The sequence below is a fragment of the Siniperca chuatsi genome, linkage group LG1 (genome assembly GCF_020085105.1).
Source record: "Siniperca chuatsi isolate FFG_IHB_CAS linkage group LG1, ASM2008510v1, whole genome shotgun sequence".
Taxonomy (NCBI): Eukaryota; Metazoa; Chordata; class Actinopteri; order Centrarchiformes; family Sinipercidae; genus Siniperca; species Siniperca chuatsi.
The window spans coordinates 25,007,958-25,111,813 of record NC_058042.1 but is presented as its reverse complement, the minus strand read 5'-3'; the positions used below and the strand labels follow the sequence as shown (position 1 = coordinate 25,111,813).

At 40.7% G+C, this 103,856-nt stretch overlaps 1 protein-coding gene across 5 annotated transcripts; it reads right to left on the bottom strand.

The window, feature by feature from the left end:
• Positions 1–32,978: 32,978 nt before the first annotated feature.
• On the bottom strand, positions 32,979–80,491 carry insyn1 (inhibitory synaptic factor 1). Of its 5 annotated transcripts, XM_044194583.1 has the most exons (4): positions 79,741–80,491; positions 78,583–79,310; positions 77,594–77,969; positions 32,979–34,303 (listed from the first exon to the last, which is right to left on the bottom strand). In XM_044194583.1, the coding sequence occupies exons 3-4, from the start codon at positions 77,735–77,737 to the stop codon at positions 33,482–33,484; spliced, it is 966 nt and encodes a 321-aa protein (XP_044050518.1). In that variant the 5' UTR covers positions 77,738–77,969; positions 78,583–79,310; positions 79,741–80,491; the 3' UTR covers positions 32,979–33,481. The 5 variants fall into 5 exon arrangements, with proteins under 5 accessions (XP_044050518.1, XP_044050490.1, XP_044050499.1 ...); XM_044194555.1 differs by having other exon boundaries at positions 77,594–79,217; XM_044194564.1 differs by lacking the exon at positions 79,741–80,491 and adding an exon at positions 79,493–79,699 and having other exon boundaries at positions 77,594–79,310.
• Between the last annotated feature and the right edge of the window lie 23,365 nt (positions 80,492–103,856).

The window sequence follows — 103,856 nt, the reverse complement described above, 5'->3', positions numbered from 1 at the left end:
CACTGATTTCCATCAGCACAGGACTGCCCAGGAGCACAATTAGGGCTGTGTGCTTCAAAGCACTTCATCATCACTATTATAAAGCCTGTTGATTCAATAAAAGGCCATAATTAAGTTACATAAAACAAACATACAGTACATTAGAGAGCCAAGCAAAAATATGGCAACAATGTGAGAAGTGTGATATCAACAGTGATAAGATTTTCTTCAGTGCTTTCGATGATTAATATGACTAATTTTCTATAATAGGACCTTTAACAATCTCTGTTGGTTACCAATCTATTTACAAGGTAATCAAACGCTTTTGCAAATATATGATGCTCTGTGGAGCTGTGTGCACACGGAGGGGTTATTGATATTAAAGTAAAATAAGAAATGGTCACATATCCTCCAGACAAACTCATCAAAATAAAACTTATTCCACAGTGTGTCATTGTTCCAAACTCTTATTATACACAAAACATACACATTATACACATCAGCTAATTCATATGGCCCTTGCTTAGGAATGGTTTATGAAGTGCACCCTCTTTCAAACTACATACCATTAACACTCACCAGTGATTCAAACAACAAAGCAGCATTTAATCAATTGTAATCGCACTGTCTCTTTCAACTTAACTCTTCCGACACACACGCATACATAAAGCCTGTCTGATTTACCGCTTTGTACACATTGTGCTGACATTGGAAATCACACTAGGCATCACAGCACCTGATGAATAGACCAAGGGTGTAGTTATAGTTGGGTTGTAACCCTATGATATATGTAGGTTACAAAGGTGTATGAAGAGTGCTTACGCATAAAGTAGTATTTCTGGAGCATTGATAAAACTTTACTTTCCAGAAGCCTTATACAGCATATTAAGCAATACACAGTTGGCAGCTCCAGGGGCTAGACATCAGATTAAATGTGACTGTGACCTGTGGAAATAACTTCCTTCTAATATAAAATATACAAATGTTTTCAACTGCTCAAAAGATTAGGGTGTGAATCACAACATTCGTACATTCTTAAACTGTATGTATAACAAATACAACAACCTGTTTGTATCTGAACGTATTCAGAAATCAGAATCAGAAATACTTTATTGATCCCTGAGGGGAAACTCTTTTGCTACAGCAGCACACTATCACGTCAGTGCACACAGGAATAGAAGTACTAAGCAAAAAAAAATATAATACACTATAATACAGGTCAGAAAATAAATTAAGTACCAAGTGGGTATTAGTATAAAATAAAATAAGTGTAAAGTACAAAGTGGGTTTACCGGTTGTTGATGATAATAATATATTAATATTATTATATATTATAATAGGTATAGAGTAATAGTGCATGAACTGCCAAGTTAAGTGTAGCTTATTTATAATGAGACGGAGGATATTGCACAGCAGTAATAGAGGTATGATTAAATATCAATATCAATAAATAGGGAATTTTAAACTGAAAAGGGTATATTGTACAGGAGTATTAACACAGGATATTGCACAATTATCGCAAGTATTGCAGAGATGTAATGATCAATGTCCAGTTTAATGACTTAGGGTCATACAGACTACACTTAGAGAGAGGAGTTGAAGAGTTTGCTGGCCACAGGCAGGAATGACTTCCTGTGGCGCTCTGTGGTGCTTTTTGGGGGGATGAGTCTTCTGCTGAAGGTACTCCTTTGTTTGACCAGCACGTCATGGAGTGGGTGGGAGACGCTGTTCAAGATGGCATGTAGTTTGGCCAGCATCCTCCTCTCTGACACCACCGCCAGAGAGTCCAGCTCCACCCCCACAATCACTGGCCTTATGGATCAGTTTGTTGAGTCTGTTAGCGTCCGCTACCCTCAACCTGCTGCCCCAGCATGCAACAGCTTACAGGATAGCACTGGCCACCACAGATTCATAAAACATCTTCAACATTGTCCGGCAGATGTTGAAGGACCTCAGCCTCCTCAGAAAATAGAAGCGGCTCTGGCCCTTCCTGTAAAGAGCTTGAGTGTTCTTAGCCCTGTCCAGTTTATTGTTCATGTGTACTCCTAGGTATTTGTAGTCCCCAACAATGTCCACACTGACCCCCTGGATGGAAACCGGGGTCACTGGTGCCTTGGCCCTTCGTCGATCCACAATCCCACTCCTTAGACCTTGTTGCATTAAGCTGCAGATGGTTTTGCTCACACCATGAGATAAAGTTACCCACCACAACCCTGTACTCAGACTCATCACCACCGCTGATACATCCCACCACAGCAGAGTCATCAGAAAACTTCTGAAGGTGGCAGGACTCTGTGTGGTAGCTGAAGTCCGTGGTATAGATGGTGAAGAGGAAGGGAGAGAGGACAGTCTGCTATAGGGCCCTAGTGTTGCTGACCACGCTCTCCGACACGCAGTGCTGCAGGCGCACATGCTGTGGTCTGCCAGTCAGGTAGTCCACAATCCAGGACATGAGGGGGGCATCCACCTGCATCGCTGCCAGCTTCTCACCCAGCAGGGCTGGCCGGATGGTGTTGAAAGCACTGGAGAAGTCAAAGAACATGATCCTCAATGTGCTTGCCGCCTTGTCCAGGTGGGCGTGGATGTGGTTCGACAGGAAGATGATGCCGTCCTCAAGTCCCAACCGGGGCTGGTAGGCGAACTGAAGGGGGTCCAGGAGGGGTCTGACCATGGGCCACAGCTGTTCCAGCACTAGTCTCTCCAGAGTCTTCATTATGTGGGAGGTCAGTGCCAGCAGTCTTTAGTCCTTGGAGCCACTGGGACGCGGCGTCTTTGGCACAGGAACAAGGCAAGATGCCTTCCACAGAACAGGGACCCTTTGAAGACTCAGGCTCAGGTTGAAGACATGTTGAAGGAGGCACACAGCAGAGGTTACAGGCGGGTGAGGGAGGGAGTCATTAGTGTGAAGAGGGCCGTTAGCCTGATGGGAAGGGGGGAGCAGAGTACTCAGAGGAGCTTGAGGGCCAATAGCAGCTGAGTTAGAGGGGGGATGAGCAGGAGCCGGAGTGTCGAATCTGTTAAAGAACAGATTAAGTTCGTTAGCCCTGTCCAAGCTGCCTTCAACTCCTCTGCTGCCAGTCGGTCTGAAGCCAGTGATGCTCTTCATGCCGCTCCAGACTTCTCTCATGTTGTTCTGCTGGAGTTTCCGCTCCTGCTTCCTCCTGTACTTCTCGTTCGTTGGCCTCCCTGATCTTCACCTTTAGGTCGGCCTGGATTGCCCTCACCGCCTCCCTATTACCATTGTTAAAGGCCCTCCTCTTGGCATTCAGGATGTCCTTGATGTCCTTTGTTACCCACGGTTTGTTATTTGGATAACAATGGACCTTGAATGAATCTTAGTTGGGACATTGCAGTCCACACAGAAGTTAATGTAGCCAGTAATGCGCTCAGTGAGCCCATCAATGTCCTCTCCATGAGGCTTACAGAGTGCATCCCAGTTTCTCACTTCAAAACATCCCTGCAGTGTCTCATAGGCCTCCTCTGACCATCTCCTCACTGTCCTTGTGGTCGCAGGCTGCCTTTTAACCAGAGGCACATAGCAGGGTTTGAGGTAAACCAGGTTGTGGTCTGACCTACCCAGAGGGGGAGTGGGGAAGAGTTGTATGCGTCCTTAATGTTAGCATACAGCAGGTCCAGTGTCCTCTCCTCTGTAGTAGGACAATTCACATACTGGGTTAAATTAGTCAGTGTTGTTGAAACACTGACATGGTTTAAGTCACCCGAGATTAATATGAGTGAACTTGGGTGTTGAGTCTGGAGTTGTGCAATGGCGGTGTGAATGGCGTTGCACGCCGTGCCGGGTTAGCGGGGGGGGGTGTAAACAGTCACAACAATGGCATGTGAGAATTCACGTGGCAGATAATATGGCTGAAGTCCCACAGCTAACAGTTCAATGTCCGGGCTACAGATACTCTGCTTGATAATAACGTAACCAGGGTTACACCATCTGTTGTTAACTCGAACAGCAAGCCCGCCACCTTTCCGCTTACCGCTCCCGGTGTGATCCCTGTCGGCCCTAACAGTCTGAAAGCCGTCGATGGAAACGTTATGATCCGGGATATCCTGATGTAGCCATATCTCTGAGAACTCCGTCTGACTCAGTGCTAATGCCGTTAGCTCGTCCATTCACCATTCGTTCACCAGCGATCTCACGTTGCCCATTACCCATTACTAGTATTCATTTGATACTAGGCCTACATAAGAACTGTTTTATGTAACAACAATGACAAAACACATTCTACAAACTTTAGGCACAGACACTAGCTGCTTCAAGCTATGCTAGCAGTAGCTTGACACTTCCCGGTGTCATTCATATACTCAGTATGTTCCAAACCAGCACATGCCAAAATTCTGCTCAAATCTTCTGCTTGTCGCTCGCACAGTTAGCTGTTTACATTTGTCACATGCAACGATTTGAGCTTGTTTGTCATTAACAATAAAAGTAAACAGCTAACCATACTAGCTACAAACAGAAGCTGTTTAGGACGGTGTAGTCCCTCATTCGTCCAGGAGTGTTCTATCGTAGAAAAGGTTTCAGTCGTAGTCATCTGGACACTGTTTTCAGAATCAAGACGTTTCGGCTCCCATCCGGAAGTCATTCTCAATATAAGTCATTCTCAATTGAGAATGACTTCCGGATGGGAGCCGAAACATCTTGATTCTGAAAACAGTGTCCAGATGACTACGACTGAAACCTTTTCTACGATAGAAGCTGTTTAGTTATATTTTTGCTAAAGTGTGTGTCATTAGCATATCTAAGTACATATATGTTGCTCTAATTACATAAATACAGGAAGTATGATTAAAGTAGGTCCAAAATAACCCATTTTAAGGAGAGACATAACATACCTTAAAGTTACTATAATAAGCTTTTATGTATCTGTCTATATCGCTGAATTATGCTAGTGCTGTATCTGAATGAAAAGAAAAACAAATGAAAGGATATTAAAAATTAAACTGTTTTGACACCTGCAAAATTATAAACATTTTCATCAGTTATGTCTGATTTATTCATTTAGAAATCAGGAACACAATTCATAAAGGGATTCATTAGTTTAGTGTTTTGTGAATGATTGTTGATTGTTGTTGTGAATCAACATCAACTGAGACACTGCAACATTCAAAAATGTACCTAAAGTTTGCATTTTCAATATAAATTGGACATTTAAAAAATCATCATTCAAAATGTTTAATATGGCAAGATAATGCTATTCTATTACAAATACAACTATTTTGCAGTACTAATGTCATCATAATTTATTCAAAGCAATTCTTAAGATGTATCACTTTCAGGCCTTATTATTAAACCAAGTGCCACAGTATATTCATGAATTTATCTGACCACTATGAGTTCCCCTAAATGGTACTAGATGTTCCTAGCTAAGAGTTTTCTCTGAAGACCTATTCCCAAACCTGTTAAAGACAACTTTTAAAGCTGTGCTCAGATTACAGGAGTTTTAAAATCCAACCCAATTTTGGGTTTCACCGTTTCAGAGAAATTTTACTGATTATCTGCTCTCGAATCGTAATCGCACTCAAACTGCAAGATTAGAAAATAGCAGTGCATCACGAACTACAGGATATTATAAAGATTATCTATCCAGCGGGAGGTACGCATCACCTAACTTTCTCTCACAAACATACTCATCTATCTCCCTGCCTTTCTTTCTGAACCTCTGTCACACATTGTCTCACACATACACACACACACACACACACACACACACACACATTTGTTTCACTTTCCCCGTGAGGGACAGTCATTGACATAATGCTTTCCCTAGCCCCTTACCCTAACCTTAACCATCACGACTAAATGCCTAACCAAGTGTTAACCCTCAAAAACCAGTCTCTACCCATGGGGACCTCAATGATTGTCCGCACGGTGACACAAGTCCCCATGAGTGTGCTTTCTTTATTTCACTATCTCTTACACACATGTTGTTTCTCACATGCAGGTCTCCATCTACTGTTTATCTGTACACTGAAGACACACTGAAGCCACTACAATTATGCCCACATTTCTATCAGCCTATCCCCCGCCATATAGCTGTCCTTCAAATCCATAGGTTACACCAGCCTTGTTGTTTCCATTTCGTACATCATCTCTTGTTCTTCTTAATTTATTTCTATTGATGGTCCACTTCAGTCCGTGACGTTCAGTTCAGATTTGTGTAAATATGAAACACGTATGACATTATCTTAGTGCCTGTGATTGTGTGTTGATTGTTGTGCAGTTCAGGAGGTGGACATTGTCCAGAGTATCTTGTAAACTGAGCACAGTTTAAGAAATAAGGGATATTATTTAGATTAAGACAAAGGACAACGGTGATCTTGTTGGTATGGATGACATTGTTTTTCATAGATGTGCTTACTTAGTATGTCCAGAGTGATTGGTTAATAGGGGAACAATTTGTTTTGGTAAATTAATGATAAAATTTGAGGGAAGGTATAAATGCTGCTGTTTATCCAGATTTAAGGTATTTTGTGAGCATTAACTAGTTCAAAAGAAAAGCAAAGTGAAACTAATTACATTTGTGAATGTAACCTGCTCTTTGAGCTCCAATATGTTAGTTTTTTTCTAATACATTATGTATCCGAGCTAAAACAAATTTTCTTGCAAGCTGGCACCTTACCAACCCTTCCCTTTCTCAGCCTTCTCAGTGCAGCAGTGCTGTAATGTTAGTGATGAGTCTTCATCAAACCAGAATTGTATACATCAGTTGTCTGATTAAAGAAACAGAAATAAAAACATGTTAATAGAAACAAATAAATTGTGTGTCTGGCTGTACTGACACACAATGTGAGTGGAGGAGGAAGAACAGGGGGTCTATTCCACTCCTTACTAGAGGATGGCTCTAATGCAAAAACTTGTTTGTAATCTGAAAGAGAAGAAAGAAGAAAGGTTTTAGCTGTTTTCTTATTGTGGACAGTCAACAAACTGATATGAATTCAGTTTATTACAGGAAAGATGATGATTATATATTGAAAATAGATCTAATCTATAATACAACTTCTATGAGAATTTAGTTGCACACAGATAATTTATTTTACTTTTCATCTTAAATAGCTGATACCACAAATGAAGCCAGTGCAGCTATGTAATATTTTTTATAACAAATTTGAGCTGTGCATCACAATAAATACATTTACAGTTGTTACAAAACAAATCGTTGCTGTAGCAGTATTTCCTGTTTTTTAATAAAGTGTAAAATTGAAGATTTATTTTTTGGAGCAGTCATACAGATGGATCAATTCGTCTGGACAAAATTACTCACCACAAGCTTCTTCAATGTTTTTAAAGAGGCTTGTTGTCATTTCATTCAAATGTTCATATTTTCAGATCATCTGGACTGCTGGGAACGCTAAGGATAGCTCTGCAGCTGTCTTAAATCCTAAACGAGCTGTGTAATTTAAAAGTTGATAAATTATTTCACTCACACGTCTGGAAGTAAAAACAAATATGCGTCACTGTGAGAATTTTGGGCCAGTTAGGACTAATTTCCTACTCTGAGACTCTGGATAAATATGAGCCCCGGTTTAGTTTATTTAACTGCAGCTGCAAGTTGGAAAACAAGCTGAAATAACACATATCACAACCCATTTCCGCACGATTAGACATGCTTCTCAGCTGCTAAAGGGATTTAAGACACGATAATAAAGATAAAAAGGAGACATTAATAATTTTGTTATGTTAATTAAAGGCAAGAGGATTAACAACAACACAGGAGCCTTGTAAAGCAATAAACAGACAGGGGCTCTGACATTTTTCCAAAACCATTAATAATAAATGCATTTGGTCCCTGCTGCGATCAAACAAATCATATGGGATGAAAAAAAACACTTTACATTCTCACTTTACTTGAGAGACACTTTGAATTTGAATTCCAGTGTTTTAAAGGTCTAGAACTAGTAGCAGTATATACACTCAGTTTTTGTTGCTAAATTTCATAATACTTCACTGCGTCTGTGCCAGTTGACTTTGGGTATTCAGCCTTAATACAGTATGCGTGTTTGATTACACTGCTTTTATTTTTTATCAACTAATTCCATGTAAAGATTAAAACAAACAAAGAATATATTCTGTTAACAAGTATTGTCAGCTTAACCCCAGCCTGGAATTTATGGATCTGTGCCATATAATTCCATATTTAAAAACACATAACAGAGTCTTATTCCTTCATTGCAATAAGCACAACCAGTGTAGATTTTTTCCTCTCAGCAGTGTAAACATGGAACTGCAACCCCGAGCAGCAGCAGTGATGTCTGCTTGATGTGGAGCTATTGTCAGGGATCGAAAATGCAGCAGTTGAGCTTCTTTTAGAATAAACTTCTTCGGCCATGTTCATCATAAGCAAATCATTACAGCCTATTAATGAGGCTGCTAATCAACCTTATATCCTGTAGCTGTGCCTGTCTTGAGCTGCTCTTTCCCTATAGCCAGTGCTGAAACTACACCTTTCTGCACCTCGAGCTGTGTCCCAATGCAAGTTCTGGATTCACCCGAGTCAGAGTTTCTAGATTGGTGAAGTATAACCCTTAGCCAGGAATGAACACCACTTTTTGTTCCAATTAGTAGCCTGGATCAGATGAATGTTGTTAATGTACATATTTACCCATAACCTGGTATGCATCATACTATATACTCAGGTATCATGGAAACTTTAAATATGACAGCTATTTACTGGTACAATATTTACGCTTTTTTCGTTTGAGAGCAACTTCCTGGTGATTAACTTGTTACTTTTTTATGTTTTTACAAGTTGACGAGAAGCACCCAAACACACCATTAGTTTTGGCCTGTGTGAAGGTAGACCGTTTCAAGTTGTGGAAGAGGTACAGGTTCAGCCTGGTCTTTTGGTCCTCTGAAGGTGCCACCTTCATGGGCTTTGTTCTTTGAAAAATCCCTCTCTTGACTTGGGGCAGAAGTACAGACTAATACCTTACATAGTATTTGAAAGTACAGGACAGTTTCATTGTAGTCTTTTTTCTGATCTGTCCACATACTTTATCATAATGTATAAATATTCGATACAAGATGGGTTACAAGGAGACTTTGTGAAGGTCACAGTGTCCAACTAGAATATTGATTTCTTCTTCTTCTTATCTCTCTGCCTTTGGAAATGAGCACCGTTTGCACAACAAGCATACAAACTATACATAATTACCACAACTACCTCAGATTACTCTTACTCTGTTCCTCTTTTTAACATTCACATTTCAATTGTGGAAATTGTCCTGTTTTTTTTTTTTGTCTATTTGTCACCTTGTTTATGTCATGTTGTTTTGCTCAAATAAATAGATAATAATAGAATAGAAACAACCTTGCTTTGACCCCTATGTGTTAATGACACCTTTGTTGTAAATAGACTTGTCATACATGGTCAGTTTTGAGACTTTGTAACATTAGTTAATATTTGCTGTCCATTTAGGGGTGCCAGTGACAGGGTCTTGGTGTGAATGCTGGCTCACCTTAATGTAACAGAGCCATCATTAATGTTATTAGTTACACCTGTGCTATTCCTGCAGGTCGAAATGTCTGCCATGAGAAAAGGTCTAGTGGGTGTTTAAAGGTTAATGATGAGTGTAGAGCGATAGATGCTTTTGTAGTTACACCACCTGTGGCTTTTACTGCTGCACACTGCTGGTCATGGTCACTGATTTGTAGACAAATGACATAGAGAGCTGCGGACAAATTGAAATGCTAGCTGCTGGAAAATTACAGATAGTGTGAAATAGACAGAGCTGTGAGGAATAAACAATATTAGTGTAACTGCTGCAGTCACTCCAGATGGCACATAGCAATGTGACATTAGCACCAGTGACATCAGCCCGTGGGGTTACCCTTCTTGATGCATGAGACTGTGTTGTATGATCGGCTCAGAGATGACCTCATCGTTTTAGGGGTTAATAGCACAGGATCTAGGTTGAAGCTTTGGCTTGTTTAAAGCTGATGAATGTTAAGATTGATTTTGCAATAGTTAGCATAATGAAATGGCCCAGTTGAAATGATCTTAGGCGGTTTGGTTATTGACAGTAAAAGGTGAATGAAAATTTAACAAAGGGAGCAATGTTTGCTGACCTCTAGCATCAGAGGTGGATAATATATGGAACACCCAAGCTGTCCAATAGAGGGTTTCAGAATCAGAATCAGAAATACTTTATTGATCCCCGAGGGGAAACTCTTTTGTTACAGCTGCTCACTATCACGTCAATGCACACAGGAATAGAAGTTCTAAGCAAATCAAAATATAACACACTATAATACAGGCAAGATAAATTAAGTACAAAGTGGATATAAGTATAAAAGCTAAATAGGGGTAAGTACAAAGTGGATTTAGAGGTTGCTAAGTATGCATGGTATAATAATACAATGTAATAATATAAGTAATATGTAATAATGCAATAATGAGTACTGTCAAGTTAAGTGTAGATTATTAAGATGATTATGAGATTGTGGATATTGCACAGCAGTAATATAAGTATGAATAAATAAATATCTGAAAACAGAGTATATTGCATAGCAGTATTAAACAGAGAAAATTGCACAATTATTTCAATTATTGCAGTGACATTAATGATCCAATGTCCAGTTTAGTGACCTAGGGTCCTACAGACTCATAGAGGGAGGAGTTAAAGAGTTTGATGGCCACAGGCAGGAATGACTTCCTGTGGCGCTCTGTGGTGCATTTTGGGGGGATGAGTCTTCTGCTGAAGGTACTCCTTTGTTTGACCAGCACGTCATGGAGTGGGTGGGAGACACTGTCCAACCTGTCATAACCTGTAGCTGATGACAACACTCTTATCTGGACAGACCATGCAAACCTATTAAATTTGTGCGTCAAAAAAGTTGCTTTGAAAGTATGTTAATGATGTGTTGTGATTGAGCAACATGTACATTTTCCATTAACACTGGTAAGATGCAGAGATCTCACGGTTTTTATAGGCCCCCTGTTCACACTCTTCAGGTGCTTTTCATTCATTGGCTGGACTGGAGGAGGAGGGTTGGGTTTTTGTGTGTTGCCGGGAGCATCTGGAGAACTGAAAACTCATGTGGATTTGAGGAAAACGGAAGATGGCTTGTTGGTTGATGGAAAAAAAGACTTGACTCATAAACCTTGAATGCTAAACTGGAGTGGCGAAGCAGTTTCCATGGTTGGGCTTGCTGTGGAAACAGCGGCAGCAGGTCGAGGCCACAGCGTTCTATGGGTATCTTCGACACCCAGGTAAACCCACATACCTGCTCCTCTGTTTGGTCCAGCCAAATACCTTACACACTGCTTTCCACCACCATCTCATCTTTGTCAGTCCAGTCTGGGCACATAACAGACGTTTTTTCATGAATATAGAATACTTAGCTGATTTTAATTCTCAAACGGATGTTGGAGTTGGCTGTGAAGATGTGCACTTTTGTTTAATTGATTTTATCTTTAGCCTCTGCCTCTGTGGGCGGTTAAAGCTTATTATCAGGGCAAGATAAAAGCTTTCGCTGGTGTGTTCAGCTATTTTAGTCTATATTCTCTCAGAAGAAAGAATGACATGTCCTGCATCATCTTTTGAATCCAGAATCCTGGCTGCGTGTCTGAACACCTGTGCTTATTTAGAGAACAGAAAGCATTATTGAAATCGTATTTACACCTGGGCAGTGGGCGACTCTCACCATTTAAATGATTCTAATTTCCCAACCATTTGAATAAATGTCACAAACAGCTTTAGGATTGGCTGTCTGCAACAGCTGGCACAAGCTGCAAGTCAGTGTGCCACAGTTGATTGTACCCAGGCTCCCACTCTCATTCGTTTTTTTTGTTATTGTTGTTGTTGTTGTTTTTTTCGCTTCATATTGGAGAAAATGTTTTCTACATCACACCACACTGCCTCTAGCTGCCCCACATTGAGCAAAGGCAAGTTTGTCTCCAATGCTATCAGAAGCAGGTGGTTGGATCTGGAGGTAAAGATTACTAAGGGTATCTGATCACCGAGCATGACATGTTTAATGACAAACTGGCTGAGAAGAAAGGAAATTACTCCTGTGTGGAGGTTGGGAGCTATGAAAGGGGCGTGGAATAAGTGAGGTGGCTAGTGGGATGACCCTCCGAGGAGCACACCCCGCCCTGGACATACCCATAAAATGTATGTAAAATGATTAGGCTGTGACTAATTACCCGTTTAGTGTCGCCGAAAGTTGTTAAACAGACCATTGCCTTTTAATACCTAAAGTAAGGAATGGGATTAATTAAGCAGAAATGTATTCTTCTACTCTGCCAAGTCTCTTTCTCACAGTCTCTAAAAACACTGTGTGATGGGGTTTGCACCTCAGGGAAATAGTTGGTAATGGCCTGAGAAAGGGATCTCCTTTTCTCAACTCCTTCTTTTTGGGTGGATGAATGGATGAATAAGTACATGAGCAGCTGCCTCTATAAAATGGAATGCAGGGGGGAAAAATGGAAGTTTAGAAGACAAAGGATTTATGACTGCACAACTGTTCCTTCGAAAAGCATGACCTTTAAAGGTGAAATACTTTTTAATAAATATATCATTAATAATATCCATCTGTATAGTAAAGAGTAGAGAAACACACAAAATGGCACATATACCATGGTTGGGAACAGTCTATTTTGTATTCTGCTGCAGGAAAATGTTGATTTTGTTTGTCGGGTTACACCTATCTGGTTGACAATAACAGTGCTGTCTAACTTCATCACTTCAGTAAACTGATCCATCAGTCAATGACACTTATATCGCATACCGACAGCAAAAAGGTAAAACAAGTTAGACAAACACTAAGGTAGATGCTCTATCATTCTTGTTGTTGTGTGAATTATGAAAGCTAGCTTTAATCACTTCAACATATCAGGTTGAGATATGCTTCTTTGAATATACAAACTTAAATGAGTTGAATTTGAAAAATAAGATGACTTAATAAAAATTGTTCTAAATTAATGGGAGTAATTTAGAAGCATTTTTTTCATGCCTCCGCACTGGCGATAGCTGTGGTCGGAGGCATTATGTTTTGGGTTTTTGGCCGTCCTTACTTCCGTCCCATTCTCGTGAATGCAATATCTCAGGAACGCCATGGACACAAGCATGAACTATTAGAATTTGGTGGTTCAAGGTCACTATGACCTCACAGAACACGATTTTGACCATAACTAAAGAATTGATGACCATATTTCACAGTTGGTCGGACAATGAGGTCAAAGGTCAAAGGACATTGTGACCTCAAAATAGGTTTTTAGTCACAATTTAAGAATTAATTGGGCGATTCCAGATTTCACACACATGTTGACTGGGTCGATACAATGAGTAAACAATAACTTGCACAGTACAGGCTTTCCTCCATCTTGTCCATTCTGCCTTTCATATCCTGCCTCATACTGAATTTTGAGCATCATCAGAATCACGTGACTACAAACAACGTATTGGAGCGCGCCTTCCAAATGTTGATGCTGAATGTTTCTGCAAAATGTTCACTGACAACGTATTTCATTTGTTTCCTTACAATATCCACTCTTTAAATACATTATCTGCTTGTACTGACTAAAGTATGATTCAACTTTTTTACGTTGTTGTTGAGGCAACTCAGAGCACTTGGTTAAGATTAGGAAAAGACCATGGTCTTGGTTATATTGAAAAAGTCAGGCTGGGAAATTAACTTTTTAAAATATCGTAGAAAAGGTTTCAGTCGTAGTCATCTGGACACTGTTTTCAGAATCAAGACGTTTCGGCTCCCATCCGGAAGTCATTCTCAATTGTGAAAAATGGACCGGGAACTCAGAAATTTAAGCTACTCTGTGATTACTTAAGCCCTGCCCTCAGGAAGGAGTCTGCCTGAGTATCTGTTGATTACTCTGCCTAATTTCACCTGAAACTGACCTAATTGTTTCCATGATGGCCCAGTAATCAGTAATCAGGCCTATTGTTTTCTGGCTGCACCTCCCTCATCACTGTTCTGTACCTGATTAGCATATGATTGGCGTGACCAATGTGCTAATACACTGTGGTAAACGCTGGGCAGATTGAATCTCAGACCACCATTTCTGTTCAAAGAGGGGTTTTCTTTTTTCACACAAATGGCTTCTTTGACACCCCGTTCAAACCAACTCTTCTCTCTACTTAGAATCTTCACCTCACTGTCTTCAAATGTGTGGTTTGTAGCTTTTAGATGCAAATGCACGGCGCTCTGCAATCCTGAGTTAGCGTGTCGTCTGTGCTTATAGTCTTTTGTGAAGTGGCTGTTTCGTCTCACCTATGTACCGTTCTTTGCAGTTTTCCTCACTGCATTGAATTGAGTAAACTACATTGCTCTGTTTTTGTGTGGGCATCTTGTCCTTAGGGTGAACGAGTTTCTGTCTTAAAGTGTTGCCTGGTTTAAAGAAAACAGGAACATCGTGCTGTCTAAAGATCCTTTGTAGTTTTTCAGACAGTCCAGATACATAAGGAATTGAGACACCGTTTCTTCTTGGTTCTGTTAACAGATACTCAGGTAGACTCCTTCCTGAGGGCAGGGCTTAAGTAATCACAGAGTAGCTTAAATTTCTGAGTTCCCGGTCTATTTTTCACAATTGAGAATGACTTCCGGATGGGAGCTGAAACGTCTTGATTCTGAAAACAGTGTCCAGATGATTACGACTGAAACCTTTTCTACGATAGAACACTCCTGGACGAATGAGGGACTACACCGTCTTAGAAGAACTTTTTTAAATGTTAACATCTGTCAGTGGCTGACGGATAAATGTTCAAATTCACCAGCCATTCAACAGTAAATCATTATTTTGTGTCTGAAATATACCAGCCACTTCCATATTTTACCAGCATTTGGCTGGTGGCTGGTGCTAATTTCCCACCCTAAGTACAAGAGTTGATGTATTTACTTCAATAATGTTTAATTAAAACACAAAAAAATCCTAATTTTAACAAAACTGCTTTTTATCACCTAAACCTAACTACACTCATAACTACACTCAAGATGCAAACCCTGATCTCTCAAAGTCCGGCAGTACATAAACGTTGTCCACCACCTGCTGTTTTCAGGGGGATCAAAGCATGATCTTACATAGAATAGAGCAATGGTTACTGTAATAGCCAGACTCACTGTTTGACTCATATCCATAATGTCTCCTGGACATCATTGCTTCTCACAGTCAGTTACATTTATCATTTGCCATTCTGGCTCTTTTCTCTGCTTCACTAATTTTAAACACTTGGTTAGTTTTTTGTCAGACTGCCTTGTATCTGTGATGTGTGGAATTCAACTATAAATGTCAATAAAAAGCTATATTCACCGTTGACATAACATTAATATATATTCAATTCGTATTCTTACTATAACGTGTCAGTGGCCATCTATATGATGACTGTATGATGACCTTCCCTCTTGGTTGCTTGGATCATTATAGCCAACTGGAGGTGGCAGGAAAATCTATATTATGTGGTTTATATCTGGGACGATGAATTTGAAAGTAGTAATAGCACTGCACAATCACACACTCCTCCAACATGCTTTAATTCAGCATCAGGCTCTTGAAAGATTAATACAAAATCTGCTACAGTTTGGGCTATGTCAGTATTCCCTACAGCTTTTATACAGTATGAATCAGCAATGGTAAAAGTTATCCTTGAGACAGTTTGAATTTCAGTCTCTGGTCTTTATCAATCAACTCACTCAGTGTTACACAAGTCCTTGCTGTATATTCTGATCCCATATGACCAAAATGGTCTGACCATCAGCTAGCTGTAACCTGTAGCTTGATCACATGCTTGACAATGTAACATATGAAGTAGCTTAAATTAAAACGTATAGATGCATGTGCTGCCCCCTCAACATATTTCTGTCAAAGAAACTGACTAAAGGTATTCTTATCTAGTTATCCGAGATGTGTATTAGGCAACCATGGCAACACTGAAGCATGCCAGTATGCGTGTGAAAGAGGATCAAAACTAAAACTGTTGTGTGTGTCTCATACTGTGAGTAATGTCTCTGTCCCTCATTAAGATTGGGTAAAACCTAAGCAGCGACCACACTCATTATTTGACAGTTTCCTCAGCAGTGCCCGGAGCATTGTATTTTAAATTGCAATACAAATAGGCTTATGGCTGTGGCAAACATGATGTGGCGCAACAATATCACCGCAATAATTCACTTGTCATGTAAATGTATGTAATGTTATGTAAATCCAGTAATTATAGGGAGTTGTAACTTTTTTAAATCATATGATATTGTAAAAAAAACAGTTTTAAACCATGTTCAGTGCCCCATTTTCCAAAACGACACAGAACACATGTATGAGTACAGACAGTATGCATTCAACTGCATAGCCTGCTGGAATGTGGACAGTATAAATTCAACCGTGATATGACTGTTGGGGAATTGGGATGCTGTATGTGCGTTAGGGTTTTACACTAATGGTTTATCTGCTGGATTGTCACCAATGACAACTTTTTTGTGTGCATGCAAATGTACTGTAGTCGATTGTGACTAATTGGCCTTTTTCAAGGCAGACATTTTTCCTGCATTGACGAGCCAAAATGTCTGCCGTGAAAAAGCACAGGTGTAACTAATGTAACTACTAATGTTACTAGTTACACTTGCGTTTGACCAGTAAAGATGTCCCCCCTTGTCTCTTATGCACCTGGAAGACAAAAACACCAGCTACTTCCTTGGAGGAAGCTGGTTGGGACCTTCTACTCCTGTCAGTGTGTGATATCGCTCAGTGCTTTTGGAGGGGAAGGGGATGAAAGGAGCTTAATGCCAGCATCTAACACATCCAGTGATAAAGTACTCTTACCTGTTTCTAACTGTTATTATCTGCATTGCTGATACACTTGCAACAACATGATATGGGCATTATACAGTGGCGTGAAAAAGTGTTTGCCCCCTTCCTGATTTCTTATTTTTTTTGCATGTTTGTCACACTTAAATGTTTCAGATCATCAAACAAATTTAAATATTAGTCAAAGATAACACAAGTACACACAAAAAGCAGTTTTTAAATGAAGGTTGTTATTATTATGGGAAAACAAAATCCAAACCTACATGGCCCTGTGTGAAATAGTGATTGCCCCCCCTGTTAAAACATAACTGTGGTTTATCACACCTGAATTAAATTTCTCTAGCCACACCCAGGCCTGATTACTGCCACACCTGTTCTCAATCAAGAAATCATTTAAATAGGACCTGCCTGACAAAGTGAAGTAGACCAAAATATCTTCAAAAGCTAGACATCATGCCGAGATCCAAAAAAATTCAGGAACAAATGAGAAAGAAAGTAATTGAGATCTATCAGTCTGGAAAAGGTTATAAAGCCATTTCTAAAGCTTTGGGACTCCAGCGAACCAAAGTGAGAGCCATTATCCACAGTGCCAGTATGGAACAGTGGTGAAGCTTCCCAGGAGTGGCAGGCCGACCAAAATTACCCCAGGAGCGCAGCGACGACTCATCCAAGAGGTCACAAAAGACCCCACAACAACATCCAAAGAACTGCAGGCCTCACTTGCCTCTGTTAAGGTCAGTGTTCATGACTTCACCATAAGAAAGAGATTGGGCAAAAATGGCCTGCATGGCAGAGTTCCAAGATGAAAATCACTGCTGAGCAAAAAGCACATTAAGACTTGTCTCATTTTTGCCAGAAAACATCTTGATGATCTCCAAGACTTTTGGGAAAATACTCTGACAAGACAAACGTTGAACTTTTTGGAAGGTGTGTGTCCCATTACATCTGGTGTAAAAGTAACACGGCATTTCAGAAAAAGAACATCATACCAACAGTAAAATATGGTGGTGGTATTGTGATGGTCTGGGGCTGTTTTGCTGCTTCAGGACCTGGAAGACTTGCTGTGATAAATGGAACCATGAATTCTGCTCAATACCAAAAACTCCTGAAGGAGAATGTGCAGCCATCTGTTCTTGACTTCAAGCTGAAGCGAACGTGGGTCCTGCAGCAGAACAATGATCCAAAACACACCAGCAAGTCCACCTCTGAATGGCTGAAGAAGAACAAAATGAAGACTTTGGAATGGCCTAGTCAAAGTCCTGACCTGAATCCTATTGAGATGCTGTGGCATATCCTTAAAAAGGCAGTTCATGCTCAAAAACCCTCCAATGTTGCTGAATTACAGCAATTCTGCAAAGATGAGTGGGCCAAAATTCCTCCACAGTGCTGTAAAAGACTCATTGCAAGTTATCGCAAATGCTTGATTGCAGTTGTTGCTGCTAAGGGTGGCCCAACCAGTTATTAGGTTTAGGGGGCAATCACTATTTCACACAGGGCCATGTAGGTTTGGATTTTGATTTCCTTTAATAATAACAACCTTCATTTAAAAACTGCATTTTGTGTTTACTTGTGTTACCTTTGACTAATATTTAAATTTGTTTGATGATCTGAAACATTTAAGTGTAACAAAAATGCAAAAAAAGAAGAAATCAGGAAGGGGGCTTTTTCACACCACTGTATATCCGCCTTGCTACAAATAGGGCACACTTTTTCCTGTGTTGGCACTGTACATTGGCAATGAATGTAAATTGTGAGGTTTGTCCAGTATGGATGTAATTCCTGGGCATACTGGGCAGGTTTTGGGAGGTACAAATATATGGCAGCCCAAATATGAATATATTGCACCAGCATGATTTAATCAAGAATTTCACCTGGTTTGGGTTAATTATACTGTGTTGTGACAATGCACAGCACTTGACACTGACGGTGGAACAGTTTAAGTATAAAACTAAAAGAGAAAGCAGATGATGGTATAACTATGTACTCCACTTTACTTGCATTAGTCAAAAGGATATAAACTACATCTATGCAGTTATATGTGGCTGTACTGGTTGAAGAATGTATAAGAAAAATAAAACAACAAGCATGACACGTACATAAAAGATGGTACATAAAAGGTGTGCTTTTGGAGCCTATGCTGGTAGGTCTCTGCCTACTATAGTTATGAAAAGTGCACTAAACACATGCTCATGCATGTGAGCAGCAGACAGCACAAAGTTCAGTCATCCTCAACACCAAATTGCAGTGGATTGCCAATTACACACACCTCCTACTGCACATCTCCTCCTGCTTAGCTGCTTCGAAAGTCACCAAAATACCAATCTGGTGCAGGTGAATAAATATCTCACCACACAACAACAAAATGTCATTTCACAGAGTTTGATAGCTGGCTGCTACTGGTAATTTTCCAACTGTAAATTGCAATAAATTCATACAAAATTATTTTGTCTTTATGGAATATTTTCCTCATGCAAAATATATAGACTCAGGGATTGTGAGTGTAGAAAGTGTCAGTGAAAAGATTTCCATAATGTCTCATTTATTCCTTATAATAGTATGTTGCTACAGCTGGCTTCTTACATCTCTGTGCAAGATGGTAAATCCGGTCTGGAGACAGAAGAGATCAGTCTGTCAGCTGGGAGATTTACACTTTACATGCTCTTAAAGTCCTGGTCTGACACTGAGGGTGCCAGAAACCCCTGCCAGATTGCCAGACACCAGGCTAGCAAAGGGCCCACACAGCCATTTAACTGCTGTGCTTTCTAGGCTTTATAGCCCATGCTAATGCACTGAGGACACAAGCAAAATAGAACATTGATTGACCACTTGGACAAGGCCAAGATGCCATAACTTAAAACTGTGGCCTGATTGCTTTTTATCCAAGCTACATTACAGGCCTTTTGCTGCCTTAGGATCAATTTTAAAGGAAAAGCAGTGATGTTTGTTTGTGATGTAACTTGGCAACCGACCAACCAAACTATATACAACACTGACCCCTGTTTAATATGTCTGTTAGAGGAATAATGTAGGATGTTATATGTGGCAATAATGTACATTGAGAAGATAAACGATAGTCAAATCCTTAATCAACTATAGTTTGTGAGAGGAAATAACAGCAGGCCTCAGTGTTTTTGAATGTTAATTTATGCATGCCAGGTTCGGGTCCAACATTTTGTGCACAAGGGCTCACTGAATGGTTTGGTGAGTTTGAAAATGATATGAATAAAATGCTGCGGCCATTACAGTCACCAGGGGTCTATTCAAGAAAGCAGAATTCCGAGCCTAACCCTGAATTCTGAGTTGATGATCCCTGAGATGGGAAACTCAGAGTTTTCGGTTCCAGGACAGCTGATCTGAGTTAGTTCAATCAACTCTGAGTATGTTCACTCTGAGTTCAGCACGTGCATGACGACTATAAAAAGCCATTATCAATGGATTTCCAATACTATGATTCACCATGGCAACCGGTGAGAAAAAAAGGTCGTCCTACCTCGCCCCACTGGAGTTAGAAGTTCTAATAAGTGCTTACTGGCGAGTATGAGCACATTTTCAGAAATAAAGCAACACAGCTGCAGCAGCAAAGGAGAGAGAAGATTGCTGTCTGAGTCACTGCGTAAGTTTGAATGCAGTAGTATATTCATTTAACATTTAACCATACTTTCTTTTAATATTACAGTTGAAAAGTGGTGGAATGTTATTGAATAAAATTTTATATTTTATTTTAATTTAGGTGCAATCCCATGGGCACAAAGCACACATGGAAGCAGCTGAATATGAATGAAATTATTAATGAAATGAAATATAAAAACACAGTTCAAATAGGTAAGGCATATTTTGCTTAGACTCATGATTGTACCTCACTTTGGTTTTAATCATATTTGACATATTAAACAAAGTAAATATCATTCAGTGGCTATTTCAACTTAACCCCCAACAGAATGCTGTTAACACGCATAAATGTCCTCTCGCCTAATATCCTGCATAGTAGTAGATTAACATTTGAGTTTTACTAAGCCAACAGAAAGAAGGCAGAGGCCCGCAAAACGGGTGGACAACCACCACCATGTCTGACAGAGGCAGAAGAGCTGGCCCAGAGCCATAACACTGAAGGCTGGAGGCATCCCTGGAGGGAGCTCATCCAAGCCAATCACCACCCACGACACAAGTGGCTACATTAGATGTAAGTGTGGGTGTGTGTATATATACTGTATATGTTTCTTTTTTTGGTTTTTCATTTCTCCAAACAGTCACTGATGGTGTTATCTGTCTTGTCACAACAGAACTCCTTGCAATTGTAAGTGCTCAACACTCCAGAGATTTTGCCAAATATAGTAGTTTAAAGTATACTGAAACAGATTGCTCTTGTTCATCACATCATGATGATGAAGACACGTTGTCTGCTGCCACAGAGAGAGATTCAGAGAGGTCTACAGAGGTATACATCTTATTATTATATATGGTAGCTTCTGATAGTTCTCTCCCCATTATATTTTTTACATTCTTGTGTGGAATTTTGATGTGATGAGAATAAATAATGAATGGAAAAACAACTTGCACATTCTTATCCTTTTTAAAGGTCTAGTGTGTAACATTTAGGAGGAGCTATTGGCAGAAATGGAATATAATATTTATGTATGTTTTCAATACTGTATAATCGTCTCAAAATAAGAATTGTTGTGCAATGAAAATTCATCAAATAGTGTTTTTCCTTGATAAAGGGATACGAGGAGACATTTAAATAATATATTTGAATAAAGTACACTGAGTTTTTAATTATTTCTGCTTCAAACTGTATTTATTTAATAATTATGTAATTATTTATACTTTAAACGGTATAAATGGTATGAACGGTATGAACACATCTATAACTAGAATTTTCACAGAATTTTAGACAATTATTATGACAATAGTAATTAAAAAACACACAGGTTATAGTTTTTCACATTACACTCAGACATTAGCAGGAACACAAGTGAAACTGATTAATTAAGCCTAATGTCCTGAAGTAATCATTCACATTTTGTGAGTAATCGCACTGTGTGCCATAAAAAATAATAATCACAAAATAACATTGGTTAAACACAGCTTATAGTGAAGGGATTTGATAGGATTGTATCTTTATCTTATCCCTACTCTCATCAGCCCGGCTCTTTATCATTACTAAAGAAATGTTTTTTTTTCAATGATCGTTTTTAATAATGCATAAATTCAGAACAGGATTAGAATTGATTTATTGTGTGTGTGTGTGTGTGTAGGAGCTGAGCCCTGCCCTCGGTCAAACACGCAGAGGAGAGGACAGAGAGAAGCTAATGTTACTTCGTCGCCTTCCTCGTCCATCTCCTCTTCACCGTTGCTTGGGCTGAATTTTGCTCCTAAATACATTTTACGGTTCACATATATCTATTTTTAGTCGCAAATGCGAGTGAAATGCTCGCACTGTCGAGCCCTGATGGTCCCCTTCCACGGAGGTTGCCATGTTGCACCGCCATGTTTCTACAGTAGCCCAGAACGGACAAACCAAACACTGGATCTAGATAGGGCTGTTAGTGTTTTTCGCGAATTTCGCAGCCACAGTAGTTTCTCATACACACTGTACCTTTTAACAGAGCATGGCTGTGCATTACCAACAAACTGGGCTCACGGATGCTAGCCGCTAAAATGTAGCATGCTGTGCAGTTTACACTCCACACACACACATCCCGGAATCTCCCTCTCCAGTTTCTTCCCAGGCCACTGTTTCCAATGCTCCATTTTATTGCATTTTAATTTATAGACCCCCTGGATACAGACCCCCCTAGTTTTTATGGTTGGTGATTTTAATATTCACGTCAATGGTGTTTCTTGATTTTCTTAATGTCACTGAATTTTATTAATTTTATTCAGCACGTGTCTGGTCCCACACACATTTGGGGTCATACCTTGGACCTTGTTTTTAGACTTGGTTTAAATATTGACTCTGTTTGCTCTGAGGATCTGCATGTTACTGACCATAAATATTTTCTGTTCAACCTGTCTTTTAATTTAGACTCTGCCCAGTAAACATGTAAGTTGTTCTCGCATCATAAATCGCCTCTCAGCTGAGAAATTTTCCACAGCATTTGACCCAAGCACAGTGCTGTCTACCCACACTGACGTTGCTTGTCTGGTCCACTCCTGTACTACACATAGCTCCACTGTTTTTGATAAAGTGGCTCCTAGTAAAGTGAGACTTGTTCCCTCCGTCAATTCATCCCCCTGGTTAAATGACACTACTTGTTGTTTCTGGCGTAAATGTCGGAAAGTAGAGCGACTGTGGACAGCCACCAGGCTCCATGTTCACCGTCTGTATTGCAAAGATCTCTTAGCTGAGTTTAACAACATGGTTAAGGATGCACCTCCTGATGTGCCTGTCTTTTCAAATCATGACTGCAGTAACTTTCTCTCTTTCTTTGTGGATAAGATTAGAGATGTCAGGGCTAGCATCATCCCCATGTCTACTCATTTTCTGATTATCCAACTCTGCCATCAATTTTGGACTGCTTCACTCCTATTTCCCTGCAAGACCTCATTGATCTGGTGGGCAGTATGAAACCTTCGTCAAGCCCTGTAGACATTTTCCTAACTTCCATGCTTTAAAATGTACTTGGGTCTATTGGTCCATGCCTGGTCTCTATTATAAATAGCTCCCTGAAATCCTGGTTGTGTCCCAGCTTATTTTAAACATGCAGTTGTTGCCAAACAGCTCACTGCTGTCTTGACTGGACACAACATTTTAAATAAATTCCAATGTGGTTTCCATCAGAAGCATTCCACTGAAACAGCTCTTCTCAGGGGTCTTCTGATGTGGGTGAATGCTCTGTTTTGGTGCTGCTGGATTTTAGTGCAGCTTTTGATACTGCAGATCACAGCATCCTGACTGATAGGCTTAGGCAGTGGGTGGGTGTCTACGGGAGCGCCATGGACTGGTTCTCCTCCTATCTCTCGGATAGGAATTTTTCGGTGTCGCTTGGTCCCTACAGGTCTGAAACCACTGTGCTTTCCTGTGGTGTGCCTCAGGGTTCTGTCTTGGGCCCTATATTATTTTCTTTGTATATGCTTCACTTAGATCATGTCATTAGCACAATTGCACAATTGTCTGACTGCCATTAAGGACTGGATGGCTAACAACTCAACGCGGATAAGACTGAGGTCCTTATTGTTGCTTCAGACAGCTTAGCTTCCAAGGTTGCTCAGTGTATTGATTCCCCTTCTCCAGCTATACAGTCCAATCTCAGAAATCTTGGTGTTGTATTTGATCAGGCTATGTACTTTGACAAACACAAATCATTGACCTGTACATGTTTTTTCCATTTAAGAAATGTTGCTAAACTCAGAGCTGAGCTAGAGATGATCATTCACGCTTTTATATCATCCCGGCTAGACTACTGCAATTCCTTTTTCAACCTGCCTTAGCGTGTTGTCCCTGGACCGTCTGCAATTGGTCCAGAACGCTGCTGCAAGGCTGTTGACCAGGTCCAGCAGGTCGACTCACATCACACCCATGTTATCTTCTTTACATTGGCTTCCCATCAGGTTCAGGATTCATTTTAAGGTTTTTGTTTTCACATATAGAGCCCATGGTCAGGCACCTGAGTATATCTCTGATCTCCTTTGCCCTTATATCACCAATAGGTCGCTCAGGTCTTCTGACCAGGGCTTACTGGTTGTCCCTCGTGCTCGACTGAAAACAAAAGGTGATTGTGCCTTTGAAGAGGTGGCTCCGACACTGTGGAATGCTCTTCCTATAAACTTATGTTTTGCGGTCTCTGTTGATGCCTTTAAAAAGCAGCTGAAGACTGTCCTATTCAAACAGGCATTTGTCTCGCCTTGTGTTGTCTAGTATTTGTAATTTTGCGTGTTTTTAAGGTCTGTTGTTGCTTATGTTTTTATTTTTTTTTATTGTTTCACATGGTACTATTGCCTATGTTTTATTGTTTCACTTACTGTTTTTATGGTCGTATTTTTAATAATTGTGAAGCAGTTTGTGACCTTGAAGGTGCTATACTAAATACAAATAAACTTTACTTACTTACATCAACCTCCACAGCACAGATTAACACAGTGAGATGTTTAGTAAATGCCAAGTCAATTCTACATGTAGAACTGTAGAATTTAATGTTATCCTAGTGTTTTTTCCAGTTACCAGTAAAGGAGTTGTACAAAATGCATCTCATCAAGAAAATGGCAAAAACTGGCCAAGAAATTGTGTACTTGGGGTGGCAGATCTTGAAATCGAATTACTGTAACGCCAGTTAGAAGTGGGTGCATGGTCACAGGTGAATTATGTTAATTGCTAGAACAATATAAAAATACTAATAGTTGCATTTGTATGTGTAGGAAATAAAGAAGACCAGATGAAATGTAAATGATTTGTCTTTATTTGACTGCTGGTTGTAGCTTAATCTGTGAAGTGATTCCAGCAAATTATGGCTCGGACAGCTCTTCCATCCTGGTCATCTGCAGGGTGGATGGAATGGTCTTCTTCAGGGTCATTCATTTGTACGGGAGTGTGTTGCTCTCCTCCTAATTGTGGCAATATTATGGAGAACAACACATGCCACAATAATGTCAAGCCCTCTCTGGGGTTACCCTGAGTCTGTGTAGGCCCTGGAACTGGGGTTTGAGCATGCCTATTGTCATCTGAACCCGGACTCTAGTCCTGCAGTAGGCCACATTGAAACACTGTTGGGGGCCCGGCTCAGGGTCAGGGTAAAGGGTCAACAGAGAGGGCTGTACTTCTGTCACCAAGCAGGTGGCCATCAAACTCTTATGTAATTATATAGTGGATTATTTTTGAGTGTGTTAAAAGAGGGAGACGAGGGAATGATATTTGTTTAAAGCTTTACTAACCATGTGCAAATCTGTTGCTCAGGGTACACTCATGATACATTTGTGAATCATGCACAGAGCTGGGCCACTTGGCTTCAACATTCGTAATCATTTGTGCTACATCACATATGATCTTGACAGTGCAGAGAATGAGAGATATTAGTTGCACTATATTGTGATGTGTAGTCTTTGTTATTGTAAGACAGTAGTCAATATATCTGCACAATAATGCTGTGGAAAGGCTTCCTATTCACATAGTCTCCTTCATTAAGTGAAGGAGCATGAGGAGAATGATTTCTACATTAGTCACCTGCAATCCTGTGGAATTCATCTTTGATGGTCTTTAGAGTTTTGTGCCTAGGGAACGCTACTAAAATGTGCAGTAGGCGTTTAAGTGCAAAAAAATGAACAGCAACGCAAAGAATTTGCTCTGATCTGAGAGGACGTCCGCGGTGTGTAATATTAGAGATGTAAGGGCGGAGTATGTTGTTCACATAAATGATAGTGTGATGAAAAACCGTAACGTTCGATAAGGTAGTTATCAGGGAATGATAGCACATCTAATCGGGCTCTCAAAATCCTCTCCCGACGTAAGGCTAAGCGAATTAATTCGGCTTCAACATCGATCTGGTAAACAAGTAAAGGACACTCCATGTCCGACAGCTGCTTCAGGCTCAGCAGGAGGGAAGAGATAGGGAGAAACTCAGGGTTTGTTAAAGAAAACCTGCCAGCGAGCAGGTTAGGTTCACAGACTCGGTTACCATGGTAACTGACCCAGAGTTTAAGTTACCTCTCTTTCTGGAACGGAAAACCCAGAGTTTTCTTCATCTCAGGGTTAACAAACTCAGAGTTTTCACTAAACCCGCTTTCTGGAATACACCCCAGATCTCAACCCTGTTGAACACCTATGGAAGATTTTGGACCAAGTTGTAAGACAATGCTGTCCACCACCATCTCCATAGCACCAAATGATATAATATCAACTTTTATCTTCAAATCTATTTAATGATTGTCTGTGATGTCTCTGATGCTATATATCCTTTTGTTATGTCTGGCTATGTTTGTTTTTCTTTCTATCTGCTGTACTCAGGTCTCTCTTGCAAAGAGATCTTGATCTCAATGAGATAACCTGATTAAATAAAAGTTGTATATTTAAATGAGGGAATATCTTGTGGAGGAATGTTGTTCATCCCTCCAGTAGAGTTCCACAGACTTGGCAAGGAGCACTGAAGCTGCTCTGGAGGCTCGTGGTGGCCTGACTCCATACTAAGGCAGTTCATGGTTTTTCCTTTAATTTGTCTCCCGTCTGTATGTCGGGACTTCCTTCATAAGTTCCCAAAAAATGACAGCACTCATAGGCTGATGAATGAAAAATTGAAAGCTTCAGCAACCTGAAGTAGAAAAGTATGTTGTAAAAATTTTACAGATATTTTTCAGATGTGATTTGTTTTCTATCATTACTTTTTGCTGCTGAAAATTCTTTTTTTTCAATAAGTACGATTATGACTAGGAAAGACCTGTTGTCTGTTGTAACTGTTAAGTGTGACTTACTGTATATGTGGACCAGATCAATGCCTGAGCCTATTGACAGATTTTTGTCCTGTGTGCCTAATTATGGACCAAACTTAAAGGAAAGCGCTGAAGTTTGAATTCATTTTGTGTTTATTCCTCATGTTTCGTTCGAGCACCTGACTTAATAAAATCCCACAGCTATTAATCTTTTGACATACCTCTGAGCTACTTTGTCAGCAAGCCACCGTGAGAGCGCAAACTGAGCCTGACATTTGACTAATTGCAGTCATTTGAGAATGATCACTTCTATAATGTACTGGAAATGCACAGCAGTGTAACACAACATTCAGGTCCCCCCACACACACACACACACACACACACACACACACACACACACACACACACACACACACACACACACACACCACACACACACACACACACACAAACACACACACACAGACAAATCCAGTCTGATTTTTGCCAGAATCGCCAAAAGACAGAAACCAATCCATGGCACAATCATCCACTGCTGCGGCATAACCGAACTCCAGCTTATTCCTCTACCTTCTGTTTCATAGTGGAGCTGTAGAAGAATGACTCTTACCCGTCCTTGGCACCTTGTGAATTGCTGTGCGTTTGATGAAGAACTCAGTCACAGCCTCCTGGGCTAGAGTGGAGAGCTCATTACAGCCAGAGGAGACAAGTGCATAGGAAAGAGTGAATTTAGGAGAGTGTGCATGTAAGCGAGAGAGAGAGGCACAGAGAGAAAGAGAGTGAGTGTTTAGGGTGTAGACTGTAGAGAAAGTAGTAAATATGAGCAATGGGGAAGGCCCTTTGTAAGGTGAAATAAGGGGCACTTGGGGACTCGCCTTGGACATTGCACCTGTCTTATCATTTAACTCTTATTTGTTGGTCTTACTAAACTGTCAGAAATTCCCTACCTTCTTGGCCTTTACCTTTAAAATGCCATGGAAATGCTGACAGGCTGCCAAACCTGAGCTGTCTGGAAAAGACAGCTGCTGGCTTTTCTTTGACTTCTACCATGTATTGTCAGAATTAGATGTACAAGCGCAGAGCTGCATTTATATTCCACAGTCCACCTTTCAAATACAAATTAATTTAACAGCGGGTTCCTCCACTTGACTCTTTCCTTTCACAACTCACCAGTAACTTAGTAATATATATTTTCTGATAATGCTGAAACATGCTTCACCCATTCCTGATGTCTGTGTCAGTGATGTTTCAGTGTAATTGTGTATTTTTCTGGACCGATTCAATTGTCTCTTGATGTATTCCTCACTCAGCTGAGCATGTCATTACACACATCATTTGTGTGCAGTTTAATGTGGTATGCAACAAGGTTACATTTCTTTGGTGGTTCAATTTGAGGATTCACAGCATTTCAACTGCAATCATTTTCTTTCTCTGTCTCTCATTTTCACTTGCGCTCAGAAATTGCTTTGGCGATGATTACGCCTTGCTCGGTCATGCCACATTTTAAGTTCACATTGGGAGATATTCCAATTATCAGTCAGGTAATGTGATGAAAATGGTAACTTTCTCTCTTTAGCCTGGGTGTGCTGATCAATTTTTTTGTCAAGTGGACTGCATCGTAAAATTATATATATCTGTTGCTTTATGTCCTTTTTACTGGATGTAGCAGTTGAAGGATTTATATGCTTCTCGCTGGTTCTTGAATGGTGATTGTACTGAAGTGTGTTTCTGGTAAGCTTATATGCTAAGGACTGCAGTTAGTATTAGCCACTACATTTGTTTTACCTTTCATAGGTGGCAAGGACAGTTTGCCACATTAAAGTCAGTACAACAAAATTTGAACAGGAATGGAAAAGTGTCAGGTTTGTGTACTTTTTTATGTCTGTTATCTGAACTGCACTAATCCAGGTTTCCTCAACCAAAATGATTTGGTAGCTGTATTTGATCAAGGCCGTATGGTTACCTTCTCTTTGACCTATCATAGAATAATTATCACCTCCTATTACATTTCTTTGTTTTGCTTGACACACTGTTCAATCACAATGCCAGGGTGTATGTGAAAGTGACAGGGTTCTCATTAACTTTAATTACTGTGTGCCAAGTCATCTGAAGGCAGTGTTTTGTCCCAGGAACCGCCCGGCCCCCCACTCGCAGCCACAGGCCCTGTCCTTCATCACCTTTTGAAGGTCTAATCTTATCTGCGGCTCTTGCATGGCTCTTCATTAATCACTCCCCCGGCCCAATCAAATGGTGACTGATGGGTGATGTGGCCTTGTCCGGCCATCCCTCAGGTGCTGGGAGTCGGTCTTGAGTTGGCCGGGGCACGATGCCGTATAGATTGTGTGGCCAATTGTGACCGGTGTCTATGTATGCTTAAAAATGGTGGTGTCCTCTACACGGTGTGCCATGTAACCCTGTGCCAACCGTCCAGTGCAGCTGAAGTTCAACACATTGTTCCGCTGCTGCTGACCTTGTCTCATCAGGAGCAGTGAGCAGCTTAGCTTGACTTTGATTTGATAGAGTTCAAGCTGTGATCTGGGTACCATACATTTTTGCTCAATGACACAAAAGTTTTTACTTGTTGGGCAAAGCTTAGATGTTAAATTATTGTCCCTTCTATTGGTGAGCTCAGTGGAAGATGTGCAGTGACTGACCAGCATTATCATGAATGGAAAGGGGTTTGTGGTAAAAGGAGGTTGCAGGAAGGAGGAGGGGGAGGGAGATGGAATAGAAATAGTTTGTTCTAGTAGCGGCAGGATATAAATGGCACAAAGATGAAACAAATCAACCTTAGGTAGCCCCAGCCGTTTGCTAATCCATAGTAATCAGTGAGGCTGCATTGAGCTCTCTGTTTCATAGACCCTTACCAATCAACAGAGAAAACAGAGATCTGTCATCTGTTTTCCTCTGCTCACTGATGGGGGCAAGGGGTAGTGAGAATGAAGTATGGTAATTATCTATCAAGGGTGGGTATTGAAGGGGTTGGGGGCGTATGCTTCTGTGTTTGTGTCATAATCACCTTTTTAAAGTGGGTTTTCGCTACGCTATTTGTCAGTCACTCAACAGAGAGTGTCCCGCTGGCAGTGATTAGAGGACTGATCAGGGATGTGAACTAATACATGCCCACCGCTGATGTCAAAACACAGATGGCATGACTCACTTTGCAGCCTTCTAAAAGAGATTTTGTTTAATCTTGTCTTATGGACAAGTCTGGCCAAATGACTTCCAGGGGGATGTGCGGCATCTATTTGTATTGATCTCCATTAATTGCTGTGACAGTGAAATATGAAATTAAACATGAGGTGATGTATAATTCAGAAAATATCACTTATCTCCTCACACAATGTGCAGGCACAAAGACAGTAAATATACAGACAAGAGACACACATACACAAACACACCACATCTGTTTTCTACGTAGTGGCATCACAAAGTGATCTTCCTGGTAGGCAGATGATTTGGCATCAGTGTGCTCAGGTTTTCATAACCTTTGGATGCCTCCCATCCTTGTCCTACAGAGAACCGAGGACAAAGCTCTGCCCTATTAGAGATGAATAATGAGCCTGTTGGCAAAAGAGACGTTGCTAATGTTTTGTCCAAATATCTCAAATCTGTCCCCAATGATAATGTATTCTGCACCAGTGCCAAACAGCTCTATATTTGAAGGAGGTGATTTCATCACAGATATGACTTATACAATCTTTGGAGACTGGAAAAGGGGAAAAAAATCTCCCTCACATTGTAATGTCTGGTTGGTGTATAGACATCACAATAAGGGCTTAGTTTGTTTTCCTGTAATTGATGCCTTGCCTGTGTGGCAGCATAGCTTTGTTTGTTTATGCTAATGGCTGTGATGACCTGTTGGTCCCCAATCTGGCAGGAAAATGGCAGCCAATGCTTTGGGGAGACATTGATCTCTCTTCAGTGCCTATTTCTCCACAGGTACTTAGGATTATCTGAGCCAGAGCAAGGCAAAAGGAAAACGTTACAACATCAGAAAAAAAGTCACCAAATTACTTCCAGTATATGCATGTATATGTTGCTTCAGGCTAAGTGATGCTTGCATGGCTTCTACCAAGCTGCCTGGTGTGAAAGTGCTCACTCGGCTTCCCTTATATCGGGCTCTTGAGGCTTGATGCTGCCTAAGCAGCACAGCTGTAATTCCCCTAAGCAGTGCACTATGCAATAACTGTTATACATGAACACACAAACAAAGAGGTGGGCTGTTATGGATGTGCTTCTCCAGAGCACCTAATAATCTACAGTGTTGCAGTGGCCAGTTGTGGAAGACTGGGCACATCCCAAGCCGTGATGGAAGCAGAGAATGACAGAAATACAGCGTGCTTGGAAAACTGCTTAGGTAATTCTCAACAGAATTAGTATGTAATTCATTGACTAGTAACCAAGCTTATTTTGAGCCACATTTTCAACAATTATTGCTCTTGTCAATTTTCCAAAATTGTAAAATCTGTACTACCATGTGCATTGCAAGGAGATTTAAATTATCTGGTTACAGTAACATGATTTTTTCATTTATACTTTATTAGTCTAGAATTATGTTGTTGCTGATTCCAATATATTGCTTTGACCAGTTGTAGATAATTTCATTTCTGCAGACTGAAATGGTCTTATCTACAATTTACTAAAATATTTTCATGATAAATTTGTTGGTTCCACTAAGAATAAAGTAGTCACATAAGAAGTAGTTTCAACAACAAAACGCCTGTGATTTCGAGGTAAAGACAAGATGGCTATATAAATGTTACTGCATATAAAGATTAGAACATTTCACAGTGTGTTCCCCTGCCCGCATCACTGTGAAAATTCATTTACGAAACTCCCTTACAAAACACAGAAGCATTAAATATATTAGTAAAATATCTTTCTACTGTATGTGAATGAATAAGAGTCTACGACCATCTCTGCCTACTGCGGAAGGTTAAGTCCACGTTGGGTGATCAGAGGCACAAAGGTTAGCTTCATAGGAGTAAGCAAGGATTTTCCTCTTTAAGACTATGACATTTTACTTTTTTCTTTTCAAACTGGAAAACACAACATTAGGAAAGTAAGGGTGAGGGGACCAGGGGAGCAGGCTCACAAAGCTGTTCCCCAGGGTAGATTATTGCTCTGTATTAAAAAAAAATAAATAAATCTTTGAACAGGAGCACTCTCTCTTTCTTCTCTTTCTCACTCACTCCTGGATGCACATTTTTTGAAATGTCAGTTCTTTATGGCTACAGTTCTAATTTTTGTTTCACTCAGTGTAAGTAAATAGGTCTGACTGTGAGTTTTTGTTCACCGATCCCAGGAGAGTGGCATGCATGCTCAGCAGAGAGACCCCTCACTGCAACCTCCCTCTAACATATTGATCAGGAATGGCTATAGGCGTTAGCCCTGTGAATGAAATGCTGCTTGATTGAGTTCAATTCCCCACTGGGCAACTGAATGGAGCGACAAAACCTTTTTAACACTTTTTTGTAGACTGCTATTTAGCTTGGATCGGATCCTAGGTCTAATGACATCACAACCAGGCACAGATGAAGAGAAAATACTGGAAATATCACTTTTGTGGATCGCACATTCTCAAATTATTTTATATGTATGTATGTATGTATGTGTGTGTGTATATATATATATATATATATATGTGTGTGTGTCTGTTTTTCTGGATGCCACTCTTATGTTTCAGCCTCTGCAGCAGACCAAGATGAGATCACATTGAAGTGATTTATCAAATCAAGGGCAGGTAAATAGTGTTGTTTTCTTGCTCTTCGCTCAAAGTTGTTTGTTGACATCAAAGAGAGGAAGAGGCTTGACATGTGCATCTAGATACATTACCCCGCTGAAAACAACAATCCCCTTGACATTTGAAATAACTGGAACATGAAAAAAGACAATGTTTATACAGATTCAGTGTACAGAATGTGCAGCATTTTGTATCCACATGATAGGAACAAGCATTTTTTTCTTTTTTTTTGTGACTTATACTATTGTATAAGGAAAGGAAAGGACCTCCTCATACTTCACTTCCAATTTTGACCCCTTAAAATGTTCTAGAATAAAAATGATTGCTTTTATAATCTCTCAGTGTTTCAAATGATTACACATAGGGAATCCATTCAGTTTATCTTTTTAGCATTAGAACAGGCACTAACCTTTTGGTCCACCAGTAACTTTCATCTTAATGATCTGCTTTGCTTCATTTCATCGTGTTTTCCCTGAGCCTCAGAATAACTTTAGGTAGTCGAGTGATTTCCCATATATCATTTATTTATTTAGTAATTAATTTATTTGTGTATTAATCTATGAGCTATGTATTTAATATTAAATAATGCAAAGTCCTCCTCATGAGAATTATGATAAACTTAGGGCTTTCTCAGTGGTCCTTTGTTTTCTGTTTGGTTGGAATATAGGGCAGTACAGTTTGGGTGCTCTTGTCAGAGACAGTTTGTGTGCTGCTATTTCTTAACAGTTTTTTGCGGCAGCCGGGGTTTAAGAGACCTTTCCTGGGTAGTGTGTGAGCTCCCGTCGTCCCCTTCACTGGCGAGGAAACATAAGAAGGATCCAGACAGTTGTAGAGGAGTGAGTGCTCAGAGGAAGAACGTTTGGGGGTCACTGAGCTTGACAGGTGACTGGGTTCACTATCGCTATCTGGTGTAGCACAGCCACTCTTGTCCTCCTGTAGTTCCTCTTGCTCCTCCTCCTCCTCGTCATCATCACAGCACAATGCGTGGTACAGAATTTTGTCACTGAAGCGGACTCTTTCTCTTGTGCCAGAGGTACGGGAAGTCTTGTGGCTGTGCGTGGAGCTGCTGGCCTCCTCGCTGGATGAATCCGGAGTAATAATGCGGGGCCCATTGGGGATGGGCAGCCCGCCGTTCATCTGGGAGTAGACCGAGGCAGTGGTGGGAGGTGGGGTGGGGGTCTGCGTCTGGGTGGGGATGGTCCCGCGGCCCAGCTCCGGTCGTGGATCTCCTGGTTGCTCACCAGGTCTGTGGGTGGCGGCACCAGCGGCCTCCAGGTAGCTGCAGAACTCCCAGCTATCAGAAAGCACATCTGCATTGAGGAAGTCCAGCCTGAAGGCCTCTCCCAAACCTCTCTCACTGCTGGACGTGCTGCTGGCTGTGGCAACCGTCCAGTCATCTGGCTCCAGGTCAAAGTCAAAGTCTGACGTTAATTTATCGATCTGACCCACCACCTGCAATACAAAGGGAGAGCATGAGAGGGAGAGCTGATGAGATACTGTATAGAAGCAAATTTTGGGCCAAAAGTGAAATAGAGACATCATTCAGATCCATATATTTTTATATATATTTATTTTTAGCCACGTTAGCAGCATGGCTCTATGGCTGGCAATGTCGGTCTGTTGGTCAGGTGGTCCACCACTTTGGTCCAGACTATATTAAGACTATACTAAATATCTAAACAACTATTGGATGGATTGCCATGCAATTTTGTACAGATTCATGTTTCACAGAGGTTGACTCCTACTGAGCTGACTTTTCCTCTAGCGCCACCATGAGGTTGACATTTGTGATTTGAGTGAAACTACTGGATGGATTGACATGAAATCTGGTACAGCTAATCATGTCCCCCTCAGGATGAATTGTGTCAAAGTACTTTGGTTTATGACAAACTACCTGCAAAACTAATGACATTCCCATGAGCCTCAGCTGTACTTTGTGTTTAGTGCTAATTAGCAAATGTTATGTACGCTAACACACTAAACTAAGATGGTGAACATGGTAAATAGTACCTATAAAACATCAGCATGTTAGCATTGTCATTGTGAGCATGTTAGCATGCCGATTTTAGCATTTAGCTTAAAACACTTCTTTGCGTAAGTACAGCCCCACAGAGCTGCTAGCATGGCTGTAGACTCTTTAGTCTTGTTTCCACCTAAGTGTCTAATAAAGTAAATTTAGTGTCCACATTTGACAATAACAGTAAAGCTGCTATCAATTGTAAAAAGGCATTTTTATTTTTATCCAGGTACAATTCATGTGGCAGGTAAAGACTAAACAACTCTATCTGAGACCTTCTGAAGTGGTTTAGGATGCATCATAACAACACAGCACATAGCACATGCACTTCTGGTGTGATTTTTACATGATAACATCATTAGCAGCACAGCAAAACAAAGTGCTCTTTGCTCCACCACTGCATTACTTAAAGGTTCCCTGAGTTAAAACTTTGCACGAGGTCTTAACAATGGTGTCACACTATTCCACTGATCAACAGATGGCGGTAACATGCTAAGATATGCGGCAGTGCGCCTGAAAAGGCAGGGAAGAAGAAGACTGCAAGTAGGTAAACATGGACGCAAACAATGCAGGACTGCAGTACTTAAAAAATCAGCTTTGAAAATGTTTTATGAGGAAGGAAATGCACTCGACACGTTTGTTAGACCTCAAGGATACACACAATGCCTTTTGGTGAGTAACTGAATGTAAAAATAACTTGTTTAAAAGAAAACTCCACAGGGCCCCTTTAATGTACACAGGGGGCTCATTATTACTCATATTTCGGTACTTTTAGAAGCATTACAAATGCAAAATACATACTGATCTTTCTTTTCACACAAAGTACATAAATAGACTCACTCTAATGACAAAAGTTAAAGTGTGGAAGAAACTTAACCAAAAGTACCAATTGTGATGCTCACTTTAATATAAATCTCTGTGACAGTTTACCCAATACTACATTACATGACATTTCCAGATGCTTTACATCCCACTGATTTACCCCCCGGGTAAATCAGACGGGTTTAACAAAAGCTAAGATTTTTTCACAGCTGCTAATAGATCGGTGTTTGCCTTTACAGCTTGCCATTACACTACTTTTCATCCATAAATCCATAATTGTTTGTTCATGGTTTTTATAATTGTTTTTATTTCCCGCCAAAGCTTCCTGTGGAAAGGTGTTGTAAATTAGCTTTATGCTACATCAAGACAAAATGAAATATCCACTGGAATGAGGTTGTAGCATTGAAGACGTGTCACGACTCATCAAAGAGGCTTCTTCAGCTCTGAAAGAGAGAAGTTGAGAGAGAAGAACTGCCTCATAAGACGAGTAGTGAAAGCGGTACGTCCTCAGTCCAGTGACTGATTCATTTTGCCTTGATGTTGTAATGTAGCTACCAGGATGAACCTACACAGACATATAGCTTTTTGGCACAAACACTCAATCCAGTGCTTTTGATGCTTGTACATTGATGTATATTTTAATTCCAGTGCTATTGTAATGCCCATGTCAAACAAAATAACCCAAATTTTCACCTACTGCATGGGAATGTATCTCGTAAAAGCATTTCATTTATTGTTACCTCAAAATTAACCTCCATGCTTCTGTCATCAGCATCCACAGTGTTGAGTGTTTGATGAATAGAAAGCACTTCAGCTGAAATCACACTGGTTTGCTGACAACACCTAAAATCCAAGCCCCCTCTATACTTGACATTTTAGCACCTTCAATCAGCATGTTGTGCTCTCAACTACAATCTATTGTAAAATGAAAACACTCAGCATTCACGCAGCTTGTAAATGATATATTTCCCCAAACCATTCAGCAATTAAGCCCAGTGGTTTGAACTCCAAAAAATTTTTTATAACATGCGCATATAAGTTTGCAACATATTTGCAGCTGAATCGCAAAGAAAGTGTAGTTTTACCCTGAGATTTGTGGAATATGATCTTTTTTCTTCTACCTCTATAATTATTTGCAGTGTTTGCTTCTTTCTGGCTCTTATGACTACAAATGATCACGGTTGTAGCAACAACACAAAGTCTTATCTCTGCACGTAGAATTAAAATCCTTTTTCATTCTCAGTCCAACTGTAAAAGAGAAATTAAGAGTCTCAGACTAAATGCAATAGGGTATTGTTCTGCTGATGTGCTCACCAAAAGCTCAGGTGATCTCCACTGCAAACATGGCAACTGACATCCATGAGCTTGATGATCTTGTGCAAATATCTCAAGATGATGATTTGAATCTAACATACATTAAATTTGCTCACTAAATCCTTGAATTAAAAATAAGAACACTGACTTACATTATCAGCCACAAATTTAAGAGAAAGAGAGTTTGAGGGATGACTCGATGCTGCTATTCTCCTCACTACTGTATTCTATATAGCTCCTGAATCTTTTTCTCAGAGATATTTTATGCTGTTAAGTCACATCGCCTTCATTGGAATCTGGCTGTATATGGCTGCATGCATGGCATTGGCTCATCTGTCAATGAGCTTCTCCGCATAACTGCCAGTTATGGCATCGTAGGCCTTATGAGTACCTGGACCGTGCTTGTCTATTGGCAGACTGCCCGGAGGGAATTGGGCTGTATGAATCCCTTAATCCTTAAATTACTCAACCTGTTTGCTGTGTGAATTGCCAACTTTTTACTTGTGGAGTTGTTAATGTAAGACATTTCTCAGGCCCAGAGGACGCCGAATAGCTTTGTGTACTTGATTACACAAGTTGAGCGAGAGACTTAATTTAATCAATGAGTTAAGAAATTATCTGGCAAATATATTTCATAAGCTTGCCATGACACCAATACAGACTATTGGTTGGTTAGCAGTTATTGCTATGAGCAGAAAGTCATTTTAAATAAATCTTTCTAATTGCCCAACATCACCTGTGTGTTGCTGTTCCTCTGCAGTGGATGACGAGCCTGTTTATTTTCCGTTTTAAAATTAATTCCCGAGTGTTAACGGTAAGCTGTGCCAGCTTCCACCGCTGGTTAGCCTGACCCCTGCCTGCAGCATGTAGGCTAATTTAACTTGATACGTGTCTCAGCTTGAAGGGTTCTGCTGATTCTTTCTAGGTCACAATGCAGCACATGCTCTGTGTAGCAACAATGAACACTGCTTTTTCTTCCTGTCAGAGAATGTGTGATGATGGAGCCTACGGAGTGAATTGGAGGAACCGACTGCTTTAGCACAAAGGATGAATGAACACATCAGCATCCAGTCATTAACAATGTTACCAATGTGTTTAAAATAGGAAACACATTATGAAAATATACAAGAGTCAAAGATAGAAGGCAAAAGTAGTTATGTGACTTTACAATGAAACATTTTACAGAGGAACACCATCAGATCTACACATCAGTGAAGAAAATACCAATACCATGTCTTTTTGAGATTATCCTATAGTAGCTCCTTAGTTCAACAATGAAACAGCAGATTTTAACCACAGAAACAGAGATTAACCAAACATTGTCTGAGTAAACAGAATTAATCCAGTGCTCATTCCCTATGTAATAAGCAGCTCATGTTTACTGTATCAGCATTTAATGGTCATGAGTCTGATCAACCAGATTATTTGAAAACACCTGTGTGGGTGGACTACACACAGTTGCATGTTTAAACTGACTGAAATCATCCTGAAAGTTGTTATGATAGCTTCTAACAATGCCTGAAATGTAGGCCTATTGCTTAAATACTAGTTATGGTAAATATTGTTAAGTATTTCTGACTTTTTTGTTTCCTTAAAGTCTGGATATGCAGCTTTAAGCTGTGATAAAGCTCTGGAGTTAGGCTGTGTATCACCCATGGACTTTATGGCCCTGCTACTCTACAAAGTTTATGATGCAGTGATGGCATATCCTTGTGACTGAAAAGACTCAATTTGCAACACAGTTAGGCAGTAATGTATAGTATAAGCGTGGATATAAGTGCTGGGGATTTGAGTTTATCTTTAGTCTTTAATTTTCTCTCAATGCCTCCTCTGACAACTTACTTTCTTTATTGTAAATGGTGTCTAGTGGAAGCCACTAAAACCGATGATGATGAATATAACAATATCTATAATTCTGTGTGTGAATGATTAGCACACAGATTATAGCAATAAACCCATTGGGGTTTTTTTAAGCAGGATTGCCCAGCCAACACTAATCACATCTGATCTTGTTTATACAGTCCATACAGAGCAATAAGTGGTATTGTAAATATTATTTATTCTTTTTCACTGCACACTATCAGCCGACAGCCACAAGTCAACTGTGGTCACAACACCTGATCAACACAGAGTTCAGTCATTTCAGAGCTCTCAGAGGTGATTTAAAAGAGAAGCTGCCTCGGCAGCATCAGGCGAGGGTTTATTACTGTACCTCAACACCTGTCTGAGATGATTGGGCTGGGTAATTGAGGGTCAGAGTGAAAGAGGGCACTTGGAGCTTTGTCTGTGACAGAAAGGTACAGTGATGGAAAAGACAGGCAAGGATAATCTAACACAGAGTGATGGTCAGTAATGTAAAAACTCTCCGAAGGGCCTCTTCTCTGGTGGAGTAGTGATTTGGGAAATAGATTCCGTACTGTCCACTGTCATTACAAGAGTCCTTCTCTCTGATATTCAACTCCACCTGGTATCATGATTTATTTATCGCGAGTGGGTAGCTGTTTCTTTTCCCCCAAGTGAGCGCCTGTCCTCTGTTAATGCTAATTGAAAATGTACTGGAACATTAGTAGTGGAATAACTTATTCCACTACTAATGTTTAATGTGTTGTTGAAAAATACAGGCTGAGGTCAAAATCAGTAAATGTGAAAATTTGGGTGTAAAATTGCCTCTGATGAGGAGGGGGATATTTACCACATGTTCTAATCACCCTGTTGATCTTTAAACAGATGTTTGATGGGAATAGCTTGTTTTGATGTGCATTGATAACTTTCTGTATGAAAAGATTTTTGTTAGCTGTCTAGTAAACAGATGGAGATTGCCATCCTTTGCAAGTCTTATATACGTAAATGATATAAAAGTGCATCTTTAACATGCTTCTAATGATCCGAATATCATGTTTTCCAAGTTTGTGCCGTCTTACATATTCTAGTATTTATCAGCAAATAAAAACAGCTTTGAAATATGGCATCTGTAGCAATGCAGTCTGTACATATGTAAAAAATACATCAGGTGTGAGTTACCAAAATAAATTAGACATAACACCCTCACTGGGTTCATTTGAAATGCGCGCTGTATGAGTGAATTTTCTGTGGATCGCTTCATTACGCTGTGTTCAAGTGGCCTCTCTCCATCTGTTTCTGTGCCACCCGTTCTTCCAGGAGTCATTTTCAGAGTAGACTGAGAGAAGTTTGCAGTGCTTGTTTGTTAATTATGCAGCATCTAGCGTCGAGCATGGCTTTGCTTTTTTCATGGGAAAATCTAAAATGTGTTCAGCGGAGCCATTCAAACAAATCTAAGTGTTATTTCTTTCTCAACATGTCACAATAGCTTTCCAGCTTGCCCCTGTGCAGCACTTCCAGCGCTGGAAGCGGTTTATGCCAGTTAGGAAGTCTCAGCAATTATCACTATTGCCTCGCACGCTGGCTTCGTAAGTAAAATGTTCGCAAATATTGTTTTAATGCAGTTTGCTCCTGCAGTTTTGCAGTTCCTCCTTACTCTGTACCCCATGCTTATTTCCCCTTAATTTAATTCTCCTCAAGACGTGAAGAGGGGAGCATCCAAGTCACACATTGTGGTGATATGGTTTATCTTATCCCCCAGAAGCTAATTTATCATCCCCGACTTACTCTGAAAGAACATATTTACTGGATTCCCTAGAAAAATTGTCCAGTGACTCATAAACATGTGTAATCTCTTCCTGACATTGTATTCACTATTGGATGAAACAGCATTTTTGGAGCATTTTGAATTTCTTGTTAAGTACTTAAAATTACCCAGCTGTATGTGAACAACATGCAGAACGTTGCAATGTCTGCACTGCACTGTGGGCTTGAAAGCTTGGGTCACATTACATGAAAGCTCAGTGGAGATTTGTGAAGCAGGAGGCAGGTGCTCTGACTGATGCGCATGCCTGCTTGTAATCTCAACAAGGTCAAGTATGAAGATTGAAACAGAGGAGAGTATGTAGACCAATTTCGTAAAAAAATATGTTTATGTTTAGAATATACTGGATGGATGGACAGCAGGATGGACAGCAGAGTAATTAATTATGCTCCAGGAGACAGAAAATTGACATTTTGATGCTTTCTTTCTGCCGTGAAACCACTGAAATCCATTGTAACACCTGTGATTTCAACCTGACTATAGCATTCGTTCTTTAAGACCAAAGACCAAAACTTACTTACAGCCACATTTCAAGCTTACAGATAGAGGGTGGGCCATGCTCACTCCATGTAAAACAAAGATAGATTTTGTGTTGACAATTTTAAGTGTCATTTTAATATGGCTGCACATTTTTACAGTTGAGCTTCCCAAATCGTATTTCCCAAATAGACACAAATTGTGTGAACTTATTCAGAGGAATGCACGCTGCACTTATTGTATCTTCATCCTCCCTTTAAAACATACCTATGTAAAAGATGGGGCCCCTTAACTGATGGTCTGCAAGGTGCGACTCAGACGACAGGTGTTTGCATGTTTCCTAATTTTAGTGCCCACTCTGCTACTGTATTATATTGCTCTCTTCATTAGTGCTACATGTGATGTCCTGTTACATACTGTGGGACTAACTTGTCAATATGTTTATGCAGCAGAGTCAGAAAGACTCATTCCTGTATGCTTATTGTACTACTCAGTTACATTGAGTGTGGTGGTGATTCTAATGCAGTTGACTCTGCAGAGGTCCAGTGGGTTTGTGGGCGGGAGACATTGCAGACAAGCCAGGGGGACCTGATTTAGGTCAGGCCATCTTGATTTGTGAGATGGGTTGCGTGGTGTTGGCACAGGGAAGAAGTGTCCTTTGAAGTGTTCGCTGGAAGCATTTGGTGTAATTATCCTGTCATGAGAAGGGCTATAAGCCTAAGACTTCATTAGGCACATGCCCCCTGCTTTTTTATCTTTTCTCAAAAAAACACTCATCTTTATGGAGGCCTTAAAGTGCTAAACAACGCTGTGATGAGTGTAGGGCCAATACCTCCTGACAACTCACTAATCAAAAGCGTCATTTCAAACTTCACTGCGTAATGGGCCTTATTTATCCCTTTGGGGCTTTAGAAGAGGTGGGCTTCTGCAGTCCTTGAGACCTGGGAAATCAACCACTTCCTTAGCCAAAGGTCATTAGACTGGGCCGACTCATCCACCTGCTGTATGGCAAATTTGGAAGGTTTATACTATTATGCTGGAGAGGTTATGGGTTGTACAATCAGTGAGGGAGGAAGATGGGAACTCTGTCTTCCACAAACAGGGAGGCAGTAGATGCAGCATGCGTTGGTGCTGGCAGAGCACACTGATCATTTATTGAGGTTCTCCTTCATTGCTTCTATCCGTGTTGAGAGGCCTAGCGCCGGTAATGACCAGAGAAAGATGGTAGTGCCACGCTACGGGGCTCCTCAGTCTGTCTGCTTCCCTGAGATAGCACTCGGATTAGGCCTGAGTACTGTCAGGTCACACTGGCCACATGCGAGGAAAAAAGGTGTGCATGTGAGTGCATCCAGGCCACACTGACCCATTTTAATGACTCAGTAGATTTTTCATGAACAACATGGTGTTTTTCTGTAGAAGGTCTGAAGTGATAGCAGTTTGTCAGAACACAGCAAATATGTGTGTGTTTATGTGTGTGTGTGTGTGTGTGGTGGGTTGGAGGGTAAACGTAGTTGACCCGTACTGGAAAAAAGGGGAGAATCTCTCTGGCAGAGGAGAATACAACTCTACAGGAACCAGCTCAGCCCAGTCCAGCAGTCAATCCTTCACCCTGACACTTCACCCTGCCAGTTTGTCTACAGGCCAAACCAGTAAGCAGATAAGCAGCAAATCTACTTGAGAAAAGAAAGGATACAGAGTACAGTTCCATAGCTACAAGGCTATCCCATTTTGTGCTGACTAATAATACTTTGTGTTGCGTGAGCAATGTATGAAGATTTTCACTGTAGTTAAAGTTGATTTGTTACAATAACAATGCCTCACATAATTCTTACTATAGAATTAAATAGACACTTAAAAACTGCTGTAAACATGTTAGTACATAAAAATATCACTGCATAATATAAATCATTTTTCTGGGCTGTCAAAGCCTGTTTGCATCAGATGCTGCATATAATCAAGCAAAATGTTAAGGTCTTATTACAGACTGAGTTATTATGTAGGACTAATCGCTTTAAGTGCTTCTTAGGGTTTGGGTTGTTTATTTGCCCTATGTTGTTGTGGAGAGGCACTGACCAATAAAAGCAGCAGTAGTAGTAATAGTAGTAGTAGTTCAAATAGTCAATCAATTTACAATTGACAAGATCTGTTTTTTTTCTCAATTGTTAATCACTTTTTGTCAAAGTGAACAGCTTTTACACATTTTGTTTAGAAAAGCCAACTTAAAGTCCACATTTTAGGCTTCATTGAGATGTTAAATGGCACAAATACTGGCAAAAATGTGGGTCTCAGGCACATGCAACCATAGACAGGCACAAACACAAAGATTTACATTTATGTCCTCATAATGTCATAATGTCACCTGTATTACAACTCCGTTTCCAAGTTTTTCAAAGACGGAACATAAGAAAGATGAAGGATGGATGCAGGGACAGAGGGACATGAGGGAGGGGAGACAGCCAGGCAGCCATGAGGCAGGGGAGACAGCCAGGCAGCAGGCGAAAGACTGATTGGCAGGAAAATAATCTTCATCCAAACTTATTTTCACATTTAACTTACGCAGCTTTTTAGGATCTCATTGTCAGCTTTGTTCCACTTTTGTATCTATGAGGAACATATTCATATCTTTAAAAAATATAGCCTACAATAAAACTTCTTTACAACATCAGTTGATTTGCACCTCACTCACATACAGACACGTTATAACTCATATGCAGTCACCCACAGCCATCAGTGCCTTTATCAGAAGTGAGGATGAAACTGCCCCCTGCCCTGCCACACACACACACACACACACACACACACACACACTCAGCAAAATATTTTGCAGTATCCACTCCCTTCAGCCAACGGTGGTTGTGTGAGAAATGATCCATGTCTGGAGTTACCATGCAAAAGCTATCACCTGCTCTCTTTTTGTAATTAAAAAATCCTTCTTTCCAAATTCCTGTTTATGGCTCCTATCACTGTCTGTCTTCCTGGGCTGGGGACAGATGATATCGCCTAATGACAGTTTCTATGCGGCAGTACTGGGTGTTATTTCACAATTCCAGGGGTGTAAATGGATTTGCACACCCCCAAAAATCTGAAATAACACACCAAGGTGCAAAAAAAAAAACCTACCCCGAAGGCTTACAGTTTTATCAGAGGAGAACACGTTTTTACTGTTTTCCCTACAAGATTCTGCATTTAGATCTATCAGCTCTGTTGGTGGTGAATATAAAAAAAGGAAGATGTGAATATACAGTCTGCTGGTGGAGGATCAGATATGTGGATGTGTAAAACTGCTCTGCCATGCAGCCTAGTGTTAATCACTCAGGTATCGTCCATGACAGGTGCCAGACTGTTTTCAGTTGTTGACATTACCGTCACTTATGTCAACAAGTCACAGTTGCTGCGAACACTTAGACACACTAGTTCTAGATAAGTAAACGAAGGGGGTGTTTTGTTGCTCTGTGTGTTCATAACATTACAGATGGTTTCTTTATTGACATAATTTGTGTCGAGTTCAGCGTCAGCTTCACACTGTCAACTGTGCATACTGTCACTGTTTGTCTTCAGCAAGCAGCAACCACCATTGCTATGTAGCGGAGAAGTGCCTTAAGCTGCCATACCTATAGTTGCAAGGTATTAGCTGCTAGAAAACTCTGACTATACTGAAGGAAATAGTAAAACCTTCAAGCCAGTTCAAAGTTAAATCAATTTAGGTTTTTAAAAGGCATCAGCAGAACTACGTTTTGTGCAACACAGTCCTACACAACAAAATAGGTCATACCTAAATAGTCTTCCTAAGCTTTTTTGTGGAGGTATAACAACTTCTGCCACTACTTCTGTCTTTGCTAGCCAGAGAGGACAGTCATTACTCACATAACCTCAAAAGGTCACTTGGAAAACATGGACAGATTTTTGTTTTAAGCGTTTGAACAACCAATGCTGTTGGTTTCCTGGTGAGGACAGCATCTGCATTATGTACCAAAATATATTACACATGTATATACACATGTTATAGTGTGCAGTGAATCAGTACATAAAATGTACTAATAAGACAGACTTTGAAGATAGCTGTTGGCAGTAGCACAAATACCATCATTTACACGCCATCACATGTTACCTAAACTATTCACCATATAGGCCACATCTGCAGCTCTGCTCCATATGCAATAATTTATTAGGTTATTATAAATTATGTGAGCATGTCCCTCCTTTCATTCAAACATCAGTCATGAATCTGCTGTGCCCGGCTGTAACTTTTCTACAACTGCCCTGGTTTACTGTGTAGCATCTGTACTTGTTCACACACAGAAATCATATACCCTGATGAAGTAAGACATATCCATCAACAACATGCCAAGAACAAAAAGTTTAAATCCTGCACTGAAATGTAAATTAACCTTGAAACAGCCCTTGTGAAAACAATAACTGTTCCTGCCTATACCAGGCAGAAAGCTAATCAATATGCTCTGGGCTCATGGGCTTGTTTTGTTATTGGTCTCTGTATCAGCATGCTTATAGTTGATGATGCTTATTAGCTGGCACCTAGGAATATATATGTGATGATTATATCAATAATCAATATTAATTACTAATCATCACACCCGCAACAAGTGATTAATTTTTGGCTGCTTGTGGATTTTCATGGTACCATACAACAATGTGCTGTTACATCTGTGAGTCACATCTACATTTACTTACAAATTTAAATCTAGCCAGTTAAAGTGAGTCACAATGAACAAGTGTCATAACACCACAACAAAATATCCCATAATATCCACTAGCTAACAATCTGTCCTAGAGAAATGATAGGTATTGTTTTTCTTTTTTCTGACACATTATAAATGACAGCAAAACATGTAACCGACATGATAACCAAGTAACCACCAACACTGGCTATATAGCATTTTTTAAAGAATATAACGGATGTTAGAGCACCTACACTATTAGGCATTGAACAAACATTGAGCTAAAATAGTTCAATCACAGGTCTAAAACAAAAAACGTTTCCACCATCGACTTTGCCCTGCCTTGCATTTCAATGGACTACAGCTGTTTTTTCAGCTTTTTAACACTTGTACCATTTTTCATTTGGTTAAAACTTGGGTTTAGTTTTTATTGCTGCTCATTGTTGTTGGGCCACGGCTTTGGATGAAATGTCTGAGCTGAGAGAGCAGCAGCTAACCCTACTATTAATACAGGGCATGCAATCAATATGCCACTGGCATTTCTAGGTTTCTTTGGCCTGCAGCGCTTATCTTAATGGGAGCGTGCTCCCATTTTCTTTTATTGTGTGAACCCATATATCATTACCCACCAAATATAGCCGGATCTACCATGCTGAAGTGAAAACATTGAGGCTTAGGGAAAAAAACATTTATGCAATTTATTTTTATTTTAACCTTCTCTTTAGCTGCTTATGGCGGCGGTGGTAGACCCCAGGAATTTATCTATAACTATTTCATTCCTGCTCCATCTTCTTTGTCTTTGCTTTGTACTTTCAGACAAAGCTTCTCCCAATGTTTACAGCAGCATTATTCCTCATGAACCATACCATGTCAGTAGAGGATGATGTACGGTAAGGGCTTGAGATAGAGGTAGATTCAGGCTTTCAGTCCCCATCCTTCCTGTTCACCTGGAATAATCTTGAAATGATACACGCTTAGTCACATGGTGCATTATCCTGCTGAAAGACTGTGACCATGAAGAGATGCATCTGGTCAGCAGCAAGGTTGCATAATACATTGTGGCATTCAAAAAATTCTCTAAGGCAAGTACTACAGTTTTTGTACCAAAAAAACCATTTCATGCAAGCACATCACCTCCATCTTTTACTGACACTGACCTGTTATCTCCATGTCACAACAAACTTGAGATTCTGTAATTCCCCTATTTAGTAATGTGGTGATCATTAGCCTAGAAAGGCCTAATCTTGCAGTTAGGTAACAGGAGTTTATTACTGCTGTCGCAGGCCTTCCACACTTCCAAGGCTTGATGGTCAATATTTATTCTTAGATGCCTCTTTTCACACTGTTGCTGCATTAAGCACTTACTTGTGGCCACTCTGTTAGCTTGAACAGGTCTCCTCTGACCTTTCATCAACAAAGCATTTTCGCCCTCAGGCCTGTGACTGTGACTCACTGTCTGGAGGAGTGAGCTGTTTAAAATAAGCAGTCTATTTTACCTTACCCTGGTAACCGATATGCTATGATAGGGTCCCACTTACAGTGATGCATTATCCCAAGGCATTATTGACTTTTTATGTTGCACTCAACTTTAAAACAATTCCAGAAATAAAAACATAAAATGGATATTGCCTCATAAAGACATACTTCATTCACTAAATATAAACTTCCATAGTAAATTTGTGATCTTTAAAAGAATTAAAAAAGTTATTAATCCTTTTATCTTAGACATATATTTAATCCTGAGCCTGTTTCTCTTGAGCTACATATGGGAGGACAACAAGAGGACCCTAAGTAGTGAAGACTTCAAGAGATAAAAACCTGTAGCTGCTCTATTAAAAATAATTGGAGATTGAATTTGTGTACTCGTAAAATGTTTGTTTGAGCTTTTACACCCAAATGAGCTTTATCTGGTGTGGTGCTAGCAGTTACGAACCAGAAAATGTGCCCATATCTCCGTGAAATCACCCTGGCTTCTGTTACTGTGTTCACAATGTCGTACTCGCACTCACTCAGTGGAGCAGATCAAGGATTTCTCTCTTGATGACATAAAGAGAGTCTTGACTTCTTCTATTTTTTATTATAATAGAATTGTTCATGTGCACATTATTGCTGTCCCCGAATCACAGTGTTCAGAGTCGACTCAGAGTCGCCACTTTAATCCGACACATCGACTCTACTCCCCTGCCAAGTTAGTGTAAGTTCAGCTGCAGAACAGCCAACTCACACTAAACTTCTATATAAGCTTACATGAGTCTCATGTTTTACCTGCAAGACCCACGTTTTATTGCATTTGACATCATCTGTGTTGTGAAAACACTAGTTCCACACAGAGTTCAGTTATAAAATCCTAGCGCACCATGGAGCATCTCTCCTGCCGGGCTGCTGACAGCGCTGTCAACCGAACACTCAGTCACACTGGACGGCAGTAGAGGAAGTTGTACCAGTGTATAGCTCAAAAGTAGTTTAGTGGACTTCATTGACAGTCAGAACCGGAACTGAGAGTATCGGAGCAGCCAACAGACACAAGTCGCACTGCCCTTTGTTTCCGTTACCCTTCCCTACTTCCATCACAGTTTTGTGGTGAGGTCATTTTGAGACTCGATTTGTAAAGTTTACCATGCTGTTGCTCCTGCATTTCTCAGTGTACAATGATGCAGCTTAAAAAAAGTGCAGTAATTTGACTGACAAAATGCGAGTCGTCATCAAACTCATCCACTTTTAGGTGGAAAGATTAAAGGTTATAGAATCAAAGGGAAGATTATTTCTTTGGTGCGGGCATTTGGTAACAGACAATTCCATTTATCAGTAATTTGGATATGAAATCATACAACCTAAATTGTTAGACAAAATAGGTGTAATAAACAGTTGTGTCATCACATTTCAATAAGATTAGATTTTAAAGACAATACTAATACTTTAGGATACCTTTAGGTAGTTTTGTTAAATGTTGTGTTGTGCAGGTTGCTGAGAACATAATTTTGCTTAATGATTAGCTCTTTATATACTACAAACACCCGATCTTCAGTGAGACCCCTCACGAAGGGTCATGACAGCTACCCATACGGATATGGGAAGTGACAACAAAGATCTTGACTGATGGCGCTCTCCCCTCTATCCCCACCACCGTGTTGAAGTAGGCCACAGATATTGGCATGACTCACTCTCCTACTTCTTTTTATCATTGCTTTCAGGGTTCTACCATTTCGATCTGTGACAATCTGTAGGGCGGTGGCCTCAGAGTGACAAAACCTGTCACAGTGCGTCACTTTCACTCTCTTGCTGGCAAGCGGCAGGACATCTTTGAGTCTGCAGCACCTTTATCAGATATGGCAGTTCCTAAAGCTCTGCCTATAACAGCAGGCAAGTTGGAGGAGAGGAGCCGGCGACTTTACAGAGACCTATTTGCAAACAAAATCACTGGGAGACATTCCCCACAAGGCACCATCTGGCTGCCACACATACCTGCCTCCATCACTACCTCACCATCGCTGGCTTCTCTATTTATAGACGCTCTCCTGTCCACCCACCCACACATTGCATCTTGTAAAACAGCAACCAAAATGTAGCAAACTGAAGAATCTCCTTCAGGCAATCAATCATCAGGGTGACAGATGTCAACACATCTCCCCGTAATGTGTGGATAACGTCTTCTTAACAGTTTGCCGTCACTTACAATAGAAATGAACAATCAGCCAGCTCCTTGCCAGACCTTGCGGAGATATTGAGGTTGGCAATGACCTTCTTTGTCATTATCTGAACTCTTCGCCTATTTTTAGCTTGGCTGTGTATGAGTAAGTAGTGAGATGAGCTATAAAATAGAATGAAGCACCTGAGTGTGAGGCAGAAACTTACTGCAGTGACTGGCGGGGGCAGATGGTGAGTGTATTGGGCGTGATCTAATCTTTGTGTATTCCAGGTTGATATGAGCAGAATTTGTGATGATGTGGGATGTCAGCCATCAACCACCAGTGAGCTATCAGAGTTATCAATAAAGCATTTAGTGTCTTATCTCTGAGCGGAATAAGCTGAAATCTGATCATTTTATGTTATTGAACAAGCATTCCCCAGCGCTGGAATGATATTGAGAGCCCTAACACACAACGTGCACTTGCAAGCTAGTCAAGCATTTGTTGCATTTTCATAAGATCCACAGTGACTATATTTTGAATGCTATAAGAACCCTTACAGCAATACAATGTACTTTTTTGATTGAAATGCTAAAATGTCACATATAATTAAACTTAAGCAAGCAAGGACTACAAAATACTGCCTCACCAATAGATGTTCTCTTTGCATCCAAACACAAATTCTCCGTTATTTATTTGTGCATTTAACACATCCTCGTTCCATTTATGTTCAATCCAAGGCAGACGCGTCATGCCCATTCAAGCATTTCAAGATATGATTTTGATATTTTTATTTTATTTTGTAACGATTATTTTTTATAATATGTAGTTATGATCATTTTATATTATGAGTCAAACGTATTATTCTAATTATGTCATAGATCGTACCTCAAAAAGTCACACACCTCCTTTCTCTATGGTATTGTTTTTTTCCAAAAGTTGCAGGATGAAATCGGATCGCAACAGCAGATATGCACGCAGACAGCGCTCTGTTGTGCACCAATGCAGGAGGAGGCTACAGCTTAATGGTGTGTTGGTGAAGTGGTTAGTAGAGCATCAATCCCTTTTTCAAACATGTGAAAATGAAATGCAAGAAATTCATTGCAATGCATGAACATCCTTGGCTATTATTGCTTCCCACCTCTCTCTCTCTCTGTAGTTATATCAGTGTGTGTGTAGGTGCGGTTACAGGTTATATGTACTCAGGCTAGTGTTGATGATGGATCTTTCGAGGATGCTGAGCAGTTTGGAAAATAGGTTACTACTGCTCAGTCTTAACTTTTAATGGAAATGGAGCATCTTTACTCATGCTGCTTCCTATGTATGCATTGTGTTAGAAAATGCAGCTATCACCATGTTGGCATGTTTCTTTCATCTGTGGCTTTATTATCTATGTTCTCTAAAATAATTTGCATTGTGGATATAGTCTTTTTATGTGAATTTATGCCCCTGAAGCAGACAAGATTTAGCTGTTTTTCAAGAAAAGTGGCAGCAGTGTAGAAGCTAGTGTAGAAGTGAGGGAATACTGTAAGTGTCAATTTCAATAACCATACCAGCACAAATAATTGACATGAAAGTCAAAGTATTTACCCTAATATAAAGTGGAAGATTACTGAGCTACAAAAGCTGATTTAGCCCCCCAAAGTGTTTGAATACATAGGTGTTGTCAAATTGCAGAAAATTGCAAGAAAGGCAATGACCCCCATGCCCCCGCTCTAATTGTGCCCCCCCAGAATTTTGGCTTGCACGTCGCCCCTGATCCAGGATTTTATCCTCTCAGAGCAGGACTGAACTTTAACATAATTCCCAGCCCAAACGCCAGATTAAAATGTAACAATTGCACGTTTCTGCAAACCACAGATATGTGCAATATGTAAGTTTCAAATGCTGTGGTTAAAGTCTGGTTTGGTTTAGGCACAAAAACCACTTGGTTAGGATTAGGAAAAGGTACAATTGCTACATTTTTTTCAGGTCACTGGGCGGTAATTCCAATGTAAAATACAGCCTTTGAATGTGAAATTAGTCATCAAAATCCAGATGTGCTGGCACGGTTCCCCATTAAGAAGCTGCTTTCTCTTTCTCTCTCTCTTTTTGGATGGATTTCATCAGCTATCTCATAGCAAGAACAATTAGTCAAAGTGCATGGATCAGCTCCTTTAATTACATATTGAAATATTACTCATAAGCTCAAAAACATATTGATTACTTGCCTGCAGAGAATACATATATGTTCCCCTCAGAGCAATTCCACAACATATTTTCCTCCCAACAATTCTCTTGATTTGCGTTCTGATGTGTGTGTGTGTGTGTGTGTGTGTGTGTGTGTGTGTGTGTGTGTGTGTGTGTATGTGTGTGTCTCTTGATAATTATAGGTTGCAGAGTTGGCAGGGAAACATGGTGGTGTGTGGAGAAGCGCTACCTCACTCACACAAGCCCTTCCGGCAAGAGGAGCCTGGTAAACAAATCTCACCAATGTGAGAGAAAATATTCTGTTTAACTAGGGCAGTATTTTAGTGCACTATTAATATTGCTACACCACTTTCTGGACAAATTTTTGGTAGTTCTTGTCCCCAATGTAGGGGAAGGGGTTGTGGTTGTCCAGACAAAGGCACACCACCAGATAACGGTGTCCTTCTTCAATATGCATAATCACAAAAAATATAATATCTAACTCAGTTAATTTGCATTTAACTAAAGCCAGTTGTCAAATGTCTGCCCAGTGACAGAAAAATAAGTGCAATTCCAGAATGGATGAATCTAGATTGTCAAGCTCACATATAGTAGATCTAAATAGGAAGTCCATGGTGGCCGACCAGAAATATAGTCCAATGTAACATGCATCATCCTTCAGATTTCCTCTTGTCTGCTACATTGTGCTCTGCTGCCTTGTTAGAAAAATTATTCCATGTAAAGCATATTCATCTTTTCAATAAAGTTGGCATTGGTAGGGAAGAGAAATTGTGAAGTCAGGCGCAGCATGTAATTAGCAGGTAGAGGTATAGTACGGACGCTTCATCGAGCCATCTGTGGCCAACATTTGTGAGGATCTCTGCGACTGAACCTCCCTTGCTTCTTTGTCTTAACCTGTGTTTCTCCGTGACCCTCTCCCCTATATGCTCAGCCTGCCAGCACATCGCCTCCTCAAAACCTACTGTAGTGCCTGTTTGCAAGTCTGCATGATGCAATAACAAGTGTTTGCCAGGGCACCTTCTGATGCAAGCTCCTCGCTTTTCACACACCATTCTACAAGGTTCCTGGAAACATTTGAAAAGGGGCTGCATTAATAATCCATGGATTCTGTGTCCATGCGTAAATGCAGCGCCAACCTACAAGTGCAGGTCCTTAGTTGGCCACTGTTTTGACACCTTTCAGGGTTTCTCCCTCTCTCTCTGGCAGCCGTGCTTTGATTGATGACAACAAAAGGAGTGGGGAAATCTGAGGGCTGGATGGAGAGATAACTGACTGGCTCAGAATGACTCAGTCTGTAGCAGAGGGTTAGTCTGCTGCAGCCTGGAGGAAGAGAGCGAGACAGGAGTGCAAGAGCGAGATGGAGCGGGAAAGGGAGAAGGTATCACGGGGTAAATGAGGCCTTGCAGTTTGGTAGAGCACATAGCTTCATCATCCTTGGCTCATGTTTGGGAGGCAAACATGACTGGGCTAATGTTGCTTTATTTGAGAAGAGAAACATCACCGACAGTCAAAGTGATGTGACCAAACACACAGCGGGGGCCTCGCCAACAGCATTCTACCTAATCAATCTACTGCGAGAGGACAGAAAACAAACAACATGCACTCATGCAAGAACACACACCCACAATAGGCACCCACAAAACTACAGTATATGCGCACACACTCCTGTACACACAGCCAATCTCATATCTTCTGGCAGATACTCATACACCCACGCAAACGCATGCATCAATCACTAGCTCTTTTTTTCCCTCTCAAATAAAAACACACTGTCGTATGCGCGCAACAGATACATTTACAGCAAACACCAAGTCAGTCTGACTGCCAGGCTGGCTCATGCCACTTTGATCCTGATGGGAAACAGTGATTATTCTGATGGCAGCTCGTACGTCTAACCTCAGGGTTATAGAGTTTTATTTATAGGCCAACAATAACCCTTACAAACGTGTACTGCAGCCATGAGTGCATCTCTGACATCATCAGGCAAATTCCCTCTCGTGTGACCTTGGCTTTTATGCGGTGAATCTACACAGATGCAGAGAATGTGCAACGTGATCAGGTCAGTCACGGCAGAGGCAAATGCCCCCCCTCCACACCTCCTTTGTAGCCATCATTTATGCTTCATGTTTTTTTTGTCACAAGGTGATGGCTGCCAGTGATGTCAGAGTGGCAGCGGGTGCAGTGTGGACACTGGCGTTGGGGGCTTTGGCGTGCTCTCCCTCTTTAAATAGCCCCAGATCTAATCTGCAGACAGCAGCAGAGTTCTGACAGATCCTGCCTCGGTGCCTCCTCCCACTAGGTGACACATTCTTTATTTATTTTTCCTCTCCTCCGCTCTGGTATTCACTCCATGGAGCACTGGCCCCTCAAGCTATTGTCAGTTCCGTTCTCCTTCCATGTCTGAAAAACCAAATGGATTTACAGGGTGTACTGTCAACCCCTCCCTTTTTCTGGGCTTACGAATGTGGCACAGTTTTCTATTTCCACTCTTTTATTTCTACACTGTCCAATCCTTTATGATGAGTTGGTCATTCTTGTTATCATGGGGCGCTGCTGTTGTGGCACTGGCTTTACTTTCACATGTGACATCATGATATGTCTTGACCTGTGCACAGTCAATATAGTGCAAGTTTATGAGGCGATCACGACAGTCATGATAGTTTCAAAGACGCACAACAAATCTGAGTAGTTTGAACATTTTAACCCTGTTGCTTTCCCAGTAAGCCTGAGAGCAAGATGGAGAACATACTGTAGTATGAGACTGTCCTCCCATTCAGCAAATGTCCCAAAACAACATATGTTTAGGTGCAAGTGAAAAGCCCTTAAGCGGCCGTTCTAATTATGACCCTTGTCCGAATGGCTCAACAAAACGTTAGACTTTAACACGAGAGAGCGCTGTTCGTTTCCCATTTCCTGCGGCCAGTCAACACGGCTTTCTTTTAACTTGATCATTCTGTAACCTCAACCATGTGGTTATTATTGTAACTGTAATGACAAGGGACTCCTAACCTTAATGAAGTAGTTGTTTTAACCAAAACCAAGATGTTTTTATAACCTTAACAAAGTACTTTTACAGTGGACTTTCCCTAACCAAGTTGTGTTTGTGCTTAAACCTAACCAAACCTTGCTACAGCGTTGCCAGATCATAAAACAGTTTTGGAAGACACTGACAAACAGTCATCCTGTCGTAAGGGGCTTCAGATCAGAAGACGCTTATGTGTGTTGTTCTGGAGGTTGGTGATTTTGTTGTTCAAATTCAGGGCCTTTCTAGGTTGACACCAACCTAGAGTCTCCGCTCCCTCAGGGTCCAAATACTAAAAACTGCAGTGAACATGTGTTCCTTAACACAGCTTGCCTGATATCACCAGTGCAAATTATTAAACATGTCTAATTTGAGGTGGTAAAATGGACATTTTCAATTGTCAGTTTTCAATTGAAAGCTTGCTGATTCAGTTTTTTTAACAATCTAGAAGAGGAAAACAATGACAAATTACACCTCATATGCCTTTTCTTATCTAATACCTTTGAGAATCCTACTGAATCTGCAGCTCCTCAAAGGCAGCTCTACCCCTGACCAACAATAGAACATTATACTTTTACAGAACAGCTCCAATGTGAAGATCATGCATGCTTACAAAACCATCTCATCCCTTTAATTAAGGTTAGAAGCTGTTATCATGTCAGAGCAATGAATTATTTGCCTCACATATTCAAACTTATGAACTGTGTTAAGACATTGTTCATCATCAGCTTTAGTAATAGCGCTCTAGAAATGCACTGAATCACCATTGGCTCCATCACACTCTTTTAATCGAGACAAAAGTTCTATCTATATGACAATAAATGAGCGCAACTAAAATATAAACGGAATTCATGGAAAGAGGGTGATAATAATAACTCTGATAATAATAATTCACAAAGAGGACAGAGAGTGTTTCAAAGGATTTGCTCAAGCGTTCAGCACCATAGCTAAATGTTGAATCCAGTGTGGAAGTGCTTTATGATGCAGTTCTTTTATTCTGTAGAGGCTTGCTCCAAAACAAATTAGATGGTATCGAAGTCAATAAGAAAACCTCAACCCACCTCAGGTGCACTCAGGCTCTGTGCCGTGGACCAAATTTAGATTTTTCTTGGCCCTGACAACAGTGGCGATCATGATAAACCACACTCCAGGCTTCATAACATACTTTTTGACACGTATGAGTAACATCACAGATTTTCTGAGTATTTTCTAAGAGTTTTCACTATCCATTAGAAAAGGTAGACTTCCATTAATAATTCCTGACAAGTTTCACCTCATGACTTGGGTGTTCAGGCAGAAGTAACCACTGCACCAACAAAGACTTTAAAGCCATGGGATAATCCTAAAGCAGTAGTCTCATCATATGTTGGCTTGCATAGCCATTTTAATGTAAAGGCTGTGCATACCATCTCTCTCCACACCATGCTGACAAGCCTGAAAATTAGCTAATATGTAATGCCGCGCCATATCTGTGCACTGCATTTTGTATTCGGAGGCAGCAGCTGTGTGGACTTTGCTGGGGATGAAAAAGAAGAAAACAAGGAATATAGTTTTCCTTTATGCAACTGTGTGATGACATGGTGAAATCCATTGCTATGAGTGATTCTCTCGACCCTCCTCACTCCATGCACAATTAATTTGATACAAGCTAGAAGCATAAATCCTAGATGATTATGCTGTGTTCAGGACAACAGCAATGAATATTTTCATCTTCTCAGGACTCAAGAACAGCAGGAGACAGGGAAATTAGTTTTGTTGTATTATGTTGATGCTGGCGCATTCTGCAGCATCAACAGGATTCAGCAGTTGGGGTGTGTGTGTGTGTGGATGGGTGGGTGTGTTTGTGGGGGTCAAGGTTATTAAAGCAAAAAAAAAACAGACACAACTAAACATAATTTTATGTTTTTATGGGTTTTTTTTCCTCACCAAAAATGATTACATTTTAACGATGGCAGGTGTTCAGTCTATGGATTGTTGTCATACTGTGTCTCATGAGCAGTGATCCTGTGAGGCGAGACTCTTTGGTAATGATCAAAATGTAAATGTAATTGTCGCAACTCGCCCCCCCCCAACACAAGCACAATTAAAAGCGCAGTCGTTCAAGCTGGAAAGTGGCCAGCTGTTCTGGGTTAATAGATGGGCTTGGCCAGACGTCTGCGAGGTGACCGCTAGCTGGCAGCCTGCTGGATAAGGTTGCAGATTGTAAGTGGACATGTACTTTGCTTGCCTCTGTGTGCAGTTGTCACTGGAGATGATGAAGCACCCTGAATCTCCCTCCTTCTCTGTCTTTAGCTCCCTCTTCTCGCCCTTATTCTAACCTTCCTAACCCTTCTTTTTCTCTCCAAGGCCGAAGCAAATGTTGTGCTGACACGTGGGTACCAACTCCCTGGCCCCCTGACTTTAGACCCCAGAGTGGAGTGTCTCTATTGACTCAGGGGAGTTCAAGGACTAAGAGCGTGATAAAAAAGAAAGACAGAGACTGGGAGAATGAGACTGCAGGAGCCAGAGACCATGCCCTTTGTTGTAACCCATGCCCCATCTCTCAGAAAAACAACACATATTGTCAACAGCGCTTACTTGGCACTACTGTACTGTGATTTTACATACACGTGCCCTCAAACCCGGAGTCAAATCAGCCCAGGCACAGGCGAGATCCGCTTTGACCTGGAATGACATGAAATGGCATGCTAAAATATGTACATTGCTCTAAATATTCACCCAGTGTGTCCCGGTTACAGCTATTTCTTATTTCAGTACTGCTCTGCTTAGTGGTTTCATTTGGCATCTGCTCTCATTTCCAGAGCAAAAAAAAAAAAAAAAAGGAGACTGAGCAAGATGGGGGTTGGTGTGCTCGGTCAGCCACAAATGTTACTCTAGCTTTTCCTGTAATCTTTGGAGTAGAGCTGTGTTATCGATGTTGAACAGAAATGTTGGTCAGAAACGAGCAGTAAAAGTCTCACGGACATGCTCCCGCATAAGTCGCCAGGAAGGCTTCCCATGCAAGCACTTAAAGGAGCATGAATTATCCATATGTCGCTGTATGTTATTAAAAATCAAAGATTAGAACATGCTATATTTGATTGACAATATAACAGCTACCAGATCACAACTACAGTTTAGAATGTTGTAAAAATGTTGTCTGTATCAGCAATGTTTGTAAATATTGGAATAAAACCTATTCCAATATTTACAATATTTATATTCTGAAATATGATCGATTGAGAAACACACAAAATGCTGATTTTCCATCTGCAACTAAAACTTTTTAATTATGTATGTGAATATACTGTACGTACTTAATAATTTATATAGTCAAACAAATGACTGATTGGGCACAAGCATTCACTCTAATGCAAAATGGAAGGATATATGGAGTATGTGAGCAGGACAATAAATAATAGGTAATGTTTGCAGATAGATCCCATCAAAATGCACATGAAATATTCATTTAATGGTACACACTTTATTTGGATAGTCCAGTGGTGAAAATTGCCGTCCCATTAAGTGACTTTAATGTGTCACTAAAATGCCTTGGGCATTTCAAATGCTGCTCATAATTGTGTGAGAAGTAGTCAATATATTTTTGGGCTATAGTTAAACTTATGGCTAAGGTTACTCCAGTAGTACAGTGTCCTGAAAGCCTGAAAGCTTTAATGCAGTAGAAATGGAGGAAGTCTCTTGCTGCTCTCTCTTTGGCTTCACACTGGCCTGATTAGTATTCTATCTGCAGCGTAGGACACTGGTCTAAATTTAACCAATAAAAAATAAGGAACTGGACTCACCCTTCCAACTCTGAGCAGACCTGAACTGCTCCTGTACTTGCTGGAGGACCAATGTTTGTGTTTTTTTTTTGCCTCTGGCCACAATTCTGGCACTTGAGCCACAGTCCTATGCCTGGGCCTGATTGGGTGCTTCTAATGACTGCTGGCAGGGTGCTTTGGGCCCACACTTACACCAGCACTGCTACTGTATTGCTAGGATCCAGCTCAGAGATGGCACATCAATAATACTTACTCTCTCATGCCATTAGGGAGGCACTTTAATCAGTGGTATAAATAAACATGGAAACAAACATGTATCTGAAGTGCTCTCATATGTGGAGTTGATATTAAGATGCCGTCCATCTCTAGCTATACAATTAAGAGTTGGCCTCTAATGAAGGAATAAATGGGGATAAATGCAGGGGAAAAAAGGGATTCATGTGTCTGCTATGAAATATGTCAGGCAGCTGTAGCTTTTAGTTCCTCATCTCTCTATTGTCACTGAACATGTCACTAAGTGTCCTCAGATAAAGGCAGGTGCTCCTGCAATCACTGCAGTCCACCCAATTCATTAGCCTCCAGATACCCAGCACTGATCTCAAAAACGCACCGTTCTGCTCCGAGTAATGAAAGTGGCAATAAATGGATAGCTTTGTGAGGAGCGGGAGAGAGTGAAAAAAGAAAGAGCATGCATCTATCAATTAAATGACAGGGGCAGAGTGTGTGCGGTGAATTAAGAGAATCCGATGGACTATTTTTCCTCTCTCATTGGAAATCATCAACACTAAATACAGCAATAGCAGATAAAGGAAGGAAATCCAATAAAGTATAAAATGGATGAAAAATACAGCCACTGGCTGTCGCAAAAGTTTACAGCAGGGTTGTCGTCAGAAAAATTCACCACCGCTTCAAAATGGAGTCTCACTGCTAAGAGTTGCTAATGCTTGCAGTGGTGCGCCGTTTATCAAATGAATGATATTTCAAAATTGAACAGTTATGCGAGATTGTTTCTTTCTATATTGTCTGCACAGCACCTCCCACAGAGTTCAACATTTTCTCCAGCTGTTCTGAGGCATGAAACACTTTTGACGGTTATTTTGACAATGTGGTGCGAAAGGAGGGTAAGAAGTGGGTGGGTGGGCTGAGTGACGATGTTGTTAGTGGTGCCAGCGCTCCTTTTTCCTTCCTTCCTTGATGCTTATTTTCGCCTTTAATGGCTCAATGCCCCTCAAAGAGTTGATACCCGAAGAAACCTTCAACTGTTTGTTTTCTCTTTCTTTCCTTTCCTTTTTTATTTTTAAAGATGGTCAGGCTGAAATTATCTGCCGCTTTTCCATTTGTCACTCCAAGATAAAGGACATGCATATTGAGAGATGTACACGAGTGGAAAATAAAATCCAATTTATGAATCTTCATGGATCAGAGAATTTAGTATCCAGAGCATTTGAAACCAGTCATTCTAAGATAATACGGTGGTATGCAGATTTACCTCTGCACACCTCATTACAATGCAAAGCTGTTAACATTGCAGTGCTCGAACATTATTTATTGAATTGTTTGTTTGTTCAAGGCTTGGTTACACCAGATCTTGGTGTGCAAAACCCCAGATACGACTGTGTTTTGATACGTTAGATGTTGACAAAAGTTAAGTTTAAGCAACAAAAGTTTATTCCTCCAGGATATTCACTGGTGTCCTAGGATCAGAGATCAATATCGTGCCTCCACTAGTCTCACTGATAAAAAAAAAACAAGCCCAACATATTTCTAAAGTGAAAGTAGCATTTATTGATCTTTGTTACCCCTTTTTTTCTTTGTTTTAGAGCATAAAAGCAGGTTTAATTTCATTACTCAGACTGCAACCATGGCAGCAAACAGCACGGCAGGTCAGGTGACCTTGGAAAGAGAACAAAGGGATTCAGCTATTAAGCCAATAAAACTTAATCTATATTATATTAAATCTTAATTAATATGACATTTATTGGTTAAACATGACTCAGAGCATGTCAGTGATGGGAAACACTAGCTCTACAAACACACTGAGACAACCTGTATTCAAAAATAAAAATAGTTATGGCTTATGGGTGGTTTACTACTCCTCTCTTCCCGAGCTCACACTCATACATATGTATAGTGCTGAGGCAGGCAGGCAGGCAGGAGTGGGTTGAGAACAGCATGGGGCTGTGTTTTGCACTGTGTATATCTAATTGCCTGACCACCAACAGTTACAGCCAGATTCAAATCCAACATTAAATGTTTCCTGAGCTGTTTTCCACTTTCCAACCCTAAAGCTAAGCTCCCTGGAGCCCCGTGGAGGCGGGACAAACGGCCCGTCTACCTGCAGCGAGTAGAGGCCACAGTCAACCTTTATCAGTCTGTCAATCAGGCAGGGACTGTCAGAATGAATTTCAGAGCATCAAGCCCCTGCTACCGCTCCTGCAGAATTTGGCTTCAGAACAGTTTCCCAACTGCCAATGTTATGTCCATGCAATCAGACTGAGGGAGAGGTAATAGTGTCACTCTCCTCCAGGTGTCCGGATGGGCTGCATCTGCTCAAGCAGAGGAGAGGGCGTTTGACCGACTGCAAATTCCCAGAAGTGCACTCGTCCAGGAGTGCCACTAAGCCTTCACATGGGCGTGTCAAAGCAACAGATTTCTTTGCCTTTTTGCTGCAGGCATCAATTAGTTGAGCTGGAGAGCTTTGTGTGAGAATTACATTCACAGCTATGTCATGTGCAAAGGTCACACTGTCTCCTGCTTGTGTCAAAGCAGAGTACTAAGAAAAAGTTTTGAAACTAGAGTCTCTTGCATGTATCTCACTCGTTTAATGTTATTCCTTTAGAGAGACACACGACTCCGCTGATGAGAGCACACTATTTTTTTCTAACTTCAATGACAAAAAAAGTAGCATTAAATGTCAAAAATGGTTTATCTTTAGTTATTAAATTTCTATTCAACACTTTGTCTGAAGTTCTAAAACAATCAGTAGGAACAGCTTTGACTAAAAGGAAATGAAGCTCTGCAAGGATGAGATCCCTTTTTTTGGAAGAATCAAAGTGGGGCAACATAATGGCAACTTAGCTGTGGATACAAAGCACTGTGGGACTTGCTCCCAAGCAGAAAGAGAGGGTACATTGATCTGAGCAAAGTGGTATGATAAGTAGGGAAATTAGGTTTTCATTTACATACAAAATGTGGGGAAATATGGCTGTAGCTCACAGGCTTGCCAAGAGTTTCCTTAATTGATTTGGGAATTTTATTATGTCTCACAACGCATAATTCTCCATAAAGAGTGTGCATGTCGCCTAACCAGACTGCTGTGTGTTCATGTTGTGTTATGTTTAAAGCAGCAATCCATATTTTTGACCACGTAAATATGAGGTGTATTCACATTCATAATTAAGGAGTTTGACTTGAAAATCTGTTTTGTTTATTCATATAGATTGTTGAGAGACAATCATTGAAAATATAGGCCAGTTTTAAAGGTTCAGTGTGGAACATTTAGGAAGAGCTATTGGCAAAAATGGAATATAATATTTATAAGAATGTTTTCATTAGTGTATAATCGCCTGAAAATAAGAATCATTGTGTTTTTGTTACCTTAGAATAAGCCGTTTTTATCTACATAGGGAGCAGGTCCCCTTCCATAGAGGTTGCCATGTTGCCATGTTTCTACAGTAGCCCAGAACGGACAAACCAATTACTGGCTCTAGATAGGGGCTTTCACATTTTTCGCGAGTTGTGCGGCCACCATAGTTTCTTCTACATGTTTGGAACGGGAGGATGATCCGAGCGGTATTCAGATGGTTGCAAACTGCAATTTCAACGCTAGATGCCACTAAATTTTACACACTGGACCTTTAAAAGAGCTATTTAGATTTAGTTGTTTGTCTAATGCTAATCCCTGTATTAAAAGACCCTTTGAATCTGTTTGTTGAAGACATAGGTCTCTGATTTGTGTTACTTTTAAATACAGTATGAATTAATACCAACATACAGTATTATGTATTAATAATAGTTATTGAAACACCTTGCCAAAATGATATTTAGTTACCATAAGTATACTGACAATAGTGCGACACTGTAAACAGGCATACATATTCAGATTCAGACAGTTTACAATTTAAGAAAACAAGAATAGTTATCTCGTCTCCTGCTGAGGGGTAAGCACTACTTTGGCAGATTTGTGGGGTCAACTTGGTGTTGAGCCATCTTTTTTTGTTTTTACCATGTTGTATACACATACAAAAACAATCAAAATACAAAAACTATTATGTGAGATATATACTATATATTTTTTTTTTTTTGTGTTGTTGTTGTTGCTGATTTTAACCTGTATCTCGGTGGGTGTTCTTAATACTTCTTGCAGTTCCTTGAAAATGCCTTAAAATCACAGTGGGATGAAGAATTATTTTTTCATTTTGTATGCTAATTTTCCATGTAAAAACATTTATATTGCAATAAATGCCCCCAAAAGTGCTCTTTTTAAAAATGCTCTTGTGTTTTAAAATCAAAATCCAATTTGAATACTAATTTAGTTCTTCTTGTACTTTCTGGAAAATTGTGTCTTCATTGTATGCTGCACCTTTAGCCCTCCATCATATAAAAATCTTTTTCTCTTCCTAACCGATATTACATTAGATTATATTTCTGAATGATGCCAACCCAAATTACCTTATGCCCTGATATTCTGTATCAACTGAAAATCAGCTTAAGAAAGCAAGAGGCTCTCCAGTTGGTGTATTGTGACTTTAAGGCATTTTTGGTTGTTTGATGTTACTTGTGATTTTTTTTTTTCACTTTCTTTATAATTTAGACCTAAAGAACTGAAAACACAGATCCATTTAAAGAGTGTGTGCCACCACAAATTTAGCTACTCGCAGCCCATTTAATATTGCCTCCATTTAGGTCATAGCAGATGTCATTGACTAAATGTAGACCAAAGCTATTTTTGGTTGTTACAAATGACTCTGCAAAGCAATAGTGACGCAAGACAGATGGATCTGATGCTTCTCAGGGGCAAAGGACTCATGAAATTCTGGCATCAGTTAAAAATAAGTCAGTTCTAAAAAAAAAAAATACAAGCACAGATGGATAAAGAGAAATCTTTTGTGCTCCTTTGTGAACTCTTGCAAATATGCTTTGACTAACAGCAGCTCTAGTCAGCTCCCAGTGCAGATGCAGAAATGACAGGTGTTAAATAGCTAGACCCAGTTTTTTTATTGTCGCGCATCTGCGACTGACATGCAGCCATAGAATTATGGGATGAACTGCTGACCCTCTGGCTCAGGCACCCCGAAGAGGAACACACTTCCCCCGTGGCCCTGTGCACATGGCTCCAGCTCTGAAAAAAGAACTGTTGTCTGCAGGCCAAGAGATAAGCCTTCTCTCTGTTTGTCTGTCTCTCTTTTCTTTTTCTCTGTCTTTCCCTGGCTCCTTATCTCTCCCCCTCTCTCTCACCCTGCCTCCATCTCTTCCTCCTTCTCCACATCATCTCTTGATTCTTGGTCTCTAAATATTTTCTCTACACGCACAGACACCTATACAGACTGCCACGGACATCGGATGTCCTGCTGTGCTATACCCTTGTCCTGTTTGTTTTGTGCTGACAAAAGCCTCCCCACTCAAACCCAACAATGGATGACCTGAGTGTCTTCACCCTCACCTGACTCTGAAAGTCCTGACTGTGGGCAAACCACTCCATCAAGCTGCCCTCTTTACCAACATGAACAGCTGATTCTAGATGTTATAATTCCAGCTATGACCTTGATAGCCACTGTGGAGGTCATCATCGCAGCTCCACCTCTGCTTCATCTCTCCTTTCCTCCTTCTTCTAATCCATGTCATTGGCTCTAAAGCCAAACAAGGACAGGCTGTAAACATTAGGTCAATTAGTCACGTAGTTTGCTTTTGGCAAGTCACAGATGCACTCACTAGGAGCCACAAAACTGTGAGTCATAGTTGAATTGAGGACAGTGGAGCGGCTTTACTTGTCAGACTCTTCAGCTATTTCGTACTTTCCTTAACACACAGCATGCTAATATGGATTTGGCTGTGTTGAAGTGAATGTACTGTATGCATGTGCATTACTTGTGGCTGTATACGTGAGTCAGTGTAGACGAACATGAGCATGCCTTGCATAATGGATTCACTGAAGAAATGACCATGGTTAATGATCAGTTATGTAACTACGTAGGCTGTATTAAATATATTGTATTGTGTGTTTTTGTATGGCAGCTATGGAGAGTAATGGATGCACTACTTACAATAAGTCAGTCAATCAAACCATATTAATTTCAATCAATTTTAGAATGTTTGATCTTATTGAGTTGTAAGCTTCAATGGCCAGAGTCAAGGTAACCACCACTAAAATCAATGGGATATGTCTTTAAAATGTTTTTTTTGTGTTGATCTGTATCTTTAAATTAATAAAATAAATCATGCAGTCGACCTGTGTAACCTTGTAATAATGTTACAATTAGAGGCTGAATTATTGCTCTTAGGATCATCCTTTGCTCTGTTGGCTTTAGAACAACCTATACATCAGAAACCATAAGGCCTCTCACATAGTGAACACTTTTTCTAGGAGGGCCTAAAATCAAACAAACTGCAGGGTAAAATGCTGAAATGTATTTAGGGCTGCAACTAACGATTATGTTTATTACAGATTAATTTTTTTTGATAAATTGTTTTTTCATTTGGTTTGTACAACATCCAAAAACAGTAAAACAATACCCACCACAATTTCCTGCAGCTCAAGATGATGTCATCTAATGTCTTTTTTTGTCCGAACAAAAGTCCAAAACCCCAAAATATTCAGTTTACTGCAATGTAAGACAAGGAATATCAACAAGTTCTCACATTTGAGATTGCCTTTGGCATTTTTGCTTGAAAAATTACTTAAACAAGTAATCTGTCGACTAATTGATTAATCAACTAATCACTGCTTTGTTGCATCAATATTACGTTAGAAAGGTCCTGCTTCTCTTAATTTATTCCTATGCTAAAAAAAACAGCCTAGCTTTGCATGTTCTTTAATACATCCCATACATGAAGAGGGTCCGTTCAGATCTCTACAGATCTGTTTCTCCCATTGCTTTTGTTAAAAAGCCCACTATAAGATAAAGATAACACCACTATTATGTGATGTATCTTATCACTCAATACTGGTGTTATCAGATGCATGGTCATACAGTACATGGTTATAAAACTAGCTAAGAAGGCTAATGGTAATGCCTGGGCTGTTAGCATTTTGAGACCCTTGATCAGATCACTCTCTTTATAATCATACAGCCATTTGACAACAGAAGCAGCTTCCCAATAGGCCTCCCACCTGTGATCATTGACGACTGTGTTTACTGGAGTAAAGCAAGCAAGTAGCCACGAATCAGTGTGTCCACATACAGTATCTAATATTTTACATGGAAATGAACTAGGATCATGAGGACCCTTCCCATGACAACATTGGATACTAATAAAGGGAAATGTAAAAAGAATATAATTTATTAATATCAGTAAAGGTATCAGGAATCTATGGAATTCAAATAATAAATTACTGAATACTGTATATAGCAAATGGACCAAATCATAATTTTCACTAAAAATACAGGGACAATGTTGGAAGCAAAGAAGAAAGTCCAGAAGGTTATTAACCTTGGGAATTTGCTAATGCATGTTCATCAGTAAATTCATCAGTAAATTAATTTTTTTCCAATCTGCTTTTTGCATAATCATAATTAGGATTTTTCTCTCTAATCAGAACCTGCAGCACACGGTCTGCCGCAGCCCACATCAACCTGCAGTCCCATCCCCACCTAATATCCTTGAGAATAACAGCAGACCAAAAAGTCTAATTATATTTTTCACCCTCGTAGACCTTGCTGTATCGTCTACTTTGCATAAAAGTCAGAAATCTTGGGCTTCATCATCTTGGCCATAAGCTGCCAACTGCACAGGTGACTGCGCAGATGACAAAAAATATTAATCACCCAAACAGTTTGTTGACATGTTCTGTCCCCATCTGCTCTTAGCTGTGTGTCTGAATAATTAGCTTGTCCTCTCTGCTGTGCCTCTTTCATCTTACCCTGCCCTGCATTAGGTGGTGCGTTGTCATGCTATTGACAGTGAGAGTGGTGGCAGCCATCCATGCCGTGCCACTGGCAGAGTGTGTGCTGCCAGTGGCACGGAAATGAGAGAAAAAGAGAGATGGAGATTCCAGAAACATGGAGAGCTGTCTTTGAAGAAGCTCAACAGGGTTACATTTTGTGGTTTTACATCTTAGACTCAGAGATTGTTAAGGTGCTGCCCTTTACGGGAAATCACAGTGACTGTGGTGAAACATGTACAAACATTATGGCAAAGGTCACTTATAAGCTGAGCAAAAAGCATTCTTCGTTTAGAAACACAACCGCCGCTGAATTCATACTGGAAGTATAACTCCTTATCATGGCCAACTTATTAACCTGCAGCCTCAACACCTGCTTCACCAACACTTAGTGACACAAACCTTGCTCCATGTTGGATAGACGTCTTCCCCTTGGATCTTCCCCAAGAAAATCTAACTTGCAAGCCAACAACTAGCCACCTAGCCAAATGACCTAGCCGGATGATAATCTGAAGCAAAGAAAACCCCAGAAATGTAGGAACCTGCCTAATCATTGGTCACAGTCTCCTATTCCCCGTTTATGCACTCAACTCCCAGCATGCAAAGAGGCTTCCTGAGTGAACAGGTGCTACACCTTGATGCAGCTCTGTGTGTCACTATGTTTTACTTGGCTCGTTTTCCATGTAAATTTAAACATGTTGTGATTCATGGGTTTAGTACAGCTGTCTATGATGAGTGTTTAAAGCATTCACTGTTTTCTTGACGATTAATATCTCCAGCACTTTCTCTGCAATACTCAGGTGGCCACGTTACTGCAGGATAACAATATCCATACCCAAAACAAGTACGGACTCACTTAAAGTCAGTAGACTAATTGTAGATTAACTAGGACACCCTGGGCCAAGCTTAGACACCCTGCTTTGATATTCAGACAGACAGGCTCCTCACAAAGTGAAGAAATTAATGACATTTAAATGTTAAATGGATCTCTGTCTAGTTGGCATTAATTAGGTGGATTAGAAACAAATCCCAGTAAGAGAATTTAATGTTTTGGCATTTCTGGAGTCTTGTTGCTCACATGGCAAGGTGCATTACCTCTGTATTAGCCTATTATTCCCTCCAGGAGTCTGAGATCTCGCAATCAGAGAAATTAAAGCAAATTCTACCAATCCCTGCTTAATTTGCCAGAACTTGCAGTTGTGTCTGTTCTCTGCAGTATTTACAAAATTGAAGACAAACTGAAAAAATCTTGCAACTTTTATTAATTAAAGTCAAATTCGCAAATGTTGTTATGAATCCAGGCCAAAGTTACACTTCAACCTCAACAGACCAATTTACATGCACATACTTATACAGCTTAGACTTTGTTCCCTCTAAAGTCATGTTCTAAGGCAGTGCTTACTCCCAACAAGCTACGCCAATTTAAATTTCAACAGTTTATAACATTGGACAAACAAAAACCTTAAAGTTGCCATTTTATTTATGAGCTTCATGGGAGCACTACACAGGCTGGGAGTAAGCACTAGCTTAATTTGGGGGAAAAATATCCTTCGAGAACAGTCAACTTCCTGGCTAGCTTTTGGAAATACTAACTTCTGGCTTTTAAACTACTAACTCAGAGGAAGAATAATTGAGGTGTTGTTGAAACATCAGAAAGCATATGTGTGTTTTTCTGTCAGCATTTTTGAAGATCCTATTTCATTTTGTTGCTGAAATGACTTCAGATGTTAAAGCAGTTTTATTTATAGTAATTCTTTTCTGAGCACCTGTTGCAAATTGGTGCTGTATTGCTCTGTAAAAAAACACCACAGCTGCTCTCATTGCTGCCAGAAAAATAAACAATTTATAATTACTGTTCAATATAGTAACCTAAGTACCCTGTTGTAACTACTTATTAAAAATAGAATAATTTTATTACTCAAGTTCATGTCATTATCTAAAATTTTGTTGAATAATGGGAAGGGTGTTAGTTCCTTGTCGACTTTTCCACAGAATTTTACTTGTTTAGCATTGTACAGTTTTCTCAGCACAATGTGAAAATGTAAGTATCCAAATATGTAACTATCAAATCCTCAGAGACATACTGTTGACATGTCTGATAGTAACATTGCTTTAGCAACAATACAGCTGAAATAATTAAAAACATTTTTGCAAAGTTGAGAAGATTTTTAATTTGCGGTTTTGCTGTCTGGACTCCAACACAATCAAGTCTAAGTGAAGACAGGACAACCTAGCAGATGTTGTGCCAAAATTTATAGACCTTAGAAATGAGTTTTCCGTGGCGATGTGTCCTTATTTTGTCCTCCGTTTTTTCAGGACAGAAAGAAACTATGCTTGGGGAAATGAGCTTAGTAATAAATGACCAGAGTCTATGCTAATGTATAACTCTGACAACTTCCTTATATAATCATTGGACATTTGTGTTTTGAGATAATAATACAAAGGCATCATAATAAATGACAAAGACTTTTAATGTGTCAAACTATAAGGACCCATTGATTCTACAAGTTGTCATGCTCAGTGTTAATCTATATAATATGTTTTAATTATGACAAATTTTAGACATGTTTTAACACAATTCATTAGAGTGCTACAATAAAGTGACCAATGACACATGATGTAGCATTTTACAATAAATAACTGTGGAAATAACAACCTTTCCACTATACCAAATGCTGTAAACTATTTTTACTACTCTTTCAGCAGCTGACATTAACTAGCAAGCCATTAATAATGGCCAAACATAATTCTGTTATTCAGCAACTTTTCTCACCACGCAGAACAAACTACCAGATGCAATATCATTTTCCATGGTTCAGTTACTATAAATGTTGAATATTCATAGCACTAAAAACGTAACTTATAAGTTATCTGTGAGCACCTGCTTAACGTTATGTCAGGTTGGACACACTGTGTGCATAAACTTGAAATTCCTAAAAAGACCTTAAAAAGCTTTGAAGTTTTTTAAGGCCAGAGGATACAGATGCTCGGTTGTGTGCCATCTCAGTTCAGCTATTTCTGCTGGTTAAATCTGAACAATCTTATTCGAAACTGGGTTGATTTATGATGCATCACAGACTACGGCTAAAAATAAAAGAAAGGATAAAACAGCCTCCTGATGATCCCTCAGTATAACACAGTTCCAGAGATTGTAGCTGGATTAAGCTGCTACTCCGGTGAGTGGGTTGGCCCACGCTGCCCTGAGCACTTACACGGACTACGGAAATGGAGGAAAATGTATCATCTCTTCAAAGTCAGATCACATTATTAATTTGTATTTCTCATTACGCCTTACGTGCATCTCTACTCTGGGTAAAAATGAATATACTCACCTGGTAAAAGAGACAGTCAGTGTGATGGCCTAATAGAGAGCAAGCTGTCCCTTTGCATACAGTATGCTTTGACACAATGAAATGATGTAGCTATTCTTGGAGGCTGCTTGTGCACTTCGATGGATGCCATTTTTCACACCATTAACTACAGCCTACTGGTTTTATTCACAGCACACAGATAGGCCAAAACAATCCTAAACACGCCCACGAACGAGCACAATTGCAACAATTGATCTAAGCTGTTCCACCCAGTCTGTCGCAATTCTGTGCCGCTGGAGAAACCATTATCTCCATCCACCCTTCATCTCGCTCTCTCTCTCTGTCTCTCTCTCTTTCCTTGCTCTGCCTTTAACTCCTTTTTCATCCTATTCAGCTCTATCCTTGCCTAGGGACAAGCAAAAGGGTTCGTGGCTGAATCACAAAGAACAAACTTGAATGGTAGAAAATTTCACTGCTTTATCTGTAACTAGCCCACAGTAGGCGTGTTAGTTGATAAAAATCAATGAGCAAGACGAGCGCAATTTTTGGAGTGTTTACCTCAGCAGAGGTCCAACCTAAAGCCCTCATTGCAGTCTATGCTGAGTGCAGGGTTCGTGGAGGGAGGCAGAGCTCAAAGGGCCAGCTAATCCAATGGGTCTTACAGGCATGATGGGCTAGTCAATATGCTGGGCCTGCATCCTAAAGAAGCTGGAGCTCCACAGCAACGCTAGGTAAAAGAGGCTCAAGGGAATGCTTTGCACTGTGCAGTTTTTTTTTCTCTCCACAGCTGTCAAGGTTAGATGCTGCTAAAGTCTTAACCCATTGTTTACTGCTACTCCCTCCCTTTTCTGCTCTCCTTTCAGTCCTTAACACTGCTTACTTTTTAATATGGGGATCTAGGAATTAAAGATTATTCTGATATTGCTACCATTGCAAGCTAGTCTTTGTAAAAGCAACAGCTGAACGCACAAGATATTTAATATCCTCTCCTTTCATTAATGCAGTGATGGGCTATATTTGTATCAGATTATCTGTTAGTCATTGGGGTCACCATGATGGTTTTGTACTAGCAAACATGAGCATGACTGTGGCCAGGTCAGAATCTATTTAAAATCAGTTCAACCAAGAGACGATCTGACATTTTACTTCAAATCCCAAAGCAGTATTTCATCAGTCCTGAGAATAATTGAGCCTCTGATTCATTCCAAGTGCGGACAAATTTATGTGGAGCTCAGCTCAAGGCAGAAACACAGGTGTGGAGATGGCAGGGTGTTTTGTGTTCAGCGAAGAATAGATAAGGCTTGAGGTACCTTGTTCTTGTTGTTTTCCTGAGCAAAGAGAACTCCGCTGGAGGCACGTCACCAAGTTTAATTTAGGAATTTAATTTCCACACACAAAAGAGGTCAGGCAAGGAGGATCAAATTGACAGACACAGCAGGCGGGTACTTGTCATTTCTTCCAAATGGCTTTTAATGAGAAGAAACCCTTTGGCCCAGGTATGTCAGGTTGAAGGGTACTTTCCTCTGTGAGTGGTTAAGCTTTCAGCGTTGCCCACTGAGTGTTGTTTGCCTGCAAGGACAGCTGGTCGGCATGTTCACAGGTCGGACACTGGGCCAAACCCTGCCTTAATCTGAAGTAAATGGATTCTCTGGTGGAGAACAGGCTGGGCCATCCTCAATGGAGATCACTGGGCTTTGGTCAACTAGGCAGCAAACCCAGAACACTGGTGGCCAAGTCAAAATGGTTGCTTTGTGGGAAATGATCCACCAGGACACAGCTTTGTGACTGATTGTAATTTCTGAGTGTAGGCATTCATTTGGACAAACAGAGAGAACAACAATCTCCAGCCAAAATGATGTGATATTCAGCCATATCAAGTCATCGTTAATGGTTTGATGAAACAGTTTTTTTCATTTACAATGTAATTACTTGAGCATGTTGGCACATGCACAGTAGAAGCACTTTTTTAGTGTAAATGTTTTCCCTATATTCTCCCAACTCTGTGGCTATAAAGATAGATCTACTTAATTTGGGGTAAAGATTTAACCCAAGTAATAAATTGAGGGTAAATCTGGAATTTGCGAATGCTTACAATAATTACTTACTATAATTATTATAATAGTTTTAAAATATTCTATTCTATTATATCACGCGCCTCTGCAATGACCCATTTTCCCCACAGGAATCATCGCATTTCCTAATATCTTTGTCATGCCCTTAAACGTTTCCCAAAATATTCCCTAATAATAGGATCAGCTATTTCATGGAATGAGAGTGTGTTTACCTGCCGTGCTTTATATTGTTCTACTCCCTGAGTGAAAGTGCTAGTGATTACTGGAGTCCCCCTCATGGTTACAATGTTGAATGATTCTTGCTAGGCAGTTTTTTGCTCCCTGCCCTGCTCAGCAGTAGCATCAGCAGGGGGAAACACAGAGTGAGGAGAGGATATGGCCCCTGCAGAAAAAAAAATGGCTCTTTGATTTTGGCTTTGGTCTCCCTTGGGCTGCCTCTGGGTTTGGAACAGATTTGGTTCAGTGCTGAGCGCAGCTTCTGCAGAGAGGGACCGTGGTTCCCCCCTTGACGTGGATGTGTCATAACTGGTTTCAGTCTCGATAAGGAGACACCGCTGGCTGGCTGATCTGGGGCCAGCTGTTACCTGGATACGTCCCCTTCCACACCAAGCTTTAACAATGCAGCATTTAAGCATGCTTCAGACATGAAAGAGTGCCACACGGTAGCCTTTCTGATCAAATCATTTACATAGCAGTTTTCTTTGACAGACTCCATTTTAGCACAAATTCCTTGATGTGACAGCCAGGCCAGTGGGATCATGCGGCTGGTATTGGGTGATGAATAGAAATTGAATAGACCAGCCCATTTGTGCCACTGTGTCTGCCATGGTGCCCACGGATGACTGTAACTTTAAATGAGATGTGCTCCTGCATAGTGGTGAGCTAAGCTTGTCAAGCACAAAGTTGACTGTTTGTTCTAGACGCAAGCTAAACCTGAAATGCTGCTTCTACTCACAGGTGATTTTCAGTAGATCAAAAGCATTCATGACACACTTTCAAAAATCCATTATATAGTTCTAAAACTGCGTGGTGGCCAGACTCATTAATATAGCTGTTACTCAGAACTTGATTCCTAAAAAGCTGACATTTGGAGGATGCAGTTTTTACCTGACACTAGTGTTTTCCTGCTGCCTCCCTCCTCTGTCTTCAGGCCTGCAGCTGAGTAGAAACAGTAAGCCAGCATTATGATGAGAATGTACAGACAACTACCACAAGACTGACTGATGGAGGCCAGTGTCCTGGACATGCTGTACTCTAAAACTGATAATTGCTCTTTGTCCAGCTTATATTCACTCCTCTCAATTGGAGCTTTAATTCTCGAGTCCTGATTGCCTTCCCTGTGTTCATTTGTCTTGAGCTGAGCACAGACGTGCAGCATCGTCTGCTCATAGTATGATTCTGTATAATAACTACATCCACATAATAACAGTCCATCATTCCTGTTTGGTTCCGTATAAAGATGTGTAACTCACTGCCAACCCCTTTCCCCCCAATCCATGCCACTGCCTCTTCTCCCCAGTCTCAGTTTTTTTTTTTAATAGCGCGTCATTAAATTCTTTCAATTTACCAGTCTGTATCTCTCTAATGACCAACATGAGTGCACTCTTACATTTGTGTTTCCTTAGTTGCCCTTTTTTCAGTTTTAACAAAAGGAAGAACTAAACATCAGAAATTTCAGGGGTTGCTTTGCATTCTGTTTGGTGCCATTTCCCCCCTTGTTTATCCTCCAAGTCCAAGGTTGACATGATACCTAAATGAATTATTTCCTCTACAGTTGCCACTCCCGCCAGTGTTATTATTACAAATGGAATAGTTTATCAGTATGTTACCTTCCAATGTCCTTCCTTTAGATCCTTCTCATTTTACCTGTCATGGAGCCTGTAATGGGATTCACAAGTAAGACAGGATGCATTTGACTGCAATAGGCTTTTGAAGGGAGCAATCTTGAAAAACTATGCAGGCTCTGTGTTACATTTTTCTTTGACATGTAAAGGAGATGTACTGCCTGAGACTGTACTGTAGCATGGACAAGCAACTGTAATGCTTTACATACTTAAATTGATCTTTCTAATAAAACAGCTTTATGTATACTATTGGTATATAGATGTGTTCAGTATAATACAGTAAATGCAAAGTTTTAGTGACAGCCTATAATTTAATATGTTTTTATCTGCTAGCTTGGGGGAAGGTAGCCACATGGCATGGGTTGCTAAATGTCTGTAGATTTTAATTCACAGTAGACCAGCTGATTTTAGTGAAGATGATTGCAGTTACCTCTGTACCTGGTAAAATACAAAACCAGCATTAATGTTCTCAGGGACCAGAGTACTAGGATGGATAAATCTGCTGTGTTCTGTGAAGATTTGACTGAAAAAAGCACAGGCCTCACATTTCCTTGGTATTGCTTTTTTAATTTAACATTCATTATTGCTCATTTCTCAGGTTCCCTCAAAATGGCTGTTTGCTGAGTGTTTGCTAAAATTTCAATAAATATAAGTGTGCAGAATATGAGATTATTAAAGGCAAGTTTTTTTCTCTGGAGATGTCCTCTGTGTTTTAGTATTCCAAATTTCTTAATGCCATGCCACACAGGAAACAGTTTCTATTTACAGTGTAACTGTGATTAAAGTTTAATGATAGGTTCACCACAAGGTTCGATTAGACTGAGTGTTTGTAGTGGCCCAAATGATGAACACTTGGCACTTGTTCTCCAGGGAAGGGGCAATGAGGATGATTAATTCTGGCAGACACAAAAGTAAGACCCATGGGTGACCTCTTTTTAAGATTTATGTGCCTTTATGAGGAAAAACAAGCCACTTTGGGGAACCAGTCCTTTCTAAAAGGACTGGTTATTGTACATGTGTATTATTTTCTTAGTTTATACCATCATGTTGACTGTGTTCAATATTTAATCACTTTGGTTATTGGTGCTTGTTAATATCTGTTATCTAATACCACATTGTACATGGATCATTCTCATGTTTGTTCATCCCAAATCTGCAGCGGTACTCTAGTTGCCTTCCCCTGGACCTCTCACAAACCAAGCCAAGTGTTGGCAAATCCATCCATCCATCCATTTTCTACCGCTTGGTCCCCGTTAGGGGGTCGCGGGTGACTGGAGCCTATCCCAGTGACTTCGGGCCTTAGGCAGGGCACACCCTGGACAGTGGCCAACTCGTCGCAGGGCGAACACAGACACAGACAAGGACAGACAACCATTCACTCACACATTCATTCAATACGGGCAATTTAGAGTTATCAATTAACCTACACATGCATGTCTTTGGACGGTGGGAGGAAGCCGGAGAAGAACCCACGGTAACACGGGGAGGACATGCAGACTCCACCCAGAGAGATTGTGTGATGTTGGTCCGGTCCGGGAATCGAACCCACGAACCCACGATCTCCTTATTGGGAGGCAGGAGCTGTAGCCGCTCTGCCACCGTGCACTGTTGGCAAATCAATCTCTAAAATTTATTTAAACAATTTTCTGTGTCACCTACTTTTGTGGATGTGAGATTCCCCTCGGGCCTTGTTAAATTTTTCCTCGGGACTTGAAATATTTATTAAATTAAAAACTTAGTAAATCCTCATTTAAATTGTAGCAATACAAGTATTATTCCTTGCATTCTAATGGACTAAAAAAAATCTTTTAATGGTTGATGCATAAGGCTATGAAGACCAGACAGCTAAAACTTGACTAGAAAACCTCCCAAAACTTCACATTGTAATTCGGTATAGACCAAATGGACACTCCAGTATGCAGTGTATGTATATTTGAGGCAATGGACAGATGGCAGATTCTATAGCGCTGTGACTAATAAAGGGTTTGAAATTAGGTATTTAAATCAATTTTTGGTTTCAGCTTTTGTCCAATTGGCACAATGTCACTGTACGTATTTGATCTTGAGCTATGAAAACAGTACTGTGAAGTAAGTATAGTAACAGACCAGTCATTTCGTCATTTCTGGGCAGCTACGTGCTTTGGAGTGTCAGCTTTAACTCCTCAGAGCACTGCAGTATCTCCAGTTCCCCAAAGACCTTGTGGGTGATAATCAGTCATTACTGCTCCTTCACTGAGTTATTTATTTCACCACATTCACACGGCAATTCATCATTTATTTATGTGACAGTTGTTATCTATTATGTTGTTCCTTTCATGTGGCCAAGAATCAGAGATTTTATGGAACATTAGGCTTCCATGCATCTGATGGTGCTACACTGATTCTGTTTCTTCATCTCCCTTTGACACAGTCTGCAATCTCACAGGTCAGTTAATTGCAGGATATTGATACCAGCATTATGACCGCCACTGCAGCTAATATGACTCCTTAGCCATTTCAATATGTGGGATTGTGCTCTCCCAATAAAAAATGACATTTGAGCCACTGTGCAGAGGCCTCTCTAATAGGGTCTGGGATAAGAATGGTAATATGCGTTGGAGCTGGCAGAGGCACAGGCCGTGTTTTTGTTTATAAATAGCTCCAGCCAGCATTATTTCACTTGCAGTTGTCCCATAATCATCAATCACTCCCGCTCGCAGGCCGGCTTCTCCTGCTCACCAGAGAGGAGGTTCACTGTGAGCTGTGCCCTTACACCTCCAACTGTGCAAGTACATAAAGTAGAGCGGGGTGAGTGGGACAGAGCTGGGAGTTTGGGGGCGGGGGGGGTTATGGCAGCTTCAAACCTCCCTCCTCATTACATGCACTAACATCCCCCATTTCAGTCCTTCAACACATCTAGAAAAACACACACACACACACACACACACAAACACACACATACGCTCCCTCTGCATCCCTGATCAGAAACAGGTTGGAGGTTAATCATGTGATGCGCTTGGAGGATGTGGGATGGGTCAGACCCAACTGTTTGCTCAGGTTTCATTTGTCTCTGTCTCTCTATCTGCCTTTATCTCTTTCTTTGGAGGAGCTTTGTGAGAAGAGCTCCCAGCTTTGAGGACACTGCTGGGGGAAGATACCAAAGACATGATGAGGGCCATTTTGCACTCCCACATGCATGAACAGATGTACTGATTATCAGCCGTCACACACAGTTTTTTTTAGTCCAAATACTTGTAGATGCATGTAAGAACACATGTACACGCACAGTGTCTCTCTTTGCTGATCCTTGTTCAAACTGTGTACTGTACATATATACACATGCACACACACACACACACAAACCTCCCAGTGTTACCATGGCAGTTGCAAAAATACAGTAGGAATCCAGCTGATCCTTAACAAAATGGTTATATAACTATTGCGGCGCTAAGTCTTGTATCTTATCTAAGCCTGCCTCTGTGTTTCCTTTTAGCCTGGCTTTACTGCTTTTCAACAGCCCTTCACATCTACTGTACCTCACACAAGACACCACTGAACACATGAAGGACATTTGTAATTGGCGATAAGCAATTATTTGATTGGAAAAGGAAGACTGCCTTGCTGCGGTTGTAATCAACAATATCCTCCTGCTACAAAAACAAAAAAAGTGAGATCTCATCACTTTCAAATCTTAATCAAAATCTCCATGCTGTGAAAAGATTTTTACACTTAATTAAATGCAGCCTACTTGAGAAGCACACCCACCTGGCACCCACATTCTCTCCCTGCTTCCGTCTCTTCCTTCCCCTGTTCCTCTCTAAATCCCCCCAAATGCCTGATATGTGTAACCTGATTCTGAACCTCACCTCCCGGAGTTCCTTGGCCACATCCTTGAGCTCTTTGAGGATACCGTCCAGCTGGTTGATCACCATCTTCATGTGGCTGCGGATGCGTTCTCTCGGGCTGGGGGTCTCAGAGGTGTCCCGGGCCGGAGCTCTGCTGAGGGACATCCTTTACAGGGCGACGTGGGGCCAGTGGCCAACAGGCTGAGGGCGTGGGGGAACCGAGTCGGGGTCCATGTCTTTGGCTACAAGGAGCCTCAGTGCTACTGATCCGAACAGGGGCCCCGGCCACGCAGGGAGACCTCAACATCTTAAAAGCACCTGGGCAGCCAAAACACCTTGCCTCGCCCGCACACTCGGCACAGGGTCACCCTCTGACATCCATGCCCTCTGGTAGATGCTTCCAAAAACAAAGAGAAAATGAGCATGGGAAAAGTCAAACGCTGTAAATCCATGGAAAAGGAAGAGGCAAAATACATGGGCTAAGGCTGGTATGAAATTCTTACATAATCGTATTGAGCCAACTCATCTCATGTGTCAGTGTGTTTGAAATTGTTCCAGAGGAGATGCTATTTAAAATGCCTGTCTATACAGGGAAGAGACTTTTTCCCTCATCCACTCGTCCTGTACAATCTTTTTTGTGGAACACAGTGACATAATGGCAGGCTAACATACAAAAGTGAAAGCAGAAAAGGGGTTCGTATTAACCCTTCTATAGAGAAAGCTATCCAACATAGATAGAAAAATAGAACTCCCAGCAGTGGCTCAATTTTCAAAATGATCGTGTTCTACATTATTGGCCAGCGGGGACAAGATTTGCCTTCTAAATATAGTCCCTCAGTGAGGATACTGTCTTTTAAGAGAGAAAGGACAGATCCTGTGTGGAAAAAGGGGATATTCCTCTGTGCAGTGTGGTGTTTCCTCCTCCAGGAAAAATAAAAAGAATGTCAGTAGAAACTCATTTCAAAATAAACTTTGCTTCACATCCATTTTCTTTGCATATGATGACTTACTCATGTTGTCCTTCATTTCTTGCCCATGAAAAGGAGGAAGGAACGTGTGATTCTTTTCACAGAGTGTCCAGTCTCCCCCCAAAGCAGGGCTTATTCCAGGTGGCGTGGGATCAGAATGAATTGATTTACAAGCCAGCGGAACGTGACTTGTGATGAGAATTTGTGGAGGGATAACAAAAAAATCATGGTGTCGGTGAAACACAGTTACAAGGGGGCTGGAGGGCGAATGAGCACCTTCCCCTGGAATTTGGGTGGCAGCTTGTGTTATACAACAGCACTATCCAAGTCCTCTCAGAAAACACTGACCCACAGCAGTCCACAGGGGTGTGCCCAAAAACCAAGGGAGCAGAAAGAGAAGTGGATTCTTTTCTCTTCTTCAGTTGTTGCTAAGGGAACCTGGTCTGCCTCCTTGTGCTGTGATTGGATAATTATTTTACTTCTTATCCGTGTAGTGTATGTTTTCTCTGTGGACTCTTTTCAGAGAGGCAGAGAGCTCCGTGCCATCCAGCAGGACGAGATAAATCCTAAGAAAGCTTCCCAGAGGAGCCCCAGAGAACAAGCAGCGGGGAGAGCTTCTCGCCAAATCCAGGGCAATGCCACTGCCACAGGGTGCGCTGGCCAATCACACATGGCACCTGAACAGACAGGAAGGAAAGCAATCACTTTTTCTCTCGTGTCTCATCCTCCCTTCCTTTCTATTCCTCCCTCTTTCTCCAAATCAGAGCAGCCTAAAAAGGAACAGAAATAGAGTGAAGGAGACTAAGAGATGGACAAGAATTAACTGCGTTGACGATTTCTAGCTGCTGTTAAAATGCATCTCTTGCTTCAGCAGCACTTGCCTCACCTCCACACACACACACACACACACACACACACACACACACACACACCAGAACACACACCTACTCACCTTTCCTGTGCATCACTTTGCTGTTGCTATGCCCAGAGCTCACTGTCCATGCACAGCAGGATCATTCAAGCTACACACAACCTGCTGGTTCTTTAGCAGTCCCTCTGTCGCACACACTGACATCTTCTCCTCTCGCCGCCTTGCTGTTCTCTCTTCCTCTCTTTCTCTCTCTCTGTCTCACACTCACACACACACACTCTCTCCTTCACATACACACTCGCAGTTCTCTCCCTCCCTCCCCTACTTACTGTCTTGACAGAGAGAGAAGCTTCTATCAGCAGGGTTATTTCACTCTGAGGCTGTGGCTCATCAGAGGAGGAGTAGAAGTGGAGGATGAAGCTGAGGAGGAGGAGGAGGTGGAGGCAGGAGGCATGAGATGGGAACGATGAATGGCCCTGATAGCACTCTGAGAAGGGAGAGAGGAGGCTGAAGATGACTAACAGCCAGAGTGGCGAGGAGAGCTCCTGCTTGGGATTGTGAAGCCGCCGCGGCCGCTACCATCGCTCAGTTAACTGTGCTGCTGAAAACACGCCACCCGTTATCCCCATCAGCGTTCGCTTGCATCGGGAGGCAGCAAGACAGAACGGCTGAGCTGCTGCTGTGAAAAAGGAGCTGTGTGATTCCTATGACAGCCTCTCCCTCTTTGTCTATCTGCCTGTTTTCGTCTCTCTCTCCCCTCCCTTTCTGTCACTCTTGCTCTTTCCCTTTCTCCGTCCCCGTCTCTCTGCCCCTGCGCCCTCACTGTGTCCTCGCTGACTGCCGGATGAAGGGAAGCTGATGCCAGAGTTTATCGTGGGACTCAGGCTCCTGCCAGCACCACTCGGCTGTTCTGCTCGGCTCTGTGGAGGAGGGGCTTGGTGCTTTAAAGGCACAGTGTATCGCGGTCCCTCCTCTGCCTCGCTCCTCTCCTGTCTTCTCCTCTCTGCTGGTGTCTATACTCCCTCACTATCTCCTCTCACACTGCCTATCTAGCCTTTGTCACAGTTCTATTGCCGGTGTTATATCTCTCTTAAATTAAGATGAAGTCTTTCTCTGTCTCCAGCCAAGCAGTCTCTGGGGACGGGGTGTCCAAAAATCCCTGGCTGTTACATCATTAATATACAAAGCATGTTGGTGTTTGATGACCTCATCTGACTGAGAGACAGAAATAGGGAGGGAGGGCCAGCATGACTTTTTCTCTCCCCCGTCCTCTTCATCAGCATTTTTTTCAACACAACAGCCCTGCATAACCCCACCACAGGCAATTACCCTAATATGAAATTAGTTTTCTAAAGGAGATAATGTAACAGTAAAGCAAATTCATAATGACAACTTCTTGAGCAATGCACGCCAGTTTCCAGAGGGTTTTGGCAGATAACTTTACTGAACAGCCAGAGGCTCAGTGCATTCCTTAGCATAATTGTAAAGAGAAATGCAGAGTGGATTCAGGTTAGGTAGATCTTCCATGCAGATGAATTTGTTCTGGGGTCCTCTGTGGTTTCTACTACTAGGATCACAGACGTTATGCTGATGCTGTAAGGGTAATTGGGGGAATATTCTCCAGTATAATAAATTTTCTTTTGCATGTTTTCTTTGATTAATAAATGATCGAGTTTGGCTTTTAAAAAATATAATACAGAAATGCTTCATATTCTATGTTATCCTTTTCTAAGTACACAGTCACATTGTGTCATCTTAGGACTTCATCAAATTTTTAATATGTTGTCACATTCCAAATCACATTGGGGCTCTGTGTGGAGTTGGGGGACTGCAATGAGATCTTGTGTCTTTCCTTGTCTTTACACATGGCTGCTGCAGCGTTGCACAGACAAGATGCTTCACACAAACTGCTCCCTCCAAGAAACAGCTGTCCTTGAGCATGCTTCCTTTGTAGCTTCACTGCTTAGTCTCTGCACATATGGGAGGCTCCCTTCTTAGAACACAGCAACAGTTTGTAACACTGTTTTTTTTTTTCATGCCACCGTTTCCTTTTTTCTTGACATTGCAAAATATCTTTTTGCTTGGATATTTCATGGTGTATTTAATAGAGCTCTCCCTAAAAGAGAGAATGTAGATTAAATGACCTCTCAGTGGAAAGGCCCAGGTGCACAGTGCCGATAGCTCCATGTCAGTGATGCCTTCATTGGAAGGGAATTGGATTATTTCCCCCTGTAAAATATATATTTTTTTAATGCTAAGGTCATCCCGACTCGTGAGTTTTACTAGGAATCTGGAGTGGGTCCAGCAAAATATTGGTTGCACTTAATATTTCTGCCTTGGATTTATTGTGCCATGCCGTTTATGGAGACGTTTTATAGAACGTAATTTTTTTCTGGTCGGGCACAGGCTCACAAACAAGCACAAAGATGCATAAACACACTAATACACACAGGCGCACATAGGCACAGAGCCACATACACACACATCAAATACACACACATAAACTCCAGGCTAGAGCCATTCCTATCCAGAGGAAACTATATTGGTAATTTGGTACCATAAGAATAAAGCCCAGGAGAGATTGTATATGGCTTGCATTGTTTACCTCCCAATAAGCTATCATACTCTTGCTTATTTGATACAGCAGGGATCAGTCTTTTTTTATTATTGTTCTTTTTTTGGCTACCTTCCACGCAGTTTCTGGGTTCACCGCCACTGATACAAGATGTGCACAGGATTTATTTTTTATGATGAATTGGAGAGAGGCGAATAGCAACGATCAATATAGATACGCTATATCCTCCTTGTCTCCAAACACTGTAGTCATGTATGATTACATGGACGGGTAAGATTAACTTAGGAGTATTTTGATTTATTTATGAGTGGACACACTCGAGTCAATTTTATATTTAATAGAAAAGACTTGGCTGAAGGAAACACTAAGTAAAACACGTTTCACACAAAAGAGAGACTTTAAAAAAGGCTCAACCTCAAAAATATCATCACTGACATGTTTCTTCCATATGCCTTCCTCAGAGCATGAATAGTGTTAACAGCAAATCACTTGCATATAAGACAATCAAGGCAATGACCTAATTCAACACAGGTGTACAGCAAACCACACCTGAAAGGGGTGTAAACAGTCAGATAGCCACAAGAGGTAAGTGAAGGGATAGCAACAGAGACCCACGCTCTGTAACTCCAACAAAATACAATCTAGTATAGAGAACAGGAATAGAAGGATACAACAGCAGGCATTGTTTGATGGTGTGTGCTACCTTTTTTCTACTTTTGAATCACCAAAATGAATTTTGCAGTTATTTTGCTGTTTCTACAAATCTTGACACCAGTAGGAAGACATCCAAGTTCTTTACGTTACATGACAAGAGCCTTCATCCTTTGACCTGGACTGTTGATCTCATAGAATTGGTTAAAATCAATGAATCCACAACATCTTGAAAAAATTGCATTTTGATTGCATTTTGTAGGTTCAAATTTTTGGGGGAAATGCTTATTCACTTTATTATGTTATTAAAAAAAATATCTTTGCATTTCATTGTGAAGGATCTGTGTGGGACTATATTCCCTCCAGCCTCAAGAGTACAAACTACCCCTCCTCCAGCAATACATCACTCTTTCCTCTTCACTAATTAGCTCTCATTCAGTCCTCAATACTTTCGATTCCCTTCACTGCTCAAAAAGCAGCAAACACACAGTTCCTCCTGTCTTCTACAAGGGATTTTGCTCTTACGTGCTTAAAACAAAACCATGTTTGTCATTTAACCGAGATTCTTAGTCATTCTCATTTTCACCAAAACTTCAAGTTGAAATTCATTTGCATAAATGTCTGACTTACATCCTCACCATGTGCATAATTGATATATCTTTTATCTATCTATATCCTTTTCTGACCTGTGATGGACTAGATGTGGGTTTTGCAGCTAAGAGTCACTTTTTAGAGTACAAAAGTCCACCAATGTACAAAAATTATCCAACTTTCAAATATGCAGCCTCCATAGCATTGAAAGCTTTTTTATTGTTTGTTTTTTGATTCTCAAACAAAGAAGCATAATGCTGTGTTGTTTAGAGCCCAAACTTGGTACTTGCATGTTGGACTTTCCCAGCAACAAATAAACACTGTCTAATCGTAGAAGTCCCACATCCTGATCATCATCAAAATCTAATTTTAAGAGATAAGCTACAATAATTATTTTTTTATTATTATTACAATTTGGAATTATCCCTTTAATTAATCTGCATCCATTATGCTTTTCCTCTCCTTGCCATTGTGTGGCACTGTGGTGTAGTTGTGACATGTGGCTTTTTCTCTGCTCTGACTGAGGACTAAAATGGTGGTCAGACAGAGAAAAGTTGCATGTTCTTGGTAATTGACTATTTGACATGACTAGTGTGTGAAGAAATGACACGATAACATGATGAAATCAAAGGAGGATTAACTGCAGTTTTTAATGCACATTCAACGAAAAATTAAGAGATCCTTGGCAGTCAGTTCATGTCTATCATAATTTATTTAAAAGTATATAAGTATGTATAGTCAAATGATTTCCACTGATACTCTCACTAAGACGCTTAAGCATTTTTCCTTATAATCTGTGCCATCATAATTCAGTAGTTGAATTTTTGCCTTTATGATGGCTGAGACTGAATGATGATTTATGAACCAAAGGAATTGGAAGGCACATCTGGCATCTACAATATGCATGGCCAAACATAGACGACCTGCCCTGTTTACGATTTCCAGTTGTGTCCTTGATTTCACACAGACAAACATTAAGGGACAGAGAGCTCAGAGGCCCAGCCTGTTGTACAACGACACCAGTCTCTCCTCTTGCCTGTCTACTGACCTTTTGATATTTCAGTCTGCATCTTGTGTGTGTTTGTCTGTGTGGGTGTGTGTGTGTGTGTGTGTGTGTTTTTTTTTCCAGCAGTCGTGCAGCATGCAGAGGAGCAGAGGCTGTCTCAGACCATAACACCCAGTGATGGATCAGTGCTCTTACACAATGAAATGAAGCTTAAGTGTTTGATTGATTTCTCATTTACTTTCCTCACCAGTGGTGGAAATATAGTCAAGGCTTGCAGCTGCACCGGGGCCCCTAGTCTTGAGAGGTCTCATTGTAAAGAGTGGCCTTGTGTCACATTCAAGACATGTTTTGAGCTGAAATTACCGAACAGTCCTCAGTCTCCTTATTGTGGATCAATGTGAGCCTCTATAATTTAGAGTGTGACATGATGGGGTATCCTGAAAGTGTGTGAATACAGCTAAAGCTTTTGTCTGCTACTATTCTGTTCACCTACCTTGCTTAGCCTGCTGCCACTGCGACCCGGCCTCGGATAAGTGGAAGAAGATGGATGGATGTTTTGTTCACATATAAGGGAAATCAAATCCGATTCAAATATAAATGCCACCAAAGGTATTGGAGACCATTTATCCGCTTCATGAAGTGAAAGAAACTACATACATGTGTGGAAGGAAGCTAATCTGGACTTGACTGCAGAAGAAGTCAGACTAAAGCAAGCTGTGAAAAATAACAACTGTCACACAGCTGAAACAGCAGTGATCCTTTCCAAATCAAAGCTAATCCAAAATGACTTGTGGAGCATTCAGCAGGGCTCAGGACAGTCAAAATTGGTTGACAAATTATGTCTTCTGAGAGGATATCATAGTATGGGACAGATAAAAAGGACATTGTTGAGGAGACTCTGGGTTTTTGGTCGCTACCTATCTGTTTTTAATAAGATGTAAGCAAAGCTGCTGTGCAAAACAGCAGTATTACAATTAGTGTTGCCATAGTGTGTTGTGTTTCAGAATTCTGCACCAATATGCAGCGTTTTGTCTGATGTGTTGTGTGCTGTTCCTCAGTGACTGATACAAGTAGCTTCAGTTTACGTAAATGTCCGAACACAGTAGTTAATTGTGATTTAGTGACTATAAATTGTAGCCTGGGTTATCAAATCAAACACGTTTGTGTATGTCTCAGGGTGAGGATGAAGCCATTCAAAAATCTTGCACTGAGGCCCATCAACACTACGAGCTGCCACTGTTACTTGATCAAATTTCCAGGTCAGTTTAGGATATGCATCACCCTTTGGTTACAATTCTGCTTCTTTAACCTCTGTTGTCTAGGCCTCTGCCTGGTTTTTCATAGGACAACAGCAGTGGCACAATAAAAGGTCTGAGTCCTCTACCAATATAGCGTTAAAAGTTGGACAGAAAAGGATCAGAACTGATGCAGCAGATATAATTTTTTTAATTCCACGCATTCTTATTCCTTGTCATAACCTGGCACCTACCAGGGCTCCAGACTACCTTTTTTCATCACCGTCACGGAACCATCCCAAAAAATAGTTTTAACCGTACCAAAGTGAATGTAAATCAAAATGGTGTTTCTTTACTTTGTTAGTATCATCTATACTTGTTAGTTGTTAGTCATAATAAAAACACCATTAAAATGTCGAGGAAATAAATAATTATATTTATTTTGCTCCATTCAAAGAAATAGGTTTAAAACAAAACCTGAAAAATGATCTGTAAACTGTCATAAACAGAATAAATTAAATTAAATAGGACGCAATTTAGTAAGACAGCAGCGGCGTTTACGTCATCACGACCACATGGCCCATACAAACACAAACAAGTCAAGGGAGATTGATGAGACGGAGAACTGATGAATGTCATTCAGACTTACATAAAATCATATTGTGAACGTTACTGTCTATGTTGAGAATTATTTGTCAACTAGGCTTTTGCCCTGTAGGCCGACATTGTTGTTTGTTTTGTCAGCTGACAATTACATGGTTGCTGCCGCTGGCTGACAGATTGCACTCCATTTAAACAGTTTTCCCGGCCCTTGCCGTTAAGCGGTGCACCGCCGCACTGAAATAGAGTGGACCCAGTGTTTTGCTCCGTTAGCTGTAAACACACCGCAGGCCCACCGGCAGTTAACAGCTAACTAGCTCTCCTCCTGCCGATTTCAACACGGATTTATTGTTCACATTGTAGCATTATCATGTAAAAAATATTACACTCACACACAGCCAGGGTAATGCCTGGCTAAAGTTAGCTAGCTAGTAGAAAGCAGCTGGCTAGACTGTTTCTGTCGTAGTTAGCCACATCTCTCGTCCTATCCTTGTGTACTCTAGTGCGCTTCCCTGTTCTGCCTACCACTCTAAACAAGCCTTATCCAGAAGCCCCTCAACGCCTCACCTGACCCGCTCGCTCTGGAAGAGCGCTCAGCGACCAGTACTTTAACAACAATAAAAACTGTTAAAACTACTATCCAGTTCTCCACCTCGCTGTGTTCTGCTTTTGGGTCCTTAGATCGTGAAACATGACAGTTTCAATCAAATGATGCGCTCGATTTGTAACTAGCGCGACATATTTGCGAGGTCCTGTAGCAAGCCCTTTGTGACTGAGGGGACAGGTGCCGTGGGAACATTTCAGAATCTTCATATTTTTCGTGGGTCTTGAGTACTCAGCCAGTGAGAAGCATAAGAAGACGCGCTCCGCTGTAAGTCACCGCTCAGTTCAGTTTGTCATTTGCTAAGTGATTTAAGTTATACATACAGATACATACACACATACAAAAATCCCTTTCGTCCCGGAGGCATCCTGGGGAAGACACATTTTCTATCATCCCTGGGATGTTGTTAGTCTCGAGCCCTGGCACCTACATTACCCACAATACAACTAGACCGCCAATGGTTCAGTCAGAGATTCGGGGGGGTTATGTTAGTAGCAGCTAATGTAGCCTCAAGCCATTAGCCTCAAGCAGGGATGAGGTGCAAGCCACATTAAGTCTAGTAAGCGCACTTCTTTCTTGCTCCACACCCCCAGGTTCACCCAGACTTCATTTTGCCTGCATCTTTACCATCTTTTCCATTAATTCCTGAAACATTTAAAACATATCCACCAATTAAACAAGGGCCAAAAATGCCCAAAACTAGATGTAGAGTAGAGGTTAATTAAAATAGGAGGTTGGAGTTGGTCACCATAACACTTGCTGTAGTTGATTTACACCCTTCCAGTGGTTTGCTGTTGCAAAGCTTTTATTGTGAAACAGCAGCAAGAAGTGTTCTGCTCCCATTAACACCAACTTAACAGCATAAACACACATGTTCAGCCAAACTGTGACGTCAACGCTGCACAACTGAGGCCGGGCACGGTTTGGCCCTGCTATTGTGGGTCAGCGTGGTTGTCTCCTGCTGTGAGGATGCAGTGGAAATAGAAATGTGCCCAGCGTGCCAAGACATGCTGTGGCTTCCATTATATATGCTTCCACTGGCCTAAGGATAGAAAGCCATATGCAGTGAGAAACCTGAATACATCATTCTTCCATCAATAACTGCCACTAGTTGATGTATGTCTTGTTAATTTATTTATTGTTGTACTGGAAATCCATGCTGCTGTTACATTTACTAAAACAACCCCCACCCCCGTCTTTATCTGTAAAGTAGATTGTTAACAGAGCCAGCAAGAAATACATAAGGATAAAGTAAAAACATGACATGGGTCAAGAGCAGCTTCTTACTCAGAAATGCAAAAATGAATTTGTTTCACTCAGCCATCGACCACCTAAGATAAATCTTTGTTTCATTACTTTGTTTGATTAATTGTTCAACAAATGTGCAGAAATTTTTGTTTCTTGTAGGATTGTCTGACAGGCTTACCTTGGACCTGTATAATACTTGGATGCTTTTGGACCAGTTTGAATACTGCTGAAATAGTTGGTCCAATTAAGTCAGATTGCCAGCAGGTCATCATTTTATGTTTCTATTTCTTTGTGATAGTAGACTTTCTATGCTGCATTTATGGACTCATTTGCCCTCATTATGCTTCTGCTAAGAGCTGCTAAGAAATGTGGGATTCACAGCAACAGTAGAAAATGGCTTTATCTTGCACTGTGGAAGGTGGTAAAAAAATGTACATCATCAGATGTACATCATGTCAAAGCAAAATTCAGCTTTTGATCAGGAAGATAAAGAGGGAAAGGATAGCAATGAAATTCAAAGCTGCAGGTCATACAGAATATCTTCAATATAAGGTTATGCAATCTATATGTGTATAAATTATTCAGCCATTGAATTTAAAATTATATTGTGCAAGCTTTGTTGTTGGTTCATGGTAAGCACCATTTTTGACTGCTGTGGTAAAGTGATTGTTTAGTTCAATTGAGTATTTTTTCACCATCTTGCATTTGCAGTTTAGAGGATTTACAGAAATTACCATAATTTATATCATGAAGAAAACCTGTTAACACCTGTAGGTCAGTAGCCATGTGTATAACACAGTCGAATAGGTCCTGTCATTTTAAAACACCTAAACCAATCATGTTAGAGTGCTGTGCTCAGGTTACATCATCTTTCTCACTCTCACAAACGCACACACACACACACACACACAAACACTTTTCCTTGTGGGTCTGCGTGTGTGTGTGAGTGACATGAGTTGCTAATTTGCAGGTGCAACTATCATCCCCACTGACTCTGCTGAACAAAAAGCATAGTGTAACCAACTCTGCATTTACATTAGCTGTGGCAGTTGGGATCTCTTAAACTGGCACAGCACTTGAAACTGGATGAGGGAATGTCACTCAAATATATTCTCAATATTCATGCAGACCAGGGAGATTTTAACAAATCCCCTCAAATTGTGCTAGGGATAGGACATAAAGGTTCAAATTCACAGAAAGATTAGGAAAAACATAATCCATGATAATGTTTAATCCCATAGTGTTTTTGTGCTGTTTGGTCCTATTACCATGCATCAGTACTTTAACAGTTTTATCTGTATCTTTCAGTCTGTTCTTTCCTCACTTCCCCTGCGTGTTCACTTTGCTCAGGATGCCCTCTCAGTCTCCTTGTGAAATGCTAAGTAGTTGTCCCCCTTTAACCCTGCCCTTCTCTCAGAAGCTAACGTATCTTTGGTGTGCTGTTTGCCAGGAGCTATAAACAAGTGTAACAGAATTGCAGAGGGGTTAGCCGAGATAGCCGTTTGTGCATCTCCCATCACCCTTGGCTCCCCAGCCGTGTGCTAACAAGCCCAGCAGCATCATTGCGAATTCATAACGAGTCGCACCAATGTGGGTCATCTCTGCTGCCTCTACTTCTTCCTCATTGCCCCTCCTTCTCCCCCTTTTCCTCCCCATACTTTTTTTTGGGGCACCTGTTGCCTATTTGACAAGCATTATTTCTCTCAGCTGTGCTAGAGACTTGAGTACATAAAATGTATTCTCTTGCAAGTCTACCTCACTTGAAAAGGAGAGTAAAATCATCACTAATGTGTTTGTCACCTGTACAAGAAAGAGCTTAATTAAAGAGAGCACTCTAAAGTGGGAGATTTTGGAAAAAAATATTTAAAAGAGAGCTTTTGAGAATTACTGCCATTTTTCTTGTGTCAAAACTGTTTGATTTATTTTGCAACATACTGAATCTTGTGTGTCCCCTGGGGATTCAGACATTACCTTTAGAACAATATGCTGCTGTTGTGACACACCTGCTATTTACATGTTGACAACATCAAGACAGCTGAAATAAAATGGCATGGAGCAAAAAAAGAAATGTATTTTTACTATATGTCATGTTTTTTTATTGATTAGTCTTTTTTGCTGTTTGCTTAATGGACTTATAAGATGAAGTCTTGTTATTTCTAGTTTTACAGAGCTGCCATACAATGTCTGTAATGTAAATGTCAGTCAGAGGCTGACTTCTTCTGTGCCGAGTCTGTAAAAGCTGTCACTCTATAAAAAGAAATTATAATGTATACATTTTTTGCTATGTGCCTCTGCCGTCTACTGGATGGTCTGGTTGCCAATAACTGGTATGCATTGTATAGAGTTTTGAATAGTATGCCAACATGAATTTGCCATCGCTTCCTTTCAGCAAGAAATACAGTAATTCATCTTTAATCCTTGTGTTGACAATAGTGAACAGGGAAATGCTGTATATTAAATGTACGCCTGGTTTCCTCATTACATATGACTTTGCTGTAATACAGATCAACCCTTGAGACTGTTTTCCTAATCGGCATCGACAAAGTCCTCACAGTACATCAGACCCAACCTTCAGGTGCTGGTTAATGATGCCTTTTTAATTCCTCAAGAGGAGTCATTAGTTGATTCAGATATTTATGGGATCTGAAAAGGAAGATGCATTCAGGCAGAGGAGGGGAGGATCGCTCAGATAAATGTGCCACTGAAAATATGAATATGAAAATGTACTGTGATCCAGGGGCTGAATTATTCAGCTCGATCCTGATGGCTACTGCCACTCTTGTTTCATTGCCTTAGGCAGCCCAATTTCCTCTCTCATTGCCATGGTCTGGAGTCTAGCAGGAGACACCAGAGGAAGACTGCTATCCTCTAGTTAGCATTTGTAGAGTAGCAGTCAAGATCTGGTGTAACAATGCAGGCAGCTACAAATTACATGAATCAATGGATCAGTTCATTATGATCTCAAACTCAATTCAGGATCTCACTTCATCAAAGTAAACACTCTGCCTTGCTGTTCTCCAATGGAAAGATCTGTTTTGTGATGAAAGTTTATATAATATTCAAATGTATGGGTTGTATGTGAATCTGCTGAAGATGACGCAAACTATCCACTTCTAAATAATTAATAATTGGTCTGCAATACAAACATAACCCACTCCCACCCCCCATCTGTGTAAATGTATTTATTTTTGCTTCCTTAATTAAATTAAATTAAATCTCACATTTATTCACAGTTGTTGCTGTTAAAATCTTTTGAAATGTTATGGTTTAAGATAATATGACCAAATAGAAAAAAAATCAGACGAGATGCACAAGATTTAAAAAAGATGTATATGTTTGTGTGTGTGTGTGTGTGTGTGTGCACACAAGGAACAGTATGGTCGTATCCTCCTATACACCAGCATGAGGTTAGCCTTTGATTGACTTACATGTTGTAATTAATAGAAATCTAATGAGGCACTGCAAAGCTGTGAAAAACGTATATTCATTAATTTATTTGTACCAAATGAAGTAGGATAATTACCTGGGTCTTGGAAGTCAGATCATAATTTTTAGCCATGCATGGCTGTAGGGATGACAATGTCGGTCTGGCATTCCACCACTTTGGTCCAGACTGAAATTTTTGAACAATTAGATTGACCATAAAGGACTCACTTTGGTGATCCCTTTACTTTTCCTCAAGTGCCCATCATCAGGTCAAAATTTCAATTTGTACAATACTTTGGTTTAGGACATGCCCATCAATCTCAGCTGTACTGTGTACTGTGTGTTTAGTACTAAGTAGCAAATGTTAGCATGCTAACACGTTAAAACAAGATGGTGAACGTGGTAAACATTTAGCTCAAAGTACTGCTGTGGGGTTTGCGATTCTAATCCAGTACATGTCTTTTTGCCAAATTCAGCAAGTATCTCCTCACGGTCTGCTAGCTGTCCGTTCTGTGTGTGCGCTGATAACTCTGGTGTTTTAACGCAGCCCTGGCAAACAAAGTGGCTCGGACCGAGCCATACAACACTATTCCAGCCATTCCAGCCATGATTTGTTTGTCAGGTAATGTTAAATGACTTGCCCACGGACATTCAGCTTACTTTCTAGTTTGCCAAGATATGCTGTTGATGTGATGTTAGCTATAGCAGCAGGAGAGTTGTGAGTATCGCTGTCTGGAGCTGGTGTGCTGCTCTGTGAAACCGTCTTGTCCTCTCTGGCTGTTAGCTTCGCAGCAGCAACTGTAGGGACAGTTTGCTAACCCACAACCTAGCTAACGTTAGTTACATTACTTGCTGTATCGTTCTACGCTCTTTATCATGCGTTTTGTCATGGTAATGGTTTTCTCCAGAATCGTATACCTCACCTTTAAGTACAGCCTCACAGAGCTGCTAGCTGGCTGTAGACTCTTGTCTACAATACAATAAAACACATTTTTGGTGTGCTTTATAACTTTAGACAGAAAATATATAAAAAACCAAAAGACCACTGTTTTATAAATATGTTCAACACAATGTTATAAGAGTTTTAATTTTTCTAAGTGCCACTTGATTTCCCCAATGGTGATGAAACGTGTCCTTATTCCTATCCAAATCACGTTCACTATACAGGTTAGTGCAGCTCCAATCTAGAGTCTCGGTACAGCAGATTTCAGGCCAAGCAGGGCCTCCGCCCTCCGATTCTCCCCGCTCTCATCAACACATCACATAGACAGAGTGCTGTGCCCGCCTATCCTGCCCACCCCTCGTCACTGACTCATCACAGCCTCTCAACATGTGTCAGGCTAGCCAGCGGCCTCCATCTGTCTCCCCTAGAGCCAGCCAGCCATGTCCATCCCAGAGAGCCACACAGGCAGAGAAAAAGTAATTCCCAAGACAAAGTGTGTTATGCCATGCAGCCGTTCCCATTGAAAATGAGAACTCCATTTGGGGAACGGGGGTAGTTTAGCAGGCAGGCCGCTTGCCTGTGTGTCAGAGAGGCTGGGAAACATGGCCCTGGCCACACAGTAGAGAGCTGCGTGGCTGTAGATAGTGAGAGGAGATTTGTCATCCTGAGCCACATGCTGACATGTTGTTGGACTTCTTTAATACAAAAGAACAAATGCACACAAGCTGAAAGAAGTACACATGGACACACGCATGCATAGACAAACATATATATCTGTGTGTCTGCATGTATAGCATATGTGTACTTATCCACACTAACAATACATACTATTAATATTGCATAATACATATATTCTCTTTCTCAAAAGCTATGCATACTGAACAATATCACAAATATAGCTAACCAACGTGTGTTTCTTAACTTTATTATTAAGGTTATTCAAGGTACAATGAGGCGTTTGGAAATTCAACTAACTCAGCAACAAGTTAAATCTGCTCAAAAGTACTTTTCTTTAGTACTTAACACAACTGCTCACAGCTGGCAGTTTTGGAAAACAAAGAGCTCTCATGCCATGCGCTACCCACTACTTCTGATGCAACTCTCTCTCTCTCTGTCACACATACAAAGCTCACACGCAGTATCTCAGCAGGTAACCAGAGTGAAAAACCACATAAAGATTAATACCCACTGTGTGTTGTCTTTTGGGATTTGAGATGTAAAATATCTTAATGCATGGAGGAGACACAAATGCCTCCATCCACAGTGCTAATGAGAGCGTGAATAACATGGACAGTGATAAGGAGCATAGGACAAGGGAGCATGTGGCTGTGGAAAATCTGCTGAAGGGCACCGTTCATGCTAAAGGATGGCACTGGTTAAAGCCAGAGGTAGATAAAAGATTTTTAAAGAAACATGGATGTACTTCTCATTTAATCTAGACACATATGTTTTGAGTTTAACCAGCCTCTGAATATCTGGTCAGGCAACCACTCTGGGCTTTATCTCCCAAAACTGATCCAGAACTGTAGCTTTGTTGATAACAAGCTAACTTGGAACCATCGCCAAACCCTTGGCTGTTATCGAGTCCCTTCCAATGACCAAGCCAGTGCAGAGACTCACTGGATTTTGTGTCGATTTTGGAGCATGTGCAAATCAGTTTTGCTTAAAAGTGTTTGTATAGTGGTAAAAGTGACTCACCCTATAATCAAGGAATTTTCCCTTTTCTGCTGTGACCTGAGCGAAGGTAATAACTTAAGTAAAGTCTTTTTGCTAGAGTAAAATATATCACACTTTGATTAATCTCTGCCTACAGCAGAGATTGTCAGGGAAGATATAGGGATAGGGGTTAGAGAAATGAGGGAAGGAGAGGTATTTTTCAGCCAGAAAAAAAAATATCAACGCCACTTGCACAATGACAGCAGAATAAAACACTCATGAAACCGTTATCAGTGTTCTGCTTAAAATTAATCTTGTAGCCTTGATTTATTTTTAAAGGCAGATTTTCTTGAAAAGTCTTGGGGCAAAGGCATTGGAAAAGGTGACATTACCTCATCCCACTGGCAGTGTACTTACTTACAAATCATATTTAAAGGCAGAATATAAAATTAAAGGACTTATGAAGATGTTTTTGCAACAACACTATCACAGCTTCCAATTGGGGTATGGCATGGTGGTGTATTTCAAGAAAAAATGAGGAAAAAACAATTAAATCTTGCAACACAAATAATGGTTGGCAATACACACACATGCAAACACACACAATTCTATATACACTTTCCCCACATGAAAGCATTACCCTGCCTTTCAGAGGGTGCTGTGATTGTCACTATGGATGTATAATTTCCTCTGATAGTATGTGGTAAAACGGGCTCAGAGCTGTGCTGAACATTCCACTCTCCTGTCTTCCAGTGTTAAAGACTACTAAAAAAAATAGAGTATAATGTGGATATCCATTTTTATGTCACTATATTCACTGAGCCATTTTTTCCCATATCTGGAATATCACCTTGAAATTCTCCTACACATAACTGCTTACCAATCGGGGATCATTACATTTTAAGAGCAGCACTACAGGGTTATCCAAAACTGCATCATGCAGTTAACATGAAAGCCTGAATTTTCTCGCTTTCACTTCGTTGTCAGTCTTCTACACTAACAGCTGAATCTCTGACAGGCACTGCTGCCTTTCCTGTTCACAGTCCTCTGTGTGTTACAGCTTGCTCACTGATGATGCTGATGGTTTTTCTGTAGATAGAGACTGGGCTATAAGGGAATCTTGCTGATACACAGGGTAAAACCAGTTTTTCTTATGTCTAATAAGGAGGGACCATTTATTATTGCGCCCTGTGAGTTTGATATATGCTTTGCATTAATCACAGACCTCTCTGGCTGAAGGTCTTCTCATTTTAAAGATGGTTTATCGTGTTGCTGAGGCGCTAAATGTATGAGTTTCTGGGTGTGTATTTCTGTGAGTTTGTTTGCATTTTTAAATGTAGCTGTATGTTGCCATATGCGTGTACACATATATGGACTATTGCATGCATTCACATTCCTTCCTGAGAAGAAAAAGACAGGAATGAAGTGCTACAGAGTTCCATTATATGTGGTGGCTGAAGGCAGCCTATGATGACTTGTAAGTGCATGAAGGCCACAGCTGTAAGGAATATCAATAGCAAGGAGACAACAGTGTGACTGTTTGTCGCTGTGTGTTTGTGCATTTGTAGTTGTAGGTGTAGGTGTGTGTGTCTCTTCATGTGAGTGGTTGCATAGTGAATATATTCATTTCTGTCTTTGCTTGTACATTTGTGGCTGTGTAAGTCTGCATGTATGCAAACTTATTTATATGTATGTATTCCAATACCTCTGCATCTGCTGGTATGTCTATGGTATGTCATGTGTGTGTGGGCGTGTATTGTAGATATGCAGCATTATTCTTCATCCCTTTATATACCTCTTGAGGGCCATGCGCACCATGAAGACAACAGGGGTCCTAACATGGCACAGTCACTCAATGCCAGAGTCTGTCACTCAGCACTAGGACTCCCTCCATCTCCTCACTGCTCATACGCTGCCCTCTGCTCAGTTGTCTCACTGACCAGCAAATGATGAGAAGTGACAGCCAAGGACAGCCCTGTGCTCAGCCACAGCCTTGGAATTGAGTCACCATGCAAAGTAGCAGCATACCCACAAAGACACACATGCATATACACACAGGCAGCCAGACATAAATTTCCACAGACAGGCATGTGTACATGCAGGCCTGCACATTCAAACACTTGCACAGGCACCCATGTTGAAATGAATCTTAATGTTAATGTTTATACAGGATGTCCTATAGCAGCAAAAACTGCATCAGCATTTTCAGTAAGAGTGTGTCTGTTTGTATACGCATACATTGAGGACAATGTTGCTTGAAAAATGTAATCAATTACTCAGTATATATTACCCATTAAAAAAATAGTTGCATTACTATACTCAGTGCTCAGCAAAGGGTAATAAGGGTAATAAATTACAGTGCTCATTAATATTACTTTTGTTACTCAGCACATCTCTGTCAGGTGCTTTTTAACAGCTCCATGCACACAAGTCGCAGCTTGTGTATTTAACACGAGGAAATAGAAAACGAGATGTTGTGGTTTAATGAGCAGACAGCTTATGTTTTGGACATAAAAACGTTGAGGCATTTTAAATCTTGTGTAGTATAATCTCAAGTTTTGTTGTATAGCTTCAAGTTAAATTACCTCAAGAGTAAGCTGGGACAATGACTGGCTACCATAGACTGTGAGGCATTTACTGACCATCAACAGTTAGCGTCGCCCCAGTGACTGCACACAGCACTCCAGAAGTCCTGTCCTCATGGTGAAGTAGTGTTCACACACCCTGCAACTGTTAACAAAACCAGGTGATTCCTGAGTGTAGGTTTACCAGTAGCTATTGTTAGCAAGAGAGCTAAGAACACACAATATGTAAATTAGACAACTTCGGAATTACGGGGAATTGCATTTTTCTGCTTTCGGTAGAGGCTAACGACCTTCCCACACCTCCAGCTCCTGATCCAAGCTAACAGGTCCCAGACGAGTTTTTCCACTGAAGAGACTACTCCCGATATGATTGTCTAAGTAACAGAACATTACTGAGATTAATAATGTTAATGTAATTACTACATTTCAAATTGTAAACCTTTATACTACTCATTACTGAAAAAAGTAATAACATACTGTAACAAGTAATGCGTTACTGTCATACTAAGATTTTGCATGCTTCATGTTGGTATTTCTTCAATACATCTCAAATACAACAACCAACTTACAATAAATAATTCATTGATTGGTGAAAATTAAGTTTTGTGGCCACCATTTTCAGAAAAATAGGGAAAAAAACAATTTTCTTGCTTCACTTCATCTATCAATACACAACCACAAATACACACACTGTTGAATGAGTCAACCAGCCACAAGTGGGAGACACTCAGTCACAAATTACAGTGGGGACTTGACAATCACAACTTCATGCACAATGGTATTGTTGTAATTTTCACTGGATGGTCTGTCCTCATTCTACCTGTACCCATCTGCTTATTTCTATGACAACATCAATATCATACCTCACTTCAATCGCCAGGCCTCTGTTAACTACAGACTCCTGTAAAATACCTCTATGTTTGATAGATAATGCGTCCATCTATATTTAAGTGTTTTTAACAAGGGCACCACTCTTTGCTGCATGATCCTGACTCATTTGGTGGAATGATGTACAGATATGGAATGATAATATTACTAAACATAGTATGGCAATTGAAGTGCAAGCATTTGTATTTATTGGAATAAACAACATGATAAGTGCTTTGCATTTATCTTGATGCATTATTGATCAATACATCCCTCCCATTACTTTAGGTCAAAAGATGAGGTGAGTTGAATCTTGCAAGTCTCCCAGGTGCCAAATTGAAGCTAATGCAACTACATCTTATTCATAATGAGACAGTGCTATGGGTTGTTTGTAGGCAAGGTTGTTTGTATTAAAAATGTATCAGTGAAAAGAACCTCTCCTACATTGAAGCATGATGCATTGCTGAATTGGTAAAGCATGCATTATAAAAAAAACACACAACACAGATCACATTTAAGCAATCTGGGGAAAGTGCAAACCTCACATTGGTACAATTTAGTGTTGGTAATGCTAAATACAAGGTGACATAACAGACAATATGGTGAGCAAAATGCGTTAAAATTGCAAATTAATAATGGATGCAGACTTTTGTTTCTGGTGGTGAAATAGGACTTGACTTTCTAATTTCGCTTCCTCATTATAGTGGGATTGTGCGTTTCTAAAAGCCAGTGCAACTTTTAAAAGCCAGGGGAATTGTTGATAAAGATTTTAATGGCAGAATCTGCAATACCTTTGCATACGCTTTAGAGGACAATTTACGTGGAAGCTTTATGAGACACTTAATTTGAGCCGTGTGGGCAGTCCGAAAGATTCAATAAAAAGAACAAACCTTTTACTGTAGAGGAATTATGCATTAATATAACTGCTCCATTTCTCAGAGACAGGTGAAATGAGAGGAAAAATAAATGCTAACCTTTGTGGTGAACAAAGACAACAGCCTTGAGAAGGGTTCCTCTACAGATGGCTATACTGGGATCTTGCAGAGACACTGACACATCTAGACATGAAAGAAGTCAGTCTGGGATGACTTCACAAACTTTGGTGAGCTCCAGCAGCGGCTAGCTCCCTGGGGCACAAAACAGATCGCGCCTCACACAAGCTGGATTGCGTGAGGCCAGAGAGATGCTTGGCCTTGGTACACAGGAGCTGAGGCCTTGAGGGCTGAAATACCAAGCAACAGACAATGATGTCCTCTATCAGTGTCTCTTCTCAAAGCCGATTAGAGTACTGGGGGCCTAGGAGAAGTGACTATATCATCCCTGTCCGTCTGGAGACAGCTTTTTCTCAGCCAAACCTCCAGACACAAACTGGCAGAGCTCTGAGGGATGCTGCTAAAATCACACAAAGAGTAGTGCAGTTTAGGAAACTGTGCATTGCTGTAGAGTGGTTAACCTTGGGGGGTCTTATTGCCTCAATCAATCAGTCTATATATTGACATATAAAACCGATCTAATCATAAGCGCAGGCAGTTTTGGTTTTGAGTAAAATGTGTCTGAAAGCTGGTTATATGTTATTTAGGCTCTGTCAAAAGGAATGACAAATGTGCACAATCAGTGTGGATCGCTATTGAGGTAATAGCCAAGTTTTATATTTGAGTGAGGAGAACTCATTTTTCACTGACACCTCCACTTCCCTGTCATTCACAGATATAGCTATCCTCATCAAATGGGACCAAATAAGAAAATATCCGGAAGTCCTGTCTTTATATCTATTTTTCCATCTACAGTGTTTGAGCCAGGATTGTCTGGGAGGGGGTCAAATCAGTCCAGTAGTACTTTTCTAGGTGGTCACTGCTCAATACAAGGGGGACAATAAACAATACTGTGAAAGGCTGTACGCCTGGTCAGTGCTACAAAATAACATTAAAATGATATGAGAATTGGTGTAAGACATATTATTTTAGACATATAACTTCTGTTGACAGCTCTCAGTATCACTTTGACTACTCGCAGAGCTAGTTCGTGAACTGCTGTAGCTGGCGAGCTAACCATTAACTCGCTAGCCAGCCCATCCGTGTAACACAGCTAATAAGCTACAATAGCTCCTCTATTTTGGACTCTCCAGCTCTCCGTCCCCTCAAAAGTCAGCACTGTCAAGATGGCTTGCAAATTTGCATGTTCACCACAATTGAGCTCTACATGGAACAGTTGTGTGCATTATTTTTGGCCTCCTCAAGTGGATCCTCTAATAGCAGCGATTCCATTTGAATGAAGTGATTTCACCACAAAATTGGCTGAGCATACAGACCATCCATCCATCCAATGTCTGACTCTGTCTGCTGACTTATCTGCGTGTCTGTCCGATATGTCTATCTAGAAATAGTTTATCGAATGAATAGGACTTCAGCAGTCCCCTGCTCTTTTGTTCCTTCTCATGTTGTTCTGACAGCTCAGAGGGAAAAGCAAAACCAGTCTGGTTTGTTAACACTCCAATCAGGGCTGCAATACTATGTTCTCAAATGGAAGCAACAATTAAAATATGCACCCTGCGCTCACTCTCTCTGTCTGGCTTGTTCTTTCCAACCTTTATCCTTTTCTTTTTCCCTATATCTCTCTCACATACACACTAAAGTGCTGTATTGTATAGGTCCACTGTCAAACTTTGCACACACATACTACATCATAAAAGCACATGTCAATCTGATTTGCTATAGTGCAATGGGCGCACAAACAATTGAGGTCATTTTAAGGTTTTTAATTTTCTCACACGTATGTCTCATACCTGACATGTAATTGCAAGGACGACATATTGACTCCAACTTGACATATATAATCCACAATGCCCCCCAGCTACATTTCCTGTCGAGGAACACTACATTCATTTAAATTACAGGCAGGGTAGGTATAAAAGTGTTCACTGCAGGAAGCAATGCCAGCAATTGTACCAGGAAATGACCATTCGGTACAGAGAGAACTGTCAACCTAATCAGACCTGAAAAAAGCATAGTTCACCTGACAGACTGACAGCCACTGTCTAGGAAAGGTGCTTCTGTCAAACCATCACTGCTTCACCAAGACACATACTCCTATATATATATAAAATGAGATTTAATGGATTTAAACACCCTAACATACCATATGTTGTGTGTTGCTTTGAATGGGAGCACAGTCAAGCCTACACAGCCCAATGGAGGGCTTTACCTAATGTTTCAAAGTATAACCTTCACTCTGTTTATAGAATTAGAGTAACTTACTGTACTACCAAGCTAACAGTTGTGGCTAGTTCTGGTTAGAAGTGTTTCACTTGTAACCCAATAGTGATGTCACGATATGCTGACATAGCACGTGTCTACAACTTTGCTTCAAGCTGAGATGTGAAAGCAGTAGTACTCCATTACAACGAAAAGTACATACTCAATGGTTCACTGTACTCTCCTCTCCATACTGGGTGTGAATCCAAAGCTAATATGCAGCGCCAGGTTGTGCAGACAAGCTGAGTCTAACTCGAAGGGCAGTGATATTTTTCTGGTAAAACTCCACGGGAGCTGTAGATTTTTGAATGCTAACAAATGAATTGTTCTTTGCCTTTGTTAAAATCATTAAGTATTGTAATAACAACTGCTGCAAACCCTCAATAACAGACGACATTGCGTCACAAAAAACTAGTGAAACAGCAACTAGCCCAGAAGTGGCATCAGGGTCTCAGTTCTCTATATGTTGTGAATGTAAAACTCCATCTACGAACTATTGCTGTCAAATAAATGTAGCAGTGTGAGCAGTACAATTTTCCCCTCTGAATGTGGTGGAGTAGAGCAGAATGTCAACAAGGCTAGAAGTGTGTGCTTTTGAGGAGCATGTATGTCTAACACAGTTGAGTTATGTAGATACCTACAGTATATTTTGTCTTTTTGAGCCAGCTTCCTGCACTATTGTTTTGTTCTGCTGCCACCTTACCACCCATTCAGCTTTACTTACTGGAAATCAACTTTCCTTCAATGTTAAGGGAGTTTTACAGCAGTAGGAAACAATAAGTGGAAGGAGTAGAGTGCATGGCCCGCTAATGGGACTATTTCATTCTATTTAAAAGGGCAATATTCAGCCCAGCTGTTTAAATAAGCATTGCTAATGTACCTCAGGGGCTTGGCGATGGGCATTATCTACCAAACAGGGCTCCATCTGGCAGAGGCACACTGATTTTTATTTTTATTCCCTACTGTTTTTACTCAGGTTTGTTTTATAGAGAACAGGGCAACCATATCGTAGCTCTACTATGTAGTTTGAGGATCACAGGGGTTCTCTCTCTCTGAACAAAGCAATGCCTGAGATGAGCCTCATGTATACTGCTTCCCCAACTTTCCTCTAAAAACAAATCAAGACTGTCTTCACACTCATTCAAGCATATTTGTGTACACTGAAACCATGCAAATCAGTGACTGGAAACAACAGGGCAATTTCTCTAAAGACTGAAATTTGCCTTTCACCGGAGATTTTAGTTGCCAGCTGGGGAAACATGGACAAGATTGCAGCCCCCTGAGCAAGGTATTTAAATGAGGCTGCCACATCTGTGTTTGCTCGGCTACAGGGGTAGATCTTGCTACAAGCCAAGGAGCCAGAGGCTGGGATGATGAGCTTGTGAGGTCTGTGTTCAGCTTGGTCAGTTCCTCTCTGACTTCAATCAGATTCTCTGTTAGAGGAATTTAATTTGCATCACACGCCTCACCGGTCAAGTCTCCCATTTTATCAAAGCATTTTCAGAGGCATCACCCCTACTGACTTGTCTCAGCCTGGTCTGAAATGCACCTCGGCATTTAAGCTTTAAGATGGACTCCAGTGGTGAAAGCGATGCCTCGGCTATTTTGTTTCAAAAGTGAAATACAATTTTCATTTTTTTATGATTCCGTGCACTGTATATATATATTGTGGCTCAGCTCAGTTACACAGGAAGGCAGACACAGTGTCAGAATTACTTAACCCACTGGAGAGCTGATTTTGACCCAGTCTGTCAACCCAGTCAGAGGTATCCCTCCTCCCTCTCCGTCAGAGTCTGCCTATCAGAGAGAAGAGGCTGTGTCAGGCAGACGCACCAGCGTCAACTACCTAATTGGACATGAAATGCTATTAGCCTCCTAGCTACCGAGGTTCAAGTTGATTGGGGCCTGTCATTACAGATTCTCATCTCCTGATTGGGGATAGGTGAGCATGGATTATCATCACTGCTTGAGATGATGCTAAGTCCCTCTTCCTGACAGCTGAAATCTGTGCACCTTGATCCCATCCTGTGTTCCATTATGGTGATATATGAGGAAGGGCAAGGTTTTAACAAACTCCATTGTGCATTATACATAGAATCCATCCCCAGTCTCCTTCATGCCTTCATGAAGTGCTCGTCAAATAAGGTACCAAGAGGCAAGGACTCTGAGGGATCATTTCTTCTGCAGTCATTAGCTTGGAAGAACCACTGCAGATGGCTTAAAGGCCAGGTCCAGTCAGCTGTAGAAAACATGTAACACAGCTGTCTCTTGGTCTTACTCATTGCTTGAGCTCTGCATTAAGTGATCAGAGTCACTGGCACAAAGCTGGCAAAGCATATTGGCAATGACATTTTGTTGGGCAAGTCCATTTTTTGTGCTTGGGTCTCTTTGGTAATTTCCTGTCCCCAGATGACTTGGTGGGGTTGGCGGAGTGGTGTGGCTATGGTAGTTAATGCAAAGTTGTGCAGTTTTGGTACACTTTTTGTTAGTGTGTATACATTTTTTCCCATCTAGTACACACTTACAGTAAAGACCTATCAAAATGCAAGTTTCAGTGTGATTAATGCAGAGTCTGGATTAGATAACTGAGTGATTCTTACCATGATTGAGCGATTCTTACCAATAATGGCATCCACAACTGCTTGTATATTGAATAGGGTCCTTCCAATTAAACTGTTAAAATACTTGTTGCTATCATAATACATTCTTTCCATCTTCAATGTCCACTGAGGAATGTGCTGCATGTAATTATGCAAGGGTTGAGCAGTGTGCAGATTTACCTGAATTTGATAAAATGCTTAGATTTTGTCACAAACTTTGTGAGCCAATCATCTCATTTCTGTCTTTTAAACTGGCATTTCTCTGTTGCTGTCAGCTCTTATTTCAGTGTCTGATCAGTGGGACCTGCATAAGAAAACAAAAATATAGGCAACAGACAGTAATAATAGAAACATTTTGTTGTGCTACAAGTTACTGTAGTTTGTCACATGTATCTGTGTGCCAGCACTGCAGTAGTGATTGTACTTGCACACACTTTCTCGACATTAGAAGCCCCTGACATGATGACAGAGATGTACGCTGTGCAATATGTTTAGAGAATTAAAATGGTTAAACAGAAACTTCTGTTAAACAGAAGTCTGTGTGTGTGGTTTCCAGTGTGTAGAAGAGTTCATGTTTGAATTATGAACTATACAGCCCCTCCCAAAT

Bases quoted from the DNA above. Each gene is read 5' to 3' on its own strand.
- insyn1 (XM_044194583.1), bottom strand. From the start codon at position 77,737: ATGTCCCTCAGCAGAGCTCCGGCCCGGGACACCTCTGAGACCCCCAGC. The intron at 34,304-77,593 runs GTGAGGTTCAGA...TTTGTATTGCAG, and splicing joins TGGCCAAGGAACTCCGGGAG to GTGGTGGGTCAGATCGATAA.